The sequence below is a fragment of the Cavia porcellus genome, unplaced genomic scaffold (assembly GCF_034190915.1).
Source record: "Cavia porcellus strain 051 isolate PalLab524CR breed Dunkin Hartley unplaced genomic scaffold, mCavPor4.1 scaffold_33, whole genome shotgun sequence".
Taxonomy (NCBI): domain Eukaryota; kingdom Metazoa; phylum Chordata; class Mammalia; order Rodentia; family Caviidae; genus Cavia; species Cavia porcellus.
The window spans coordinates 7,117,389-7,235,608 of NW_026947516.1; the positions used below are offsets into that span (position 1 = coordinate 7,117,389).

The 118,220-nt window shown below is 41.3% G+C and overlaps 1 protein-coding gene and 1 non-coding gene across 2 annotated transcripts; one reads left to right on the forward strand and one right to left on the reverse strand.

Moving 5' to 3' along the window:
- Positions 1 to 259: 259 nt before the first annotated feature.
- On the reverse strand, positions 260 to 117,652 carry LOC106025928 (steryl-sulfatase-like). Its single transcript, XM_063242748.1, has 10 exons — positions 117,513 to 117,652; positions 116,535 to 116,672; positions 115,803 to 115,924; positions 115,596 to 115,718; positions 113,169 to 113,592; positions 99,035 to 99,171; positions 61,964 to 62,101; positions 27,680 to 27,839; positions 15,686 to 15,807; positions 260 to 3,667 (listed from the first exon to the last, which is right to left on the reverse strand). Exons 1-10 carry the CDS (start codon positions 117,650 to 117,652, stop codon positions 3,288 to 3,290), a joined length of 1,884 nt encoding a protein of 627 aa, XP_063098818.1. The 3' UTR covers positions 260 to 3,287.
- Positions 63,579 to 63,680, forward strand: LOC111754802 (small nucleolar RNA U13). The gene has a single exon (XR_002789472.1). It is a non-coding gene; the product is annotated as a small nucleolar RNA U13 (small nucleolar RNA).
- Positions 117,653 to 118,220: the final 568 nt, after the last annotated feature.

Genomic DNA, 118,220 nt, shown 5'->3' on the forward strand with positions numbered 1-118,220 from the left:
TTTAGACTTTTAAAATAATTTTTTAGACATTTAAAATCACTTTTTAGACTTTAAAGCTTGTGTGTTCGAGTTACTTCACATTATGGTCTCAAGGTGCATCTGTTTCCCTACAAATCTCTCAAGTTTGGCCTTCTTTACGGCACAGAAGTATCCCATTGTGTATAAACACCATGCCCATTCATCTGCTGATGAACATTGAGGCTGCTTCCAAGATGTAGCTATTGTGAGTTGTGCTGCTATAAATACGGGAGTGCATGGATCCCTTAGTAGGAAGTGTTGACCTCTTTTAGGTAAATACTTAGGAGTGGAATAGCCCAATCAAATGAAATTTCCAGTCTTAGGTTTTTGTGGAATCTGCGCAGTGAATTGCATGGCATTTCTTACACTCTCTTGCACACTTCAACCTCTTCTCTGAGCAAAGAAGGAACTTGATAATCGCTGCTAAACACATTGCTTAGCATCCTGGTGGAAACGGGTGCACACACAGCATGTTAAAGAACTGAGTCACACAGGAAAGCAGAGAATTTGGAGGCAACCTTTTTAATTGCAAGAAGCATTTTATTCAGCTTTGAATTAGCATGTGATTAAGGATCCTTACATCTGATGCAATCATTCTGAAAGCAGCATTTTCGAGAAATCGGCCAAACACTATCCCTGTGTGAGTGTGTGCATGTGACTTTTTTTATTTGAAACTTACTGTTTTTTGCTCGTTCTATATTGCATGTCCTCCAGGAAAGTTTAAAACATTGGCTTCCTCTTTTACGTTCTCTCTTACATAGATATGTCACTTACAAGTTTGTTTTTCTTGCAATGCCAATGACCCGGTAAAAACAATGCCAGTGTATGCGTGACTGAGCTGTTTGCTTAACTTTTGGCATTGACATAACGTGAGGAATATGAATTTCTTTGTGAAGAACTCGCCCAAAGTTTCAGAATGCAGTAACAATTGAATACAGAGCTGGAGAAAGGATATCAATAGGGAGCTTTGAAACTATGGAAACATGCCTTAAAGGCTCTGCAAAATTACAAAAACAAACAGTATCTGTGCCTTCAAGCTTTCTTACACCTCTCCTGGGCTGCTCCCTCCCCCTTCCAAATAATCAGATCTCTTGTTATACATTCAAAGCAAAACCTTGAGATGGTAACAAGTTCAAAATCTATGGTCACTATGGTTATTGGAAATCAACATGACTCTGAAATGCCCTGAATTGTAATAGTGGTCTCAGTTATTCTGAGGCACTTTTAAGCTCAGTTCCTTTGCAGAGAGAGGTATATGTTGTGTTTCATGCCCTCTTAACATCTCAACCATTAAATATCTAATTCTATACCCAAACAAGCCTATAGTATCACCTATAAAAGTGCTTCTAGTTGCAGAATCCCCAACAGACTTCCCCACACCCTTCAGAGTGTCCTAAAAGTCCCCTTGCACTGATTTCTTCAGTAAGTAATGACATCCTAAAGTCTGAGTTTAGAAGTCATAGATTTCTTTGATGCTTTTCAGGAATAATCTCCAAACACCATCAACATCGCCATCCAGTCTTCGGTTAAGAATACTTCCTGCAACAAAACAACATATTTTGCACAATTTCCAGGGTAAGAAATGCATGTCAACAGGAAAAATCTGGTTCATTTTCCAGTTTTAAAAATTCCAGGGACACAATGGTATTGGCATCATTTCTTCTGTTTCTTTCTTTTTTTGGTTTCTCTTCCAGAAAAAGAAAAGCAAAAATTAAAAGAAGAGATACTGGGGGAAATGTTGTGGACTCCTGGGGGGCGTTTTTGTGGAGGAATTCATGATATTATGATCAATTTTCAGAAATCCCAAGACAGGCATCCATATCTCTCCAATCAGCCAAGAGACCTCTATCACCCCATTTCCCTGCATGGTCCATGCTGGGCAAACAGGATGACCACACACATCCCCCAAACTGATAGAGGACTGGTACTCTGTTGAACTCTGGCTTGTTTCCATTTGTCCATAAAGGCATCTAATCATTTTCTGAGAGGATGTGCAAAGAAGTAACCATACTTCCATGTGAAAGAAGTAACCACACTTCTGGTTCCAAGGCTGGAGAAATGGTACCCCAGGCGGACTTGGAAATCTATCACCTCATTTATCTCCTACATGACCTGGTTCCGATTTTCCCAAAAGTACTGAGGTTTGGGAGAAGTGGGATTAACACAAAATCACACGTCTCATGGTTGATCCCAAAGTCAAGTTCTTCCATCCCGGGACTAAAAACAAAAACCACAGGAAGGTACCAACATTACCTACTGAATTCTCCTCATTGGTTCATACCTGGAAGTCAAGATAATCTCTTTCATGCTGATAAATCATGGCTGACATGTGCTTCATGCCATGTGGACTCCAGATAACATACAGTTTCCATGTTAATAATTCTGAATTATGTTCCAAGCGATTCCTGGGAAGGTAGCAGCCTCCAATTTCCTTGTAATTTCCAGTCTCACTCACCAAAAAGCAAAACAGGAGAGTGGCATGTACTATGGGTGATATATTAGAAATCAGTTCAGGAGGGCTCTGTCTTGGGCTTACTTTGGTTGAAAGATTTGGCATAGGTTCACTGCCCAAATTTATTGGGGAGCTTTCATTGCTTTTACTTAAATAGTAATGAACACTGAGATTCACTACCCATCTTAACCTTCTCAAGAAAAGAAACTATGTACATATGCATATCTGTGTATCTGTGCTTCTCTCTCCATGGTGAAAAGCATTTAAAATATGTGTTGCAATAACAATAATACTGAGTTAACTTCCTATAATCAAATGGAATGTGCTATCCTCTTTGAATGGGAAAGAGGCTGAGCCTTCATTTGTTATAAAGCTGAATACATTAGCATCTACTAAGGTCTGGGAATGTGACCACCTTTGTGCAGCTGTGCTGGTTAGTTTTTCAGGTTCCAGGACAACTTGAAGAGAACAAGGAAATGACATCTTATCCCCTCAGTGGGAGGATGGATGAAGCCATCCTTGAACTTGCTCTGTCTTGTCTGCAATAAGAAGTGAATGTCACATCCACTCTGCTGACACCAAGACCAAAGAACATGGCTGTGGAAGACATCCGTTGATCACTGTTCTGCAGGCCCTGGAAGCGAGCCCTAACCTCCCCCAACTGGGTGAGTATGGATGTCCCGTTCGTAACTTCCAGGGATAGGACAGGGAATGGGTACATTTCCAAGGTAGCAAGATAAGACACAGCATCGGTGATGAAGATGGTGAACCTAGCCACATGCGTGCTTCCTGTCTCCAGACACAGAGTGGCTCATGGCTAATTGCTCATGCTTTGACCCTGTTTTTCTCGGTCGCACTGACAAGGCAGTGAAGAGGAGGCCAAGGGGCAGCAGAGCTGGAGCCACGGTTTCCAGAAAAAGTTCCACATAGACAGCTGGTTGGGGACTTTCTGCAGGCTCCTGGTGTGGTCGTCTGCCGCTGCCTGCATGGCTCGGAGGATGTCATGGTAACGGGGCTCTGTGGCCGGCGTCAGCGGGTTTGTCTCCTGTGGATCACTGGAAAGGTCAAACAGCAAAGGCGGGTCGTGATGGGTGATGTACTTTCCAAAACATAAACACACATGTGTGGCAAAGCACCCATTGGCACCCTCCGGAGTGAAGTTGGGTGTGAAGTAAAAGGTTTTCCAGATGGACTTGCCTGTGGTTCAAAATACAGAGAGTGTATCACTAAAGATCATCCTTCCATATGCTGCAGACATACACTGAATGTTAAAATTTAGTAACAGCTTGTTACAGTGAAAGATGGCATTGCCAAGAAGCCCTCTCACAGTCTCCCCCTTTCTTTGCACATATTTGTCTCATCACTCTTGGTAACTTCTGCAGCAGTTCTGCAAGTCCTCTTGCATGAGCATCCTACACACTGTGATCAGAGACACAATGAATGGCGCTGAGCGCTATCCAACAGAAAAGCAAGCTTCAAAAACACAATACTGTGCCTTTATCTACCTTATTCACCAGATCTGGCACAGAACCACCTTTGGGTCTTCCACAAAGTCACAATGACCCAAAAATGTCAATGCCCAAAATCAATTCGAGACATCAAGGTAGTCAAACCTGCTGAGCTTAAGTCTATCAGGAAGGAGGATTCCAGACGTGCTTCAAAAAGTGGCTAGAATGCTGAAGGGAAAGGGTTTTGAGGGGGATTAATCACAATGTGTCTTTTTCTGTCTACAGGCTTCAAATCTACACATCTACCATGAATTTTGATCACAAATTGTATGCCAGCTACAAGCAGAAAGTGTTTCTAGGTAGCACTTCAAGACAGGTGAGCATGGATTATTCAACTGTGGCTGGGGCATGCAGACTTCCCGGCCACCTCCAAGGCTTGAAAAGATGAAAGGGACAATGTAAAAATAATGTAGGGCAAGTGTCCTTCATCTGTAAACCTCAAACCAAAAATAGGCTAACCCCAAAACTTCAATCAAAACTCACAGACACCAAACACATACTCTAAAGAGACCTTCCTTTGGGTTTGGCTGTATAAGGTTTACAGGAAGCAAGTGAATTTCCAGTTCACACTCAGATCCCTTGCCCAAGATACCTCATGATCCTTGTGCAAATACAGGACACCACTCCATCCCAAACAATACGGAAACAAAACACTTCTGTACCCAACATTACAGAGGAGGGACACATGGTCTGTAGCTATCTGATCACCGGCAGAACCAAAGGGATGAGACGAAATTAATTGAGCAGTTAGCCTGAGCCAAAGCTGAACAAAAAAACCACAGCATTTGCGTTTCATTCAGAGAATGTCTCTCTCCACTCTCTTCCTCTCTTCTCCTCCTCTTCCTCTCCCTCTCTCTCTCTCCCCTGCTGCTCCACTACCCCTCCCAGCTCTCTCTGTTCCATTTCCTTCTGTTCTTTTCTCTCTTTTTTTCCCAATTCCTAAGTGATCAAAAAGTTGCCAAATGAAGGAGCAACAAATGAGGAGAACTCTCACGCCCAGCTCTCCTATGTCCTAGCATAAATTCTGTGGCTTGAATTTGGGAAGCATGCACTCTACCAAGTTAGACATAGAAGCATTTGGCTCTGTTATCGTCTGCTAGCCAATCTCCCGGTGAGCTTGCCACCTCTATTTCTGTTCAAAACAAAAAGCAAGAGAAGAGGCAGGCACAAACCTCACAAGTCCCAAAACAGGTTAGAGCCATGCACAGAGGAACAAACACTAACATCACCACAAGTCATTTGGAATATGCTAGAACCTCAGCTGACACTGTACTGTGAGCATTGGGGAAAAAAATCAAGGATGTCAAATCCAGAATTAAATGAGGCTGGAGGTAGGGGGTGGAGGACTGCAAATGGGTAACAGGAAGGATCCTCCTGGGGTGGGAAAAAAAATGTTTTAAAATTAGATTGTGGTTAGGGTTGCACAGCTTGGCAAACATATTAAAAGTCTTGGAATTGGTGTTTTAAGCATGCAAATTTAACCTTCATAAATCTGTCAGAAGCTGCTAAATTAGGTGAATTCATCAACGCCCAAGTAGGACAGTTAGTTTGTAAAATTAAGTTCAGTCTTCCACGGACCCTGCCCCCTCCCCCAATGCTGACATTTCTTAGGAAAAGTAAAGCACACACAAATAAGTCAGTCTGAGATAATAAATGCATGTCCTGTGTGCCGGACAAAGTTATGAATTTCTGAAGGATCATTCTATTGGATGTGGTGTCATCCCAATTAGCCTAGCAGCCTGGGAGGCCGAGGCAGAAAGATCACAAGTTCCAGCCCAGCCTGGACAACTTGGAGACAAAGAGATAGAGAGAGAGAGAGAGAGAGAGACAGAGAGAGAGAGAGAGAGAGAGAGAGAGAGAGAGAGAGAGAGAGACAGAGAGAGACAGAGAGAGACAGAGAGAGAGAGAAAGACAGAGAGAGAGAAAGAGAGAGAGAGAGATACTATCTCAGAATAATTATGAAAGAAGGGGTGGGGATGTAGCTCAGTGAAAAAGCCCTGGGGTTAATTTCTAAGAGAAAGAGAGAAGGAGAGGAGAGGGAGAGGGGGAGGGCGAGGGGGTGGGAGAGGGGAGGGGGGAGGGGAGGGGAGGAAGACAGGGAGAGAAAGCATGGAAGAGGTGACAGATACAAACAGAATTAAAATGTCCACCACCATTGGAAAGAGGTAGACATTGTGAGCAAACCTTCTCAGGACCCTTAAGACTTCTTACCCGAAGTCCACACAGCCTCTCCAAGGGCAGGCAGCCCACCCCTTTTTAAGGTCCTCAGACACCTTCTCCATGAAACTGCAGCTATCTTATGATGCTGGATACAGACACCACAGAAAGGCTTGGGATTCACTGAAAGCTGGTCGCTGGCGTGTTGGTGTGGTGCTCTTGCAGCCCCTGGTCCCCCTCAGCTTCATGCATGGGGAACACTTCTTCCCTGTGTGGCATTCAATTTACTGCCTGACAGAGGCTGGGAGACAGGGTGAGCAAGTCATGCTTTTGGTCTGCAGTAGGTGGGTGCACCCAATGTTCCTGAGGAGAGGCTTCAATTTGGGGCAGAGAGGCACAGGGTGTCCAGGTTGCTGGAGACAGGCTCAGGGCATCTGTGGCTCCCAGAGAAGGTCAGGGGGACACCAGACCTGGGGCTGCTACCTCCAGCATTCTTGAAGACAAATGGCACTCAGTGACCTTCAGAGGTTTCCTGTCAGTGACAAAAGTGTGGGTGTCATCCTGCTGGCTTTCTGGGGAACAACAGAGTTCCTTCAGAAGCCACGAGATGCCTTGCTGTTACTGTCTGCCATTTGCAGCCACTGAGCAGCTGTCCTTGGAGTTGGGAAGAAGCAGGAGCCCCCTCTCCTTTCTGCTCTGAAAACTGCGAATCCCAGTTCAACCTGAGTGCTCTGCAAGGGGGGAGCTGGGGCTGCAGGCTCCAATGGATGCGCACTGTGACAGCCCAAGCTTCCCAGGGCTCTGGAGGGCTGTGCACAGGACAACTGAATTAGGGCTCTGGGTAAGCTTGCTCCAATGTGAGCTCCTGGAGGAGGAGATGGTGTTAGGACTCCTGGACAGCCAGCAGGTCCATTCCTGTGTCCCCAGAGGGACACAGGAACTGTGGGAGGGTCACTCCACAGTCACATCTGCCTGCGGACCTGCCTGCCAGATGCAATGGGAGAGAGAGGGAGAGGGAGAGGGAGAGGGCGAGATGAAGGGGGAGGGGGAGGGAGACTGAGGCCAACAGAGCTACACAGAGAAACAGGGATGATGAGAAATAGAGAGGGAAAGAGAGAGAGAGAGAGAGAGAGAGAGAGAGAGAGAGAGGAATGAAGAGACAAATAGAGCAAGAGAGGGAAAGAAAAAAGGGAGGGACAGACAGAGAAAGAGGGGGGAGAAGGAAAGACAGAAGGAGACACAGGTGCAAAGCAGAGACAGGTAGAGACAGAGACAGAGAGGCAGAGAGAGAGAAAGAGAGAGAGAGAGAGAAAGAAAGAGAAAGAAAGGGAGAGAGAAGCAAAGATATAGAGATGAGAGACACTAAGAGGACACACAAATACAGAAGCAGAAGCAAAAAAAAAAGGCAAACAGACAGAAAGATGGAGATAGATCCACAGGTCTAGGGACAGAGAGATGCACAGATATATTAAGCAAGAAAGAGAGAGAGAGAGAGAGAGAGAGAAACTTCTGAAGAGTGGGCAGGTCTGACTTGGCCACGGGGCTCCTCCTGGGGGTACAGCTGACCTCTCTCAGGCTGCACTTTGTGCTTCACTCCCCAGCCTACCCCAAGCACTCACCCCCACCTTGAGGACCCAGGAAGCTCCTTCCTGTGCATCTTAGACACACCTACCCTCCTTGGTTCCCTACTGCCCTAGATCCAGTCTGTGCTTCCCCCAAAGCAAGCACATTCTCACTTCCAGTTGCCATTCTTGAGGTTCTGCATCAGAGACTGGCTTCTCCTTTTTTGCTGGGTTGGTCTGGAAGGGTGTCATCCTTTGGGAGTTGTTCCTGTCCCTTGCTGATTCAACTCTAACTGCCTAGGTTAAGGTTCCAGTTCCAGCTCTCTGCATGTGTTACTTCTCTGAAGGGTTCACCTCCTTTCTTCCTTTGGGGAAAGTTCACAGGGTGTGGGGAGGGGACACATAGGAGAGGTGACTTGGGAAGTATTAGGGGACATGGAGCTGCTGGCAATGAGAACAGGAACACTAGAACTTCCATCTGATCCTAAATCTGCTGCCACCCCAAGACATATTATCTATATATTCTTGGGGTCTTGGAGCTCTTCCATTTCCATTTCAAATGCCAGCCACTTATCACTCTGAGGAACCACACCATGGGACCCCAAAATCAGCTTCATCCCGTGTTCCACAGCCTATCAGGACTGACTTTCTCCTGCCTCAAAAATCTCACTGCCTTTCCCCACCCTCAGACAGACACCGCAAGCCAACAACCCCAAGATCACCTGGAATCACCCAAGATGACCAGGGTCTTCTAACTCACTGTGCAGGAATGATCCCAAAAAGTCATGTGACTAAGCCTTCTAACCAACCCCAGATGCTCACTTGGCTTGATAACCACATCCCTGTCCTAACTAGTCTGCTCCGGGCTAACACTTCATAGATTAAGTTCCTCCAGCTTCTGCCAGCATTCTAATGCAGTTGGCTGCATCAGAAATCATGACCTGAGATTCTGATGGAAGAACACATAGCTCCAGGCTATGGCTAAAGTATTTTGTTCAAAGCCAGAAAGATGTGGCAATAATCCAAGCTCTTTTCAGGGACGCTGGAGGATCCAAGCACAAAACACTGCCTTCCACCAAATCCTGGCTTTGCATATTATAAGGCAGAGCTATGTAAGTAAAAAGCAGGCGTGTGATGCTCACGAGACATGTCACTTTCCTGTGTTTGCTTGTGTATATAAATATCCCACCCATCTCTCAAGAAGCCACCACAATTCTTCCTAAAGAACACTTTCAACTGGAAGTCACCAGGATCCTTCTGTCCCTCTCATGAGTCCTCCACACTCACCTGACACTGAGGTCAGTCTCCATTTATCTGAATACAAACACTGGACCTCCCATACCTCTCAAATGGGTAGCCTCTTGCATATAACAGAGGATCAATAAAAATGTGATAGGTATTAAGATGAAAAATGAAGGTAGTCCTGAATAAGATGCACTCAAAGAAAGGAAAGAATCCGGTGGTCTTCAGGAAATCCAGCAAAGGAAATTTGGAAGCCTAGTGCATCCTACTGTGATCCTTGGGGGCTACTAGATATCCTGCCTAAAACCACACAGGTCCTCCAGACAGCTTGTGACCTCAGCCCCAAGTTGTCTGTAGGTACTGTGGAATGGCAACTGGTAATGATAGAGATGGAAGCAAAGGAGCTAGAGAGCTTGCAAGGGCATTGACCTGGGGGTGTCCTAGCATCAGTTTGTGGGCGATTGGCAGAGACGCACAGACTGCGCTTCAGGACAGAAAGTTCATGGAGAGATGCAAAGGCAGGAATGGGAGCAGCTCAGAGGTGGTAGCCAGGAATGAGAGAGCCAGAGCAAGGATGACCGGGGCTTAGACCCAAAGGACAGCTCCTCTAAGGGAATAAGAGAGGATGGATGAACCCAGAAGAGTCCAGGGAGGAGTACAGATGCCCAGGCATGTGGTTAGGCAGATATTTTGTGACTGTGTACTGCAGCGCATATAGTGTTAGATAAAGATGTTGCAAAGAATGGAGCACAAAGTCTAAAATCAGGATTTGTTGGCTGCAGATCTGTCACCACAGGGCAGCTACATGACTTCCTGAGGCTTTGTCACCTGTCTGCTGGTAGGACAATTAACATCCAGAGAGATTGCTAGCTGCTTCTTCAGGAGTATTTGTGGCTAAGGCTCTACCTCCTGGCTGTTTTGAAAGCCAGAGGTATGCAGAGGTGATCAACTTCTGGTCAGTGGGCCTTAAGTGGAGAGTATAGATAACTTTCTTGGGAGATGGGTGGCAGGCATTATGGTTTAGATCTGGAATGTCTTCCAGAGGCACCTGTGCTAAACTCTTGAGCCATAGTCTACAATCTTCAGGGGAAGGGGCTTTAAGAGGTTATTGGGTCATGAGGATCTTAACCATATCAGTGGATTAACGCACTGATGGATACAAAATTGATGGCACTGATGGGAGATGGTGAAAACTGACGAGAAAGAACCTCACTAGAGAAAGCAGTTCATGGGGATGTAAGCTTGGTGACTATATTTTATCACTGGTCTTTAAAGAAAAAGACAAAAAAACCATACATGCATCTCTTTCTCTTCCCTTCCTGGCTTGTATAGGGTGATCAGCATTCCTCTGCCACTCCCTATGGCTATATTTCTGCAATGCAGGTAGCAGATCAGGGGCTGGGGACCTCTGAAGCAGAGCCAAAGTAAACTTGCCTTCCTTTAAGTTGCTTTTCTCAAGTATCTGGTCACAGTGACAGAAATTTGCCTGATACAAGCACCTTTTTCTTGATATCTTATCCATCTATCCATCCATCTATCCACTCATAAATACATTCATCCACCCACTGATCTATCTATCCATCCATCCATCCATCCATCCATCCATCCATCAACCCATCCATCCTTCCATCCACTCACATGTCCATCCATCTATTCATCCACACATCCATCTGTCTGTCAACCCACTCATCCAACCATCTGTCCATCCATCCATCAACCCACTCATTCACCCATCCATCCATCCATCCATCCATCCACATATCCATCCATCCATCCATCAACACATCCATCCATCCACCCACCCATCTATCCATCCAATCCATCCATCCATCCATCCATTCATCCATCTCCCATCCACAACCCATCCACACATCCATCCCACAGTCCACACATCCATCCATCCATCCATCCATCCATCCATCCATCAAGCCATCCATCCATCCTTCCATCCATCAAGCCATCTACACACCCATCCATCCACCTACTCACTCATTCATCCATCCATCTACTCACTCATCCACACATCCATCCACCCATCCATCCATCTATCCATCCATCCATCCATCTATCCGTCCATCCATCCTATGACCTTTAGGTCTGACACAAGTACCAACCTGCAAGATGAGGTTGTGGGTGGTAGAGAAGGAGCTGTGAGGATTTTGAAACCCTGAGACTGTGGAACATTCATGACTCACAATACCCAGATAAAGCTTCTCTATTGTTCTTGTTCAACACTGTTTTTTTTTTTTCTAGTAGAGTTACATCTGCCACTACCATCCTCACAGCCTCTTTTAATGAAAAGGATTGAGTGAAATTCCATAGTGAAGTGCGGAGGAAGCATCTGGCAGACAGTGCAGAGGCAGAGAAAGCAAGGTTTCCTGTTGTCAAGCAGGTCTTCAAAAGACAGACAGTAGCCACACGAGGTCGATGATAAAGTCAAGTGTGTAAGAGATTAACAAAGGTAAAGTGCCAGTACCACCTAGGAAACATTTTCTTGTGCACGAAGGAAAGGCAGACACAAATGGTTGTTCAATAATACACGCCCAGGCTGGATAGGAAACATCTTTGAAGAAAATCCCAGCTCTGACAGCCGATGAAAGTAAATCAGGTGGGGGACAGACACAGACTGAGAGAACTGAAATAGGTGCTGTGTCAAAGGCAAAGCAAACAGACTTTTGTGCATAAAAAGACCGTACAAAATCCCTGCCACAGTAGGACCATAAATGTAATGGGAAAAAGGTCAGAAGTGAGCCATGGCGAAATGAGAACAGCCTGTGTGCTGAGCTCAGAAGAAAGAGGGTGCTGGAACATTCAGAAATGCTGAGACTTTGGGACAGTCAAGAAAATTTAATTATGACTATTTTTTCTTTATCTCTACAAGGAAGAAAGATTGCATTGGGAAAAACTACCAAAAGAATGGTTTGTGCTGCCATTGTTTGATTGTCCACTTCATGCACTGATTTTGTGACTTGAGCAAGCGACTTCTAAGATGTAATTTATCAACTAATGATTTCTTACTGTTATTTTTAAAATCCTGTATTATTTCTAACTTTTTTTCTGATTTTTCTCTAAGGGAAAAAAAAAAGGAATTGACTGACTGGTGTTTTTTATGCATGACATTAATCTTCATTTATACTTATTAAAACTTTAGCTACAAAGTGAATCTCTAGCCCAAATAGTGTCTAACAAGTTTTGTAGAGTAACGTGACATTTCATGTGAAAATACGTTTCACAGATTCTACTGGAGAGAGCCTGCCAATTCGATGAGAGGAAGACTACATTTTCTGAACTAATTTCTGTAGCTTCCACGGGAGCTTTCTTTCTCAGGAATGCATGATATTTTGAATAAATGCCATGTTTTCCGTAGGCAATGCCAACATTCTACATGTTTATAGAAAACGCTTTAAATGGCAGCCACACATCTTTTAACCAGGGCTGCATGTTCTGAAGTCCATGTATTTAGTGATACCAGTCTACAAATACTGTAGAATGAACTTTGATAAACCAAGATGGCCACGCTTGTGCTAAGCAGTATAATCTATAAGGCAATGATGCCACTGGATACTTCATTGGGACAAACAGTAAATGGACCTTGAGAAACCTTCCAGACAGTTCTTGTTGCCTGGTATCCATGGGCCTTTGGTAATGCAGCTCTTTCAGGAGGGAATGAATCCTGGGATGGCCATGTTTGCTAAATCGCGTGCTGTATTATTAGGGGACCACCCATGCATACGCATTCCATCCCTGAGCAAACCATGACGTGTCTCAATGCCAACAGTCTTCATTAATAGACAAGAAGAAGGGAAGAAGGGGGAGGGGATGGAAGGGCAGGTCAAGAGCCACGCATGTGATTAAAACATATTACACACATTGTATACCCCAACATGTGAGCTAAAGGGGGTGGTAGGGCCTGAGAGGTCATGTGAGGGGGTAATACATGTTATGTACTCATATGAATCTGCCAAAGCAAAATCCATTAATTTGTAACAGCCTATACATAATGATAAAGACGGGAAAAGAGAAAATCTCACAGCCAGGTTACCGACCTACCTCTGAAGACAAATTTCACCCTTATATAACTTAAGTCAAAATTGGGTTGTTTTTAACAACATTGGTCCCGACATCAAAATTTAAAGGTGCAATTTTCAACATGCATGGAACAGCAAGTCTCAGCAGTGATTTATACTGCTAGGTTTAAAGGAGCAATTTTTAATACACATTGTAAAATAAATGTTTAATTCAAAATTTCCATTTTAATGCAAAGAAAAGTTACCCGGGGTTACAACAAGTGATCTGTGAGTTTTTTAAAAATGTAATGGGAACAGTGATATTGTATCATAATTCCTTAAAACAAGTTTTTAATGCAGTGTGAATAGCTAACGTTTAACTCACAATTTGCATTGTAATGCAAAACAACTTATTCTGGTTACAGCTATTGTTGTGTGAGTTCTTTTAGAATGTAACAAGAATAATAATATTAGAGCGTTCAATTAAGTCATTCAATTAGCTGAGACACAGAGAAGAGATTGTATATAAAATTTAAAAATATTGTATATAAAATTAAAATCTGATCTTAAAAGAGCAGAAATGAAATTTTAGCTCAGCATGCTTTGGAAATTAATATTTAATGAGTCTGGAATTGTAAGACTTAAGCCTCCAACCAATCAGGACAGATGGTAATTGGATCTGCAAAGTATTTGCAGAGAGTTGGGAGTTTTCTGGTGGCCAGGAAGTACTGTACTCTTCATGTCTCTTTTTGAGGAAGAAATAAAGCCTGCTTCCCAATTGCTGCACTGCAAAAACTCTCAGCATGCCTAAGTATACAGAATGCTCTACAACTAGCTGTCTGGATGGCAGAATAAACAGAAGCTGGTTCCACTCTTCCATTGCCTGATACTAAACCCTCATCCTACATTTCTATGCTTTCATTATAGAGTACTCTGAAGACAGGTGATAACCCTCTGTCATACAACTTATGCAAAGTGTCTGCATCATCTAACGATCACTGACAAACTCCTACCAAAGCAGGTCTAAGATGAAATATTCAACAAGTCTTAGCATCATATCTGTTTTCTCCAGTTGACAGAAAGCACAATACGCAAGACAGTCACCTCCTCCTTCTGCATTCTTAGATTCGTAGTTCTCTGCACATTTCTCAGCAGGGAATGCCCTAGAATGTAAACAACTTCTGGGTGGATAGTTTTGTCTCATCTTCTCCCTGACAGATGCCTGGGGGAACACGGTACATTCTACACTGCACTTGCTTAATAAATATTTGTAGAAAAAGATGACTATATAGAATACTAAATAACTAAACACCAAGCCAGGCGTGCAAACCAAGACATGTCTGACTTTCAGATATACTCTGAAAAACATATCAGATATTCATAAAATCCACAGTGTATTGAATTGGCTTCGCTACACATATACAAGTCTAGCCTTGAGATGCTGTGCTTCATATTTTTCTTTGGCTGGTTCAAGGCCTAAGAGTTTAAGGAATTGCACTAAAATGTTTTGCAAACTTTACCCCAGGGGTAGGTTTCTAACAGACACTGGGTCTCCTTTATCTCACTTATTTCTATTTTCTCTCTTTTTGTCTCTTCCCAGGATGCTTCTTTCTAGCTCCTGATCCTGTAAGTTCTTTATGGGCTTTCTAAGGGGGGAAGGGGTGGGTTGTCTTAAAATGCCATTCTGCAAAGTTCAAGACAAGTTGTCACACTTCTTCAAATCCCAGGGCCACTGGCTCTTTGCTCATGACAATCCTTTAGGCTCCACATGAAACGAAATTGGGACAATCCATTGACTAGAAGATTCAGATCCAAATGCTATAAGGTGACCTGGAAAAACTGTACTCCTATTGAACTGTGAATCCAGAGGTGAGATACATTCATAATATCACTGCACGTCTAATTTGCAGGACCCCAAAGCCATGTGTGAATTTTGTCTTCTAACACATAGAGTAAGGAAATACCCTGAATTTAGGTGGGAGCTGACAGCTAGGAATTATCAAATCCTCCACGAGAGACTAGTTTCTTGGACCTAAACTTCACAGAAGTCCAAACTCAACATCCACCTCAGAAATGTGCAAAACTGTGTAAAATGCAGCACTTCCACGGACTCCTAGGCACCCTAGGGATAGGAACATGATTGCCATTCCAAGTTTCAAGGATGTAAAGGAGAGCTTGGGTCGCACCAAGGATGGCAGCGTGCTGACGTGCTCGCGCATATGTTTGTTACACCTGCCACAGACGTCAGGAAAAGCGAATTAGAACTTGTTACTGACACAGCGCATGATGGAAAGGACATTGGTCTGGGAAGCGCGATAACATCCATGCGTTTTCAACTTTGTTTGCTTTAGCGATCTAAAGCTATCAACTATACTTGCGGCAGGATGAAATACAGATTTAACAGCTCATGGTCCACCGCGTTCAAAGCTGGGCAAAGGAAGTCAGGCTCACATTTACATGACATCGTTCGTCCAGTCATGCGTTTATTTATTTATTCTCTCACAGTGCGATAAGAGACTGGTCTATAGATAGGCAGAGGAGGTGGCCTTCCAGCAGGGTCCAGGGAAGGATGCACAGCCAACTTCGAGGAGAGAAAGGAGAGCGAATCAAGCAAAGGACATTCACAGTCTTAAGCATCCAGCAGCCTCTATAGAACAAAGGGCTCTTGCAATTTCATCTCTCTGCATGGCCCAGACACTGCAAAAAGCATAACAAACACAGAAAAATGTCAGTACTCACTGTGCAGTGGGTGCCAGCGCACAGCATTCAGGTGGGCATTGCAGTAGTGGAAGAGAAACTCGTGGGCGGAGCGATGGCTTTTCCCTTGTAGCAGGGGCATCAGGTCCCGTCCGTCTATGACCCTGCATGATAAATCAGCCACTGAATCAACCATACGCATCATACTTGTCTGAAAACATCCTCCCAGTAAACGAGAAAGCTACAGGGTTTCACTCCAGTAAGGCACACGGAGAAGATAAACCCAGGCTGACCAGGCACCAGGTACTGCATGTGGATTATGGCTGTGTTTGTGCAGTAGCTCTTTACATCTCCGCATGCACCCTGACTTGAGGGGCTGTTGTTATATTGTCGAGCAGAGGAGCCTGGGGTCTGACTGTGCAAGGAATTTATCTGAGGTGACCCATAAGAGGCCAGAGGATTCCATAGACAATTTAGCATTCACCCTTCTGACCACTTCTTCCGTATCTGCTTCGCAGATTGCTATTTTTCCAAAAGCAATGCTTTATCTGTGAGTTAGTGGTTGGCGGAAAAGCAGAGCACCTGAGAGTCTGGATGAAGAAAGATACCGTACAGGATGGGACACCTTGAGCCAGACAGATGTCAAAGAGAGTTTCTCAATTCAAATGAATACGTCCTGCGAATGGCATGACTATTCCCAAAGGAACACAGATGCCATCTACTACTGGGCATCTGGCTAGACAAAGGAGGAAAACTTTCCATTCTGCAAACTGATGTGTCCGATCAGCAAGGAGCAAAATAAGCTGCCAAAAGGCTACTGTCATTGAAGGGAGGGGCAGAGAACTATTTTTAGTGACTTATAGCATTAAACTTGGGGCTCTTCAGTCTCTACCGGAATCTGTGGGATGCAATGAAAGCCATCCTGAGAGGAAAATTTATTGCACTGAGTTCCCACATCAGGAAAACAGAACGAATACAAATAAATAACTTGATGCTACACCTCAAACAGCTAGAAAAAGAAGAGCAAGTCAAGCCCAAAGCCAAAAGGAGAGAGGAAATTATAAGAATCAGAGCAGAAATCAAGGCAGTAGAGACTAAGAAAACAATCCAAAGAATCAACGAATCAAAGAGTTGGTTCTTTGAAAGAATAAATAAAATCAATAAGCCCATAGCCAACCTTATTAAAAAAAGGAAAGAAAAAGCTCAAATTCATGCAATAAGAAATGAAAAAGATGAAATCACTACAGACCCAATTGAAATACAGAAGATCATCAACACCTATTTTGAAAACCTCTACTCTCAAAAGTTTGATAACACAGAAGAAATAGCCAGATTCTTAGAAACATATGAAGTACCAAAGCTAGATCAAGAGGATGTAAAACTGTTGAATAACCCAATCTCTGCTAATGAAATTGAAAATGTAATTAAGTCCTTACCCACCAAGAAGAGCCCAGGCCCAGATGGATTCACTGCAGAATTCTACAAGAAATATAAAGAAGACCTAATGCCGACACTCCTCAAACTTCAATGAAACTGAAAGGGAAGCAATCCTTCCTAAGTCATTCCTGGAAGCAAATATTACTCTAGTACCAAAACCTGAGAAAGACCCAACTATAAAAGAGAACTATAGACCGATCTCCCTAATGAACACAGATCCAAAATTCCTCAATAAAATATTGGCAAATAGGATGCAGCAAATCATCAAAAAGATTATACACCATGACCAAGTGGGATTCATCCCAGGAATGCAAGGATGGTTCAACATACACAAATCAATAAATGTAATCCACCATATCAATAAAGCCAAAAATAAGAATCACATGGTCATTTCTATAGATGCAGAAAAAGCCTTCGATAAGGTCCAACATTTATTCATGATAAGAACTTTACAGAAAATTGGAATAGATGGTCTTTACCTCAATATAATAAAGGCCATTTATGACAAACCAACAGCCAGCATCATACTAAATGGCCAAAAATTGAAAGCCTTTACTTTAAAATCAGGCACAAGACAAGGATGTCCTTTATCACCACTCCTATTTAATATAGTACGGAAAGTAGTAGCTAGAGCAATTAGGCAAGAAAGAGAAACAAAAGGGGTAAAGATATGAAAAGAAGAAGTTAAATTATCATTGTTTGCAGATGACATGATACTCTACATAGAAGACCCCCTAAGCTCCATTGAAAGACTGTTAGATACAATAAATAAATTCAGTAATGTGGCTGGACACAAAATCAATACTCAGAAATCAATAGCATTCCTATACACGAACAACAAAATCACAGAGAGGGAAATAAGAGAAACTGCACTCTTCACATTAGCAAGCAAAAAAATCAAATATTTACAAATTACTCTTATAAAAGAAGTGAACGACTTATACAGTGAAAATTATAATACACTGAAAAAGGAAATTGAGGTTAATCTCATAAAATGGAAAGACATCCCTTGCTCATGGATAGGAAGAACAAACATTGTGAAGATGGCCATTCTCCCAAAACTGTTGTACAGATTCAATGTAATCCCAATAGAAATACCATCAACATACCTTATAGATCTAGAGAAATCACTCCTAAATTTCATCTGGAACCAGAAGAGACCTAGAATAGCAAAGGCAATTCTAAGCAGCAAATCAGTAAGGTAAGGCAGGAGGCATCACAATCCCTGACTTGAAGTTATACTACAAAGCAACAGTAGTAAAATCAAAATGGTATTGGAATCAAAACAGAGCCGAAGATCAATGGAATAGATTAGAAGATACAACCACAACTACAAACACACTCAACCACTTTATCTTTGGTAAGGAGCCAAGCAGGTTCACTGGAAGAATGACACTCTTTAATAAATGGTGCTGGAAAAACTGGCTCTCCATTTGCCGAAAACTAAAGCTAGATCCATGTCTATCACCATGTACTAAATGAAAATCTAAATGGGTCAAAGATCTGAATATTAAAACAGAAACACTAAATCTATTGGAAGACAAATTGGGTAGAAACCGTGAAGACATAGGAGTAGGTAGAGAATTCATGAACACGACTCAAACTGCACAGGAAATACTTCCCAGAATCAATAACTGGGACCACTTCTTATTAAAAAGTTTCTGCATGTCAAAAGAAATCTCCAGCATAGTGAAAAGAAAACCCACAAACTGGGAAAAGATTTTAGTGAACTCTCTCTCAGACAAGGGACTCTTGTCTAAAACATATAAAAAATTAAAAAAAAACTCAGACCCCCAAAATTCCAAGATCCAGTCCAAAAATGGGCATCTGAGATGAATACGCACTTCTCAGATGAAATGCAAATGGCAAATAAATACATGAAAAAATGTTCATCATCAATGGTCATTAGAGAAATGCAAATTAAAACCATACTGAGATACCATCTCACTCCTGAAACAATGGCCAGGATCGAGAAAACCAACAACAACAAATGCTGGAGAGGCTGTGGGGAAAAAGGAACTCTCCTGCACTGTTGATGGGAGTGTAGACTGGTACAGCCTTTGTGGAGGTCTGTCTGGAGATTTCTCAAAAAGTTGGGATTGGAAATCCCATTTATTCCAGCTATTCCACTTCTAGGCATATTCCCAGAAGAACTGAAAGCATCATACCACAGTGATATATGTGCACCTATGTTTATAGCAGCACAATTTGTATTCGCCAGATCTTGGAAACAACCCAAGTGTCCATCAACTGAGGAATGGATAAAAAAGTTGTGGTATTTCTATACAATGGAGTATTATTCAGCTATAAAGAAGGATCACATTGAGATATTTATCAATAAATGGGCGCAGCTTGAGACCATACTCATAAGTGAAATAAATCAATCTCGCATGTGTGAATACCGAATAGTTTCCCTAATTATTCAAATATATAAAAATATGTGGTAATCATGATTCCCCATTATGTGGCCTTGAAGCCTTATAAAGTTTCCACTTATTAATTGGAACGGCTTTATTCTGGGCTTCTTGATATGGAAATATTTGAAGCTATAGTATATGAAGTTTTATTCACATATTTCAAGGAAAAAGACAGACACTATTTTAACTACTATTAAGTCGGGTTATATGGTGGTGAAGCACTAGGTTGCTGAAACAGTCATGCTTTGACCTCTATTGTTATATTGTTATGTCCTGTCTTATCTCAATCTCTCCCTTATTCTTTAAAAAATTTAGTTATTTCTTATGATTGTTTTAATTAAGGGGAAAAATTACAAAAAATTAGCAGGATATATAATAGTAACTTTTTTTGATTTCCTATTAACTTGTTTTGAAGTCCTGTAATACTCCCACGATCTTGTTTTGACTGATTAGACTCTGTTCCATTCTGTATGATAGTATCAAGTTTGAGGGTATAGGCAACTACTTTGAAGGCAATAAGATTCACTAAGATGCCCATTCTGGTTTGACTATTGTCTCCTTTGGAAGTCCTGTAATGTTTACAATGCCTAACTTTTAGTGGTCTTGTTCTCTACTATTTTGTTCAACTTTATAATATCTAATGAGATAGACAATTCTTTTTAAGGAAACAAGAGACATCGTTGATAACCATTGTTGATAACCTTGTACTCTGTTTTACATCACGTGCTATGTCTATCCTTGGTTTTGACTGACAGCTTTGTTTTGCCATATTTGACTTTATTCTGTCTCCCCCAAAAAAGTAATAAGAACTAAGGAGTAATAAAATCCAAAATGTGTAAATTTTGTTGTAAAAAAGAGAGGGAAAAAAAGAGCTCTAAAGGATACAACAGTAAGTGTGTTTAGGGGTGTTAAATAGCTGACCATATTAATGTTTTTGGTTGGATCATTGAACACAACTGTTTGCAGTCTCACTGTTTGAATGTCCACTTTGTATTCTTTGATACTGTGATTTGAGCAACTATTTCTAAGATGATAATATGTAATCTATTAACTGGTAATTTCTTACTGTTTTGTTTTTTTTTTTTTTTTTTTTGTAGTTCTGTATTATGTGTACCCTTACACCGCTTTGTTTTGTTTTGTGTTTTTCTCTTTTTCCTTTAAATAAAATTAAAAAAAAAAAAGAAAAGAACACAAGACAGATTCAGCTCCCGCCCCAAGCCACATCCTGTTAGCCACCAGCAGGAAGAGAAGCAATGTCGATGCAGCTAAAAGACTGTTTCCATCCTGCTGTGGCACGCCTTGGGCTTTGTTCTTTGCAGAAGCTGTTAGAGAAAGACCCCAGGCTCAGGCATGTGAGATGCTGACTGGGATGGGAGGGACAGCAGAAGAGAGGGGAGGAATCCAGCAGAAATGACAGTTAGAACATCAGAAGCAGACATCAGAGAATTCAGGAGAGGAGATCATCTCTTCTGACTCCTCCAGAGCAAGGGGACCCCCACTTTTCTGGGACCCTATCTGCACCTTTGGTTTTTACATCTGCTTTTAGTCCCCAGACAGAAACAAAATTCCATATACGATTTAAGAACAGAGGTGAGAAATGTGCTTTCTGATTGGTACTTGATAGCTGAAATAGTCATGATCATTGGGAGAAATTTAATTTTAAAAAATGAGATTCAAAATGGATGGAACTAGAGGTCCCATCAAAGAGAAGAAACTGGACTCAGGAAGAAAAATGTGGCATGTTTTCCTTTATATGTGGCATCATAAGCCATAAAAGATGACAGCAAATTAGAAGGGAAACTGTTAGCCAAGAGGAAGGAAAAAAAGAAGTAGGAAAGCGTGTACAGATGGCGATGGGAGGGCAGATGCAGCCCTAAACTATTATCGGCACGTACGACAATACCACAGCGAAACCCAGGGCTTTCAAAGTAGTATACAGCAATACAAGTATTTAAAAAGAATTTCTAGTCTCACAATTTTTTTTTCTTCTTAAAAGCAAACTATTTAACTCCAGGAGAACAAAATATAGTCTGCAAACTTGTTTTCCTTCAAATACATATAGCTTTTCTCTTTCTTCCTCACTATATATATATATATATATATATATATATATATATATATATATACTGTTTCCTACAAGCAGGTAATAAATCATGCTGCTGAGGAAAACTGCTGTTTAACAGGACTGCAGAAACATGGTCCATCAGAAGGAAGCTTATTTCTGCCACGGAATACAAAAAGTGATCCCCATGAAACAGACTTTTAATGGTTGTCTGAGCTATCAAAACACTTGGTTTTAAACACGTGTGGGATCCACAGTGAACTCTGTCCATCGCCCAGAGGTCAGCACATTGATGCTGCTTGCAGAGAAAAAAAATTTTTTTTAAATAATGCCATGCTTGGGGGGAGACAGGTCAGTCCATTGTCAATGGGACACACAGCACTGTCCATCAGAAAATGAGAATACATAGTCTGATTTGTGGGTGAGCTGCAGACAAATTCAAGTAGTCATGGAGAGTTTGCAGAAGCAACCGTGCTATGAATTGGATGTTTCCCCTTGACTCCTGGGGTCAAAAGTGTCTCTTTGTGACTGTTCTTCCCTTGGAAGGGAAGGAAGCTCTCCTGAGGGTCCTGGGTGGCCGTTATTGCAGTGATGGGAACAAGTGCCCATATTAGAGAAATCCCGCTCAGCTTAAATTGCACAGGCAGCTCTCAGGTAACAGGTGCACGTTCTGGTCCTTCTTGGATTGATTGCAATGATGTCATTCTTCTGTTAGGAATGGTCTCAGCACTCAGCAGCTACAAAATACATGTTTCCTTCTGCCTGGAACGTCCTCTCCACCTGCCCTACATATAGCCACAGCTGGTAGAGAACACGCTCAGCACAAAGTACAGACAGTGCCCAACTTAAAAGATGATGCATCTTAATAGATTTTGACTTTATAATAACATAACATTCATCTCCTCCAGCAGACAACCTGGATCAAGCAAGATGCTCGTTCCCTTTCGTGATGCTGTGTGACTAAGCTGGGGTGGTTGGTAAGGTAGGTGTATTCTATGCATTTCTGACTTATGATATTTCCACTTTGCAGTGAGTTTACCAAGAAAGAATCCCACTGTAAATCAAAGAGCACTGGCATATATTTCTGTAATAAACCAAGAGGCAGGTGTTGCTGCTTGTGTGTAGAGGTCTCCCCAAAGCCTCATGCAGGCACATGTGGGGCTTTTCAGAGGTGGCTGGATCTAGTGTGTGCAAGATTGTAATGGACTGTGTGATGAAGGCATCAAGGGTGCTTACATTAGTCCACTGATTGGTTTGGCATAGATTAGGGTGCGGATAATGGGCAGGCCCACCCTGGGTGATACTGCTACCCTCCCTAAGGGTGTGCAGCCCGGTTAGAATACGAGGCATAAAAGGAGCACTGCTGTGTTTGGTTATCGCTGCCTTCTTCCCTCCATGAACTGTTTCTCGTCTGTGATGCCCCTCCGCCATACCGTCCTGCCTTGGAACCGGTTGACTCTGCACTGAAACCTCTACAGACCGTGAGCTAAAATAAACCTTTCCTCCTTTAACTTGGGGTGTCCAGGATTTTGACTCAGCAATGGGAAAAGTAAGCAAGACAGCATCCTAACTATTCAGAAAGTTATTTTCATAATCCAGAGAAATATGTTTATAGTAGTCACCGTTAAGCCCTCTGCCATATTTGGGGAGAAAACAAGACCATTTACAAGTAGACGCACAGATCAAGGTGGGATTTTTTTTTACCTATGAAGATGGCTGTGTTTTACTCTGAAGAACAGATGTTAAGTAACAAGAATCCTTTCCTCTTTCTCCTTTTCTTCTCTTCCTCCTCCTCCTTCTGCTCCTCTTTCCTCTTCCTCTACCCCTGCTCTCTTACTGGAAGAGCACTCTGTGAAAGAGTCTCTCTCACTACGTGAGCCAAAGCTGCTGGGAGGATTTAAAAATGACTTTCCAGTCTCTGTGAGGCAGGAGCCACATTACACATTACGGTAGTCATTTCTCTTCCTACCTTAAAAAAGATCAAATCACCTTCGTTTACTCATGAGCCAAGAATGCAAAACACTTCACCTCTTTGATTCACCAGAGTGGCAGCATTTTGCTTGCCCCCATCCCCATGGAATAGTTTACAGGCAGAATTTAATATTTTCCAAAAAAGTTAACCAATTATACCTTGTTGTAATCCTTTTCTACCAAAGATAGAAAGGGTCATCTTGCTATGAAAATAGTGTCTGGTTGCAAAAACGAGCCCAAAGATAGGATTCTCATCTTAATAAGTTAATACATCCAGGTGTTTCTTCTTCTTCTTCCTCCTCCTCCTCCTCCTCCTCCTCCTCCTCCTTCAAAACCCAATTGCTTGCACTTACTAGCACACGCAACAAGTTACCCTGCACTATTTCCAGAACGAGCCTAACTGGAAACCCTGGTGGGAGGGAGAAACAGTTTTCTGGACATGCCTGGTCAGGGTGGCTACAGGAAGCTTTTCAATAGGCCAGGGTACTCAGTGAACACGAAACAACGAAGTGCATCTAAAGAAAGAAATCCCGACTGGCAATGATCTCAGGTAGCCACACCAAAGAGTCCATCCAGTGAGCTATTTTCTCTTCCAGCCTTCAGACTCCTCAAAGCAAAAATCCTTCCTTTGCACCACGTTTCTCCCCTTTGATGTGAGTAGAAAAGCTGGATTGCCTCTATTCTTACTCAAGTAGAAACTCTGGGTCTCAGGTTTTCTCATCTCCAAGTTTTAACTGATCGGCAAGGGCTCTCAGAGGGCTCAGACTACTTCATGAGAATTACAGCATTCTGCTAGAAGAATAACTGTCCATTCAAAAGAAATTCTCTCCTTCCAACAAAACACCCACGAAGAAGTAGAGCCATCTTGCTAAGAAGTCAGGTCATTCTCTGTGAATAAATTTCTTCTCCTGAGATACACAAAGTTAACACAATGCTCAACAAACAAACAAAACTCAACAAAGCTGATTTCTCCTCACCTTAGCAGGAAAGATGTGCTCAAAGGGAAAATATCTATTTATCAAATTTATAGATGGGTAAGGATATGAAGAAATAGATGGTCTAGAAGCTTTTAGTATAAAGATTTGGTGGGAGTTTTTACTATAATCACTTTTTTCCCTAGAACAGTGAGTTTGAGAGCAGAATTTGTCTGCCTCAGCTCTTCAGACACATTTTTAAAGACAATTCACTGTTGTACGCGTTGTTTTGTGCACTGTGGGATATTCAGTGCATCCAAAGCATTGGTCCCTGGAAGACAGTTGCATCCTGAGATGGACTAATCAAAAATGTTTCCAGGCATTGATGAATATCCCATAAGGAGAACAGTGAGGCTGTGTGATATACACTGCCTGGGACATTCAAAGCCTCCAGGACAAGTACACAAGAATGTGACCCAGTGTGGGTGCCAAAATGTGTTACACAAGATACCATACAAACACTTTATTCCCACAAGACCTCTGGAAGCAGATTTCTGCTCTCTAATAAACACTGTCTCCAGGAGAATGAAAACAGCTGACAGCTGGACCAGTCTCGACATAATAACTATGGGGTAATTTATCACCATAAGCTTCAACGAGATCTATGGAAGAAACCAAGGAAAAAGGAAAGACTCCAACCCTGAGTGTTCTAATGGGAACACAAGCCCACATCGCAGATACCTGAGTCTGGTGAAGAATGGGTGGCTTTCTTTTCCAACAAGGGTAAAGGCAAGATAAAGTGGGCTCCGTCAGGGGTAGAATGGAGTCAGGGGAGGGGCCACAGCAGGACTTCCCTTTATGGATTTTCAACTTGCCTCTATCTTCTTCTGTACTTTGCATTTTCCTACTTGGGGGAAAAACCATTTGCAGGTACTGTGCAAGGGAGGTCAGTGATAATTTTAATAGAATGTGTCATGAGAGAAAAAAGCGATTAAGAGATTACCCACACACTCTGTTTTAACAACTTCCTTTGACGTTTTACTCTGAGACAGAGTCATGCTAAGCTGTTCTCAGCTGCATGTGAACTTGAGATCTTTTTGCCTCAGTTTCCCCAGCAGCTGGGTTATAGGAGTGTCTCACCATGCTGGACTCACAAGTGCCCCTAATTCTCTCTCATCCTTGCAAGGTCTGTGCTTTTTTTACTGAACAACTTCTCAAGGCTAAGTAACCCTTCAACACACACCGGTTTTTGTGCAGAGAAAGATTTGAACCCAAGCAGTATGGAACTAAGATCTCCACCCTTACCCAGAGCACCAGCCACTGTCAAAGTGTTTTATCCTTGGGGATCCCTAAGATCTTTCCAGGATCTCTGGGAAGACATCAGCACTTTCATAATTCCAGGAAGGCATTCTTGGTTTTTTAAAGACAGGTCTCACTGTTTTCAAAATGCGTTTTGTGCGCATTCAAAAGGGAAGACAAAATCACCCTCACTAGAGAGGGCAACAGAAAGGGCCACTGGGTGCTGTGGTTTTGAAATCATTTTCAGTTTTAACTGCTAGCTAGGTATGAAGAGCAGTGCAGAGGACCCCACCGAAGAGCTTTGAAGTCCTCAACTCAAATGTACATAAGTCTTGAGAATACATCGAAGTCCTCAACTCAAATGTACGTAAGTCTTGAGAACACATCGTTTGACAATGGCTGGCCACTGTGTGTGTGTGTTGCAATGAGCAGGTTCCTAAGCAGATTTTAATAGCAAAAATAAAAAGAAGACCACAACACAGAAACAAACTTGAAAACACCAGGACACACTCAAAGCCATCTCCAGCCTCCCCTGGCAGAGACATTTTTTCTGTTCCATCTTTTCTCCTCCTCCCCTTGGTTCCTTCTTTCTCTCTTCCTCCCCTGTCATGCAAATTTAAATAAGATTTGCAACTGCCTGCATGACTTTAGCCTGACCTGCCACCAAACTAATGAAAACAATTAATCAGGGTGCTTCACATAAAAGTCCCTCAGATTGGTAACAACGTTTAAGACGGAAACCACTGGCAATGTCATAGGAAGTTGTGTTTAAATTTAAGAGAAAGATATTTCATTTAGAACCTGCTAAATGAGGACCTGCTGGAAAACAGAGCTGTTCACTGGGGAGCCAGCTGCCTTTCTTGGGGGCTTCACCTCAGAGCTGCTGAGCAGGCTGGGAGGACCGGGTGGCATCAAACAGGGCAATGGCCTGTGGCTGAACAGCAAGCAGATGGTGGGAAGAGATGGATGGGGTCGGCAGAGGGCTGGAAATGGAAGCCTGGATTAAACTATCCATCCACATCTCTGCTCCCTCAAGGTGTTCATGGCTGTTGGATGGAATGTAAACTCCGGAAGCCACCACAGAAGACCACGTGTGGATTCCTCAATAAACTAGAGTACACGTAGTATACATCCATTCAGCTATCCCAGGCCTGGGTACACCCACCAAGGCGATGACCCTGGTGTGCAGAAGACACATCCATGGCTGTGCTTTTTATTTCATTGTTCTCAGTACTCAGAAAGAGAAATCAAGGGTCTCTGAGTAGATGACCATATTAAAAGCCAACAACAATGACTACAACAAAAACTTGTCTGTGTACATAATGGAATACCATTCACAGAGAGTAAGGAGGAAATGCAGCCATTTCAGCCACACAGATGGAACTGTAGGACATTATGCTGAGCAAAGCAAGGTAGGTACCGAAACAGAATGTCGCTAAGCTTTCATTTATAAAGGGATGGAGGGAAGTAAAACTCACGTTAGCTAGCAGAGACAGGAGAATAAGGAAACAGGAGAGAGATTGCTTGCAGAAGCTAACACAGCTCTGGTCCACCACAATTTATGACACAGTACAGAATAACCAGAAGAGCCCAAAGGGTCCCCCCACCCAGCAATTATTCATAAATGGTTGCAGGAATGGAACTGTTGATTAACTTGGTCTGACCGCTGCACATTGTGTATGTGTATGGAATGGTTTTACCCTTCCCCATAAACAAGTACACATATTATGCGCAGATTAAATACATTTCCTAAAACATTCAGTGTCTTAGAGTTTCCTACAGGGATGACAGGATAGACAGAAGGATACTTTGCTTTCATTTACTTTAGTCAACACCCGCAGCAAGACACAGAGATCAAGTCTAGCCAAAGGCAAATGAGACCACGTCAGCTTGTGAGACAGAGAGTGACCACACCAACCACCTTGACACAGAGTACCTGTCTTGGGGTGGTGATGCTCCAGCAAGTTTGACTACCGTAGGAAATATGTCCATGTTGCTTGTTGGCTCATCGATCTCTAGGCCAGTCTGTATCACTCTTGGCCATCGAAGGATGCCTGGTATCCGAATACCTCCTTCCCAATTGTTTGCTTTTCCTCCTAAAATTACCAAAAGAGAGATAACAGGGAGAGTTCAAACTCTTCCAAGTACTCCAATTACATGGATTGAATGAGTTCATCCAAAGCAATGCAGTGCATGTTTTAGTAAAAAAAAAAAAAAAAAGACATGGTCAGCACTATAATAGACACGGTCAGCACTGTGCTGACTGTGACCCATGATTTTGCAAGTAAGAAGCCTCAAATCTCAAAGTCACAGCAACTCATATCCATGACTTTGAAGTTGACAGTACACATTTTATTTCTACTGGTCACCAGATGCGTTAAGTAAGAGAGTCAAATATCCACATTCATATTCTGGGGACCTTATCAGCAAAAGGAACTTTGAGAATGAGATGAAATATTTTGAGCCCAGGAATTGATCTTGGGTTACAACAGTGAGTCCAATGGCACCACCGTGTTCTTATCAGGGAAAGAGGGAGGAGAAGACACAGGGTCAGAGAAGCCAAAGTTGTCACCGTAGGCAGAGAATGGAAGATGGAACTCTGTTGGCTTTCAACACTGAGTAGAACAGGCTGATCAAATGAAAGCAAGAAACTTTGAGAAGCTGGAAAAAGCAGGTTCTCCAGTAGAGTCTTCAGAGAGAGCAGAGCTATGGAAATACGTTGGCTTTTTAGACCAGAAAGACCTGCTTTTTGTACTCGCAGAAACATAATGCAATAAACTCAAGTTGCTTTCAGTCACCTAATTTAGAAGAGCCAAATGGCAAAAAGAAACAGCCCTATGCCCTTGGACAAAATTCCCAGTGTCCTGTGCACAGAATGATTATCCAAGGTGCCTTTAAGAACCCACAAAATGAGGCCACGGTCACCAAGTTTACCTGAGCTCCAAGCTATCTCTTGATGGCTGGTTAAGGAAACAAGTTTTGCACACAGCCAGCAATTACAATATAATTAAATAAAGCAAGGAGAGGTCTCAAGATGGTCTACAATGGGGTACCCAGAAAGATCAGTGTCAGTAGACAATGTCACAGGTTGTCAGTGTCCCACAGATTATGCATGGGGATGGTTGGGCAAACTGATTCATTGTTTTTATTCCATAGTCTAGAGCCATCTAAGCAATTTTAAAAGTTAGGTTGGAAAAAAGGCAGCCAGGCTGAAGATCATCAGTGGAAAAGAAAACAACTAGATTCAGGGAAAAAAAAATGTTAGGAAGCACGAATCAGAGTTAAATGATTGATCAAGCTAAAAGTAACATTAATTCTTAGTAGAGATATGATGCATGACTCACAGCAAACAGGAATGTCATCTACATTTAGAAAGTCAAATTTTTATTAACATTAGTTTCAGGGATCTTAAAGCAAGAATTCATGGCTAAAAGACAGTGTTTTGCACTCAAACGCTAAACTGAATTCTGCTCATCAGCAAGAGCTTTCCATGGTGGACACACACCAGAGAAAAATTCATTCACAAAATCATGCCATAGTGCGTAGTTTCTATGCCAGCTCCAAAGAAAGCTAAACGTCCTCCTCCTATGAGAGCATTTCAACATCACTTTGAGGGTAATGATCTGACATGCGTGCTATTCTAGCGTCAGGGCTATCTCTTCCAATAAGTGGGAGGTTTAGCTGGTTTGCAGTGTTCTCTCAAGCTGTCAATAGCAGAGCCACATGAGGAACGTGAACATGCCAAGCACAGTCTTGTCACTCTCCTCAGTCAAGGCCATAGGGTTTTCACAAATGTACTTTCTCCTCCTCTTCCTCCTCCTCCTCCTCTTCCTCCTCCTCTTCCTCTTCCTCCTCCTCCTCCTCTTCCTCTTCCTCCTCCTTCTCTCCTCCTCCTCCCCTCCTCCTCTCCTCCTCCTCCCCTCCTCCTCTCCTCCTCCTCTTCCTCTCCTCCCCCTCCCCTCCCCCTCCCCCTCCCTCTCTGCCTCCTCCCCTTCTGTGTATTCTCTTATGGTTCTGGGACTTGAACCCAGGGTGCTTCCTCTGAGTTATATTTCTGGCTCATTTTCAATTTCATCATTTGTGGTACAGTCTTGCTGAGTCACTAAATTACCCAGGTTAGTCTCAAACCTGTGGTACTCCCATCTGAGTCCCCCAGAATGACTGAATCACAGGTATGTGTCACCACACCTGGCTGCCTTATTATCTTTCCCTTCTACCAAGCTCATGCTATTTGCACTTTAAATTCAGCAATCACAACAAAAGAGACCACAAAACAAAGACTAGTTTCATTAATAACTCTGGTACACACATAATGGCCAACAGTCAAGATAAATCAGGATCAGTAAATGGGAAATGGGATTCAAATCTTAAAACAAGCAAAAAGTATCCTTGGAAAAATTTACTTCTGCAACAGAAAAAACAAAACAAAACAAAACGTCTAGATCCTGTAAGAGAAAAAAGGATCTTGGTGGTAAAAACTAGCAAATTTGAAATTATTTAAAGCTAGCTAAGAGGAGGAATGAAGGTGAATTTGGAGACATACTCCATGGTTATGGTAATGCAGCATGAAAGTATGCAGAGAATGTACAGGAACTTTCTTCAAGACTTCAGTGATTCTTCAGTGAATCAAAAATGGCTTTGATATGCACGTGTACCTATAGGGTGAGCTCCCTTGTTCCAAATGCTTAGATCCATGTGTGATAGCTCACAGTCAAAAGTTCACAGTCTAAAAGTACTAGATAAAATTATTGCTGCAAACTATGCCATGTGCTAAAGGTGTAGAAAATACAAGTGAGTTTCACGTTTAGATTTGTGTTCCTTCTCCCAAGATATCTTATTGTACACATGCATGTATTCCCAAAATCTCAGAAACAGAAAATAATCTGAAATCCACAGAATTTCCCACTCATAGCATGATGTAGTCACTCAAACAGTTTCAGATTCTGAGAGCATTTTGGATTGCATATTAGGGCTATTCCACATATATACATAGGCATGTATATAAATTATATATGATGGATTTATATGATATAGTAAAAGCCTTAGTATATGGGAATATATAAAACATATTATGTATGAATCAATAAGCATTCACTGTTCAAGTCAAAGGAGTAGAAACAAGCTGATGAATTCCCTCAGAAGGCTGCACAAGGATGGTTTCTTGGCAGCCACAATGGTTAAAGTTCCTTGCTCACCTATAGAAGAAGACATCTCACCTCACTAACTAGCCCCAGAGGGTGCCACCATTTCTCTCTGAGTTGGAGAAACATGGCCTGAGGCTGAGACAAATCAATGTGGAGAAAGTGACTCCTTCAATGGCACAGTCACAGATAGGAATCCAGCTCTGTCTACCTCTGCTGTAGTCAGGGGTTGTACACAGAGAACAATTCAGATCAGGACATGGAGTTTATAATATTTTTATAATGGTCACTGGAAGTTAACACAGGAGAATGCAGGAAATCTATCTGCAACACCAATGACATAGAGTATTTAGTCAAGAGTCTAAACCCCATGGCAATGTCGCACATGAGTCCAGATAAAAACCCAGAGCTCAGGACAATGCCTCCACGAGTTCAACTGGAGGCCCAGAGCCCACAAGAAGGACTCATGCCAGTCTCTTTTACAGATCCGTGCCGGGAAGACCCAAGGGTCAGTGGTGGAAGCCAGAAAGTCTATGCCAGCAGGGTGAAGGAGCTGTGCTGGTGAGATGAGGGTTCTACGCTGGAGCCGAGAAGTCACACTCACAACAAAGACCAGGGCTGTCCTGAAAGGCACCATAGCTGTCCTAAGTGACACAGAGGCCCCGAGCTCCGATGACGACAAGCACAGTTGGGTACGTGCCAGGAAGCAGCGTGACAAGTTCATCCTGAAGACCAGGCAGCACATGTCTTCCCCTCTGGAGCCAGGAAGCCGTGCTCAATATGAAGACCAAAGCTTCTCCAGGAGAACCAACAGCTCACACAGCAACTCGTAAGAGAACCCACAATGCCTCCTTCACGCCTCAATCCCTTCCAACACCTCTCTTCTTCTCCACCGTTTATCCTGGCAACCCTCCTCAGGTGGAGCATCTTCTCTCAATGCATGCTGATGTAATCCAGCTGGCATTAAGTTGACCACCAGTTCTCAAACCATAACAACCTCCAAAGCCTGTGGGTTTCTACAACTCAACATTATGCTTGCTTTCCAGCTGCTGAATTTGTACCCAGTTGTCTACACACTTCCGGAAGAGAATCATATGTCCCTCATATTTAGAAACTCAAAGAGCCACATCTGAATGGCAGAATAAAGAACTGTGCCATTGGGCAAATTTTCTGTTCTCCCAGGATTTAAAACATGCATCAATTTGGGGGCATAAGGCGATGCCCCAGGTGGGCACACTAGGTTCTCACCAGGTGATGGTGCCAGGCACACCTGGTTGCACAGCCCCATGAGACAGCAGGTGATAGAAAAAAAAAAAAGGTTGTTTAAAATGAAAGACCAAAATGCAATCTCAAACACCCAACCCATTCTCCCAAGAAAGCCTACGAGCCACGTACATAGAAGAAAATACATGCCATGACTTCACTTGGAGACCTGCTGAGCTCCCGATAGGTGGGCTGGCCCACACTACCAGCCTACCCAGCCTGTTTAGCTGCCGCGCCTGACCATAGGTCTGCAGAGGAGGAGCTGGGCAGATCTGGGGTGCCCTCACCGGCCTCTCTGCGTGTCTGGAGGACTCTGGATATCTCCGCCCAGACTGCTGGAGTTCCCCCAGACTTCCAGGTACAGTGAAGGGGCGAGGTGGGTTTGAGGCTTCCACATCAGCCTCCCCATTCCGGCTTCACTTGGAGACTTGCTGAGCTCCTGATAGGTGGGCTGGCCCACACTACCAGCCTAGCCCAGCCTGTTTAGCTTCACTTGGAGACCTGCTGAGCTGCCAACAGATGGGCGGGCCCACACTATCAGCCTAGCCCAGCCTGTTTAGCTGCCTCGCCTGGCCATAGGTCGGCAGAGGAGGAGCTGGGCAGATCTGGGGTGCCCTCACCGGCCTCTCTGCGTGTCTTCAGGACTCTGGATATCTCTGCAACCAGGGAGGGTCCACAGGTTCCTGAAGCACTACGGCCTGTGGTGAGTACCCTAACCCGGCTGCGATTGAAGAACTGTGGAGCTTCCAAGGGGCAGGTGGGCGCACAGTGTCCCTGAGGCCCAGCTTGTCTGTGGATGTCTCTGCGGGCAGTGGAGCATCGCGGGTTCCAGAGGCCCTGCAGCCTGTGGTGAGTGCTCAGCACACTCTGCCCAGAGCCCAGACTGTTTGGGTCCCTCCAGGCTTCCAGGTGCAGTGAAGTGGAGAGGTGGGTTTGAGGTGTCTACATCTGCCACCACATCCCGGCTGCACTTGGAGAGCTCTGGAGCTTCCAACGGGCAGGTGGGCGCACAGTGTCCCTGAGGCCCAGCTTGTCTGGAACTGCGGAGTTCTGAGCAGGCAGAGGAGGGCCACTGGTTCTGTAGGCCCAATGGCTTGGGGTAGCGCGGTGCCAGAGTCTCAGTAGCTCCAAACATAGAAGGGGATTTTCAACAGATCCTGAGGAAGCTTTCAAATAACACTTGAAACACAGAAATATAGGAAAATGACAAAACGAAAGACCAAATTACAACCTCAAACCTCCAGCCCATCTCAAGAAACCCTTTACAGAAAATTGGAATAAATGGTCTTTACCTCAATATAATAAAGGCCATTTATGACAAACCAACAGCCAGCATCATACTAAATGGCCAAAAATTGAAAGCCTTTACTTTAAAATCGGGTACAAGACAAGGATGTCCTTTATCACCACTCCTATTTAATATAGTACTGGAAGTACTAGCCAGAGCAATTAGGCAAGAAAGAGAAATAAAAGGGGTAAAGATAGGAAAAGAAGAAGTTAAATTATCATTGTTTGCAGATGACATGATACTCTACATAGAAGACCCCCTAAACTCCATTGAAATAATCTTAGATACAATAAATAAATTCAGTAATGTGGCTGGATACAAAATCAATACTCAGAAATCAATAGCATTCCTATACACAAACAACAAAATTACAGAGAGGGAAATAAGAGAAACTGGACTATTCACATTAGCAAGCAAAAAAATGAAATATTTAGGAATTACTCTTACAAAAGAAGTGAAAGACTTATACAGTGAAAATTATAATACACTGAAAAAGGAAATTGAAGATGATCTCAGAAAATGGAAAGACATCCCTTGCTCATGGATAGGAAGAACAAACATTGTGAAAATGGCCATTCTCCCAAAACTGTTATACAGATTCAATGCAATCCCAATAGAAATTCCATCAACATACCTTATAGATCTAGAGAAATCACTCCTAAATTTCATCTGGAACCTGAAGAGACCTAGAAGCGCAAAGGCAATTCTAAGCAGCAAAGACAAAGCAGGAGGCATCACAATCCCTGACTTGAAGTTATACTACAAAGCAACAGTAGTAAAATCAACATGGTATTGGAATCAAAACAGAGCCGAAGATCAGTGGAATAGATTAGAAGATACAACCACAACTACGAACACACTCAACCACCTTATCTTTGATAAAGGAGCCAAGCAGGTTCACTGGAAGAACGACAGTCTCTTTAATGAATGGTGCTGGAAAAACTGGCTCTCCATTTGCCGAAAACTAAAGCTAGACCCATGTCTATCACCATGTACTAAATTAAAATCTAAATGGGTCAAAGATCTGAATATTAAAACAGAAACACTAAATCTATTGGAAGACAAATTAGGTAGAAACCTTGGAGACACAAGAGTAGGTAAAGAATTCATGAACAGGACTCAAACCACACGGGAAATACTTCCCAGTATCAATAACTGGGACCACTTCTTATTAAAAAGTTTCTGCATGTCAAAAGAAATCTGCAGTATAGTGAAAAGAAAACCCACAAACTGGGAAAAGATTTTAGTGAACTCTCTCTCAGACAAGGGCCTCTTGTCTAAAACATATAAAGAATTAAAGAAACTCAGACCTCCAAAATTCAAAGATCCAATCCAAAAATGGGCATCTGAGATGAATACGCAATTCTCAGATGAAGAAATGCAAATGGCAAATAAATACATGAAAAAATGCTCATCATCATTGGTCATTAGAGAAATGCAAATTAAAACCACACTGAGATACCATCTCACTCCGTAAAGAATGGCCAGGATCAAGAAAACCGACAACAAATGCTGGAGAGGCTGTGGGGAAAAAGGAACTCTCCTGCACTGCTGGTGGGAGTGTAGACTGGTACAGCCTTTGTGGAGATCTGTCTGGAGATTTCTCAAAAAGTTGGGACTGGAAATCCCATTTATTCCAGCTATTCCACTTCTAGGCATATTCCCAGAAGAACTGAAAGCATCATACCACAGTGATATATGTGCACCTATGTTTATAGCAGCACAATTTGTAATCGCCAGATCTTGGAAACAACCCAAGTGTCCATCAACTGAGGAATGGATAAAAAAGTGGTGGTATTTCTATACAATGGAGTATTATTCAGCTATAAAGAAGGATCACATTGAGATATTTATCAATAAATGGGCGCAGCTTGAGACCATACTCATAAGTGAAATAAATCAATCTCGCATGTGTGAATACCGAATAGTTTCTCTAATGTAAGTAATGATTCAAATATATAAAAATATATGGTAATCATGATTCCCCATTAGGTGGGCTTGGAGCCTTATAAAGTTTTCACTCATTAATTAGAAAGGCTTTATTCGGGGCTTCTTGATTTGAAAATATTTGAAGCTAGAGCATATGAAGTTTTATCCAAATATTTCAAGGAAAAAGACACTATGGTAACTACTATTAAGTCAGGTTATATGGTGGTGAAGTACTAGGTTGTTGAATCAGTCATGCTGTGACCTCTATTGTTATATTGTTATGTCCTGTTTTATCTCAATCTCCCCCTTATTGTTTTAAAAAATTATTTAGTCATTTCTTATGTTTGTCTTAATTAAAGAAAAAATTCAAAAAATTAGGATATATAAATAGTAACTCTTTTTGATTTCCTATTAACTTGTTTTGAAGTCCTGTGGTACTCCCATGATCTTGTTTTCACTGATTAGACTCTGTTCCATTCTATATGGTAGTATCAAGTTTGAAGACATAGGCAACTACTTTGAAGACAATAAGATTCACTAAGATACCCATTCTGGTTTGACTATTGTCTTCTTTGGAAGTCCTGTAATGTTTACAATGCCTAAGTTTTATTGGTCTTATTCTCTACTGTTTTGTCCAACTTTATAATATCTAATGAGATAGACAATTCTTTTTAAGGAAACAAGGGACAATGTTGATAACCATTGTTGATAAACTTGTACTCTGTTCTACACCATGTGCTATGTCTATCCTTGGTATTGACTGACAGCTTTGTTTTGCCATATTTGACTGTATTCTTCCCCCCCCCCCAAAAAAAAGTAATAAGCACTAAGGAGTAATGAAATCCAAAGTGTGTGAATTTTGTTGTAAAAAAGAGAGGGAAAAAAAAAAAGGAAAAGAGCTCTAACAGATATAACAGCAAGTGTGTTTAGGGGTTTTAAATAGCTGACTGTATCAATGTTTTTGGATCATTGAACACAGCTGTTTGCAGTCTCCCTGTTTGAATGTCCACCTTGTATTCTTTGATACTGTGATTTGAGGAACTATTTTCAAGATGATAATATGTAATATACTAACAGATGATTTCTTACTGTTATGTTTTTTTTGTTTGTTTGTTTGTTTGTTTGTTTTTGTTGTTTTGTTTTGTTTTGTTGTAGTTCTGTATTACGTGTACCCTTACACCGCTTTGGTTTGTTTTGTGTTTTTCTCTTTTTCCTCTTAAATTAAAAAAAAAGAAAAGAAAATACATGCCATATACCTGAAATACCTAAAACAATAGTAACAGAAATAAAGAAGCAAATCTGGGAAGCTTTGAAGGAATTCAAACTAGAAATAGTATATCAGGTAAAAGAAGAAATAATAAAAGAAATGAAGGAGATGCTGAACATATCTAAAGAAGACACAGCTAAAAAATTAGAGGAACTAAACAAAAGGATAGAATCTCTGGATGAACAATATAAGAAACAAACAGAATATATAAAACAGATGCAAAGAGATGTACAGGAAATCAAAAGCAACATTGAAAGTTGTAAAAACCGCTGGAATGAATGCGAAGATAGAATTTCGGACCTCGAAGACAAGATTGCAGCCAGTGAACAAGAAAGGAAAGATCTTTTAAAAATAACAGGAAATCAAGAAATAACAATACAACACCTGCAAGATGACGCAAAGAAAAACAACATCAGGTTGATAGGGATAAATGAAAAAGAAGGAGACAATACAAAGGATGTCAAGAGGATATTTAGAGAAGTAATTGCTGAAAACTTCCCAAACATGAAATTGGAAACTGATATCAGGATCAATGAGGCATATAGAACTCCAAATAGCCATAACCAAAATAAAACTACACCCAGACATATAATAATTACCATTCCAGAAATCGAACAAAAGAATAGAATATTAAAAGCTGTCAGAGATAAAAGACAGACAACCTATAAAGGAAAACCTACCAGAATCACAGCAGACTTCTCAACACAAACAATAAAGGCAAGAAGAACATGGAGTGAAGTATTTCAGACCCTAAAGAAAAATGATTTCCAACCTAGACTGATGTACCCTGCAAAACTGTCCTTCAAAATTGATGGAGAAATAAGATACTTCCACAACAAAGAACAGCTGAAGAAATTCATGATCACCAAGCCAATCCTGCAAAGAATACTGAAAGACAGCCTAGATACACTTAGGAAAAAATCACTTAACAAAGCAGACAATTAAATAGAACAGAAAGATAAAGATGCAACAGCAGAAATATAACATGTCGCTAAGAAAAAATATATAACACTTATAACCATTAACGTAAATGGTCTCAATGCACTAATTAAAAGAAATAGACTGGCAGAATGGATCAAGAAACAAAATCCAACCATATGCTGTCTACAAGAAACCCATTTAACCCAAAAGGATACTCACAGACTGAAAGTCAAAGGATGGAAAACAATACTTCATGAAACAGGAACCCCCCCAAAAAGCGGGGGTAGCTATTCTGTTTGCAGACAATGTGAACTTCAAACCAATAATGATCAGAAGAGACAAAGCAGGTCAATACATACTGGATATGGGAAAACTTCAAGAGGAAGAGATAAGTATCTTAAATATACATGCCCCAAATTCCAAAGCACCCAGTTATATAAAACAAGTAATTTCAGAAATGAAAAACCAAATTAGCAGCAATACAATTTGAACAGGAGATTTTAACACACTACTGACACCAATGGACAGATGAACAGGACAGAAAATCAGCAAAGAGATAAAAGAACTGAATCACACCTGTGAACAAATGGAACTGATAGACATATACAGAGTATTCTGCCCAACAACAACAGAATACACATTTTTCTCAGCAGTACATGGGTCATTCTCTAAAATAGACCATATATTAACTCATAGAACATATATAAAGAAATGCAAAAGAGTTGAAATCATCCCCCAGATGTTATCAGATCATAGCACTATGAAATTTGTAATTAATGATAAAAGATACTGCAAAAATCACATAAACACATGGAAACTGAATAACACACTCTTGAGTAATCAGTGGGACACAGAGGAAATTAAAGAGGAAATCAAACAATACCTACAAACAAATCAAAACACAAATACAACTTACCAGAATCTGTGGGATGCAATGAAAGCTGTCCTCAGAGGGAAATTTATAGCACTGAGTTCCCACATCAGGCAAACAGAACAAATACAAATAAATAACTTGATGCTACACCTCAAACAGCTAGAAAAAGAAGAGCAAGTCAAGCCCAAAGCCAAAAGAAGAAAGGAAATTATAAAAATCAGAGCAGAAATCAATGCAATAGAGACTAAGAAAACAATACAAAGAATCAATGAATCAAAGAGTTGGTTCTTTGAAACAATAAATAAAATTGATAAGCCCCTAGTCAACCTTATTAAAAAAAAGGAAGAAAAAGCTCAAATTCATGCATTAAGGAATGAAAAAGGTGAAATCACTACAGAGCCAATAGAAACAGAGAAGATCATCAACACCTATATCAAAAACCTCTACTCCCAAAGGTTAGATAACACGGAAGAAATAGACAGATTTCTAGAAGCATATGAAGTACCAAAGCTAGGTCAAGAAGAAGTAAAACTGCTGAATAACCCAATTTCTATTCATGAAATCGAAAATGTAATTAAGTCATTACCTACAAAGAAGAGCCCAGGCCCAGAGGAATTCACTGCAGAATTCTACAAGAAATACAAAGAGGACCTAATGCCGACACTCCTCAAACTCTTCAATGAAACTGAAAGGGAAGCAATCCTTCTTAAGTCATTCCGGGAAGCAAATATTACTCTAGTACCAAAACCTGAGAAAGACTGAAAAAGAGAACTGAAAAAGAGAACTACAGACCAATCTCCCTAATGAACGCAGATGCAAAGATCCTCAATAAAATATTGGCAAATAGGATGCAGCAAGTCATCAAGAAGATCATACACCATGACCAAGTGGGATTAATTGCAGGTATGCAGGGATGGTTCAATATATGTAAATCAATAAATGTAACCCACCATATCAATAGAGTCAAAAGTAAGAATCACATGATCATTTCTATAGATGCAGAAAAAGCTTTTGATAAGGTACAACATTCATTTATGATAAGAACCTTACAGAAAATTGGAATAGATGGTCTTTACCTCAACATAATAAAGGCCATCTATGACAAACCAACAGCCAGTATCATACTAAATGGCCAAAAATTGAAGGCCTTTACTTTAAAATCAGGCACAAGACAAGGATGTCCCCTGTCACCGCTCCTATTTAATATAGTACTGGAAATACTAGCCAGAGCAATTAGACATGAAAGAAAAATAAAATGAATAAAGATAGGAAAAGAAGAATTTAAATTATCACTATTTGCAGATGATATGATACTCTACATAGAAGACCCCCAAAACTCCATTGAAAGACTCCTAGATATAATAAATAAATTCAGCAATGTGGCTGGATACAAAATCAGTACTCAAAAATCAATAGCATTCTTATATACTAACAACAAAATCAGAGAGAGAAATAAGAGAAGCCACACCCTTCACACTAGCAACCAAGAAAATAAAATATTTAGGAATTACTCTCACGAAAGAAGTGAAAGACCTATACAGGGAAAATTATAATACATTGAAAAATGAAATTGAAGATGATCTCAGGAAATGGAAAGACATCCCTTGCTCATGGATAGGAAGAATAAATATTGTGAAAATGGCCATTCTCCCAAAACTGTTATACAGATTCAATGCAATCCCGATAAAAATTCCATCAACATACCTCATAGATCTCGAGAAATCAATCCTAAAATTCATCTGGAACCAGAAGAGACCTAGAATAGCAATGACAGTTCTAAGCAGCAAAGGCAAGGCAGGAGGCATCACAATCCCTGACTTGAAGTTATACTACAAAGCAACTGTAGTAATATCAACATGGTACTGGAACCAAAACAGAGCCGAAGACCAATGGAATAGATTAGAAGATACAACCACAACTACAAACACACTCAACCACCTCATCTTTGATAAAGGGGCCAAACAGTTTCACTGGAAGAATGACAGTCTCTTTAATAAATGGTGTTGGAAAAACTGGCTCTCCATATGCCGAAAACTAAAACTAGACCCATGCCTGTCACCATATACTAAAATAAAATCTAAATGGATCAAAGATCTAAATATTAAAACAGAAACACTAAATCTATTGGAAGACAAATTGGGTCAAAACCTTGAAGACATAGGGGTAGGTAGAGAATTCATGAACAAGACTCAAACCGCACGAGAAATACTTCCCAGAGTCAATAACTGGGATCACATCTTATTAAAAAGTTTCTGCACGTCAAAAGAAATCTCTAACTTAGTGAAAAGAAAACCCACAAACTGGGAAAAAATCATAGTGAACTGTCCCTCAGACAAAGGACTTCCGTCTAAAACATACAAAGAATTTTAAAAAATCAGACCCCCAAAATTCAAAGACCCAATCCAAAAATGGGCATTGGAGATGAATAAACAATTTTCAGATGAAGAAATACAAACGGCAAATAAATATATGAAAAAATGTTCAGCATCACTAGTCATTAGAGAAATGCAAATTAAAACCACAATGAGATTTCATCTCACTCCTGAAAAATGGCCAAGATCAAGAAAACCACCAACAACAAATGCTGGAGAGGCTGTGGGGAAAAAGGAACTCTCCTGCACTGTTGGTGGGAGTGTAGACTGGTGCAACCATTGTGGAGGTCAGTCTGGAGATTTCTCAGAAACCTGGGACTGGAAGCACCATTTGACCCAGCTATTCCACTCCTAGGCATTTTCCCAGAAGAACTGAAAGCATCATACCACAGTGATATATTTGCACCCATGTTTATAGCAGTACAATTTGTAATAGCCAGATGTTGGAAACAACCTAAGTGTCCATCAACTGAGGAATGGATAAAAAAAGTTGTGGTATTTTTATACAATGAAGTACTACTCAGCTATAAAGAATGATCACATTGAGACATTTATAAATAAATGGACGCAGCCCGAGACCATACTTATAAGTGAAATAAATCAAACTCACCTGTATAAATACTGAATAGTTTCCCTAGTGTAAGAAACGATAAGAATACAAGAAAGTATGTGGTAATCATGATTCCCAGTCATACAGGTTTGAAGCCATATAATGTTTTCACTCATTACCTGGAATGGTTTTAATTTGGGTATTTTTATTTTATTGTCTGTGATACTACAAATGACTATTTTGAAGAGAATAAGAGCGTAATAGCTAGCGCTGATTTAATATCATCCTGTTTTGAAGCCCCATCAAGTTTTTGTTCATTTTTTTCCATTGGTTCTAACATGTGGTACCTTATTATATCTTAATAGATGCGATAGTATAAGCAAGTGTTTTTTATAGACAAAGAGATAATATAGAAATTGATGTTTGGTTTCTGCTAGCTGGTTCTAAATTCCCTGCAACAATTTCATTCTCTTGAACGGTCTCACACTGTCTTGATAAATTTGATGCTATAGTATACGAAGTTAGACTCAAATATTTCAAGGAAAGAGTCAGTATGGTAACTACTATTAATGTCAAGCTATCTGGGTGTGAAACACAATGATGGTTAAATTTTTTGATTCTGACCAGTGTTGTTATATTGATATGTTCTTTTTTTTTATCTCAGTCTCCCCCCCCCCTTTTCTTTCCTATTTTTTAAAAAGTTAATTTATTTCTTAGTATCTTTTAACTAAGGGAAAATTAAATTAAAAATAGTGCGATAGATTACAGTAATTTTTTGTTTCCCTATTAACCTGATTTGAACCCCTGTAGTGTTCTCCATATCTTGTTCTGACTGATTTTATTATATTCTGTTTTGCTTAATAGTATCAAGTTTGAGGGTATAGCCAACCATTTGGAAGGCAACCAGATATTCTATGATGCCCGTTATTATTTGACTATTATCTTCTTTGGAATCCTGTAAGCTCTCCAATGTGGTTTTATTGGTCTTATGTACAGTTTTGTTCAATTTTTTTATACTAGCTGATATAGGCTACTCTTCTTAGGATAACAAGAGGCATAATAGTAACCATTGTTGATCACCTAGTAATCCCCCCCTTTCTTTTTTATTTTTTATTTTTATTTTATTTATTTATTTATTTTCATTTTATGCTATGTCCATCCTCCTAATCTAAATGACTCTGTTTTGCTTTGTCACATTGGGTTTTTCTTTGGTCTGTCTTGTTTTGTTTTTTGTTTTTTGGCCTTTTTTCAATCTTTTTTTCTTTTCCTCTTCAAAGAAAAAGTTAAAAAAAAAACTGTGGAAGTAATGGAAACTAAAATGCGCGACTGTTAGTGTAAAAAAGAGAGGAAGGAAACTGATCTCAAGGATATAACTGCAAGTTTAGTTAAATGTGTAGGAAAGAGAACCATATTGCTGAGTTTTTCTTGGATCATTGAACAGAACTGACTGCAATCTCACTGTACTAATCTCCACTTTGCATGCTTTAACTTTGTAATCTGGACAGCTGTTCGTAAGTTGACAATGTGTGATCTATTAACTGGTGAACTCTTACTGTATGTTTTTTTCTCTTGAAATTCTGTGTTGCTTCTAACCTTTTACTGTCTTGCTTCGTTTAGTTTTGTTTTTCTCTTTAAATAAAAAAAATGGTTGTTTAAAAGGAAACCATGCAGAGAAACCCGTGGACATGAGCAATGTCTGTATCAGGACACACATGGCAGGACTCAGGTGCTGTGCCCTCTGGGGATCCTGCCCACCCTCCAGACTTGCAGACTGTGGGAAGAGAATGCAATAGGACAAGGCTTGATGGGCTTCTGCTTTGAAGACAAATAAACCCATGCAAGAATTCATACAGAGGCCCTTGAAATGGCACACCCAGCCAGAGATTCTAGATGCTAAGGGGATTCTAAGCCACACACAGATAGTGGGTGATAACACCTTACCTTTGCTCAGGGAAGTTGCATGAAGCCCCCCAACCCTCACACTGGCACAGAGCACGAAGAAGCAGCTGCCTTTGCAGCCTCCAGCCCCAGCGACCTGCAGTCACTTTGTAAGGCTGGCGTGGCAGCTCCTGGGATGGTTGCCCACACAGCTAATTTTCTTTCTGTTCACAAATGCATATGTAGTTTAACACAGACATAGGAGCATCCAGAAATAACTACAGAGCTACGTGTGTACATGACAAGGCATAAATGTGTCAGAGTCCTGTCCACAGAGAGAGCATGGACATGGTGACATCCTGACCACTTGGGGTACACCCAGTGCTTGGAATTTGATGTGCAACAGTGGTTAAGCGAAAAAGGAATCTGGATTCCCAGAAGCTGGGACACAGAAGAAACAAACATTCCATAGAACTCCAGACAATTTAGGCAACTGCTCCTATCACTCCTGTGCTGGGTGAATTTCAGAAAGCATGGAGAAAGGGTTAAAACAGTACCATTGCCAAGTGACCAAGATTATTAATGTCACCAGTGATAAGCCAGATATGATAGCATGATGCCCCTCTCCTATGAGGTGACAGGTGACAGGGTCACTTCTCTTTTGCAGTCAAGCTGCCTCAAACATGTTTTTCCTGAGGTAGCACGCACTTGGAGGTGCCTATTATCTGCTGAAATGATTTAAAAAATATTTGCTTTTTCCTTGGCAGTTGTAAAAACAATTCTCTGACAGCTTGGGAAAACTGCACACATGATCCGTGGTTATTTGATGTTTATTTCATTTCTGAATATTGTTGACAGAACCCCAAAATGAGATTTTCATGATGTTGCATGTAACTCAGGTCTTCCTGGTTGCTTAGGTTGAGTTTAACGGTTTACAGAAAAGTAGATGTGGCTGTACCTTCACTAGGGTTTGTGTCTTTCTCTCCTGGTTGGACTGGGTTTGCAAGTTTGGTGGCTGAAGACTGCGCTGGACAATGAACCAATCACAACTGCATAATGCAAAGGCATGAAGCTTGGGGGCCACTGACATAAACCACAACACCTCCACTTTTCAAGTAGTTTGCTCTGCTGGAATTTTTGCCTCTCACCCAAACCAATCATCTCAACAAATCCTTAAAGCCCAGAGAACATGCCCTTCTGATTTCAGTAAACCGTCAGTCACCAGCAGTAGAGATAATGTTTCCCTACTCTTGGCTTGCAAGGTATTTCTCAAGTTCATATTTACAGAATGCATGACAATCCATGCTATGCATATTTTCTCTTTCCAGTGGGAGCCATAAAACTTGAGAACAGACTCTGAGTTTCCAAAGAATGCAGCAGCACCCGCAGAGCAATGCCTTCTAAACATCTTCATGAGGTCCTGGGGTAGGTTACCCGACTACTGCTCCGTCAGCTGCATGCTATCCTGGTTGTGTGGCTGAGTGATACAGCTGCGCCACAGTAAACAGAACAATAAGGTAAGAAATCAACAAAGGGTGACTGATGAAACCGAGAAAAACAAGTGACAGGAGATGCTCTCAAGGCGCTGCTGACAAACACACCCTTCTGTCTCACAGGAGCCTTCTCTTTTCCTGAGAAGTGCTTTCTGAAAGAATAATGAAAGTGCACTGTAATAAATGTATAATCAAGTGATGTGGTCTTTTAGTTGTCAAGTATTCAGTACTGCGCATAATTTGACGTGCTATGTTTTATTAGCTGGCAGAGAAGTAGGTTTGTTTAGAGCAGCATCACCATTAACACGGGAGGACTGCATTATGCTTTGAGATTTGGGGGGCTCCATTGTTACTAAGGTGATGGGGATTTCTCAGCTCCATCATAATCTTACAGAACAACCCCAGTATATGTGATTCATTATTACACCCTGAAATTGGGTGCAAGACCTTAGATCTTTATATCTTCATCTCAGCAATTAACACAGGAGTTATGAGGGCTGAGGAATCTAGTATCTGGCATGCTCTATGAACCCAGTCTGACTGCACATAATCTTGAACTCCAAGAGCTTATGAACAAAGAAAGATGCCGTAATCTCTCAGATACCCCTGAGAGTCTCTCTTGACTGATGCCAGCCAAAGCTTTGCCCTTTCTTGGGAAGCTGCTGGACACATCTGCCAACATTTTCAGGAGAAAATGCAACAGAACTACTCTCTAATAGACCACTAGAGCCTCTCTCAGTTAGTTTCTTCCGCAATAAAAATATCAATTGCTCTCTGAAAGCTGTGTTACTTTACGAGTCAAAGAGATGCCACAATCAATGATTCCATGGAGTACCTCACAAGCCAAGCCATGTGGACTCAAGCCAATCAGCTGCTTTTGGAAATTTACAGTTCAGGTAAAGAAGAGAGATGATTTCTTTTTTTTTTTAAGATGAAAAAGAGAAAAACACAAAACAAAACAAAGCAGTGTAAGGGTACACGTAATACAGAACTACAAAAAAAAAAAAAAAACATAACAGTAAGAAATCACCTGTTAGTAGATTACATATTATCATCTTGAAAATAGTTGCTCAAATCACAGTATCAAAGAATACAAGGTGGACATTCAAACAGGGAGACTGCAAACAGCTGTGTTCAATGATCCAAAAACATTAATATAGTCAGCTATTTAACACCCGTAAACACACTTGCTGTTATATCCGTTAGAGCTCTTTTTCTTTTTTCTTTTTTTTCCCCTCTCTTTTTTACAACAAAATTTACACATTTTGGGTTTTATTACTCCTTAGTGCTTATTACTTTTTTGGGGGGAGAGAATACAGTCAAATATGGCAAAATAAAGCTGTCAGTCAAAACCAAGGATAGACATAGCACATGGTGTAGAACAGAGTACAAGGTTATCAACAATGGTTATCAATGATGTCTCTTGTTTCCTTAAAAAGAATTGTCTATCTCATTAGATATTATAAAGTTGGACAAAACAGTAGAGAAAAAGACCAATAAAACTTAGGCATTGTAAACATTACAGGACTTCCAAAGAAGACAACAGTCAAACCAGAATGGGTATCTTAGTGAATCTTATTGCCTTCAAAGTAGTTGCCTATGTCTTTAAACTTGATACTATCATATAGAATGGAACAGAGTCTAATCAGTCAAAACAAGATCGTGGGAGTATTACAGGACTTCAAAACAAGTTAATAGGAAATCAAAAAGAGTTACTATTTATATATCCTAATTTTTTAAATTTTTTCTTTAATTAAGACAAACATAATAAATGACTAAATAATATTTTTAAAAGAATAAGGGGGAGATTGAGATAAAACAGGACATAACAATATAACAATAGAGGTCAAAGCATGACTTTTTCAGCAACCTAGTACTTCACCACCATATAACCCGACTTAATAGTAGTTACCATACTGTCTGTCTTTTTCCTTGAAATATTTGGATAAAACTTTATATACACTAGCTTCAAATATTTCCATATCAAGAAGCCCAGAATAAAGCCTTTCTAATTAATGAATGAAACCTTTATAAGGCTTCAAGGCCACCTAATGGGGAATCATGATTACCACTTATTTTTATATATTTGAATCATTACTTACATTAGGGAAACTATTCGGTATTCACACATGCGAGATTGATTTATTTCACTTATGAGTATGGTCTCAAGCTGTGCCCATTTATTGATAAATATCTCAATGCGATCCTTCTTTATAGCTGAATAATACTCCATTGTATAGAAATACAACATCTTTTTTATCCATTCCTCAGTTGATGGACACTTGGGTTGTTTCCAAGATCTGGCGATTACAAATTGTGCTGCTATAAACATAGGTGCACATATATCACTGTGGTATGATGCTTTCAGTTCTTCTGGGAATATGCCTAGAAGTGGAATAGCTGCAATAAATGGGATTTCCAGTCCCAACTTTTTGAGAAATCTCCAGACAGATCTCCACAAGGGCTGTACCAGTCTACACTCCCACCAGCAGTGCAGGAGAGTTCCTTTTTCCCCACAGCCTCTCCAGCATTTGTTGTTGTTGGTTTTCTTGATCCTGGCCATTGTTTCAGGAGTGAGATGGTATCTCAGTGTGGTTTTAATTTGCATTTCTCTAATGACCAATGATGATGAGCATTTTTTCATGTATTTATTTGCCATTTGCATTTCTTCATCTGAGAATTGCATATTCATCTCAGATGCCCATTTTTGGATTGGATCTTTGAATTTTGGAGGTCTGAGTTTCTTTAATTCTTTATATGTTTTAGACAAGAGGCCCTTGTTTGAGAAAGAGTTCACTAAAATCTTTTCCCAGTTTGTGGGTTTTCTTTTCACTATGCTGGAGATTTCTTTTGACATGCAGAAACTTTTTAATAAGAAGTGGTCCCAGTTACTGATTCTGGGAAGTATTTCCCGTGCGGTTTGAGTCCTGTTCATGAATTCTTTACCTACTCCTATGTCTCCAAGGTTTCTACCTAATTTGTCTTCCAATAGATTTAGTGTTTCTGTTTTAATATTCAGATCTTTGACCCATTTAGATTTTAATTTAGTACATGGTGATAGACATGGAACTAGCTTTAGTTTTCGGCAAATGGAGAGCCAGTTTTTCCAGCACCATTTATTAAAGAGACTGTCATTCTTCCAGTGAACCTGCTTGGCTCCTTTATCAAAGATGAGGTGGTTGAGTGTGTTTGTAGTTGTGGTTGTATCTTCTAATCTATTCCACTGATCTTCGGCTCTGTTTTGATTCCAATACCATGTTGATTTTACTACTGTTGCTTTGTAGTATAACTTCAAGTCAGGGATTGTGATGCCTCCTGCTTTGTCTTTGCTGCTTAGAATTGCCTTTGCGATTCTAGGTCTCTTCTGGTTCCAGATGAAATTTAGGAGTGCTTTCTCTAGATCTATAAGGTATGTTGATGGTATTTCTATTGGGATTGCATTGAATCTGTATAACAGTTTTGGGAGAATGGCCATTTTCACAATGTTTGTTCTTCCTATCCTTGAGCAAGGGATGTCTTTCCATTTTCTGAGATCATCTTCAATTTCCTTTTTCAGTGTATTATAATTTTCACTGTATAAGTCTTTCACTTCTTTTGTAAGAGTAATTCCTAAATATTTCATTTTTTTGTTTGCTAATGTGAATAGTCCAGTTTCTCTTATTTCCCTCTCTGTAATTTTGTTGTTCGTGTATAGGAATGCTATTGATTTCTGAGTATTGATTTTGTATCCAGCCACATTACTGAATTTATTTATTGTATCTAAGAGTCTTTCAATGGAGTTTAGGGGGTCTTTTATGTAGAGTATCATGTCATCTGCAAACAATGATAATTTAACTTCTTCTTTTCCTATCTTTACCCCTTTTATTTCTCTTTCTTGCCTAATTGCTCTGGCTAGTACTTCCAGTACTATATTAAATAGGAGTGGTGATAAAGGACATCCCTGTCTTGTGCCCGATTTTAAAGTAAAGGCTTTCAATTTTTGGCCATTTAGTATGATGCTGGCTGTTGGTTTGTCATAAATGGCCTTTATTATATTGAGGTAAAGACCATTTATTCCAATTCTCTGTAAAGTTCTTATCCTGAATGTCCACCTTGTATTCTTTGATACTGTGATTTGAGCAACTATTTTCAAGATGATAATATGTAATCTACTAACAGGTGATTTCTTACTGTTATTTTGTTTTGTTTTGTTTTGTTTTGTTTTGTTTTGTTTTTGTAGTTCTGTATTACGTGTACCCTTACACCGCTTTGGTTTGTTTTGTGTTTTTATCTTTTTCCTCTTAAATAAAAAAAAAAAGTTCTTATCATGAATAAGTGTTGGACCTTATTGAAGGCTTTTTCTGCATCTATAGAAATGATCATGTGATTCTTATTTTTGGCTTTATTGATATGGTAGATTACATTTGTTGATTTGCATATGTTGAACTATCCTTGCATTCCTGGGATGAATCCCACTTGGTCATGGTGTATAATCTTCTTGATGATTTGCTGGATCCTATTTGCCAATATTTTATTGAGCATTTTTGCATCTGTGTTCATTCGGGAGATCGGTCTATAGTTCTCTTTTATAGTTGGGTCTTTCTCAGGTTTTGGTACTAGAGTAATATTTGCTTCCAGGAATGACTTAGGAAGGATTGCTTCCCTTTCAATTTTATTGAATAGTTTGAGGAGTGTCGGCATTAGGTCTTCTTTATATTTCTTGTAGAATTCTGCAGTGAATCCATCTGGGCCTGGGCTCTTCTTGGTGGGTAAGGACTTAATTACATTTTCAATTTCATTAGCAGAGATTGGGTTATTCAACAGTTTTACATCCTCTTGATCTAGCTTTGGTACTTCATATGCTTCTAAGAATCTGTCTATTTCTTCTGTGTTATCAAACTTTTGAGAGTAGAGGTTTTCGAAATAGGTGTTGATGATCCTCTGTATTTCTATTGGGTCTGTAGTGATTTCTCCTTTTTCATTTCTTATTGCATGAATTTGAGCTTTTTCTTACCTTTTTTAAATAAGGTTGGCTAGGGGCTTATCGATTTTATTTATTCTTTCAAAGAACCAACTCTTTGATTCGTTGATTCTTTGGATTGTTTTCTTAGTCTCTATTGCATTGATTTCTGCTCTGATTTTTATCATTTCCTCTCTTCTTTTGGCTTTGGGCTTGACTTGCTCTTCTTTTTCTAGCTGTTTGAGGTGTAGCATCAAGTTATTTATTTGTATTCGTTCTGTTTTCCTGATGTGGGAACTCAGTGCAATAAATTTTCCTCTCAGGACGGCTTTCATTGCATCCCACAGATTCCGGTAAGTTGTATCTGCATTTTCATTTTCTTTTAGGTATTGTTTAATTTCTTCTGTGACCCACTGATTACTCAAGAGTGTGTTATTTAGTTTCCATGTGTTTGCGGAATTTTTGCAGTATCTTTAACATTAATTTCTAATTTCAGAGCGCTATGATCTGATAATATGCAAGGGATGATTTCAACTCTTTTGCATTTGGTTAAATATGTTCTGTGAGCTAATATATGGTCTATTTTAGAAAATGATCCATGTAGTGCTGAGAAGAATGTGTATTCTGATGTTGTTGGGTGGAACATTCTGTATATGTCTATCAAACCCATTTGTTCACAGGTGTGATTCAGTTCTGTTATTTCTTTGCTCATTTTCTGTCTGGTTGATCTGTCCCTTGGTGTCAGTGGTATATTAAGGTCTCCTGTTACAATTGTGTTACTGATAATTTGAGTTTTCATTTCTGTTAATAATTGTTTTATATAACTGGGTGCTCTGGAGTTTGGTGCGTATATATTTAAGATAGTTATCTCTTCCTCTTGGAGTTTTCCCCTTACGAGTATGTAGTGACTTTTTTTGTCCTTTATGGTCATTGTTGGTTTAAAGTTCACGTTGTCTGCAAACAGAATGGCTACTCCTGCCTTTTTTGGATTCCTGCTGCATGAAGAATTGTTTTCCATCCTTTGACTTTCAGTCTGTGAGTATCCTTCTGGGTTAGATGGGTTTCCTGTAAACAGCATATGGTTGGATTTTGTTTCTTGATCCATTCTGCTAGTCTGTTTCTTTTGATTGGTGCATTGAGACCATTTACATTAATGATTATTACTGTTAAATGCTGGTTAATTGTAGGAATGTTATCTCTCCGCTGTTGCATCTTTATCTTTCTGTTCTGTTTAATTATTTGCTTTGCTTAGTGGTTTTTTCCTTTGTGTATCTAAACTGACTTTCAATATTTTTTGCAGGGTTGGTTTGGTGTTCATGCAGTTCTTCAGCTGTTCTTTGTCATGGAAGTATCGTATTGCACCATCTATTTTGAATGATAGTTTTGCAGGATATATCAGTCTAGGTTGGAAATCATTTTGCTTTAGGATCTGGAATACTTCACTCCATGCTCTTCTTGACTTTATCGTTTGTGCTGAGAAGTCTGCTGTGATTCTGATAGGTTTTCCTTTATAAGTGATCTGTCTTTTCTCTCTGACAGCTTTTAATAATCTATTCTTGTGTTGGATTTCTGGGATGGTGATTATTATATGTCTGGGTGTAGTTTTATTTTGGTTATGACTGTTTGGAGTTCTATATGCTTCACTGATACTGATGTCAGTTTCTGATCTCATGCTTGGGAAATTTTCAGCTATTACTTCTCTAAATATCCTCCTGACATCCTTCATGTTGTCTCCCTCTCTTTCATTAATCCCTATCATTCTTATGTTATTCTTCTTTGCATCGTCTTGCAGTTGTTGAATTGTTGTTTCCTGATTCCTTGTTATTTTCAAAAGATCTTTCCTTTCCTGTTCACTAGCTGCAATCCTGTCTTCAAGGTCTGAAATTCTATCTTCACTTTCATTAAGGCAGTTTTTACAACTTTCAGTGGAGTTTTTTATTTCCTGTATATCTCTGTGCATCTGCATTATGTATTCTGTTTGTTTCTTATATTGCTCGTCTAGGATTCTGTCTTTTGTTTAGTTCCTCCAATTTTTTATCTGTGGTTTCTTTAGATATATTTAGAATCTCTTTCATTTCTTTTATCATTCCTTCTTTTATCTGGGAGATTATTTCGAGTTTGAATTTCTTTAAATCTTCCTGGAGTTGCTTGTCAATTTCAGTAGCTATTGCGTCTGATATATGAGGTGGATGGGATATATTTTCTTCTATATACATCGCTCCTAGGGTTTCTTGAGATGGGCTGGAGGTTTGAGGTTGTAATTTGGTCTTTCGTTTTGTCATTTTCCTATATTTCTGTGTTTCAAGTGTTATTTGAAAGCTTCCTCAGGATCTGTTGAAAATCCCCTTCTATGTTTGCAGCTACTGAGACTCTGGCACCACGCTACCCCAAGCCATTGGGCCTGCAGAACCAATGGCCCTGCTCTACCTGCTCAGAACTCCGCAGTTCCAGACCAGCTGGGCCTTAGGGACACTGTGCACCTACCTGCCCCTTGGAAGCTTCACAGCTCTTCAATCGCAGCGGGTTAGGGTACTCACCAAAGGCCGCGGTGCCTCAGGAGCCTGTGATCCCTCCCTGCTTGCAGAGATGTCCACAGTCCTCCAGACACACAGAGAGGCCGATACCGGCACCCCAGATCCGCCCAGCTCCTCCTCTGCACACCGATGGCTAGGCGTGGCAGCAAAACAGGCTTGGCTGGGGGGGGTAGGATAGTGTGGGCCCGCCCACCTGTCGGGAGCTCAGCAGTTCTCCAAGTGCAACCGGGATGGGGAGGCAGATGTAGAGGCCTCAAACCCACCTCTCCCCTTCACTGCACCTGGAAGCCTCGAGGGACCCAAACAGTCTGGGCCGAGATATCCACAGACCTCCTGACACACAGAGAGGCGGACGCAGGCACCCCAGATCCACCCAGCTCCTCCTCTGCACACGGATGGCTAGGCGCGGCAGCAAAACAGGCTGGCTGGGCTCGGGGGATAGTGTGGGCCCGCCCATCCGTCAGAAGCTCAGCAGACCTCCAAGTGCAGCCGGGATGGGGAGGCAGATGTAGTGGCCTCCAACCCACTGCTCCACTTCACTGCACCCGGAAGCCTGGGGAGTCCAGAACAGTCTGAGATTTGGGCAGAGTGTGCTGAGCACTCACCACAGGCCGAGGTGCCTCAGGAAGCTCGGCATTTACTCTTAGGATGGGCACTTATAGAGGAGTAGAGAAAGAGGAACGAGCCAAGGCAGTGGTTTAATTGCCACCAATGGTCCCACACTGACCTGAGGCCATTTCCAAGGAAACTCTAAAGCCAGGAAAGTCCCTCTGTCCCTTTTTGAGGAAAGAGAGTTGTAACTTTTATGATCATCCCTTGTCTTTAGGCTGCCCAATAGGAAAGATAATTCCACTTTAGGAGAGGCTACTTTCCTTGGCCAAAAGACACTGTCCAGGGAGAGATGTGGCTGTCTGCTAGCCAGCCATGAATGTGACCGGAAGCGAGGTGGAGGGGACAATAACTAAACTCAGCGCAGGTCTTGCTCACGCCACAGCATCCACCAGGGATGTTCTCCATGCAGATTCTACATGGAATATTCTGGAATGCAGGTTCTATGTGGAATATCCTGGAATGCAGGTTCTCCATGGAATATTCTGGAATGCAACTTCTGCATGAATATTCTGGAATGCAGGTTCTCCATGGAATATTCTGGGATGCAGGTTCTCCATGGAATATTCTGGAATCTTTCACGAATAAATAGGGGGTCCAACTCATCCCACTATGCCTGGGGCTATCCCAGCTTGGAAACTGGAACTCATCAATTCTAGACAAACCAGGATTATTGGCTGTTTCACAACAGTTCAACCTGTTGGAAATACATTCAACTTGTTATCTTTCTGTTTCCTTCCTGTCTTCCTGTACCATTGGCTACCTCTGTAGTCACTAACTATGCATTCTGGGCTCTTGCCCATAAATTTGTTTTCCCTTCTTTATGCAGTTACTTATGGGATGTCATTACCTTTTCATTTTCACATTTTCCAAGTATATTTAGATTTAAAGTCATACACACAAAAAGCAACACAATACAATGTTCCCTCCATATCTCTCTTTGTGGTTTGGTTCGTGGATTCTCCCCATCTTGGATACCAAAATCCCAGGCATAGTGTTTACATGAAACCTACTTACACTTTCCTCCTGTATGACTTGAATCAGTTCTCAATGGCTTAAAATGGCCCATACAATATAGGTGCTGTGAAAATATTGCCTAAATTGTGCTCTGTAGGGAAGAATGAAAAGAGAATTCAGTAGAGATACAACTTGTTCCTTCTGTGCATGTTGATGTGCTAAAAAGGAACACATGGCTACTGAGCTAACAGTTGGTAGAGCTGGTGGCTAAGGCCTGACTCAGGTTGGCTTTGGTTGGCCAGTTAAACAAAATGGCATGGCCGCAAAACAGGCTGGGCTCCGCTGATAGTGTGGGCCGGCCCACCCGTCGGGAGTTCAGCAATTCTCCAAATGTAACCGGAATGGGGAGGCTGATTTGGAAGCCTCAAACCCACCTCTCCCCTTCACTGCACCTGGAATCCTGGGGGGACTCCAACAGTCTGGGAGGAGTTTTCCAGAGTCCTCCAGACACGCAGAGAGGCCGGTGAGGGCACCCCAGATCTGCCCAGCTCCTCCTCTCGAGAGATGCTTTCAATGCAGGCACCGGGGAATTTTTACAAGCAGTTCTGTGCATGTGGAGTAAGCCTATACTCTTTGGATCCTCAGGAAAACAGGATTTTCCTCCCATATTCCTGCAGAAAACTCATCTATAGCATTGATGTGTCTGCATCACTGACATGTATTATTTGCTTGCAGGCAAAAGAAAAGGGATGGAAGGAGAAACTTCCTCAAGGTCACCTTGACTAGGGAGAGTGCCTTATTATTTTCTTACCACTGAAATGCAATATCCAGTATCCATAACTCTAAAGAGGAGAGTTTATTTGGGGGCATAGTTTATTGAGCTATTGTTCCACAGTGGCCTGGCTCCAAGGCATGGCAGAAGAGAAAGAGTGTCTATTGTAATCTGGTACCCTTGATCAAAATGCTTGGGCACAGAAGCATTTTGGGTTTTCAATTGGTTGTTTCCACATAGAAAATGTAGCATCTTGGGTGGGGACCCAAGCATAAATATAAAATTTCTAAACACAGAGTCTGCCAAAATAATGTGTATAGTAGGAAAAGAAACATTTGAATAAATCTTTTAATACTACATTGATTGAGACATCATGAGATTAACCAAATTACATTTGATCTCTACAATTACAAGAGGGGCTTATAATAGGGGCTGTTAGACATTTATTAGTGCAGTGAACCATTGGCGTGTGTGTTGGACTGTGTATATATCTTTTGATGGACTCTGTAGTTTATCCACATACCCATGTCCTAAAGAATTGTTGTGCAATTTATTTATAAAGGCTGGGATCGGAAGTCCCATCTGATCCAGCTATTCCACTTCTAGGCATATTCCCAGAAGAACTGAAAGCATCATACACAGTGATGTATGTGCACCCATGTTTATAGCAGCACAGTTTGTAATAGCCAGATCTTGGAAACAACCCACATGTCCATCAACTGAGGAATGGATAAAAAATGTTGTGGTATTTTTATACAATGGAGTATTACTCAGCTATAAAGAATGATCACATTGAGGTATTTATAAATAAATGGGCACAGCTTGAGACCATACTCATAAGCGAAATAAATCAAACTCACATGTATAAATACCGAATACTTTCCCTATAGTAAGAAATGGTAAGAGAACATAAAAGTATGTGGTAATCATGATTCCCCATTACATTGTTTTGAAGCCTTATAATGTTTCCATTCATTAGTTGGAATGGTTTTATTCTGGGCTGTTTGATTTTATTGTCTGTGATGGTATGAACGGCTATTTTGAAGAAAATAAGACATTATAATAGCTAGTGCTGATTTAATATCATCTTGTTTTGAAGTCCCACCAAGCTTTTGTTCTTCTGTCTCCATCAGTTTTATCATGTTATATCTTATTGGATTTTATTATATGTGATAGTATAAACAAAAGTTTTTTATAGACAAGGAGATAATATGAAACTGTTGTTCATTTTCTCTTAGTTGGTTCTAAATACCCTGTAATACTTTTACCCACTTGAATGGTTTTACACTGTCTTGTTATGTTTGACACTTTAGTATATGAAGTTATACTCAAATAGTTCAAGGAAAGAGACACTACTGTAGCTACTGTTATTTCGGGTTATCTCGTGGTGAAACACTATGTTGCTTAAATTATTCTGGTCTGATCTGTGTTGTTATGTTCTCTTTCATCTTAATCTTCCCTCTTTTATATGTATTTTTTAAATTAAAAAAATGAATTTTTGTGCAATTTATTTATTTATTTGTACATGGTGGTACCTCATCAGGCATGGAACACAGCTTTATGGTATGGAGTTTTCTTCTTGTGGTGTCATGGCTCTCAGTTCACAATGTTTTAGGTTTTGGAATATTTGGCATTTTGAATTTTGTTTTTAGATAGTCGTACTCTTCCTACATAATGCCCCAACTCTTAGGGGGTCTTATTTATTTACTTATTATTTTAAATATAGTAAAATCCAACAAAACAAGACAGAACAAAACCAATCAAAACAATTCAGCAAAACTGGTACAGCACTTCAAAAGAGGATACCAGGAAAATAATAGCTATCACAGAATATGTTGTTATCTTCACATTAGTTGTCCATTCCATCAGGAATAGCAAACTCAAGCCAAAAACAAAACACAGTAAAACCAATCAAAACAGAATATTGAATAAAGCAAAACAACCAATCAGAACACAGCACAAATGGTGAAAAGGATATTTGACTTCAAAGACAAGCTAGAAGGAAATCCCTTAGGGGAATCATTTAAGGTTCCATCTAAAGGAGGGTATTTTAGGGAAAAGGGGGAGAATGTCTCATACCAGGAGGTACAAGGAAGTAAACTAGTCATCAGCAATCACCTGGTCAATGCCTACCACAGGGTTACTGTAGATTCAGGGGTCACATCATAAATCCAGCAGTTAAGTCCCTCACCCCAGGGGGTTTAAAACTAGCCTGATAGACTGGAAGCCAAAAGAACCCTAATCTGAATTTCCCGGAGAGAGTTCAGGATTTCAGAGAAACCGCAAGCCTCCGCTTCACACCTGAGGAGTCCTGACACCTCAGTGGGGTCAGTTTCTAGTATCTGATGGAATTTTCCCGTTAAGCGCTGGAAGGGGTCACAGACTGATGGCTAAAAGTTCTAGGATATTTGTGATTTTTTAATTAGTTATCTTGTTCTGGAAGAAATGCAGAACAATGCGACATGAATACCAGATTAAATTAACTAGTAGCTCCAATGGCCACAGGAAGTCCTCAATTCTTAAATGGGAAGACAGGCTATTCCTTTTACAACTGGTTTTACCGGGCTGGCAAGTCGTTCCAAACTTATTTTAGAAAGTCCTCAGGGATAACTATTCCAGGATCTACTACCTGAAGGACTTACTACCAAGATTTCTAAGAATTGATCAGAATTATATCCACAATACACTTATTTATTTCCTTATTTACTGCTCTTTTTTAAGACAGAGTATCCCTATACAGTTCAGGCTGACCTTGAGATCGTTTTGTGGCCTAGGTTGGTCTCGAACTTGCAACGATCCTTCTGCCTCAGCCTCCTAAGTGCTGGGATGACAGGTGTGCACTACCATGTCTGGCCACAATACATTTTTGATCTCCAATTTTATCTCCCAATTCTTTCTTTTTTCCCCTATATTCTTTTGTCAAAGACAAAATTTACTTGTATCTAAATGTATCTAAATCTAAACAGGATGATCACATTCTAAACTCAACTTTTTTCTTTTATCTTTGTAAGACAGGGTCTCACTATGCAGTTCTGGCTGGCTTTGAGCCTACATTGCAGCCCAGGCTGGTCTCAAACTCCTAATGATCCTCCTGCCTCAGCTTCCCTAGTGCTGGGTTTATAGACACTTGCCACCATGCTGTGAAAAAAGCGACAGCATTTTCAGAGCTGGCTTGCTTCCATAATATTAAATTGTTATTTCTTCAAATACAGATTCTATCAGAGATGAAATGTGCATAGCATTTAAGGGAAAAAGCCCATTGTGTTCAGCAGAAAGTTGGCTTAATCCTCACAATGTCACTAAATTAGCCCATAGATTTCATTAGCAAAACAGATTTGATTGAGGAACACAGGGAAATCAATGAGTTTAAACAGTACAGATCTTCTGTGAAGAGATTTGACTACAAGGAGTCATTACTGCCACAGAAAAGATGTTCTTCTGACCAGGGCATTAAGTGGCCTGATTCCTCTTTGTCTCCTCAAACACCTTGTTGTGTCTGTCAGTTTGCAGTAACGTTTCCAAGTCTGCAGTGCTTTCCCAGCCCTGGAAGGAGATTGTGTCTCTCCTTGAGGGCTTTGGGTTTCAACAATTTTCAGAAATCAACTCAATTTCAAAGAAATTGGACAAAGAAGGCTTCCAACAGAGCAGCCCTTCTGACCTCCAGCAGTGCCATAGGTCGCTGCCATTTCTGACACACCAGGAAGGAACAAACAAACAAACAAACAAGCAAAACACACCAAAAACATGTCTGACACTTTCCATGCATTTCCCCCAAAATAATAATAATTTGGGTCATTTTTCTCATGCCTAAATCTTGTAACCTGAACAACTTCTAAGATAATATGCAATATATTAACTAGTGTTAATTTCCTACTTTTAAAAAAAATCTGTATCGTTTCTGGCTTTTTTTTCTGTTTTGCTTTAAAAAAAAAAAAGGTAACCACAAAATAATGATTTGCATGGAACAGAAACTGACATGCTTTTAGGATTGTACAGCTAGGCAGCCAGGTGCTATTCAAGACCTGTGACACTCCCTTCCTGTCTCCACTGTCACAGCAAAATGACAATGCTGTCTCCTCCCCACCCTGCAATCCTTTCTTGGTCCCAGCCGCCCTCACCTCTCCCTGCCCTGAACCTTCACAGCAACGTGTACGGAACTTTCCTGAGTAATGTGTTCCCTTCTGATCACGCCTATCACGGTGATTTGTGTACCTGCCTCTGCTGGGCTGCTAAGCTATTTTACACTCTAACAAGTACTGGGCAAGAGAATGAATGAATGAGTGAACTGGAGCATGAAATGCGGTCCTAACTCCAACTTTCAGAGAGTTCTTCATCATCTACAAAATAAAGCCAAAGCAGCTCTATCCACGCAGGCCACCTGGAGATAAGCCTCTTGTCTTATCAGAATGCAAGGGTTCACGCCTTGCTATTCTAAAATAAGATGGTAAATAGAAGAGTGACAGCCAGATGGAGTTAGTCCTGCTGTCATTAAACCCATCTACATAGCCATGCAGAATTCTGATTGCCTGTCCTGCCTTCTAGCAAGGAGTCACAAAGGAAAGAGAACACTTATGTGCTAGGTGTCAGGCAAATAAAGGTCTAAGAAACTGTTCCTGCAGGGATAAGGATGCTCAGAATATCTTGGACTCCAGAATGCAGATAAAGAGATGTGAAGGTGAGTGCAAAGTTTCATGGACCAGCAGGAGAATGGACTGCACTGGACACTACCTCTTGGTGTCAGACCCTACGAAGAAGGCTTACTGTACTCTTAGGAGACTATAGAAATAGCTGAATGGTGCTTCTTCTTAAGCCAAGAGTTACCATCGAGAGGGACTGATAAAGAAATCAGAAAGAAGAAGGAGGAGGAGGAGATGGAGGAGGAAAAGGAAGAGATGAAGGAAGAGAAGGAGGAGGAGGAGGAGGAGAAGGAGAAGGAGATGGAGAAGAAGGAGATGGAGAAGGAGAAACGAGACGGAGATGGAGATGGAGAAGGAGATGGAGATAGAGAAGGAAGAGGAGATGGAGAAGGAGGAGGAGAAGGATGGAGAGAGAGAGAGAGAGAGAGAGAGAGAGAGAATGCAAAATATGCACACAGTGAATGGCTAGTTCCTTCCAAGCCGTGCTCTCTCTGGAACATTTCTTGGACTCCCTTGGTCTAGTGAGGCTCTCCTTCATGTGTGAATCATTCACATCTTGCACAGACATCAACACACCTTTATTAAAGCCTCCTCCAAGGCTTCCTGCCAAGGCTTCCTGCCCAAACTCATCTGTCTCAAATAACCATCGAGCTGCCCACCGGTTAACCACCATTTTCTTGTGGGCAGGAAGCACGTCTTACATTTGTTTATTTTTTGCTCCATATACTGCAGATGCTCCATCAATGTTTTTTACACAAACTTATGAAAGAAATCAACCCATGTGCCATCTGTGCATAACTTTGGGTTTAAGCTCTGAGTCCTTGGGAGGCTGTGAAATATCGGGAAGGTGGAGACACGAAAGCACTGTCTGCACTTTCTTGCTTTGTGCTTGCAAAAGTTAAGCCACACATTTTTCTGCTTTGGGTATTGTGTGGCTTATTCAGGCAGCCGATGGGCTGAGGAACACCAAGGTGCCTCATACCTGTGGCTGGTCACATGATTCACTGCGCTCCCTGGCAAAAGAATCATCCCTTCCAGATGTTCAGGCACCTGCACTGCAGATGTGGTTGGGGGGACCTAAACCCTGTCCTCTTAATCATCTTCTTTGTGTCTTTGGGAGATGGGCCACTGTTCTAGAGTTAGACACCTTTATTGTGCACACCCTGTGTAAACCACAAGCTAGGTGTCATTTCTCCTGCCCCAAAGACTAGCAGGATGCCTGGCCCATCAGGGAAATGGTGTAGGCGATGCTTGGAAAGATTCTGCATTAGCTGCAGACATTATAGTGGGTTCAGGTAGGCTGTAGAGAAAATCTTCAAAAAACTAGAACTAGAATTTCCATTTGACTCTGACACCCCTCTTCTGGTTAACACCATCCTGTCACAGTGATGTGTCCATAACCATGTTTATAGCAGCACAATGTATAATCGCTAAACCTTGGAAACAACCCACATGCCCAACGATGGATAAAGGGGTAAAAGAAAATGTGGTGTTTATATATGATGGGGTACTGCTCTGCCGTAAAGAAGCACAAACACAAGGTATTTTAAGGTAAACGGATGCACTTGGAAGCCATAGCTTTAAATGAACTAAACCAGACACTCAAGATTAAATACTTCATTGCTTCTTTTGTGTGTGAGATGCCCCAAGGAACAAGATGGAGGGTAGATGTGAAGTCAGAAACACTCAAATAGGAGGATGACAAGAGTTGGGAAATGGGAAGGGATGGAAGGGAAATGGGATTTTAAAAAGAGAACAAAAAGGGAGAAAATGAAAACAAAGCTTTTGTAAACTTTGAGGGGAAGGAAGATAGAAAGGCGGGGAAGAGCATGGGAAAAGAACTGAGGTCTATTAGGTCCAGATACAGATTCCCTGGGTGATTGTGATGGTCACTTTGTAAGATGAACACATATTAATAAAATGAACTGTAAAAAGTGAATCAGTGGATCGTGAGGTGGGGGATGATTCTGAATTACCTGCTTGAGACCAGTATACTCACAAGGTTCCTCTTTATAAGAGAGAGGTCAGAAAAAGTGAAGGTGATGAGCAGGATATGGGGGTTAAAAGGAGGTTACGAGGAGCTTTGCAGATATGGAATTGTGGTCCTTAAAGGTGGAACCAGAGTCAGTGAGTCAAGAAATGAGAACAGCCCGGGTAAACTGGCAAAGGCCAGGAAATCGTTTCCGCTGGAAAGGACACAGTCCAATGGGGCGTTGTGGTGCACACCTGTAATCTCAGCACCCGGGAGGCTGAGGCAAGAGGATCCCTGCAAGTTTGAGGCCAGCCTGGGCTTCAAAGTGAGCTTTAGGTCAGCCTGAACTGCATAGTGAGACCTTGTCTCAAAAAGACACACACACACACACACACACACACACACACACAGAGAGAGAGAGAGAGAGAGAGAGAGAGAGAGAGAGAGAGAGAGAGAGAGAGACTCCTGCTGCTATCTTGATTTTAGACCAACGGAGATAGCCACGTTGAACGTTTGCATCTCAGATCTAGGAGTTATTACAGCAGGCAGACAGGATGCGAACAGAGGGGGAGGGCCATTCAAGTTCTAACCAGGTGCATAATATGAGATGCTATTTGCAGTTCAGGGGTGCACAGCACCATTTCATGAATGGACATGGAACATGGGATTTTAAGGTGAGCAGAGAAGCTCACTCTGGTCCCCTAGGTGTGCACAGCACGGCGTGTAAGGAAGTCTTACATGCTACCAAGAAATGGAAGAAGAACAGAAAATCTCTAAGAGCGAGAGTAAAGCAGCTGCTGTTGTGCTGCGAGGCCACGTCTCACCTTTATAAATTCCGTTGCTTCCTCCATGCATCTCTCCTTTGCTCGTCACCTCTTCAACGTGGGCTCCCTGGTCTGATGTGAAGTAGACCAGGGTATTGTCGGCCAGTCCCAGCTCATCCAGGACATTCAGAACCTGCCCTGGAAGAGAGAGACAGACCACTTTAGAGAAGTTCCACCATCATGAAGCGTAGTTCATTCCTCAAGGCAGGAAGGCGGTATCTCTGCACCCTGAAGTGTAACACAATTGGAAAATGACCTGTCATGACATGGTTCTTAGAATGGCCATTCCAGCTGGCCCAGGCTTTGAGGTTCCAAAGAAGTAACCCACCCCAGGAGCAAATATGTCTGCAACTGTTTTGGAATGAACCTCATCTTGCAATATTTTGCAGTAGACACCCAAACCTAGAACTGTGCATCACAAATATCAATATTTCTCATGGTTTCTGTTTTCTTTTCTCTCCTCCTTCTCCCTTAGTCTAACACTGCTCGCCGGTCCAACATAACACTAACAGCAATTACAACAACAGTATTTCATGCAATCTGTTGATTGTTTGCCATAGGTGATAGGGTGTGTTTCCTGTTCTGTGGTGTGTACCCCCAGGAACCCTTAAAGTCACAGCTGCTGTTTTACTTTACACAAAAAAGCAATAGTGCTGTAAAAAGAGAAGAGAGCTGTTCCAGTTCAGAGACACAGGAAGGAGGGGAACAGAAAGTAAGGGTTAAGTCAGATTCTAAAACTCAGACTGCTAAACTCTGAACAGATCAGTGGGTGGATTTAGCAAGCCAAGACAAAGAGGAAAAAACAAAACAAAACAAAAGATCTTGAAGAAGAAGGAGGAGGAGGAGGAAGAGGAGGAGGAGGAGGAGGAGGAGAAGAGGAGGAGGAGGAGGAGGAAAAGCATTTCACAGAGCTCTCTGGTCACACCCATGGATGAAATGCTGTCGCTGACAATGATGTCAAAAGATGTTCTTCTGAACTAAGGCTAGAACAGGGCAGGTGAGTGCGGAGAGTGAGGAGGTCAACCTGAGTCCACAACTGCTGTATATGGAAGAAAAGCACACAAATAACTACTCTACTGTTCCACTTCTATTCATGCTTACAATTTTCCTTAGGAAACCAGGTGTCATGGTACCTGCCTACACTCTCAGCAGACAGGAGGCTAACACAGGAAGCTCACAAGTTCAAGGTCACTGTTGGCAACTGGATGAGACTCTTTGCTCAAAACAATATTGTTTGATTTTTAAAGAAAAGCAAAAATAAAAAAATAAGTAAATGAAAGCCAAAACAAGATTTTACTTCATGAGAAACACAACAGACTCAACAGAAGCCACAATGGCCCTTTAAACAGAAGACAATGATAGCCCAATCAGAGAGGAACAGTACAGAATTTCCCTCCAGATCACACAGTTACACACTGCTGGTTTGCAGTTCAGGACCACAGTACATACAGCTGGACTTCAACTGGCACAGCAGGCTCTGAATCCAATATCTATTTACATCCATTGTTATATACAAGTCACACATTTCATGAGGTAGATGGGATGTTTCGAAACAGGTATGAGATGCAGTTAAATAAAAAAGTCAAGTGAATATTTAAATTAAAATGGATCGGGGGTCCTCCTGCTCCTGAGCATGGTGATTGGGCGTTTACCTTGCATGCATAACGTGTACCACCCTTGAGCCTTGCGACAAGTTCAGCGCATTATCCCTCTGACTTGAACTGGGAAAAGGCAAACAGAGTAGAGCAAAAGACACATGGTTACGAAGCCCCCTCAAACGCTACCCCCTCCTTCAAAAACATTCATCCCATCATTCTAGTGACCTTGCGCAGCACGCAGTGCCTGCAAGAGTTCTTCCACACACGTCTTTAGGTGGGCCGTCCTGGCTGCCTCAGTGTCCTAAATGCATTCCATACACTGATCCTTCGTGGTCCTTTTGATGTTGGGGGAGTGTCAGAAGTCACACGGTGCCAGCTCCGGTGAATACGGTGGGTGTCAGGATGCACATGGTGTCATGTTTCTATGAGCTCGCCTTTCCCTGGGATGCCACTTTGCAGCAGAGTCCAGTATATTTTTATCACAACTCGTAAAGATGCTAGAGCAAAAGGACTTCTGTAACTGCTTCCAAAAGTAGCAGGAATGATGGCAAGGTATGTTCAAAGCAAGGAGGATTTTGTCCATAGTACTGCATACACTGTTTAGAGTTCAAGCCAGGGAAAATATATATATATATATATATATATGAATATGGATACTATCCACTACAGATATTAATATGGGGATTTTTGAGGGGTAAAACCATTCAAAACTCTTTCTCCTTGCTTTTTCTTTTAAAAACACACAAGACGCAGTCGAGAGCTGTGTTCATCTAACTGAGCAGTAACACAGCAAGTCTCACTTTGCCCGTCTAAGCATAATTTCGTATTTCTTAATCGATTTGCAGTCTCTTTGGTCTCAGCCTGGCAGCCTGCATAACTGCTCTCAGCTTTGAGGATGTCACCTTTTCTCGCTTGCACCCATGAATGAGATCATGCGGCATTCGTCGCTTGACATCTGGCTCTCTGCATTGAACAGGGTGTCTTCCTGTTCCACGATGCCACCTCAAATGCCAGGAGCTGGTCTTTCTTTATGATAGAACAGGCTGTACCACGTGTGCAAGCCACATGCCCCTGTTTGTACACGTTTGTGGGACGTAACCTTTACAGTCTCTGTGTGGAGTTGGTACACGTAAGTGACACACCTTCATTCCCTTTCATCCCCTCCCCCTCCTTGCTCCTTTCATCTATTGGTTCCCTTCCCACTTGAGAAAGATCCATCTCTGACCTCCTATGACTCAGTTATCTATGATTTTGCACTTTATTTATATTTTGGGTTTCATCTGATATGTAGGCTTGTGTGTCTGATTTATTTCACTCAGCATTATGACTTCAAGGCACACCCATTTTCCGACCAATGCCTCTACACCGCTGGTAAGAATATAGAGCATCCACTATGGTTTGTACCACACTAGAAGCATGGAGATCCCTCAAAAACTAAGACTATGAGTTCCATTTGACCCAGATATTTATTTGTAGGTACCTTCCCTAAACAGTTAAAAAGTTTGCAGTGATCCATTGTGCCCATGTTATAGCAGCATGATTTACAATAGGTAAATTTTGGAAATAATTTACGTGCTCATCAGCTGTATTTATACACATTTTCTCTGCATCTTTCCTCACACTCTCTCAAGTCATTTTTTAAGCAGCTCACCCTGTCAACCTTATTATGTAAGGAGAAAATCTTTTCATATCCTCTGGGGATTGTGGATGACATCACTGATCTGCACATGGAAAGCAAATTTGGGGTTAGGTTCATCGAATCACTGCAGTATGACTAGAGTAGTTGAGCTTCTGCAAGGATATCAGAACTATTTTGCAGCAGAAATAATGACATTAATAAATCCTATCCAGGAGACAGATCATATCTGGTCAAGACACTCTCCGTGCGTCAGTTTCCAGAAAAGGGGAGGAAGAATCACAGGATGACCTCTCCACAGAAGTGGCAAAGATAATTTCTGATGCAGACACAATACTTAAGTCACCTGCTGCCAGCCACACATCTGCTACGGGATTGCAAATGCCACAGGGTAGACGAGATTCAATCTTTCTCAATTTTTAACTCCAGTGGTGAACATTCTCAGCACCCGAATCACATACATAAATGCAGTGCTCTCAAAACCGAGCAACAGGACACCCGGGGCCCATTTCAGTAATTGGTCTCCTGTGATAAATCACTCTCGTGTAGACATTTATTGTCTTGTCTTTTTCTGGTCCAGCTAAGCGAACCACCTACGTGTTGGCGCTCATCTGGCTGCAGGGTTATCTCTGTCTGTGATACTAATGCATTCCTTATTTCTTTGAAAATGGTAATTAGTTCCACAGGAGGAAATAGAAGCCACAAGGTGATATAACCCTCATTGGGCTTTGAAAGAAAAAAAAAAAAACAAAAAACAAAAAACATGAAGCTGTTGGTCATATAACAACTTCCATGTAAAATAATTCAGGTCGAAGTTTAGTGGTTTCCCATTCTCCTCCTGTAGTTAATCCAGAGGGAAAGGGTGGAAAAACAGTATACCTTCATTTCAAACTGAGGTCACATTTCCTCTATTTAGAAGAATCTTGGCTCAAAGAAAAATGCTGTAGAAAAAAGGCTTTGCAAGAAAAAAAATATATGGCTGTATAACTTCTGTGCACATCAAAACCCACATGCAAATATTGATACCAGTTTGTCTATAAGATCCCAAACTTTGGAGAAAGCCAAGATGACACTCAACCAGCAAGTGGATGTATAAGGCCTGGAACTTACAGACAATGGAAAGATAATTTAGCCCTCAGAGAAATAAGGGAACTGGCTGTGAAAAGCCAGAGATGAATCTTAAATACACATTTTTAAGTGCCAACAAGTCAGTAAGAAAATTCAGTGTAGTATATGGCCTCCCATATAATCTAGAGGAGAGAAAGCCATACAGACTGTAAAGCTATCATCCTGCAGGAGTGAAAGACACCAGACATATTTTGTAGCAGAAATAATGAAAGATATCATATTACAGTGATCCATGAACATCCATCCGTGTTAATAGCAGCACAACTTGTAGTAGCTAATTCTTGGAAATAGCCTCTTTATCCATCGACAGATGAATGGATGGAGCATGTTATATGCATGCAATAGTGTGTAATACTACTCTGCCATAACAAAGGATAAACTTAGTCACTTGTAGGGAAACAGGTGCATTTTTAGACCATCATACGAAGTGAAATAAATCAGACTCATGAGCTTCCATACACATGGTTTCTCTTACATGGGAATAATCTTATCCCTATGGATGATTCCTAATGCATTCCCTTTGTTTAAACCAGATACCTCCTGTTTACTATCTCCCCTCTGGGATTTCATATTTTTAATCTCCAGACAAATATCCAGCTGCGTTTTTACACAGACTGTTTCAACTGGCATTTCTGGCTTCCATCTCCATCTTAATATCTCTCCCTGGACACAGCCTCCAAATTCCAATTTTTCAAACGACCACTGTCAGACATTTAACACGTCCTTATTCTAATTCCCTGCTCAGAATGACAACCTGGCTGATCATCTTCATCTACAACTGGGCTGGGATTAATACAAGAGAAAGCAGCTGAGGCCGTAATGCAGGTATGAGCGATGGAAAATCCAGCTCATTCTGCTGAGAAACTGTCAGATTTCTGATTTCCTTGGAGTCCTTCGTTCCCTCCAAAGACATGCTCCTCAGCTATGCAAGCTTATGCCAGAATCTTCTGTGGAAAGTCTGCAGCCTGTTAACTATTTATTTTTTATAAGATAGATCCTATCAAAGGTCTCACATATTTTTCTCTTCAAAATTCCAAACAGAAATCTCCCGTGGGAACAAATGATGCTGTATTATTCTTTCTCCAAGAGCAATAGATTGAAAGTCAGAGGTCCAAAAATATTATTCTTCAGTGAGGTTCTTGAGGTATAATGATACCAATTTATATAGGATGATAGTTTTGAATCACCAGTGGTGGGCTGCAGGAGAGCTAGGGTTAGGGTTAGGGTTAGGGTTAGGGTTATTCTTGCACTTTTTTTTTTTTTTTTTGCCCCTGAATGAAACAAATACAGACAATCGGGCATTTCAAGAGCACTTTGTTATTTAACTGCAGAGAAGAAGAGGCAGGTTATCAGCAGCAAAGGCTTTCTGATCAGTCATGTTACCATCCTAAAGAAGAAAATTTCGAAAAGAGGAAATCTGGACTCTTTCCCCCATAGAAAAGGAAGGCTAAATTCCAGCCTAAGAGTTCATTTATTCTAAGGATTCCTTCTACAAACAAGTTGCTTCTCAGAGTCTCGCAGGGTAGTAAACTATACAGGGGACTGTAGGGTTTCAAATGCACAGCTGAGATTCTAGGTCTTAATGAGCAAGAACTCGGTAATCAACGTCTTATTTAAGGTTCTTATTTAAGCAGACTTGTTTGTGCTTGAATCCCCAAGATTTTTTTAAAAACCTCTACATGGGAGATATAATGGACAAAAGCAGTGAGTTGTATTAAGGAATTGGCTACAGGGGCCGAAGATTTAGCTCAGCAGCATAAGCACCTGCCTTGCAAGCGCGCAGTCCTGAGTTCGATCCCTGGCACTAAAAAAACAAAAGAAATTGGCTGCAGAAGATTTGGGCTAGAGTCACCCTCAGGGTTTGTGCTGAACATACCTTAATTCCTACCATGCATTTAAAATACTACTTTGCCTCACTGAAGCCGAGGTACTTTGTGAGCTGGACATGGTGGCACACCCCTACACTCTCAGTAAATGCAGTGGGCTCAGGAATCCCAGGCCAACAGAGCAACTTAACAAGATCCTGGCTTTAAATAAAAAGATAAAAAGGGCCAAGGTTGGAGCTCAATGGTAAAGATCCTGCTTAGCATGTCTGAGTCTTTGGTTGTATCCTCCATAAAACAAGCAGAGAAAGAAAATAAATAGATTTGTGTTTTATTTTTCTTTCTTTCTATAAGGTAGGTGGAATAGACAACCTACTGGAGTAAAATGTTTGAAGTATGTATTTACATTTTCTGAAGCATTGGGCTCCTTAATGAAAATAAAAGATCCCCCTCCACACACACACATATTTTTGGTCCATTTTTACGGTGCATGATGTGGTGGGTAAAGGGAAGAGAACAAGGAAAAAAAGGAATGAAGTTGTATAATGTACATGTACTGATTCTCCACAAGGAATGCACACCTTATGGATTACAAATATGTATCAACAAATGAAAAAAAAAATAAATAACCTTACCTACTATGAAAAGTTAAGAAAGGAGTTCTACCTACTTTTTGTAGAACTCCAGGAAACTTTAAAGAGCCCTTTTAAAGCTGTTTTCAAAAGTTATTCTGTAATGGTTGATACATTGTGTCAATTTGAGAAGTTTAGTAGCTTCCCTGAATCAGCAGATCTACATCGTACTGTACAGAGGACATGCCATAGGTGGCTGTTTACAGCCTAGGACAATGTGATGGTTGATTCATTGTGTCACCTTTAGAAGTTTTACTAAGTGACTCAGCAGGGGAAAAGTGTCCTCACTTTGTAAACTTCCTCAGCCTATGCAAGCGGAGAATCCTGAGATGCTTTGAGGGCTACACCCACCCTAGGGCAGTTAACCTGCTTTCAATATAAAGGAGGAAAAGAGGCTTGCATTCCCCTTTTTGGCTCTTGTTGCTTTGACTATCTTCTGAACATTTGCCCTTCACTGTGCCACCCTGCCTTGGAGCCAGCTGATTATGGACTGAAACCTCCACAGACAGTAAGCTAGAAGAACCTTTCCTCCCTTGACACTGGATAATGGGTATTTCGTCTTAACCATGAATGAAAAGTGACCAAGACATAGTCCTTCTTCTAACTAGCAGGGAGATGGTGGATCTCCTATGATGTCACTGTAGCTGCACATTAAAGACAGAATGAGAGATGCAGCCATTGAACCGACTGGTGTGGAGGAGGATTTCTATGTATGAAATGCATGGTGTTGGTCCAGGGATGTGACCTTAGCAGCTATAATCTGATCCTCGCCGGAACCATCTGTCTAGAAGCACAGAGAAATTTTGCTGTCATTGGCTGGGGACAGGCAATTCTTTGTTAGCTTAGGAAGGGATTAGAAACATAACAAATATCCCCTATATCAGGATGTATCTGTCACAACTCAAAAATTCATCATCTGCAGCTGAATGCAATGTCTACCTAATGGACATGCAGTCAATAGTGTATTCTTTCCTGAAACTGAAATAAATGGTCAGGATCCCCAAACCTTCAATCCTGATCTTATCCTTAATATGCAGTTCAAGGGACTTCACAAATGGGCTGTTTGCAAGCATCTGATTTATCAGTATGATCTACACAAGCTGAAAGATCTTGCACACGTCTAACAAGTACATACCTTGAAAAAAAGTTCAACAGAATTAGACATCTGCAGAATGCAAAAAACATTTACATTGAGGAACCATCTCCCTCCGGTGAGAGTGATTATTATTTAAGAAGAAATCAAAAGCAGAAGATCACAAATTTTGGCAAAGATATTGTGAAAAAGGGATAGATACTATGAAACATAGGATGGAGATTCTTAAAACACAATCAAAATTAGTACTTCCAAATGACCCAGCCGTCCCACTTCTGAGTGTACATCTGAAGGAAATGAAATCAGCATCCCAAAGGGATATCTACAAATCCACATCTATCATGGTATTCTTCACAATAGCTAAGATACCGAGTTTCCCTGGGTGTCCATCAGCAGCTGAATGGATACAGACCACATGCTTTCTATACACTCTGGACATTCAGCCCGGAGCAAGCAGAATACTATCATTTGCAGCACAATGGGTGGAATTGGAGGATACCATATTAAGGGAAATAAGCCACACACAGAATAACAAGAAGTACAACATATGCTCTCTATGGAAGCTTGAAAAAGACGTAAAAGTTGCATGGTGATTGCAAGGCAAACTTAAGGGGATGAGACCGTGAATCAAAAATGGGAAGATAGTTCTAGGCATTGTACATTGTATGTACTTATGAAAGTCACTCCCTGACCCCTGTTAAGATGTACATTAGTAGATAAAAGAAAAAGCTGACACAAAAGAAAAAATAGTTTACTATCCAATTTTTTAACCAATTTGTGCTTTTTATCTACCTTCTATAAACTGGCTGAGAGAAAAAATAAAATAAAAGCATGATGTACTTTCTTTGAGGGAGTTTTCTTTTTTGCTTTTTAGCTTTTCATTTGTTATCTGATTTGAGGATCTCTCTGCAGAAAGGTAAGCAAAATGGTAATAGTTAAACTGAACGTGTGAAATCTGGGCACACTTTTATTTATACATGAATTAGGCAAATGACAGACAGCAACATGTTCCACCTGTGGGAAGGGACCTATGAGATACTCTTGCAAGATGGTGAACCAGAAAGAGAAGGAGGAGGTCAGCTCCATCTCAGACTGCATGTGCAGCTCCTAAGTGAAGCGAGGAGGGTGGCCACTACAGCCCGAATGATTGAGCTCCTGAAAAATGACTGCACCTATGTCTTGAGCATGTCTGCTGTTCAGAGATAACAGGAGAACTACCCTTTCTGAAGTCCTCTAAGTGGGTACATTTTCCTGAATGAGGTCAGAGGCACACATTCAAAGTCTTTCTTTCTACCCACTCAACCAGATTCAGCACATCTGCCAATCTGGAGACCATCTCTTTTGCTATTTCATTTGCTTCCACATCTTTTATTAAACCTAAAAGTTCCATTCCAACTGTGTTCAGAAGATAACCCTAATCATTTTCAAATAGCTATGAAGCCAGCAAAAGAAAGGTCAAAGAATGGATTAGACCAACTTATGTACTTTTTTCACTCTACTTGAGCAATTCAACCTAAAAATCAAGACCTTGTGTTCAGGATATAGGGTGTCTAGTCCATTCTTATTATACATCTATATTCCTGAAGTTTTAGTGGGCTAGTTTATCAAAGGGGGGCTGTGCTTAAACACAGATTTGCATTCAGTGTCTGAAAACTTTAATTTCTCAAAAATGCTTCCAAGGAAAGTTAACGATGGTGACTGTCTGAAGAATCCCCCACCGTTTGAAAAGCAAGTTTACATGTGACAAAATATGTAATCAATATTGACATATAATAAAAAAGACATTTGACAGTTGACCAATTTCTAGAACTATATTGTTCATAAAAGTTGGATAGAGTTTCAAATCTTTTGATACGTAACTTCTCTATGCAGTGAACACACATGAACAGATGAGTTAAAGCATGGAAAGCTGAAAGACTAAGGTCCTGACATTCTATCAAGGACCCTTGGTGTTCTCCCAACTCAGGGATTTTTTTGCTCAAGTGACTTTGTTTCTTGGAAATACACTTTTCTCGGATGCTGTTCTACCTGGTGGCTATGATAATGTTGTGATTTCCTCCATTACACCTGTCTTCATCTCAATCAGCATTGTAATGTGTGATTTTTTTCCTCCTGTACTTGCATCTGCTTGAGCCATCTGGAATGCTTTCCTAGCTCGATTCAGCTACCTTCTTGGATTAACAATAACGTCTATGTGTCTGTGTGTGTGTGTTGTGTTTTCCTAGAGTGTTACATTTGCTGGAAATAACCAAACAACTGCAATTGGTTCTCATCTGTATGGAGATCACCAGTCTCTTCCCGTGTGAATGAGGCAGTCACACAGAACAGAGCTGTCTCTGTTGCATGGGAGGAAATCCCATGGGCACATCTGCTGGCCAGAGGAGGCCACTTTGAATGTGACTGTTATCGGATCATTGAAATCACACCATGTGGTTTCCCTGAGCCTCTGACATTCATGATGCCATGCAATGTTTTGAAATGGCAGAGTTCAGCTTGAATAAAACGTCCATCCCCTCCTAACTGTGCCATGTCATTCTAATCTCTAGAGTTTCTGTTGCTGCAGAAAGTAGGGCTGGTTGTTTCAGTGCAGTGATCTGCTGCTTAGAATGGTTACCAACTAAATGTGCCTTAGGAAGTGATCTGTCTTACCTATATGTTTAACCTTGGGCTATTTCTGCCACCAAAATCAGTGTCAATCTCTGGACACATCAGCTTTGTGATAGACAGTCTTCCCCTCAGGATAACAAAAATCTTAGGTAATGAGCTTGTAAAAAGGAAAGTGTCATTTTGGCTCATAGCTTTGGAGGGTTCAGTCCATGATCAGTTTGCCCTGTTGCTTTTGGGTCTGAAGGGAAGGAGAATATTATAGTTGAATTGTGTCAGTGCTCAAGGCTGCTCACCTCACAGCAAAGAATAAAACACTGGAGGAGAAAGAGCTTGCAGCCCACAATCCCTCAGCTAGAGCTAACTTCTTCCCACAAGGTTCTGTCACTTACATTTTCCACTGTATCTCAATATGACTAACTTGGAGATCAAACCTTTAACCCATAGGCATCTGGAGGACATTCAACATGCAAACTACTGGAAGTCTGTACTTCTCCATCAATATTTAATTAGAGATGTACCTATAAACTTCCTGTCTGATCTAAGAAGGTAGAAATGAGAGAAATAAAAGTAGGGAATCACCATAGCCCATGAATGAATAACCAGCAAACCAGGCCTCACAGAACTCTGGATTTACAACTTCTTGCACCATTTATACCTGTTTAGAAGGTAAATTTTATATGTAGTCTTGTCATCTAAAGTTCACAATGTAAAATTAAAAATGTTCCTTTGGCTGACATCCTGTATACTAATCACAGATTCAAGTTCTTCCTGCCATTCAAATTAAAACCTGGGTGCACCCACTGGTCAACCTTGGGGAGCAATAGGTGGTCCCTTGTCCCTTTGTCTTGGATATTTCTTTCTCTGTTCTGTGTCTCTCTCATGCCATGAATTGGACAGCTTTCCACCAGGACATTTCTTGAACCTCTAATTCAGACCTCGCTTTCCAGATACATTCATTGGTATACAGTAAACACATAAAACATAGCTTTAACCCAAACTCTTGGCTCCTAAAATATCTTTTCTTGGAATAAATAACCAGAAAATCAATTGTGCTAATGAAAATGGCTTGATGGCTCAAAAATAACCTTTATTATTTGTATATTTGCAATACATAATAAATACATTCATCCTGGGGAATTGGTATGTACACATAGGGCACCTTAATCTTTGCTATTCCCCCTTTTCCTTCTCTCCCTGTCTCTTCTCTCCCTCCACCTTTTGCTCCCCTCACATTTGCAAAAGGGCCCCCATCTGTTTCCTCTTATCTATCTTTTACAGTGGTACCCTGGGTACTGAACTTAATTTGCTCTATGATTTTGTAAAGATGCTCGCCTTTGTATCTGTGTGTGAAACACGCCATGGTCGTGTTCACCATCTGATGCAGAGTTTGCAGACAAAAACAAAATTTTGTTAAATGCTTCAGTTTGCAAAAACAAACTGTCTGCAAACAACAGCCGTCCTGTACCGAGGTACCACTGTGTTCTGCTCTTTGAATTACTGATACTCTGCTTTGTTCATCTGTCATTCTTCCCCCTTCTCACACAAAGGCTAGCCCTAAAATCCGCCCTGCTCTTGGTGTAACAGCAGAAAGAGAGACTGAAAGCAGCATGCAGATCGTGTGCATGGAAGGAGATGACCTTGCCCAGTGACCTCTAACTTCAGGAACCTCCTATAACTGCTCAGCTACAAAGCCAGTAGAACAGACCTGGGACTTAGGAACCATGGCAAGCACAGTCAGGAAGAAACATTGTTAGAGACCTTCCTCAAGGAAGTGTCAATCTGAGGTAGGGTCAGTTGGGGCACATATCAGGGAATGTCGAAGGAGGTTAAGAAAGACAAAGTGATTGAAAAAAAAAAAAAAGAAAAAAGCCAGCAAGCGTTATCTGCAGAGCCACCAAAAACTAAGGGATTTATTAGCTTTTGGTGAGCCATACTCTAGACTGCAACTTGCATTTTATTGTAAATTCATACTCACAGGAAAGGAAATTCTATTGCTTGGATTATGTCAGCAGTGACCCTTGGGGTTATTAAAGCCATTTATTCTGTCCTGTTCAGATTGCCTTTCATTCACCCACACCACATAAACTGCAACCCACCCAGGCTGATAATATCCACATGTGACCCATAGGAGTCTTTGGAAGAGGAGCTTCTCAAAAGAAACATGCCACACTCTCTCTGAATGTTATGAGGATAAAAGTTGCAAAAAGTCACTAACAGGGAAGCATCTACCTTATCACAGAATATGGTAATTCTGGTTTCAAACTTCTCCTTCAACTGTTGCTTAATTGGAAGGCAGCAATGAGCAAAAATCAAAATGTCAAGTTACATAAATAAAGCAAAATAGCTTTCTTTTTTTTTCCCCATTAGACACATACCCAAACCTTTAGATTGTCAAAGAAGTACGCTTCCTGCTCTTTGAGCATGGGGAGTTTACTAGCTAATACTCAAATGCGCACATGCTTTTATAAGATGGTTGTTACTGATGAAACTCGGCAATAAGTAGCAACTGAAGACAAAAGTATTTGACAGGCAATTCCCTGCTTCAATCTGTGAAAGATAAAAGCACTAAAATGCTGTAATTTTGTCATTTTTGTTCACTTCTGGCTATTGTCTTACCTCAGAAGGAAAGCAAATATTATGACAAGAATGTTCTTTCTCCAACAACTTTTCCCAAGTTGAAAGCATGATTATGTGCAAAAGTTACGTTTTGCCATGGCCAACCAAATGGAGCATTTGCTTTCAAATTTCAGTAATGGATGCCCAGCAGGAGCCAGCTTTCACTAAATTACAGTCAGGCTTGCAGCTGGTGTTTGTGACATTACATAAGTGGTGTTCTGTGTTAAGTAAGGTGAGCACCTATGTAGTTTCAAGAACAGCAAAGTTCAGTTTAGTTTGAATTTTTTGCATCTGTGACACCTGTAGTACTCAAGGAACAAGTTTCATTTTGCATTAAGAAGCTGGCAGTCCATTAGGGAAGTATATGCTGCCTTATAATCTGCCCTCACTCTTTCCTACTTTTGGTGACAAAGTGAAAAAGAACACACAGGGTCCTCTTGTAAAGACATTTCTCTGGGTTCCCCAAAGATTAAACCTCCAGGTTAACAGATGATGGCAAAGTCATTGTTGCTGCATCTCAAGGACCCTTGCACCAGGTTAGATGTGACCCAAAGGGATGAAGCCAGAAATCAAGGGAGGGTGTAGAAACCCAGCTCCCTGAAAACTCTTGGGTGATTCCATATCCCACATCTTCAGGCTTCTGGAGACATTGGTTTATGCAGTCATCCAAGGGTCATTTTTTCAATCATTTCAGCTCCTGCATCACAGATCCCATGTTCTCATAGCTATCCAACACCTCCAAAAAAATTCCTAAGATTTGAACACATGAATCTACACCTGAAATTATCTATGGACATTTGCTTCCATTTTATGCACAATGGAAGAAAATATCCTTGATGGGGAGCGGCTAAATCAAGACATGCTGAGAAGGAGCTACAAGGCAGCCTTTATAATAACAACAGACATCTGCAGAGAGCTCAGCATAGCTTAGATATTCTGCTATTCCCAGCAAAAAAAAAAAGCAATGGTATAACCCCACTTTACAGACGAGAAAACTGATGCATGGAGAAAGAAAGAACCTACTGGGGTTTCCCAGCCAGAGTGTGGTCAACTGGTGTCATGGTTTAGATCTAGCAGTTTTCCACTTCTTTTCTTTGCCAAATTTTATCTGTAAAGAGTACCCAACCACCCTAGAAGAAGCAACCAGATTCACAAGTACCAAAGCAATTTCCATGGGCATTACAATTACAGTCACAGGCCTGGATAAAGGAGAGATCACAAAGGTGAGCTCCCACAGGGAGCCAGGAAGCAGAGAGGCAACCACCAGCTAGCTGTTCCCTCCTTATTGGCCAGGAAGGTATCTGGGAGCAAAGCAGGAATATTCCTTTGGGGTCCACTGAGGAAAAACCACCCACTCTCACTTCCCCCAGCTCTCAACCTAGAGCTGGTACAAAGATGAGGTTATCAGGAATCTCCGGCATCTGGGAGCACCACAGGAGGCCCCCAAAAGCTCTTAGAGTTGGACCTAAACTCCTTTGATCTAGCTGGCAGCCATCAACTGTCCCAAGTCTCAGATAGGGGTGGCTAGGCACAGGTGTGGGCTGATCACCAGCGCAGACACACAGATAAACCTGGCCTGATGATAGCTGGTGAAGACCCTGGTGGGAAGGATCTGGGCTGCAGGGCTGAGTCCAGATCCTTAGCACTTCATTCCTAGGAGCCTCTTCATGGAATGCAAAAAAGACGTATCCCTGCTCTGTGCTACCTGGAGACAAATAAACCATCTGGCCTTGTATTACCAAAGTTCTCAGGGCACTGAGCCTCAAGGACAAATATCCATAAAACTGAGCAAATAGCAGCACAGAGTCACACACACACACACACACACACACACACACACTTCCACAGAGGAAATGTTTAATCAGAAAGCAAGAGCTTATGAAAACACTGGGTTAGGGATATAGCTCAGCAACACAGAGCCTGTGTGGCAAGGGTGAGGCCATTAGTTTGATTGTCAGTACCAAAATAGAACAACTACTACTACTACTGTTACTACTACTAATACAAAAAAGATCTGGATGCCCATCAACCGAGGAATGGATAAAAAAGATAGGGTATTGCCATGGTTTATGTTTGTGGTCCCCAGGCCTCATGAGTTTGCATTGTGTACCTGTGATTGGTTCATTGTCTAGCACTTGGATTGGGGGTGTGAGTGCTGCACTGGCCGAGGGGTGAGCTAGGATGTGATGTGATGGCAGGAAGAAGGTGTGCCTCTCTCTCTCTCTTTCTGGTTTCTGCCTTGCTGTTTGCAGCCGCCATGAACTGTGGCCCCGCCATTTGACCCTGCCTTGGAGCCAACTGAGTATGGACTGAAACCTCCAAAAACTGTAAGAAATAAACCTTTCCTTTCCCAACTTTGGGCTTCAGGTAAAAAGTAACTAAGACAGGTAGTTTTATACAACAGAGTACTACTCAGCTATAAAGGAGGATTGCATTCAGGCTTTTAAAGGTAAATGGATGAGACTTGAGATCATACTCATAAGTGAAATAAGTCAGATTCACATGTGTAAACACCATATTGTCTCCCAGTATAAGAAAATTAAAGAGTAAATAAGATACAAAATCTTCAGTGAATACTGTGAAAAGGTAAGAAACTGCTCAAAGGGGAAAAATAACTAGGATAGGGGAAAAGAGAAAAGGAAACAGATGTAAATTTGTTTATATACATAAAATAGTTAAGATAATATTACTAATTCTATTAGTTCTTGGGAAAGAATAGTTAATACTCATGACTAGATAAATGTGCATGTGTATATCTGGTAATCTAAGGAACTCTTTTCAAGATAACAATATGCGATATTGTAATCATTGTTAATTCTTGTCATCCTATTTTGATAGCATATATTGTTATTGTTTTAAGTTTTTTGTTGTTCTTGTAGTTGTTGTTTCTATGTCTTTTCTTTTTCATTTTCTGTTTTCTTTCTCTTTAAACTAAAAAAAATTAAAAATTAGGTAAAATAAGAGAAAACGTGTATAAATTGATTATAGAGTTGAGGATAAGGAAATCTTTCTTGTCCAACTATGAATCCTAGATATCATAATGTAAATACCAACTTTGAACAAGGATATTTATCACAAATGACTCTGTATACCATAAGAAAACATAAAAGAAGAAAAATATTTACAACATCTAAGCAAAATATTAAAATCTTTGATATACAGATAATTCATTCAAGTCAATAAGAAAGACTGCCAACAACAAATGCTGGAGAGGCTGTGGGGAAAAAGGAACTCTTCTGCACTGTTGGAGGGAGTGTAGACTGATGCAACCATTGTGCAGGTCAGTCTGGAGATTTCTCAAAAAGCTGGGATTGGAAGTCCCATTTGTTCTAGCTATTCCACTTCTAGACATATTCCCAGAAGAACTGAAAGCATCATACCACAGTGATATATGTGCACCCTTGTTTATAGCAGCACAATTTGTAATAGCCAGATCTTGGAAACAAAGTAAGTGTCCATCAACTGAGGAATGGATAAAAAAGTTGTGTATTTTTATGCAATGGAGTACTACTCAGCTATAAAGAATGATCACATTGAGATAGTTATAAATAAATGGATGCAGCTTGAGACCATACTCATAAGTGAAATAAATCAAACTCACATGTATAAATACCAAAGTTTCCCTAGTATAAGAAATCGTAAGAATGCATAAAAGTATGTGGTGATCATGATTCCCCATTATAGTGCTTTGGAGCCTTATAATGTTTTCATTCATTAGTTGAAATGGTTTTATTATGGGTTGTTCAATTTTATTGTCTGTGATGGTATAAACAGCTATTTTGAAGAAAACAAGACACTATAATAACTAGTGATGTTTTAATATCATCTTGTCTTGAAGTCCCACCAACTTTTTGTTCTTCTGTCTCTATCGGTTTTATCATGTTGTATCTTATTGGATTTTATTATATGTGATAGTATACACAAAATTTTTATAGACAAGGAGATAATATAGTAATCATTGTTGTTTTCTGTTAGTTGCTTCTGAATACCCTGCAACACTTTTTTTCTCTTGAATGCCTTTACACTGTCTTGTTATGTTTGATACTACAGTATATGAAGGTATACTCAAATATTTCAAGGAAAGAGACACTATGTTAGCTACTGTTATGTCAGTTGTCTTGTGATGAAACACTATGTTGCTTAAATTGTTCTTTTCTGACCTGTGTTGTTATGTTCTCTTTTATCTTAATCTTTTTTAAAAAATAAAAAATAAAGACTATATTAAAATTATCTTTAAGAAATTAAAAAAAATAACAATAAAAAAATCTACACTCTAATAAAAAAGCACCCAAAGAATATGAACACAGAATTTTTAGGAGAAGAAATACAATCATGGACTACAAGGCATAGCATTTAAACTCCAGTAATAACAGAAGGGAGAATTTCAACAATAAACATTTCTTACCTGACAAGCACAAAATAGATTAATGCTACCCAGGGTCAGTAAGCGTATGAGAAAATTAGCATCCTCATAGATCATGAATGAATGTTTTATTGTTACTGTTGTAGTAGGACAAAGAGTACACTGTTTTAGGTGACATTTAATAAAATTTGAAAATTTAAAGGTTTTTGACATAGCCTTTTAATTCAGCTGTATTCTTATTCCAAAATGGTTCCCACAAGTTCACACAGCTATACAGAAAAAAAATATTCATTACCAGAAAGAGAAAAACATTGTCACTGTCCCTTACACAGGAATGGTTACTTTCAGGAATGAGAGATGCAATGACAATTTTAATGTGACAATCCAAAAATGCCCAAATGTATAGTCAGAAAAGAAGAAAGCTAGAAAACAATACATAGAGTTTGTGTAAGACTCTCTTTGAAAAACATCATATTTTTCTATTGCTACATGATATTGGCAATTGATAAATGAAATGTGATTAGTAAATTGTTAGTGATGCTGTCTATTGAGAATGAAGTTACATAGAAATATTCTTTCTCCTTTGATGGTCTGCTGCTTCCTGCCCAATCTACTATGGACTGTTTCTGCTCTGAGAAGTCCTTGTGTCATGTACTTTCTGCCTTGAAGACAGTCAAGTATGGATTGAAACCTCTACAGACTGTAAGTGAAAAGACACCTCTCCTTAAGCTGTAGATGTTGGTTGTTTGAATCTCAGGAATGAGACACAATAGCTAAGAAAATAACATTCTATCTTCCTTTTCTCCTTTGCCTTACCCTCTTTGTTCTGTCCTTTTGAGCACTTTCTTTCTCTTTCATTATCATAATCTTTATTGTACATTTTGGATCCTATTACTCTTTCAGTTTTTTTTTTTTTTTTTTGGTTTTTTAAACTAAGGAAACAATATAATATTTACAAATGTGCGTTTCATTCATTTCACTTATGAGTATGATCTCAAGTTGCCTGCAGAAGAATGGAAAAGGTTAAAAAAAAGAAATATATATATATATAACATGACTATACTACTAACCTTTGTTAGTTCATGCAAATGAGCAGTTTATGCTTTTCATTTTTTATGCATAAATCTCAACCTGAAAAACAACTAAAATAACAACATGCAACATATTAATTAGTATTAATTTCCTGTTTTTTGAAGTTCTGTATCATTTCTTTCTTTTTTTATTTAAAGAAAGACAAAACAAAATAGAAATGGGCAGAAATAGTGCATACTTTCAAAGAAAAGAAATAGACAGTGATAAATCACTAGCTGATGTATACATATTGTCCCCCTATAAATAGTTGTTCAAGATACACAAGTGGAACATATAAATGGGATTTCAACCTGGGAGACTGCAAACAGTTCTGTTCAACTATCCAACAAAAACTAAGTACTATGGCTATCAATCCTATACACTTAGACATGTACGCATTTATCCATATCTTCATTTATGTTGAGCTGTAACACAAGTTATTAGATTAAAATCCTTCTGAACAAAGATTAATAATATTACTAGATTTCACATCATAACACTCTGGAATCAGGATTGGGTACTGCAGTGCCACTTTCTGTCCTTCAAAGTTTTTGTTCATTTCGTCATGTGTCATCAGATCAGTTCTCGTAAACTGTTTATAGGTTTTATGTAAGCATGAGTCTTAACATGTATTTCTAGCCTTTCCATCTTAGAGGGAGAAACAGAACAAAGCAGGACAGAACTAATTTCTATCCAATTTTTTTGTTTTGCTTTTTTTAAAATAAAAAAAATCACATTCTATTTTCTCTCTTGAAGGAAGAAAGATCAACTTAGATCAAACAATATTCCAGGAATAATGATGCATATGTGCTGTTTGAGGAAACTAAAATTAGAAAACACACAGAAAACTCCTAAACAGCATACCACGACTTATTTCCTGAAGTTTACCATGTAGCTGTTGTTTCTGACATTTTTTTAATGGAAATCGAACTCAGGACATGTTGTGCTTGCCAGGCAGGCACTATGATGCTTAGCTGTATCCCGGCTCTGTTCTCACTATTTTTATACTATCTCTTTAGCAGACCTATTTGACATTCGTGGAAGAAGAATCTTGCATACGCGGTTCTGTATCAGTCATTGCTTTACGTATACAATGTTCACCACCTTCTAGACACCTTCCTAAACTTGCAAAGGCTCATTCTGCATCTTGCAATCAGCTGAACTGTGCTGTTCAATGGGAACTATTATGTGATTCTTTTCCTGCTTACACAGAAAACTTGCTCAAGAAGATCAGCCCTGGCAAAAATCTTTGGGAAACCCCTGTTGGTCTGCAGGACGATTCCATGATTATCTCAACAATAAAGGTATATAAAGTGATAGGAGGACCCAGGGATTAAGTTCAGTGGCTCAAGTGCTTGCCTGATAAGTGCAAGGTTTTGAGTTCAACCCCTGGTACCAAAAAACAAAACCAAACCAAAAAAAAAAAAAATGATAGGAAAAGAGGTCCCATTTCATCCGAGGCTGAGATAAGCTGCTATTCCAAGTCTATAACAAGATTTGATAGTCTAGATAGGCTAAAAAAAGTCCTCTTTTTTTAAAATTTTAAATAGCAAAACAGAAAGGGGGACAGAAATGATATGGAATTTAAAAAATCTAGTAGGAAACCAACCCTATTTGTATTGCATATTTTTATCTTAGAAGTATTTGTTCAGGCTACAAGATCTAGGAACAAAAAATGATCAAACAATCAAACAATGACAGCATAAAACTGTGAATTCCCCAATGTGGAAACTGTTAGAAAAAATTAAATAGCAGTTTCCACTTTGGGAAGTGCACATGACACTTAAATTATTGAGTTAAGTAGATTACACAAACTATTTTTTTTTCTTTTTTGTTTTTTGAGACAGGGTCTCCCAATGCAGTTCAAGCTGGCCTTGAGCTCACTGTGTAGCCCAGGCTGGTCTCGAACTTACAAATGATTCTCCTGCCTCAGCTTCCTGAGTGCTGAGCTTACCAGCATGCGCCACGCACAAACTCATTTTTTAATAATGTGACTGAAGGATAGAGTAGAAAAGAAATTCAGTACAAAATTATTCCTCGGACACACATACAAAGACTTTCGACAACTCCTAAAGGAATTTCCCATGGAGAGAAAAGCACCAGTAATGCAAATAAAGTCCAATTTGCTGCTCAACTTGAATTCTAACAGCTCTGTCCTACAAGCCTTAGGGTTTAGAAATGAAACATGTAAGTTGAGTATTTAAATACAGCTTGTGTGCTAAAATGCAAAATACTGATTGGCACGTTCGATCTAACATAGCTCACTCTTACACCTCCAAGGCCCACCCCCTAACAGTTTAAACCGCACTCTGTCCCAAAGGCCTGATCTGTCCTTAGCCATCCACCTTGAAATGCCACCTTTATATTTCCAAGAGCTTAATTTTTCTGGACTTTCTGTTCTGTTCCAGAACTCTGGGTTGGAGCCGGTACCACCTGCCTTTCTTTTTATCTATGTTAGCTGGAACTCTGCAGAGTTCATATTATAACCAAGTGGAATTAAATGCACACCATGAATCCCAGCAGGCTGGGAGGTTGGGGCGGGAGGGTTACAAATTCAAAGCCAGCCTGGGCAGCTGCACAATTTAGTAAGACCTTGTCTTGAAAAAATAAATGGCTGTGGTCACACTCAGTGCTAAGCTCTGGATTCAATCTCCAAAATCCAAAGAGGGGAAGAAAAAGCACGTTTGAGAGTTCACACCATACTCTGAATAGCAAAGCTCACAGGACAACTTCCCTGTAACACAATGGCTTCCCTGTACTTTGACCTTGTGACTGCCAGGAACTCAGGTCCTGCCCCTCATCTTCACAGGCATGCCACTACATTGGTATTTGGCATTTCCTCCAGATCTCTAATCCATCTCCTCCCAAGATACCAGCTGCCCTCTCCCACCATCGGCCACACCATTCACATTCTGGGTGATGGTGATCACTCTATGTCTTCTGTCCTGTCATCTTTGAAGACCCTCCCCCTGGCAAAACAAGTATCACTGAGCATTTTGGCTATTACACTTCTTGCCCAGTATTGAGCTAAAAGTCACATAATTCCATGTAGGTTTGGATATCACAGCTCAAACTCATATTGAAATTTAATCCAAAGTTAGAATATTATTAAGGGGGGTGGAAACTAAACCTCACTCTGATATTGGGGTGCAAGGGGGACCTTTGGAACATAAGAAAGGTTCAGTACAGGTGTAAGCATAGAGTCCTGACACAGTGGGACTTTGGCTTATGTTATGGTTTCTATCCAGATGTTCTCCCAAGCCTTATTCACTCACAGGGGAACCTTTTCAGAGCTGGGTGATTCGAAGCTGTGTGATAACAAAATGGGTGTGGCATCATTAATGGGTGTGGATAATGGAAGCCTCACCCTGGATATGGGTGGCACCAACCAGCAGGCTTAGAGCTGGATGGAGGCTTCCTGTCTCCTGCCGGTCCTCCTGTGGACTGTTTCTTCTCTTCAATGCTGTCTTGCCATGCAGACTTATCTTGCAGCCAATCAACTAGGGACTGAAACTTCTGCAAATGGTGAGCTCCTGTAAACCTTTCCTCCTTTTAATTTTTTTAGTGGTTATTGGGAATTTTGTCCTAGGATTGAGAAAAGTAATTAAAACAGAACAAGGAGAGAGACCTGAATTGGGAGGTCTTATCACCATGAAATGTTCTATAGTATCTTCAGACAGTGCGAAGAGTCCATTCAAGCAAGAAGAACTCTCCAGCTGCACCCGCCCCAGCTCCAAATTCCCAGATTTTTATGCAATGAGCCATAAATAAACCTTCCTTCCTGATAAATGAACCTGTGCCATTCAATCATAGCCAGAGAAGGCAGTAGATTAAGATACAGGACTGATTCCAACACTTGGTTTAAGTTCTCCAAGCCAAGCTAAGCTCAGACATAGTCAAATAAACTATCCCTTCACACCAAGTACTCCCCCATCTTAATGACCCCCAACTTCTCAAATATCACTCACCATGGAATCCACTGGAAACCTAAAAAAGGTAAAAGTTGCCTTCCTCTCCATCCCTGTCTGCCTCCTCCTGTTGACTCTGAAGTTCTCTTTGGTTTTCATTCTTCTCTCCTGAAGGACTTTGGCTGCTGAATTCCAGTCAACCGTTACTTCTCTGAGTCTCTACTGTCTTTCTTTTTAGCTACTCCTGAAGTTTTCCTGGGGGGATCTTCCCTTAAACCCTTCTCCCAGATATTCTGTGCTCAGTAGGAACCGGAAATGAACAGGTTATTTTCACATTTTGGAAAAGGTCTCAGTGATCAAAAATAAGCATGTTTAAGAAACTCAAGTCAGAGAAGCCACGCACCAAACCCCACAGGAAATCCACAGCCTTCTTGTGCTTCTACATTTGGGCCAAACAAAGAAATGCCAAAGGGAGAGACGATACTGATTTTTAAGGTCCCTCCTGCTTGCAAAGAAAAGAGACATGCAGGTTCACTTTTAAGCTTTTAGCCTGGATGGAGAGGGGGACAAATGGTGGATCACAAGATGTGCAGCTGCCTGAAATAATTTCTGAGAGTGATCTTATCCCCCACACGACTGGGCCGTCATCTACACATACATACCAGCCTCATTTATGACTGTGTTCCTAGCGGGTTCTTATAAACATCAAACATCCGTGCCCCAGGACTTCATCTTTAGAAATCATTTATTGAGCACATACTATCAATCTGGGCTCTTGTGTCATGGAAGTGGATGTTTTCTCCATAAACTAAACCAAAGCAATATGGCAGAAGATGGAGAGGTGATTTGCTGGACTTGGAATGCTACGTTCCCACAGCTACTCTCATCGGACCATCCTGAAAAAGATTTCATTTGGAGTGGATCATCCAGCAGAACCAGGTCCAAGACCTTAAGCCCCAGTTACAATTCAGCAGTAAAGGGTGTGGTTGAAATGCAATTAAAGTATATAAAATTTTAAAGACATTTGTTACTATAAAAGACACCTTGCCATTAATCCCTCACAGAATCCTCCTCCTGGCTTCCAACACAATCACCCCATCATCCCGGCCACTTTTCACAGCCATTCTGGAATCCTCTTTCCTGAGGGTCTTTAGCTGTGCTGTTGTGGCTGCCTCCAAGAGAGGTCCTGAATGCATCCAAAATGCTTCCTTGAGGGATCACTGTGACTTTGGGGAAGAGCCATGAGTCCCATGGTGCCAGATGGAGAGAATAATGAGAACAACACGCCATCATGCCTTCGAGAGTCTGCATTACTGGGGGCCAGCCCTCTACCACAGTGACCAGCAATATTTTGAGCACACGACAGGCAGAGAGACTCAAGAAAGAGGACTTCCAGAAATGGCTTGGAAAGTGGCAAGGACAACGAAATAAATGTGTTGGTTGTGAGAAGAATTTGAGGGAAATTCCCATCCTTGTATCTTTTACCAGATCACATTTTAAAAAAAATGGATAGGGTTTAATTCTTCTTTAATTTCACTTGTAACCCATTGGGTGTACACAAGGTTCTTATTTATTTTTTTTAAGAAAGCAAAACAGATGAGATCGGGTGCATTCAGGGTCGGATGGCCGTGCAACCACTGTGGAGGTCAGTCTGGAGATTTCTCAAAGAGCTGGGATTGGAAGTCCCATTTGTTCTAGCTATTCCACTTCTAAGCATATTCCCAGAAGTACTAAAAGCATCATACTACAGTGATATATGTGCACCCATGTTTATAGCAGCACAATTTGTAATAGCCAGATCTTGGAAACAACCTAAGTGTCCTTCAACTGAGGAATGGATAAAAAAGTTGTGGTATTTTTATGCAATAGAGTACTACTTAGCTATAAAGAAGGATCACACTGAGATACAAATAATTGGGCACAACTTGAGACCATATTCATAAGTGAAATAAATCAAGCTCACATGTATAAATACCGAATACTTTCCCTATTGTAAGAAATGGTATGAGTGCATAAAAGTATGTGATAATCATGATTCCCCATTACATTGCTTTGGAGCCTTATAATGTTTCCATTCATTAACTGGAATGGTTTTATTCTGGGTTGTTTGGTTTTATTTGTATGCACAGCTATTTTGAAGAAAATAAGTGCTGATTTAATGTCTTGTTTTGAAGTCTCACCAAGCTTTTGTTCTTCTGTCTCCATCAGCTTTATCATGTTATATCTTATTGGATTTTATATGTGATAGTACAAACAAATTTTTTTTATTTAAAGAGAAGAACAAAACAAGACAAAGCAAGACAGTAAAAGGTTACAAGTAATACATAATTTCAAGAGAAAAAATATACAGTAAGAATTCACTAGTAAATAGATTACATATTGTCATCTCAGAAACAGTTGTCCAGGTTACAAAATTAAAGCATACAAACTGAACATTAATACAGTGAGATTATAGACAGTTCTGTTCAATGATCCAACAAAAACTCAGTAATATAGTTTTCTATCCTACACTCTTAAATACTCTTGCAGTTGTATCCTTTAGATCACTTTCTTTCCTCCCTATTTTATGCTAACAATCACTCATTTTGGGTTCCATTACTCCCACAGTTCTTATAACTTTTTCTTTAAAGAGGAAAAGAAAAAAAAAAAAAATATATATATATATATATATATATATATAACAAGAAACAAGACAAAACAAAACAGAACAACAACAACAAAAAAACCACAATGTGACAAAGCAAAACAGAGTCAGTTAGAACATGAGGACGGACATAGTATATAATGCTAAAAGAGATTACTAGGTGATCAACAATGGTTACCATTATGCCTCTTGTTATCCTACGAAGAGGTGCCTATATCAGCTGGTATAAAAGAATTGAACAAAACAGTACAGAATAAGACCATTAAAACCCACATTGGAGACCTTGCAGGACTTCCAAAGAAGTTAATAGTCAAACCATAATGGGCATCATAGAGTATCTGGTTGCCTTCATAGTGGTTGCCTATACCCTCAAATTTGATAGCATTAATCAAAACAGAATATAATAAAATCAGTCAGAACAAGATGTGGAGAACAATACAATGGTTCAAATCAGGTTAATAGGAAAACAAAAAAGGTACTATAATATATCCCGCTATTTTTAATTTAGTTTTCCCTTAAATAAAAGATACTAAGATATAAGTTATATTTTTAAAAAAAGAAAAAAAAAGGGGTAGAGATTGAGACAAAAAAAGAGCGCATCAACAGCACAACACAGGTCAGAACCGAACAATTCAAGCATCATTGTATTTCACCACCAGAGAGCCTGACATTAATAGTAGTTACCATAGTGACTCTTTCCTTAAAACATTTGAGTCTGACTTCGTATACTATAGCATCAAACCCATCAAGACAGTGCAAAACTGTTGGGAGCCGCGGCCAAGCCCGGTCGCCTTACTTGGCGGACGTGAGGCCTGTAGAAAAGAGCAAAGCCCGAGCTAGATTACCCCTCCCATCGAGTGAGCCAAGTTGGCGCCTGCTTCCTGCCCCCTGATTGCCCTGGCGACTTAAACAACCCGCTCTGTAAGATAGTCTGCCTAGCAACAACTGATGTTAGCCAGTCAGCCCGCATCGCGCGCTTTAAACTGATTGGCCACTGTTACCCTATAAAAGTGAGTGCCTCTCCCGCTACGAGAGAGAAGCACGAGAGAGATAGAGAAAGTCCACCGGCAAGAAAGGGCTGGTGGCAGAGCAGAGGCCTCGCGGGGCCCACGCAGAGACAAATAAAGACAAGGTTGCACACCGTCAGAATCTGTCGTGTGTTTTTCCTGCCGGCCGGGAGCGACACCGACACAAAACCATTCAAGAGAATGAAAATATTGCAGGGTATGTAGAACCAGCTAACAGAAACTGAACTTCAGTTTCTATATGATCTCTTTGCCTATAAAAAATTTTGCTTATACTATTGCATACACTAAAATATAATAAGATACAACATGTTAAAACCAATGGAAACATATAAACAACAACTTGATGGGGCTTCAAAACAGGATGATACCAAATCAGCACTAGCTATTATGCTCTTATTTTCTTCAAAATAGCTATTCGTAGTATCACAGACAGTAACATAAAACAACCCAGATTAAAACCATTCCAATTAATGCGTGAAAACATTACATGGCTTCAAATCAGTGTGACTGGGGATCCTGATTACCACGTACTTTGATGTATTCTTATCATTACTTATACTAGGGAAACAATTCGGTATTTATACATGTGAGTTTGATTTATTTCACTTATGCGTATGGTCTCAAGGTGTTTCTGTTTATTTATAAATGTCTCAATGTGATCATTCTTTATAGCTGAGTAGCACTCCATTGTATAAAAATAGCATAACTTTTTTATCCATTCCTCAGTTGATGGACACTTAGGTTGTTTCCAAGATCTGGCTATTACAAATTGTGCTGCTATAAACAAGGGTGCACATGTATCACTGTGGTATGATGCTTTCAGTTCTTCTGGGAATATGCCTAGAAGTGGAATACCTGCTTCAAATGGGGATTCCAGTCCCAGCTTTCTGAGAAATCTCCAGACTGACTTCCACAATGGTTGCACTAGTCTACACTCCCACCAACAGTGCAGGAGAGTTCCTTTTTCCCCACAGCCTCTCCAGCATTTGTTGTTGGTGGTTTTCTTGATCTTGGCCATTCTTTCAGGAGTGAGATTGAGATGAAATCTCAGTGTGGTTTTAATTTGCATTTCTCTAATGACTAATGATGATGAACATTTTTTCATATATTTACTTGCCATTTGTGTTTCTTCATCTGAAAATTGTTCATCTCAGATGCCAATTTTTGGATTGGGTCTTTGAATTTTGGGGGTCTGAGTTTTTTTAATTCTTTATATGTTTTAGACAGAAGTCCTTTGTCTGAGGGGCAGTTCACTAAGATTTTTTCCCAGTTTGTGGGTTTTCTTTTCACTATGTTAGAGATTTCTTTTGACGTGCAGAAACTTTTTAATAAGATGTGATCCCCGTTATTGACTCTTGGAAGTATTTTCCATGCGGTTTAAGTCCTGTTCATGAATTCTCTATCTACCCCTATGTTTTCAAGGTTTTTACCCAATTTGTCTTCCAATAGATTTAGTGTTTCTGTTTTAATATTTAGATCTTTGATCCATTTAGATTTGATTTTAGTGCATGATGATAGGCGTGGGTCTAGTTTTAATTTTCAGCATATGGAGAGCCATTTTTTCCAATACCGTTTATTAAAGAGACTGTCATTCTTCCAGTGAACATGTTTGGCCCCTTTATCAAAGATGAGGTGGTTGAGTGTGTTTGTAGTTGTGATTGTATTTTCTAATCTATTCCATTGATCTTTGGCTCTGTTTTGATTTCAGTACCATGTTGATTTTACTACAGTTGCTTTGTAGTATAACTTCAAGTCAGGGATTGTGATGCCTCCTGCCTTGCCTTTCTGCTTAGAACTGTCTTGCTATTCTAGGTCTCTTCTCACTCCAGATGAATTTTAGGAGTGATTTCTTGAGATCTATGAGGTATGTTCATGGTATTTTTATCGGGATTGCATTGAATCTGTATAAGAGTTTTGAGAGAATGGCCATTTTCACAATATTTATTCTTGCTATCCATGAGCAAGGAATGTCTTTCCATTTTCTGAGATCATCTTCAATTTCATTTTTCAGTATATAATAATTTTCCCTGTATAGGTATATCATTTCTTTTGTGAGAATAATTCCTAAGTATTGCATTTTTTTGGTTGCTAATGTGAAGGGTGTGACTTCTCTTATTTTCTTCTCTGGGATTTTGTTGTTAGTGTATAGGAATGCTATTGATTTTTGAGTATTGATTTTGTATACAGCTACATTGCTGAATTTATTTATTTTATCTAGGAGTCTTTAAATGGAGTTTTGGGGGTCTTCTGTATAGAGTATCATATCATCTGCAAATAGTGATAATTTAACTTCTTCTTTTCCTATCTTTATGCCTTTTATTTCTTTTTCTCGTCTAATTGCTCTGGCTAGAATTTCCAGTACCATATTAAATAGGAGCGGTGTTAGGGGACATCCTTGTCTTGTGCCTGATTTTAAAGTAAAGGCCTTCAATTTTTTGCTGTTTAATATGATACTGGCTGTTGGTTTGTCATAGATGGCCTTTATTATGTTGAGGTAAAGACCATTTATTCCAATTTTCTTCAAAGTTCTTTTCCTAAATGAATATTGGGGCCGGAGATTTAGCTCAGCAGCATAAGCGCCTATCTTTCAAGCAGGCAGTTGTGATTTGGATCCCCGGTACCAATAAAAAGATAAATAAATAAATAAATAAATGTTGTACCTTGTCAAAAGCTTTTTCTGCATCTATAGAGATGATCATGTGATTCTTACTTTTGACTCTATTGATATGGTGGATTACATTTATAGATTTACATATGTTGAACCATCCCTGCATACCTGGGATGAATCCCACTTGGTCATGGTGTATAATCTTCTTGATGGTTTGCTGCATTCTATTTGCCAATATTTTATTAAGGATTTTTGCATCTGTATTCATTAGAGAGATTGGTCTATAGTTCTCTTTTTTAGTTGGGTCTTTCTCAGGTTTTGGTACTAGAGTAATATTTGCTTCCAGGAATGACTTGGGAAGGATTGCTTCCCTTTAAATTTCCTTGAATAGTTTGAGGAATGTAGGCATTAGATCTTCTTTGTATTTCTTGTAGAATTCTGCAGTGAATCCATTTGGGCCTGTTTAGTTCCTCCAATTTTTTAAACTGTGTCTTCTTTAGATATGTTCAGCATCTCCTTCATTTCTTTTATCATTTCTTCTTTTATCTGAGAGATTATTTCTAGTTTGAATTCCTTTAAAGCTTCCTGGAGTTGCTTCTTTATTTCAGTTACTATTATTTCAGGTATTTCAGGTATATGGCATGTATTTTCTTCTATGTACATGGCTCCTAGGCTTTCTTGGGATGGGCTGGATGTTTGATATTGCATTTTGGTCTTTCATTTTGTCATTTTCCTATATTTCCATGTTTCAAGTGTTGCTCCAGAATTCCCCGTGTGTGTCGGAAATTGTCTCCTATGATCTGGGCTCTTGGGACTCCTCTGGTAGTGTAGCTCCCTCCTTGGGCAGCAGAGCCCCTAGATTAAAAGAGAGTCACCAGGCTCCTCTCAGGTAGATCTAAAGCCTCTTCAACCTGCCCTTTTTCCCCTCTGGTAGCAAAGCTCCCCTGAGAGAAAGAAGGCCACCTGATGTGGTCCAGGCAATCCCAAATCCTGCTAAGCCCAATCTAATGTGACTGTAAGCCCAGGGGACCCCCAACCCACCAAAGCCAGGATCTCATATTCTCCCAGGGATAGGATGTTGTGTAGTCATCCAGCTCCTTGGATGGCCAAGCTCCCCAGGCTGATAGAGGGTCCCCCTATGGCCTAGATAGGCCTCAAACCTCCTTAGCAGGGCTGCTCCCTCCTCCAGGCAGTGGCAGTAGTGCTGGTGCTCTCCAGGTCAAAAGAAGGTCGCAGACAAGGCAGGAGCAGGTTCCAGGGCTCAGCCCAGCTCTCTCCTTCCCAATGGCAGCTGTGATGTTCTCCTCCTGCTGGAGAGGAGGCAGACAGTGTTGAGTGGACTCCCTCTGCTCAGCTGTTGACTCTCCTCCTGCAAGCCCCTGTGGTGCACTCCTCAGGTTGCAGAGTCTGTGGGCAGGGCTGGGTGGACTCCCTCCATTCAGCTGTTGTCTTTCCTTCCCACGGCCCTTGTGAGCTCCTCTGGTTGCAGAAGCTGGGGGCGGGGCTGAGCGGACTCCCTCCGCTTGGCTGTTGTTTCTCCTTCCTGCCGGCCCTTGTGTGCTCCTCCGGTTGCAGAGTCTGTGGGCGGGGCTGAGCGGGCTCCCTCTGCTCAGCTCTTGTCTCTCCTTCCCATTGGCCCCTGTGCGCTCCTCTGGTTGCAGAGGCTGTCACAAAATTTTTTAAATAGTAACCGTTGTTCATTTTCTGTTAGTTGCTTCTGAATACCCTGTAATACTTTCATTCTCTTGAATGATTTTACACTGTCTTGTTATGTTTGATACTATAGTATATGAAGGTATACTCATATATTTCAAGGAAACAGACACTCTGGTAGCAACTGTTATGTCGGGTTTCTTGGGGTAAAACACTACGTTGCTTAAATTGTTCTGTTCTGACCTATTTTGTTATGTCCACTTTTATCTCAATCTTTTGTTTCTAAAGAATACTGTTAAAAAATAAATAAAAAAGCAAAACAGAAAAAAGGGTAGAGATGATACAGAATTTTTAAAAAATTGACAGTAAGAAATCTTCACTAGTTAATATATTACTCATGGTTATCTTAGAAGTACTGTTCAAATTACAAAATCAAAGCATAAAAATGAACAAATGACAGTGAGTGTAAAAAATAAATAATAATAATAATGAAAAACTGGAAGAGTAATAAGATCCAAAATGTACAATAGATATTGTCATAATGAAAGGGAAAGAAAGTGCTCAAAAGGACAGAACAACTAGCATAGGTGAGAGCAGAAAAGGGAGAAAGGAAAAGATCATACATATGTTGGTAAACATGTATAAATGTATGTACGTATATGTGTGCTAGATAGAAAACTATACTGTTAATCTCTCTCAGTTCAGCAAAAAGAACAGTTTGTGCTGTCATTGTTTGATTGATTACTTCTGTGCCTAGATTTTATAACCTGCACACTACTTTTACGATAACAACATGCAATATATTAATAAATGTTAACTCCCTGCTTTTTTTACATTCATATCAGTTCTATCCTTCTTTTCTGTTTTGCTTTTTAAAACAAAATTTTTAAAAGAGCTCAAAAACAAAAACAAAAAAAAATGGAAACAGTCACCAAATTTGTTGACCACATGTTGTACATTTTGGGGGTGTCTATGGTCTTGTCACTCTCTTGATCTCTCGTAAATGAGTTCCTTCAAGTTTTTCTCCACCCCCAAGCCAGGCTGTGTGCATAGACACACCAGCCCCGCTGAGATGCACACTTTTAATCTGGTATCAGGCACAACAGGAGTTGAGCCCATCCCATCTCCCAGCTCTTCTTTCACAAGAGCACCCCTTACTTTAGTCCTTTATTGATTCTGCACCCAGAGATGTTGGCTCTGTCCAGATGTTATGAGGGGGCAGCCAGAGAGAAGAGAAGAATCAAAGAGGAGAAATTGAGCCAGCCTTTGTATGGGGCTGCACTACGGACCCTGAGCTACTCAACACCAAATGCAGGAAGATCCCTGGATGCTCCTCAGCTTGAGGCTGCTTCTTAACATTTCCTTCCCACCTAAAGGGAAAGACTCCTTGTTCTTATCAGAAGGGGAGAATCTCATGAATACCATCGGACCCAATCCCCAACAGGGGTAGATGTGCATCTTTGTTTTTGCGTTTACTTTTTCAGTCTCTACTTGCATTTCTCTGCCTGAGAACACAGAGCTTCCTGGTCTAATGCTGAGCAAGCGCTGATGTCTGAGTACCCTTCGAGGCTCTATCAACACCAACGGGGCTGAAGAGGAACACAGATTGCATGCAAATTCCATCTCAGGCACTAGGGGTGGGGTGCCACAGGTTGCCCAGGAGAAACCACCGGAAAGACGTGTGCACCTCGCGTGCTTTGCTCACTTGCTTCCTGCAACCCCCGTGGCCACTCAGATAGGCCCGTGGCCAGTGTCGTGGCCTGTCTCCTGTGGCCAGAACGACACACCCCAAGAGTGCCAGGTGCACCTTGGAAAACGAGGCCATTTTGCATTTATTTCTTCCCAGTCCTCAGCTGCTTCCAAATGAATCAGGACCAGAAAATCAGATTTCATGATAAAGCCAGTCCTGACTCTGTTAGGATTCCAGGGACCCCACAGTGCATGTGTACAGGCCATTGCCCTGAGGAGGAAGCAGCGTGTGGTCACCTGCTTCTCCCCTTTGTTTCTTCCCTTCCCTTCCCTTCCCTTCCCTTGCCTTCCTTTCCCCTTCCCTTCCCCTTCCTTTGCCTGCCTTCCTTTCTTTTTTCTTTCTTTCTTTCTTTCTTTCTTTCTTTCTTTCTTTCTCTGTTCCTTTCCTTTCTTTCCATTTCTTTCTCTTTCTCTTTTAAACTTTAATTTTTTTTTATTTTAAAGAGAATAAAGACTAACAGAATAAATTCAATCAAAGCAAAACAATGAAAGTCGCACCAGAACTCCACAACAGGCCAATTGCAAGTCGGCCATGACTACAGGATGCCTTATGTTATCTTCACAATAGTTGTCCATATCATTGAATCAAATGAAACAGAGTAAAACCAATCAAAGCAAAGTGAAATAAAACAAGACAATAAATCAGAACAAAACTACATGGCGAGAACACTATTGGATTTCAAAAACAAGACAAAAGGGAATGCCCCATATTTGTTGTATTGCATACTGTCATCCTCCCAATAGAGGCTCAGACTATCAGCCTTAGGTCTGCAAAGTCAATCAAACAATATAAGCCTTTCCTCTTCCTGTGAGTCTGCAGAAGCCATGCTGGGTCTGGGAGGGATATAAAAGGAAGCCAGTTCACCCTTCCCATGAGCCAACTGGTGCATGGGCTGAGAATCAAGGGGACCCCCTCCCCACTCCCTACCCTGTAAGCAACCCTTTGGTCCTATTTCTTTCAAAACTGCTCATGAATGCTATGTGGCTCCACCCTAGACCATTTCTCACTTCCTGCCCTGAGTTTTCTAACATCATCTGGGACAATATTACATCCATTTGTAGCTGCTATGTTTCCCACAGCCAACAACCTTATCCCCACTCTATCCAGAACCCCAAGAAGCATTAAACATGCAGCAGGTATGCAGTGGCCATGATTCATGAAGGAACTGGCTCTTTCCCAGGAGTTTCTTGTTGACCACGTAAGACTACTGACCAGCCTCCTTGATGCTGTGGGAAGAGGAGGACAAGGGTGATGTGGATTCCAGGCTGTGGAACACCTGCTTGCTTATCCATTATGGAGCCAGGACTGGACTCAGGTGGACCACATCGAGCCTCCCCTGTAGCAAGGGCTGGGTAAGACGACTTACTGCTATGTGAACCATGGGGGCCCAACAGCAAGGTCACTCATGCAGCCCCCAGGGCCAGACACCACAACCCCTGAAAACACGCTCACCTTCCTGCTAGTCTGCAAGCTGACCACAGCCCTAAGGTTTTAGAGCCAGGTCCCATTTGCAATACGAGCCTCCTTGTGAAGCCAGCCTTCCTCCAAGTACCAAACAACTCCACATAGGGTGACTACACATCACAGAATAAAGCCACAAATGCAAGGAGTATGTTGAAACAGGCCTTGCCAGGCACAGGGAAACCCACTCAGGGAAGGTTCTCATCACAGGGCCCTGACACATTTTGGAAGAGCAAGGGAACACAGAAAAAGAAAGAGGCTTGGACCATAAGAAGGGCAGTGTGGTGGTAGAAGAGGATCCCAGTGTGTTTGATATACGTGGAAATCCACCAGAATGAAACTCACCAGTTACTATAATTCATAGGCAGTCATTTTAAAATGGAGAAAAAAAATCTTTTTGAAAGAAAACACTGAATAACTGAGAAGGACCCTCTGTAGCTACTGCTTCTGTCTGGTTTCTTTGCCATGGAAAATGTTTTTCTTTATAGAACCATGGCTGACCTCATGTTTACATTATTGGAAGATAACTCGGGATGCTACAGTCTGCTTTTCATTGCTAAACACGAAAGGTCTTTGGAAAAAGTCAAATCAAATCAAATAATGCTATTGAAAATACGCAGATGAATGGAGTTTACATAATAGCAAAAATTTCCAATGAAAGTAATGAAATGGCTTGGGGAAAGGATTTTATCTTTTGGGAAAGGAAGGGGAAGGGAAATGAAGAGAAGGGAGGGGAGGGAAGGGGAAGGGAATGAGAAGGAAGGGAAGGGAAGGGAAGGGAAGGGAAGGGAAGGGAAGGGAAGGGAGGGAAGAGGAAGGGATGGGAAGGGGAAGGGAAGGGAAGGGAGGGAAGAGGAAGGGATGGGAAGGGAAGGGAAGGGAGGGAAGAGGAAGGGATGGGAAGGGGAGGGAAGGGAAGGGGAAGGGAAATGAAGAGAAGGGAGGGGAGGGAAGGGGAAGGGAATGAGAAGGAAGGGAAGGGAAGGGAAGGGAAGGGAAGGGAAGGGAAGGGAAGGGAAGGGAAGGGAGGGAAGAGGAAGGGATGGGAAGGGGAAGGGAAGGGAAGGGAGGGAAGAGGAAGGGATGGGAAGGGAAGGGAAGGGAGGGAAGAGGAAGGGATGGGAAGGGAAGGGAAGGGAGGGAAGAGGAAGGGATGGGAAGGGGAAGGGAAGGGAAGGGAGGGAAGAGGAAGGGATGGGAAGGGAAGGGAAGGGAGGGAAGAGGAAGGGATGGGAAGGGAAGGGAAGGGAGGGAAGAGGAAGGGATGGGAAGGGGAAGGGAAGGGAAGGGAGGGAAGAGGAAGGGATGGGAAGGGAAGGGAAGGGAGGGAAGAGGAAGGGATGGGAAGGGGAAGGGAAGGGAAGGGAGGGAAGAGGAAGGGATGGGAAGGGAAGGGAAGGGAGGGAAGAGGAAGGGATGGGAAGGGAAGGGAAGGGAGGGAAGAGGAAGGGATGGGAAGGGAAGGGAAGGGAGGGAAGAGGAAGGGATGGGAAGGGGAAGGGAAGGGAAGGGAGGGAAGAGGAAGGGATGGGAAGGGAAGGGAAGGGAGGGAAGAGGAAGGGATGGGAAGGGAAGGGAAGGGAGGGAAGAGGAAGGGATGGGAAGGGGAAGGGAAGGGAAGGGAGGGAAGAGGAAGGGATGGGAAGGGAAGGGAAGGGAGGGAAGAGGAAGGGATGGGAAGGGAAGGGAAGGGAGGGAAGAGGAAGGGATGGGAAGGGAAGGGAAGGGAGGGAAGAGGAAGGGATGGGAAGGGAAGGGAAGGGAGGGAAGAGGAAGGGATGGGAAGGGGAAGGGAAGGGAAGGGAGGGAAGAGGAAGGGATGGGAAGGGAAGGGAAGGGAGGGAAGAGGAAGGGATGGGAAGGGGAAGGGAAGGGAAGGGAGGGAAGAGGAAGGGATGGGAAGGGAAGGGAAGGGAGGGAAGAGGAAGGGATGGGAAGGGAAGGGAAGGGAGGGAAGAGGAAGGGATGGGAAGGGGAGGGAAGGGAAGGGAAGGGAAGGGAGGGGATGGGAGGGAAAAGAAAGGGAAAGGAAGGGAAGGGAAGGAAAGAGAAGGATAAATGGAAGAAATAATGGATGGAGGGCAGAAGGAAGGAAGGTCACATACAAATTCATATAAATATAACATCTGGGTCCCACATAGATCTCAAAGACTGAAAATACTCTCCAAATATCCTAGAGGGCAAACCAGTGGCAGCATAACACTGTGAGATAAGCTTCTGAGTGCATGAGAACAGGTCTATGTGCTATGATAATTAAATAAATGTAAGCACAACAATGTCACTGCGCATGAGCTATCCACAGCTCGCTGACACGTGAAAATCTAACGCTCACTTCAGAGACGCAACATCCTGCTGACTTACAGGGTAAAATGCACTTCTGATCATGCCACCAAGGTGTGGATAATGTAGACCGATTTCCACGCGAGATTTTAGAAAGGCTAAATCATAAGGAAGCCAGTGTGTGAAAAAGCTCAGAGTTCTGGGCAGATTTTTTACAGACTCTGACAGAAAGAGCTCTGCTTTTCTTTTTCCTGCTTAGCGCTCATCTTTTGTGCTCACTCTTGTTATCTTAGGGTACTGTGCATGGCTGGAGCCGAAGGTTAGAACCAGCTCATTCTGAATTCTTCACATCTAGATGACAGACAAAAGACCAGGGGATTAAAGCTGTCACCAGAGAGTTCCCAGAGAGACAGATAAACAAGAGGTAGGAGCTCCAAGAAGGGTCCGGTCTTATTTCTTACAATGGTGAGTGCTCCCTGATTTAAAACAGAACACAACACAGTACAGCCAGGCACAGGGGTCTACACCTATAATTTCAGGAAGGCTGAGGCAGGAGGATCTCAAGATCATGAACGGCAAGGGTAATTGAGCAAGACTCTGTTTTAAAAAGGTAAGAGCTAGGGATATCACTGTGTGGCAGAGGGCTTACCTAGTATGCACAAAGCCCCGGCTTCTACCCTCAGAGTTGAGATATTTAGTTGTGCAAAACAAACGGAAATACAGTAATGATCTCAGGTAGGTATGAAAAGCATCTGGGGAAGGGGGGTGCAGGGGGTTAAACCCAGGAAGTTTTCATTGAACATTGCCCCCAGCCCTCTTTTATTTTATTTCATTTTATTATCTTTATTCAGAGACAGGTTCTTGTTAAGGCACTAAATTGCCTCGGGTGGCCTCAAACTTGAGATCCTCCTGCCTCAGCCTCCCTGGCTCCTTTCCCCATTTATGTCTAGGATCATGAGGTTGCCATGGCAAGGACGGATGCACACACAGGGTGCAAGATGCTCTCTGCATTCTGTTTACCTCTCTGGATTCCCGTTTCTCTGGTTATCACTTTCAAAAAGGAAAAGTTAATACACTTGCTGCCTAGAAGGACTCCAGGAAGCCAGGGAGAAATTCTTAAACAGAGGGTGGAAGACGGCCACTTTCTAGGAAATTGCGGGCATCACACCTACCTATACTCCAATCCATCTCCTCCACGGCATCACCGTAAAGGCCATGGCGACTTTTGTTGGCAAAGTCCTTGGAAGAGAAGAGGGCCGTGTGCACTTGGAGATAGGACAAGAAAAGGAGAAAGGGCTTTTCAGTATTCCTGCACAAATGACAAGAAAGAAAAAACGGGGGGTCAGTGGCAATAAAAAGCTTCTACCCACCATACCGATCATGCATGATGTGCTGTGAAAACACAAAATACTGTGGCTTAAGCGGCTGACACAGGATCTTTCTTTGCAGCAGAGTAAATCTGTATGAAGTGACTTAGTGGGGCACGGGATGCCTGTGTGTTTCCCAGAGAGAGCACTGGCAGCTCCTGGAGATGCGCACAGGAAACCCCACACCAGCCTCTTCTCCATGGCCAGGCCCTCTTGCTCTCACTCTGATCCCGGCCAGCTCTTGGCTCCACTTCTAATGTGGCTCCACTCCTCAAATACCCATTCTCCAGGTCTCCTGTGTCATCACACATAGTGCAATGGTCAACTTTCTACTTGCTGCCACAATACCGGACACTGGCAAAATGAGGACCAGAGGGTTAACTTGACTCAAAAGTTTGCAGAGATTTATTCCATCCTCTGCTCTGTGGGCTCCAAGGCACAAACATCACGATGGAAGCAAATGACAAAGCACAGATGTTTACCCCGATGGCAGCTAGGATGCAGAGAGAGAGAGAGAGACACACACACAGAGTGACAGAGAGAGACAGACAGAGATACAGAGAGACAGAGATAAACAGAGACAGTGGCAAACAGAGACAGAGAGACAGAGACAGACAAAGACACTGAGACAGATAGGGGCAAAGAGAGAGACAGAGAGAAAGACCAAAAGAGAGACAGAGAAAGTGAGAGAGATAGAGAGGGAAACCGAGACACAGAAGGAGACAAATACAGAGAGAGACACAGAGAGATACACACAGAGAGAGACACATAGACAAAAATAGAGACAGACTGAAAGAGAAACAGATATAGAGACACAGAGATAGACACAGAGACACAGAAAGACAGAGACAGACAGAGGCAGAGAGAGAGACAGAGAGATAGACTAAAAGAGAGACAGAGAAAGAGAGATAGAGAGGGAGACAGAGACAGACACAGAGAGAAACAGAGATAGACAGAGATACATAGACAAAAACAGAGTTAGACACAGAGAAACAGAGACTGAGAGACTGAGAGAGACAGAGACAGAGAGACAGAGATAGAGACCAAAACAGAGAGACAGAGTAAGACACAGAGAGACAAAGAAAGATAAAGATAGAGAGACCAAAAGAGAGAGACAGAGAAAGACACATAGACAGAGAGAGATAGAGGCAGAGTCAGAGAGAAACAGAGGAGCTAGGGACAAGAATATGCCCTTCCAGGTTATACCCAAGGTCCTACCTCTTCCATTCAAGCCCAGCTTCATGGCACCATCAGCCACGACCTCACCAATGGGTGAATCAACCAATTTGTGGAGTGATCCATGATCTGATCAACTTCCAAAAGCCCCAGCTCAAGAGGCTTTGGGGTGGCACATTAGTCCTAAATCATAGCGCAGCATTCTGACAAACCCCACCCCAATGTCAACACTCATGCACACTTTCCATGCTGCAATGCAACACATTTACTACTTCCCAACATCAGCAGCACATTTACAGGTCTAGGCCCAGCACCCAATCTTCATTCTGCCAAATGCTTAATTCTTCCTCTGACTGGCACACATCCTTTCATAAATCAGCGCTTTAATGTCTAAGAGGCATTTTCTCTCTGCCCAGGCAACTGTAAGAGGGCTGAGTGTTAGGGAGCTTTAATTTTCAATTGAATACCTGAGACCTGTTCCAGGCATGGGTTGTAGAAGGTGCTCAACAACATTGCCAAGTGAAAAAGTGGGCAGATGGGCGGGTGGATGGGAGGGTGGATGAAAGGTGGGTGGGTGGATAAATGGATGGATGCATGGATGGATGGGTGGATGAATGGATGGATGGGTGGGTGTATAGATGGATGGGTGGATGGATGGATGCGTGGGTGGATGGATGGATGGATGGATGGATGGATGGATGGATGGGTGGATGGTGGATGGATGGATGGATGGATGGGTGGATGGATGCATGGATGGATGGATGGATGGGTGGATTAATGGATAGGTGGATGGGTAGATGGATGCATGGATGGATGGATGGGTGGATGGATGGATGGATAGGTGAATGAATGGATGGATGAGTGAATGGATGGATGGGTGGGTGGATGGATGGATGGGTGGGTGGATGGATGGATGGGTGGATGAGGTGGGTGGATGGGTGGATGAGTGGGTAGGTGGATAGGTAGATGGATGCATGGATGGATGGATGGATGGATGGATGGATGGATGGATGAGTGAATGGATGGATGAGTGGGTGGATGGATGGATGGATGGGTGGGTGGATGGATGGATGGGTGGATGAGGTGGGTGGATGGATGGGTGGGTGGATGGATGGATGGGTGGATGAGGTGGGTGGATGGGTGGATGAGTGGGTAGGTGGATAGGTAGATGGATGCATGGATGGATGGATGGATGGATGGATGGATGGATGAGTGAATGGATGGATGAGTGGGTGGATGGATGGATGGATGGGTGGGTGGATGGATGGATGGGTGGATGAGGTGGGTGGATGGGTGAATGAGTGGGTAGGTGGATAGGTGGATGGATGCATGTATGTATGGGTGGATGGGTGGATGGATGGATGGGTGAATGGATGGATGGGTGGGTCGATGCATAGATGGGTGGATGGATGGTGGATGGATGGATGGATGGATGGGTGGATGGGTGGATGGGTGGATGGGTGGATGGATGCATGGATGGATGGATGGGTGGGTGGATGGGTGGGTTGATGGATAGGTGGGTAGGTAGATGGATGCATGGATGGATGGATGGGTGGATGGATGGATGGGTTGGTGGGTGGATGGGTGGATGGATGAATGGATAGATGGATGATGGATGGATGGATTGATGGACTGGATGGATGAGTAGATGGCTAGCTGACTGGCTGGCTATATGGGTGGATAAAAGGATGGGTGGATAGATAGATGGATGCATGGGTGGATTGCTGAATGGATGGATGGGTGGGTGGATGGATGGATCGGTGGATGCATGCATGAATGGATGGATGGGGTGGGTGGATGGGTGGATGGATGGATAGGTGGATAGGTGGATGGATGCATGTATGGATGGATGGGTGGATGAGTGGATGGATGGATGGGTGGGTGGATGGATGAGTGAATGGATGGGTGGGTGGATGGATGGATAGATGGGTGGATGGATGGATGGTTGGATGGATGCATGGATGGATGGATGGGTGGGTGGATGGGTGGATTTATGGATAGATGGATAGGTGGATGGATGCATGTATGGATGGGTGGGTGAATGGGTGGATGGATAGATGGGTGGATGGATGGGTAGATGGATGGATGGATAGGTGGATGGCTGGCTGGCTGACTGGCTGACTGGATAAAAGGATGGGTGAATGGATGGGTGAGTGGTTGGATGGACAGATGGATGTAATTTCTAATAGAGCTACTTTTCCACTACACAAGAAGTGTTTATGAGTTGTGTACCACACTGGACCATGCACTGGTAATTTCCTTTATATGACTGCATTCCTAGTGCAGCTAAGATGAAATATTGCATCAGCTTTCTCAGGTCTTGCAGCCCTGCCTGGCAGCCCAGAGAGAAGCAGGAGCTTAACCACACATCACGGTTCATGCTAAAGTGCCTTCCTAGTGTAGGGATGACTGCATCCAACATCTACATCTCTTGTAATTGTGAAAGGATCATCTCCTACTTTCAATACCTTTTCCACCCATTAGAGAAATCATGTCATCAGCCGAGGTCATTTTGCTTTCATATATATTGGATCAGGTAACTCTTCAGGATAACTAAAAACATTTCCAATTTAAGATTACTTATCATGCCTCTAATTTAACCCTGAAAAAGTAAAAGGATGTATACTTTCCTGAGTGTACATGCAATTTCCTAGCAATGAAACTATCCTGTTGCTGACAGAATATCTCAATACCTCACATTTACTCGGACTACCCACTTCCTTAGATTGGTTTTGCATTTATGACCTCCCAGTCCTTTGAAACATGGCACAGTCACCAAACACTAAGTCCAGCATTTCTTGTTCTGTGGATACAGTGTTGTACTTCCTCAAAAAGCCCCTGAGATGAAAAATGGGGCAAAACCCCTGAGATGGAAAAGATGGGGCAGAACGACATGATTTTTAGGAAGAAGCACTTTTATTTTAGCTGGCCCAGCGACACAGTGCAGATGAAATTTGCAATGCTGTGCAACTGAGTTAGAGTTTTGACTGATTTTTATAGTTCATTTATAATTAGCTCATTGATCATTAAGTATATTGTGATGAGAAACAGAAATAAGGTGGGCCTTTGTTCCTCTTTGCTTGAGGTAAGAGGCATTTCACAGTGAGTGGTTAGCCAATTTATAGCCCTTGGTCTGCCAATTCCAGGAACACTTGTCTCTCATAAAGGGAACAATGGTTGACACAGCATCAATTGTCTCTTACAAGGGGAACAAAAGTTGACACAGCAAACAGGTTACTAAGGTGGGGGGATGATACATTACAGAACAGCAGAACAACGCGGTCAATTAATTTATAACTATGTGGTTGGTGCTTGGTTACTAGGGTAACGAGCTCAGTACAGAATGACAATATTGCTAATAACTATCCTTTTAAGTAACTATTTTTGCTAATTATCTTTTAATCAATTATTTTAATTTTTCAGCATCTTAGTATAACATACAGAACACAAAATAAGCAAGTCATGGCTAGCTATGTTTGTGTTTTATTGTTTCTGCTCCTGAAGACAATTTTTAAAAATTTTTACTTGTAGTAACAGGGATTGAACTCAAGGCTTTTGCACTGAGCTACATCCCCAGATGTTCGAAAAAAAAATTATATTTTGAGACAGGGTCTTGTGAAGTTGGTAAAGCTGTACATACTAGATTCCAACTTGCAATCCTCCTGTCTCAGCCTCTGATTAGTGCTGGGATGACATGTGTGTACCTCCTCAGATGGCTGCCTTTTTAAAACTAACAGTAATAAATGAAAGAATATTGTCACTACTTCAGCACTAAGAAAATTAGAAGAGAGAAAGCTGTGTCCAAGGGCTCTGCTGGTCATCAGACAAACTCATTCACAAAAACTTCCTGTCCTCCCAAAGAAGCAGATTCCAGTGCTTCCAACCGACTTCCATTTCCCCAAACAAACAAAAACCTCTCTATGCACGACGCGCAGGGGTACAGTTTCATTGTGATTTCACACTGTTCTCTCCTGCCATTTTTTCTGGGTGCAGGGAAATAGACGAAGGTGTCTAAAAATCCCATCTTTCAAACACTACGCTTGGGCATGGCTAAAAACACTGGAAAGGCTGTGGAAGAAGGATCATTCACAGCATGGTTCGGAACTTCCCGCACTAGGCTCCAGTCCAATAGCAATTTGAATGCTCTGATTACAGGCAGCTTCCATGTCTAAAACTTTAAAAAAACTGGAGGGAAAAAAAAAGGTTGAAGGAGAAAGGCAGCCATCAACACGACTGGTCTGACCAGAGGGGACCCTCTGTGGAAAATGGGCAGGCATTCTTGTGTGGTTACTCAAAGGGATCATTCATGGGACCATTTTTACATCACATCTCCAGAAAGCAGAGCACATCCTTTCTGTGTGAGAGAGATGACAGACACCAGCACTGTATGCATCTGTGCTCTGCATGTCAAAGGGGAATCATTACATTTTAGACAGAAAAGGAAACAAGAAACTGTGCCTATTTTGCAAAAAAAAAAAAAAATGCTACCAAGAAGACAGAGTGTACAGAGATATAAATAAAGTCCAGGGTGCATGAAATCGATGCCCAGGAGTCGTGAATACTGGGCATCCCATTCACATCGGAGAGTGCCTGCCAGCTCTCTCTTGGGTGAAGATACAGCACCCTTGCAGGGAACAACTCCTGAAAATGTACTGCACCCGGTGCAGAAGCATGGAACCTTCAGCGGCCACTAGCTTGGGGTCCTAGTGTTAAAAAACCAGAAGGCAACTTGCAGTGTCACCAGCAGCACACCTGCAGTGCCATCTCAGAAGGAAAGGATTTGCGTTCTATAAAGGCAGGACTTGAAAAATGGCTAAGGCATTAGAGCTCTTGCTTTGTTTGTTTTTGTTTTGCCTTTCACATGTATTAGATGTCCACACACTGGAAAAGAAAAGGAAGGGAGGAACCCACCGTTCGGGAAAAGGTATCTGTAATTGTCCAAGCTGTCTTAATTATCACTCCATACAATTCCAGAAGCTGAGCTCCAAGACACAGGGACTTATCTTGCAGAGGTCAGAACTGGTTTTGAGAGACAGGTCAATTCCAGCGGCTCACATGAGGCACTGACATTTGCAAGCATTTTCCATAAGGTGTAAGTGTCTGATCTCATCATATGCATGATTTGCAGACACATACAGTGGCAGACTCATCTCCTGGGGAAAGGCTGGGCACCTTTATCCATGTCCCAGTTGTGGCATGCTATGGATCCTGTGTGGCAAAGGGGAACACCTCTGCATCCCTGTATACTCCCAGCTCTCTATCTCCACAGGTAGTACTTCCTATGCCTAGGTGCAAGGAACCTCAGATCAAAAGCTGGATCTTTTGTAAGTGGGAAAGAGACCAGGTGACGGAAGGGAAAGAGAGGAGAGGGGGAGACATGGGATGCAAAAAGCTCTAAGATATGTCTGTGTCCATGAACCAAACCCCTACAATGAGTGTATCCATTATGGAATGCAAATACATAGTAATTGTAAGTAAAGAAGCCTCAAACTATTGGAAGCATAACTGCACTGTACAGAACACGCTGTAGACTTTTTTCTTCCCATTGCCACTCTGACCTAAGAAGTAGCCTATAATAATCAGTTCTCGGGCATTCATATACACTGGTATGGTAAGTTATTTTGAGATGATTCAAGTACTTGGGAGATTGTATGTAAGTTGTACACAAATAATGCACCATTTTTAATAAGGGGCTTAGTATGTGCTGGAGATCTTGGACTCAGTTTTTCCAGAACATCAAGGGAAGATGTACTCAATTACTGTGGGCTCAGTGTGGAATGACAGACTTAGTAAAAACATTCTCCCTCCTTAGATAAATAGCTTGTGGGTTCAGGAAGGTTAGAAACAAATGCAGTGTTTTCTCCTGTTATTGGGCAATGTGATGCTTTCACAACACTTTTTAAGGATTTAAAGTTCTCTCTCTCTCTCTCTCTCTCTCTCTCTCTCTCTCTCTCTCTCTCTCTTTCTCTCTCTCTCTCATCATCTTGTTTGCTTTTAATTTTTATGATCTTGGGAAACCTAAGCATGTCCTTGATCATGAGGAAGGTAGGTCTACCACAGAGCCCTATGACAGAGCAACCACCTAGCCTTCAACTCCTCTGTGTGTACATATCCAGCCTGTTGCCTTTTAAATCTTTAACCTGATTAACTTTTCCTCCTATGAATGAAAATCAGTAATCACCCCTATTTCTTTCTGCCTTAGCCACACTAATTACACACTTCCAAGATGCTTTCATTCAAAAGACACACAGTGTCCAATCACCAGTGACCTCTCATGCCCACTAACAACCATACAGTCAGGTGAAACCGTGACATGCTCAGATGGCAAATGCATTTCACAGAGTCTGCCTCTGCCGAACTGTGACAGCCATCTGACAGGATAAAAGGTCATACTTCTGCATGACACATTGATCAGTTGTCATATGTTTCAGGGAACTGTGATTAAACAAGTATTGCCTGTAGAAAAGATTATTTACCACCAAACTGCAAAGCATGGAAAATGGTACCACAAAAGGCATAATCACTCTTCTTAATACTAATAGTAGCCCTTATTATGAGTATGGCTAGTCCCTCTGTGACTGTGATGTCATAGTGCCTTTCCTTCTCAGGGGAAGTCAGGAAGCAAGGTTCCTTAAAGTGAGAAAGAAGAGATTAGGGTGGAGATGAGATTAAAAACCGACCACTGTCCCATCTCCAAATTTCAGATTTTGTTTTCCACAGACGCTTTGCTAAAGGACACACTGAGGAAAAACTAGCACCATCCTCTTAGCTGAAAAGGATAAACATTTGTTGATCTTCTAATGACACCAAATCAAAACACTCCCTCGCTCACATATTGAATTAGTTGATGTAAATTACATAAACTTTACATCAGGCCTTATAAACTTTACTGAGGCCCAGAGGAAAGTGTATTCGTGGCACATTTCCTATAAATTGATCAATCCCATAGCTGGATACCATAACTGATACAGATCATCTAGGTGCGTTTAAAATCATCTCATTTCTTGGTGATTTGCCTCTCCGACCCAGGGTGCATTCATTCTCAGGGAAAAAGACACATGATTTCTTTAAATGATTAAACTTAAATGCTTTCTCAAACCAAAACTCTGTTTTCTTTGAATTTATAGAGAGAAAAGGAGCCAACATTTTGGGATTTTCATGGCGTGGAATAACCAAGGTTCATCTCTGGAGGCAACATGACACAAAATATGAATTCCATCATACCCATTGGTGTGACACCTCCTGTCAACCCAGTTATGACTGGGACTTAAGAAAATACCATTTATGAATAAAATCATCCTGCCACCTTCCCCCACCATCACCAAGTTCTATTTTCCTTTCAGAAGGTGAAGCGTGTTCTCCATTAACATGGCAATGGTGATATTAATGACACTGTGGCTAATGCAAGTTAAACATAACTCATCCAAATAATGCTTGTGAGCACAAGGCCTTCGGATTTCTGATCTTGAAATATTTGCACATTCGCCAAGAGGTATCTTGGGAGGAGATCCAAGACCAAACATAGCATTACGTACATTCCATCCTAAGAGCTTATTGGTAGTTTTAGGTAACATTTTTAATAATTTTGTACAAAACTAAAATCCCACTAAGTGTGGAATTTTCCATGTCGGTAATTATAGCAGTGCCCAAACATTTCAGATTTGGAAATGTTTCAGATTTCAAATTTTTTAGATTGGGAATGTACAACCCCTTTGAGCATTGAAAGAGAGTGGAAACTTCAGTAATTCTTCTAGCCTTAACCCATTTCGTTTGCTTTTAGTTACTTGCTTTCAGTTGAATTGTGAAGAATCACCTGTCATAATCCGATAGGTAGCCAAACAATGTTGTTAGACTCTCCCTAGGTTTGTTTCAAAGAACATCTCTAGCAAGCAGACCACAATGGTAGCAGGTACCTAAACTGATTTTTAGAAACCTGGAGGAAACTTCTGACTCTGGAGGGCTGAAAATTTTGCTATTAGATCATGCAAAAATCACCATTTTTCAATCTTTCCCTATGAAGAACTGTGAAGTTGAACTAACCCTGCATAGACTGTTAATTATTTCACTTTTCCACATCTCAGACCATGCTGTTTTTACCACATGAACACGTTTTGTTTTGCTTGTTTTTGAGACAGAATCTCCCTGTGTAGCCCAGGCTGGTCCTGAACTCAGCCTTAAGATACCTGTTTCATGCAAGCAGTTCTGGATACAGAGCTTTTGTGCTGATTTTGCTGTTATGGCTTATATTTAGGTGTCCCCCCAAAGTTTCATACACGCAGAGGTGGAGCTTTGGAGAGGTGACCAGATCATGGGTATGTAGTATTGGATTACCTCACTGATCGGTTATATATTATTAAATTTGTTTTCTTTTTCCTTAATTGCCAGTACTTCCTGCCTGCTACACCTTGGACTCTTTCTCCTCTCTTGTCCCATTACGATTCTTCTACAATCTGGGAAGGTAATGTCTGCCTCCTGGATACTATATGCGATCAAGTGGATAATTCAGACAACACAGGAAGACACTTTTATCTAAGACTGGCTTTTGCCTTGTTGTCTGTAACCTTATTTTCAGGAAATGCAAGTAAGAAGCTTTTCATGACTAGCATGATGGTGCACAAATGCTACTATGTTCACTTGTACTTATTATACATTGCTCCAGTGTGGATCATTGCTCTTTATACTGAGAATCATCTATTTTGGGGGGAAACACTCATTTTAACTCAATAGTCATAGCCTCCAACTATGGTGTGGCTAGAATATCTTAAATATCTGGTTCTAGGAGAAAATTATAGAAAACTCTATATAATCACTACTCTGATCAGGCTTGAATATGCTATGGCAATAAAAATTTTTGGTAACCTCTCAAAGTCCTCCCAAGGAGACTGTTGAATGCCTCACAATAATATGTTCATATGACTAAATCTTTTCTGCCAAAACACACGAGAGTTGTCTCAGAACATCATTTTTGTATAACAAGTATTAATTTCTACACTGCCTGTTTCTGAGAGGTTGCTGGAGGTGGACAATAATACAGAGACATCCAGGTGTGTCCAGAAAATTAATGCCACTTTGTGACCTAATTACTTGTGCCTGTGTCCCATCACCTTGACACTGTCATCCTGTGTACCAAGTCTACCACGCTGACCTTAGGAAGATACCAACAATATTGAAACCACAGCAGACACCCAACTAAAGAGCATGTATACCTTATTCCTATACCAAATAATGTATAAGAAAGGTTTACAAAATAGATTCAATACTGTATCTATTGCAAAATCAGTGATGTGAAAGATACCGCATCACATCTGTATTATCATGAACAGATTACTTCTACTGACTCTTATAACTACAAAAATAATGGTTGAGGGACTTGCTAAACACTCTTGATTTTGGAGAGAAGACTCTTTATGCACACAAGATATTGATGAGGGAACATAGAGACTTCCACACCAGGAAGTGACAATGTCTGGAGTGAGCCATGCTCTACTTTTCTCCCCAGCCCATAACTATGTAGCACTCACACACCTAAAAATGCTTAGCTTCAACTTTCACTCTGGATTTATGTCTCTTAGCACAAACTGCCATCATAAGAACTTCCCTTTCATTGCTTGGCTTCATACTTTTGCATAACGCAATTTAATTCTCATCAGTATGATGAGTTCTATGTCTCTTATCATCTTTATATTATGCAAGTATCTCTCAAATATTCCTAAAAGTTGCTGTAAAGACCAGAGGTCCAGTTTTCAGGTAAAATTTCTATTTCTCTTTAATTTTGTGGAGCAGGGCACGGAACTCAGGTCCTTCCACATGCTGACACATTCCCTTGAGGCTCCATTTCTCCTCAAAGTACTCTCTCCTAAGTTACAAATAGAAAACATAAAAAATATGTGTCTATTTGCCTCTTTTGAATAGCAATTATTCCTATATAGCCCCAACAGTCTACCTATTTAATTCTATTTCTTTGGCCTCATTTGATTATCAGTATGACTGGCATGGGAAATGCCCAGCAAATTAGTAAATTTACAGATGTATCAGTGAGGGCTCCAACTTTGTACAATGGATTTACCCATTAATGAGTTCGCAGCATAATGGACTTAGTAAGAGAGGGGGCTGATTGGATGAAGTAAGCCACTAAGGACATGGTTTGAAAGGTGAGTTTTGTCTCATTCCCCTTCCTCTGCGATTTTCTAACTCTCTGTTTCCTGGATGCCATGAAGTGAGCAGCTTTGATCCACCACACCCTTCTTCCATGATGCTTCAGCCTCAAAACATATCCACAGCCATGGACTGAACCAAAGGAAGATTGAAACCTCAGTAATTATGAGTGGAAATCAATCTTTCCTTTTTTCTCTATGTTGAACATTCCGGGTGTTTTATTACAGTGACAGAAAACTAAGAGGTCTCTATGGATTCTGTAATATATTATAGGTACCTGTTCATATAACTCACAACTTTGTCTATTTTTCCATTGGCAGATATTCCATTTGCTAAATTCAACCTTCATAACTATGATCAAAAGCTATTTAATGACACTAGAGAAATAATCCACTTAACCCAGTTTACTCACACAATTTTTTGGCTCAAATTTTAGCGTAAAATATTCTGGATCTCTCTATGTTACTCATACTCCAAGGATAATCTCTGGGACTTAATAAATGCCATTAGTTTTCTGTACCAGTTTGCCATACTGAGGATTAATGAGCAGGGTGACACAGGACCCTGTGGGTAGCAGATATTTTGCATGAAATTGCCTCAGAAGTACAGGACATGAGGTACAGGCAAAACTACTTGAATCAGAGCTTCATAGCATCACAATTTCTTTAAATGTGTTCCCTGTCATTCCCTGCATCCCTACAGCAGCCAGTCTTGGTGAGAGACCCATGCAGTATGGAAAGGACAGTAGCATGACAGTAATCATACAGTTTTTTCCACCTTGCTTGGGAACAAGCAAGATTCAGTTAGTAAGAGCCTGCTTTTCATATTTATTTTCTTTTTTATTTATTTTATTTTAAAAAAGATTAAGAGAAAAGAGGATATAACAACACAGGTCAGAACAGAACAATTTAAGCAACATAGTATTTCAACACAAGACAATCCGACATAACAGTAGCTACCATAGTGTCTCTTTCCTTGAAATATTTGAGTATACCTTCATACACTCTGGTATTAAACATAAAAAGACAGTGTAAAACCATTCAAGAGAATGCAAGTATTACAGGGCATTCAGAACCAACTAGCCAACTAAATTAAAGTCTGAATGGGTCAAAGATCTGAATACGAAAACAGAAACACTAAACAAGACAAGTTGGGTAGAAACCTTGAAGACAAAGGGGTAGGTAGAGAATTCATGAACAGGAATCAAACCACATGGGAAATACTTCCCAGAATCAACAACTGAGATCACTTCTTATTTAAAAGTTTCTGCACATCAAAAGAAATCTTTAGCATAGTGAAAACTTACAAACTGAGAAACAATCTTAGTGAACTGTCCCTTAGACTTCTGTCTAAAACATATAAAGAATTTTAAAAAACCAGACCTTCAAAATTCAAAGATCCAATCCAAAAATGGGTATCTGAGATGAATGCATATATTTATTTTCAATTTGTCTTTCTTCATCTCAGAAGTAATATTCATTGCAGACACCCATTTTTGGATTGGGTCTTTGAATTGGGGGGGTTCCTGAATTATTTTAATTTTTATATGTTCTAGATAGAAGTCCTTCATCTGAGGGACAGTTGGTTAAAATTTTTCCCCAACTCATGGGTTTTCTTTTCACTCTGTTGGGATCCCTTTCGAGGTATGGAAACTTTTTAATAATATGAAATCCCAGTTGCTGATTCTTTGAAGTATTTCCTGTGGAATTTGGTTTTTGTGCATGAACTCTCTGAGAAATACAAAACAAAACAACACTAAGATTTTTCTCACCCTAGAAAGAATGGCTATGATCAAAACAATCATCTTGTAACAAATGATGACGGAGCCGTGGGGAAAAAGGAACCCTTCTTCCCTGCTGGTGGCACTGTAGAATTTTGCAACCACTGTGGAAATCAGTGTGGAGATTCCTCAAAAAACTTGGATCGAAGGTTCCTTTTGATTCAGCTATTTCTCTTCCGGGAATTATCCCAGAAGAAATGAAAACATCACACCACAATGATATATGTGTACCCATGTTTATTGCAGCACAATTAGTAACAGTTAAATCTTGGAAACAACCCAAATGTCTATCAACTGAGGAATGGATAAAACAGATGTGTGGTATTGCTATACAATGGAGTACTACTTGGTTATAAAGAAAGATAAACTCAAGGCTCTTATAGGTAAATAGATGGGATGAGAAATCAGATTCATAAGTCTGAAATAAATCAGACTCACATGGGTAAACATCATATTGTCTCCCTATTGGAAAAAACTATAAGAGTAAGATCCAAAAGGTACATCAGATAGTGTGAAAAGGAAAGAAACTGCTCACAAGGAAAGAACTGTGATGGGAGAAAAGAGAAAAGAAAAGGAAAGGAAATACACACAAACACACACACACACACACACACACACACAGCTAAGATACTCGTATACTCATTCTGTTAGTTCTTTGAAAGGAACAGTGAGCACTTATCCTGTTCAATCAGTCTTGCATGCCTGTGTCTGGTCATCTCAGCTACTATTTTGAAGATAACAATAGGCAATATAGCAACCATTGCTAATTTCCTGTCATTTCATTTTGAAAAACCAAAGAGTATCCTGAGCAGAACAGGGGACACCCACCTTCGTATGAACCTGGTGGCTTCCAGTGTCATCCTCTGAGTGAGGTTTTCAAAGGACACAGGCTGTTGCCTGATCTCATAGTTCCGCATCAGGAAGCAGTTCAAGGGCCGGAAATAGTGAAAGAAACACAGGAACGGGGAGACGATCAGGCCCACCAGGAGGAAGAGGGCAATGAAGACCCAAATGGGCACATGGATCAGCCTCAGGAAGCGGAGCACGGCCAGTGTGAGCACAGTGACCCCTAGGATTTGCCACGGGAAGAACACCAACCTCCAGTAGGCTTTGGAGAAGACTGAGCCTGACCCGGGTTTGCAGTCCCGCAAGTTGGTCATAGGAAACCCATAGAAGTAATCGAAGCCATGGCGTAAAGGGTGGTGGCAAAAGTCAGTTGTGTTGTAACAGTTTATCCCAAGGTGCCACTTCCCTGAGGACACAGATGGATGAGACCTTTAGTTTCAGTAAATGCCCTGGATGGAAGGCAACCTTCTAAATCCACATCCCAGAAAACATGTTCTATCCAACTGTTTTATGATCCAGGTTTTCCACCCATAGCTCCCCGTAATATTTCACATTTTATCCCACAAATAGCAACTTATTAGCCACATAATGGCAGAAGAAAAGAAAACCAACTTTGCAGTGCCCCAAAAGATAACCAAGAAAACCAAAGCAAGCAAAAACTTTAGTGTAAAATCACTTAGCCACTTTAATAGGCACAAAATTCTGTACAAACACTCAAGTAGATTTTCTTTCTGTCTTTTTTATTTTCTTTTGGAGATATGTCCTTAGACAAATTATGACAAAATTTTCCAGTTTGGATCCCTCATGGCCCATGTGTTAAAGTTGTTTCTCAGCTTCTCACTGTTGGGAGGTGGGAGGGCCTAGTGACAGGAAGTGAGGTCACAGGAAGTGAGGTCACAGGAAGTGAGGGGGCAGAAAATGGACTTGAAAGGGATTGTGGGATCTAGCCTTTTCCTCTTGTTCTCTCCTCACCATGAAGTGAGAGATTTTACTTTACCATGCCCTCCCACCATGATAGACCACCACAGGATCAAGACCATAAGGCTAACCAACTATGCATTGAAACTTCTGAAATTGTGAGCCAAATAAATCTTCTCTCTTATTAACCTGATTACTTCAAGTGTTTGGCACAGTGACAAAAATCTGAGTACATATCATTATACTTTTTAAAAGTAGAATGAAAATCTTTTATCAACAGCAAAGTGTGTACATTCGGAAATTCTGTATAAGCATCTTGTTGTCTGTTTGTGTATGATATATGTCATCTGTGTTCTGTTTAGCTTATCCATCCACCCATCTACCCAGCCATCTATGCATCCATCCGTGCTTCTTTCTGTCTCTGTATGTATGAGCATATAATTTAGTTCATCTATCTGTGATCTGTTTATCCTACCCATCTATCATCATCATAATCTCTCTTATCTATGATGATTATCTCATTATCATCTCTTCTGTAATTATTCCTTTGTCTATCCATCATTCCATCTATCTGCTGTACATTCCTTTATCATTATCTATCACATCTATGATTTCTCCATCAATCAAGTCATCCACCCACTCAAATGATCTATGTATGTATCCATCCAACCATCCATCCATCCATCCATCCATTCATCCATCCATCCATCCATCCATCTCCCCATCCATCCACCTATACAAGTGATTGAGTGATCTATCTATCTATCTATCTATCTATCACATTTGTTTTGATCTCTCCATCAATCCATCCATCCACTCAAATGATCAATGTATGTATCTATTTATGATTTCTCCATTCATCCATCCATCCATCCATCCATCCATCCATATACCTACTCAAATGAGCAATCTATCTCTGTCTATCTGTCTACTACCTACCTATCACATTTGTCTTGATCTCTCCATCCATCCATCCATCCATCCATCCACCCATATACCTACTCAAATGATCTATCTATCTATCTATCTATCTATCTATCTATCTATCTATCTATTTAATCTATCATAACTATGATCTCTCCATCCATCCATTCTTCTACTGAAATGATAAATGTACATATCTATTTATGATTTTTCCATCTATGCATCCACTTATTCATCTATTCATGCACCTACCCACCCAAATGATCTATTTATCTATCTTGTACTGTCATCAATTTGTATCATTTATCCATCTATCATATACATTAATTGTTTCCTCAATATATTCAGCCATCATTCCATCTATTTGCTTATCTATTACTATCTCTCCACCTCGTTCTTACACACCCACACACATGCACACACATACACGTACTTCTATATAGCCAAATAGCCCAGAGCATTTTGTCCTCACAGGAATGTGAAGTTTATCAGTGACATCCCTCTGCAGTTGCCCAAAGCCTCTCCCATTTTCTCCCTACCCTTTCCCAGCTCCGACCTATCCCATACCGATCAGTGCTGTTGCGTAGCCCTGTTCCCTCATAAGTCTGGCAAATGTCACCTCACTGGTGGGAAGTCCTCCAGAAGAAGCAGTGAACAGGTAAACTCCCATTCGGCTATGAGAGGCCATTCCTAAAGCAAGAAAATGCACCTTTAAGAACCAGCAGAACCTTGGCCCCGGAGGAGGACAAGAGCCAGCCACACACAGAAAGTTACCTAAGCGGATGGGGTAGCGGCCTGTCATGAAGGCTGCCCTGCTGGGCGTGCACAGGGGTGACGCGGCCAGGTGCTGTGTGAGTTTCACTCCTGCACCAGCCAGCCTGTCAATGTTGGGGGTCCTGGAATGAGAGAACCATCTCCTTTAGGATGACCTTCAGTCCATCTGGTTGCTCAGAGCCAGAACTAAGATGCTAACAGAGGAAAACAGCTACTCACGTGCTCCCACCCACACCTTCCGGGGTACCTCAGCACTCGGTCCCTCCATCTCTGGGTTACAAGGGAGGGATCAAGTCCTACAACAGTGGCAGTTAGCTGTCCTCCCCATTACCTCGGGTCCCTGAGCACTCAGATAACCCATCTCCTTTCAATCACATCCAAGATTCAGCCAGTGTTCCTATCTTGGCCAAATTTCCACACATCCCCAGGGAAAAGCAAGGACTCAGCCTCTTCAAGGAACACCAGCCATCACCACCCCCTGGCACTGACGATGGGTCCCTCATGCCTCCTTTTTAATTTGGTCCCCATTAAATTTTGTGGAATGAAGCTCCCTACCCAATTATCCTTAGGCCATCATTTCCCCATTATTGCATGAGCAAACAAAATTCATCTTGAATGCCTCTCTTCTATGGAGGGCTTTCAACGTTTCTGTGCAGTGTCTCTGTGTTAATCACCTGTGGAGACTGTTGTCACACCCCCTATGGAATTCATCCATCAGCTGCAGTTCCATACCTGAGCGTCTGGTTTCCATAGCACCCCAGATCTCCAATGCCAAGGTCATCTGCCATCAACAGGACTATGTTTGGCCTCGATGCTGGCTGGCTTTTGGCTTCCCACAGAAGCACTAAGAGGAGACCAACCCACATCTTCCTGTAGCGGGCAAGGAGACAAAAGAGGTGAAGGACACGGCTTGCCTTCCTCCCTCTCTCAGAGCCTCATTCATCTGGCACACACTTTGAAAGAGACATTCTTACATCCCGCCTCCTCCAGGGAGGACATGCTTGAAAGGCTCTTAGGGCTAAGAAAACAGCAAGGATAGAAAAGCTTGATCATCTACTTCTTGCACATTTGTTTCCAAAACACATGGCTTCCTCTCAGGTGCTAGCCATGACTTCTCTGTCCCAACCTATACCCAAAATGGGTGATCTGCTGAGAAAAATGAAAACACTGTCACTTCCCATCAGCCTTTTGTTGAAAGCCATTTCCTTCTTGAGCTAAGAGTTTGTTCTCTGAACCCTGGAAAGGCAGGTCCTTTGTTAGGAATAAATCTGCAATGTCATAATCTTTTTAAAGTGAATCGAGTTCATGTTTGGCAGATTTTAAAAAGGAAACATGTCCACCCTTCAAAACTAAAAGTGCAAGGCTTAGCAGCCCAGGGCAGTGCTGTGTGCTGTTCTGTGTATCACAGGAAGAGAATCACTGTCACCTACATGCAGTATCTCAGCACGCACTAGCCTGGTGGCATTTCATGCCTTGGAAGAATAATGTGCTGGAGGAATATGTGGGGTGGACAGTGGCTTGAGGCCTACAGACATTGCTGATGATATTCAACAAGAAAGGGGATCCTCATACCCCAGCGCTGCAAGGCTCAGTAGCACCTGCCTGCCCCTCTCATCACCATGTTGGTGGGTTTAGTTGCCTGTGGGTTAGACTCGAGGACATATCTCTCTCTCCCTTTGGCAGGTAGGCACTAAGGAAGGCAGAGAAGACCTATCCACAACCAGTGGCATCAGGGATGGAGAAAGAAGAGAGCTGGCACCCAGGGTGGAGTGGGACTGTGATGGGTGGGTCCCACCAGAGCTGTGGGAATAGGTAGCCACATGGAGAATCACATTCTGCAGTCGCTCCATGGGGGTCTACACCATGCATGCCTCAGAGAATGGCCTGGTGCTGCCACAGAGCACACTGAGAAAGGCTGTTCTCCCAGGCATGAGGTTCTCTAGTACCCATGCATACTGGGGCTGGTCAAAACATAGTGTGTGTTTAAATTACAATGAAAAGTGATTACACTAAAAGAGAGGCTGTCATGAATCCCTCTCAAAATCTTTCCCTTTGCTTCCAACACACTCAGTCCTTTTTTCTGGCACTTTCTGAGAAACAGTTCTGCAAGTCCTCTTTCCTGGAGGTCTTGACCATGAGTGTGGTAAGGAATGGGCAGGTACTGCTGCCACGTGTCATGCAATAGAAAGGTAGGCTGGATAAAAAAATAATAATAATCACAAGAGTTTCCTCCTCATCCACATTTTCCAATGATTCTGGGACTACATGACTTCTGGCTCATGCCCAAGTCCAAACGACCACGAAAAGTCAACATTTTGAATAGATACAGGACATTATGGCAGCCAGGACAATGGAACTAAAGACACTCAGGAAAGAGGACACCAGAGCTGCTGCAGAAGGTGCCGAGTGACAGAAAAG

What these genes read in the sequence shown, in the direction of transcription:
- LOC106025928 (XM_063242748.1), bottom strand. Translation starts at nt 117,652, where the DNA reads ATGGAGCGACTGCAGAATGTGATTCTCCATGTGGCTACCTATTCCCAC. An exon ending in CTACGCAACAGCACTGATCG is followed by an intron (nt 113,593 to 115,595) that starts GTATGGGATAGG and finishes CTGTGTCCTCAG; the next exon opens with GGAAGTGGCACCTTGGGATA. An exon ending in GCGCTGGCACCCACTGCACA is followed by an intron (nt 3,668 to 15,685) that starts GTGAGTACTGAC and finishes TTTGAACCACAG; the next exon opens with GCAAGTCCATCTGGAAAACC.